The 144179-nt window shown below is 35.8% G+C and overlaps 1 long non-coding RNA gene and 1 pseudogene across 2 annotated transcripts; both read left to right on the top strand.

The window, feature by feature from the left end:
* Positions 1–11383: 11383 nt before the first annotated feature.
* Positions 11384–58043, top strand: LOC149564076 (uncharacterized; annotated as a pseudogene). The gene is made up of 6 exons (XR_016364156.1): positions 11384–12202; positions 13033–14158; positions 14612–15018; position 15242; positions 15309–16001; positions 57413–58043. The product of XR_016364156.1 is annotated as an uncharacterized LOC149564076 (transcript).
* Positions 58044–90241: 32198 nt separating this feature from the next.
* On the top strand, positions 90242–90762 carry LOC149564077 (uncharacterized). The gene is made up of 3 exons (XR_016364157.1): positions 90242–90382; positions 90497–90560; positions 90658–90762. It is a non-coding gene; the product is annotated as an uncharacterized LOC149564077 (long non-coding RNA).
* Positions 90763–144179: the final 53417 nt, after the last annotated feature.

Raw genomic sequence — 144179 nt, forward strand, 5'->3', positions numbered from 1 at the left:
CCCATTCATTGCTCTTACAAACCATTATGAGGGTCTTTATGAGCTTTGAGCCTCCTTTGTTAACCCCTCAACCCCTCTTGCTCTAACCAATGACCCTATGACATGTGTCACTCCTTGATTGGCTGTAAAGAAGCACAATCCATGTGCTCTCCTCTCATTCAATCTAAACCTTCCATAAGCTTTCTCGCATCCTTGCATCCTAGCCCTTGATCCCTCAAGCCCTATGCCTATTTAAGGAATCCTCTCCCAAGCCATTTTAACACAATCACCCATAGTAACAAAGTAATGCCATTTTGATCATGAAATAAAGCCATAATGCCATTTTTGAGAAGCCATTTTTTATCAAATCCATTCACCCAAGCCAAAATCCATCAAGAACACCATTGAAGCCTTTGGAGAATCGAGCATACATCTTATCTAATTAGACAAAGCAACTCAACAAGAGAGCTTCTCATTGAGAGAGCCCATTGATGACTCATATTCTCAATTGAGAGCTCATCTCAGTCTATCTTGAAGTTACATTTATTTAGTTTTGTGAATACTTTTAATTTGATATTTAGTGTTCTTTGCATTACTAATCCTCGTATACAAGTAGGACTTAGTGAGAATTAAGGATGTTCCTTCTAAAACAACAAAGAATGTCAATCCTTTGACTAGAGATGAATTGAAGAAAATTCTACAAGAATCTACCAATGCAACACTTTTATGCAGTAATCCTATATTGATGAGAGTGGATGAAATTCATTAGGTAGAAGTTGCATTTGGAGGGGAGAAACAACAAATGTGCCCCCACCAACTATAGAGATTAAGGATAAGGAAACACAGGATCTTCAAATTGGTCAGAGTGTAAACTTGGAATAGAAGGGTGTTACAACTCAAACACCATCTACAATGCCAACAATTATCATTTAGATGAAATAGGCATCATCACAACCTATTCATAAATCAATGCCAATCCTAAACAGTTTAGGTTTATCAATTCTAGTGAAAGTTGAGAAGGATGGAACATAAGTGTATAAGGGTTAGGAAGGAAATCCTATACCTATTCCACCATCATAGGGCGAAGTCCATAAGGAAAGAGATAAGACTAAAGAGTTGAAGATGACTACTAAACTAGAGGAGAAAATAGAAATAAAAACTCTAGTTATCTTGCCAGTTTCTACATCTCCTCACAACAATCACACTCTTCAGAGGTTGAGTACACATGTTGCACCATTGTGGATATCAAGACCGAGTTCTAGCACACCCAAGAGTGCTAAAGTTACATCATTTCAGGATATACATTTAGATGAAGTGATTGAGTCACCAAAGTTTGATCTGAATACAATCACAATTGAAGAAATGAGCATTCTTCAAGATGCCCTACAAAGAAAAAAGAGGCAAGAGAGCTTAAGGAGGGAGCATAAGAAAAAGAAAGTTTTACATGAGATCAAAGACATATTTTTTGATTCTTTTAGTCTCCCAGAAATAAATTAAGACAAGCCTATAATAGAGCAACCTATCAGTATTGTGGACAAGATAAAGGATGAAGACCTAGATTCTAATGTCAAATTATTAGAATGGTTAGAAAGGAAATTTCATACAAAGGTTTTAGAGAATATATCTAGTGTTATTACACTAAGGCAGGTTGATCTTGCACCCAAAATGGAAAGTGTGAGAAAGGTGTTAGAGAACATTTTCACTCTTTACACAAAGCTATGCAATGTCAATTTGTCCACTAAGAAAAATCAACAGGCTATTGACCAGTTGTAAGGAGATCTACAACTCATAAGTATTACTTTAAAACTATCTCCTAGTTATAATCAGATACACTTTCAGAGGTTATTGATGACCTCGAGTAGACTTGCCGAGTTGCAAGCAAAAGATGCCAATATCATATCTACTCTAATCAATATCCATTCAATGTCAATAGCTCACATGGAAGTGTTACACAAGGAACTAGCCTTTGTAAATACTTTGACGAAGAAAGATTCTCAACTTTCTACTCATGAAGGTTTAGTTGACCTAGTTGCTAATCTTGAAATATAGATTCATTCATTAGATGCAACATGTGATAATTGGGATTCAACATTGAAGATTATTATGGAGCTACACAAACCAATCCTGGACAAACACACTATAAGTGTATAACCCAAATGATATAAATGTCAAAAAAGGGGGATATGAAATTTTGAAGGAAATTTATCAAGGTAGAATATCTACTTAGCAAGAGTAATGAATGAAGAAACATAAACAAAAATGAATCATTTACTCAGGGGGAGTAATAAGGTATGGAAGATAGACAACAATTTTGTAAATTTTGCAATTTTGAAGTTTTGAATTGAAGTCTCTGACTTATGCATTAGATAAGAATGTATAGACGATGACAAAGTATTTTTTCCACTCATGTCAAAGGGGGAGATTTTTAATCTCAGATCGGTTTTGACAACGTAGTGACAAAAAACTTAGTCATTATTCAACAAAGATCAAATATTTTTGAGCATAATTGTTCAAATAGTACATGTTGAGTAATACGATAGTTAGTGCCAAGCACTAGTAGGTGTCGAGTAGTCAATGCGTGTCGAGTCATTAAGGTGTCATGCCAACAGAAAAAGCCAAGTAAATAGTATGTGTTGAGTGATTTTGGTGCCAAGAAAATAGAGTGTGTCGAGCTATTCAGAAGTTGAGTTATAATGTTAAGAGCACAGTGAAGCCTGAGCATTAGAGCCTTTGGATACCAAGTGAACAATTTATGACATAGATGTTTGTAATGGTACAAAATTCTATGTAAACCATTTTTGGGCTGACATAATCATATTTTATGATTGTATAAGATAAGTATGGAGCCATATTACGAATCCCTATATAATACATGCAACCAACCAAATCAAGGGAAGCATTAGGCGACAATAAGGATTAACCTCAGCTGATGATTCTTACCTAATTCATCACCACCATTGCTTATTCAAGAAGTCTAAACCCTAAGAAGTTGATGAGTGTGAAAGAAGACAAATGCTAATAGTTTAGAGGGCATTCATGGTGGTTTAGATGGCTATGATAGAGTTATGCATTGTAGAATCAATTTGAGAAGACCAGATTAAAGAAGTGAAAGGACAAAGGAGACATATTTGATTGGGAGGATCAAGGTTTAAATAGTAAGGATGAGATTTGACATCAAGTAGAAAGGTGCTAACTAAAAGATCACAATGTTGAATCATTCTAATAGGTGATAAAGAGAAAATCTCTTAAACAAGTAGTCCTAACAGGTTGTTTTAAATCTCTTAACTGAGTGCCTACTTTAGTGTAAGTTTAAATCCTCTAACAAGGTGAGACCTAATAGTCTTTGTGAGCCTTTAACAGGGCATACCTTTCCTATGGTAGATCATAGATTATGATCAAACACATTGTAGCCATAATTGGACACACTTTACAACTGCAGTAGTGAAGATATGTGAGTGTCATCCTCACCCTAGTTTTACCTTCTCATTATATGGTTTTGGGGTAACCAAATTTATTGTGTTATGTGTTATTTACTTTATGTTATGAATGTGATGCATGTTAAGTTATTTCAGTTTATATGTTAAAGTTATGAGATGGATGTTAGTGATATGTTTTAGAGGAAATAGTTTTAGGTGTTGATTCACCCCCCCACCCCCCTGCCCTCCCCCAAACTTACTTTCCCATTGTTATTTTCAACACATAGTTGATGTCATTGATCTTGATGAGGATATTGTAATCTTGAATTCGAACCAATCCAATCTATTTGTTGAGGAAATGGATATCTTAAGAGAGCTATGGAAGAAACGAGAAAAGAAACAACTCCTAAGGGCTGACAGAGATAAAAGCAAAGTTTTGAAAGACATCAAAGAAATATTTGTAGATGTTCTACGTATAGAGGTAAATGATAAAGCCCCTATCATTGATCAATTAACTGATATTGTACACAATTTCAATGAGGACATTGATAGGTAGGATAAACTCCTTATGAAAGATGAAAGGAAGTTTGAGAATAAAGTGTTACAAAGTATAACACAAAAGATAGCAATAGATCAAGTAAAACTATCTATTTTAATTTGCATATTAGAAATTACAATAAAAAATCTTGTATCTTTATTTATAAAGTTAAGTGATTCCACTAACTTTACCAAGGAAATAAAAGAGAAACTAGTCAAGATTGAGATGGACATGAAGGATAGTACAAATCAGTTGGCACTCAATCCAAGCTCTAGTTCCATTCATTTTGCAAAAACTATATTTTTGACAGATCTTTAGTTAGAATTACTAAGGGAAGTGGCCAGAATAAGAGCAACATTGATTGATATACCAAGTATGATACTTCCATGCATGGACACCATGTAGAAGATAATGGATCATACAATGACATTGGTCAAACACATGAATTTGTTAGTTACAAATCACATGCTTGAGTTATCAACAGAGCTTCAGATTGATCTACACATCTTGGAGGTGCTACAGTATAACTAGGACAAGACTTTGTCTATAATTTTGAAGGTACACCATGATTTTCTTTCTCATTTTGGTATAACCTTGTAAATATTTTGACATTGGTAAAAAAAACAAGGGGGAAAGAAGGTGTAAAAAGGGGGAAAGCATATAGAGAAAGTAAACGTACAAACTTATATACATGTAAAGGGAAATATGTACAATAGGAAAGATATATGAAAATTAAAAAAACAAAAACAATTTTGAAAAGCAAAAAACAAAGTTTTTAGTTCAAACTGAGTTGCAGAGTCTTTAGTGCAAACCAAGCTACAGACCAAAGCATACTCAAAGGGGGAGTTTAACTGAGGAAGTTTTGAAGATCTTATGCATGTTAAGTGTTTTTGCCACTAAAGCCAAAGGGGGAGATCGGTAATCTCATGGAAAGATATATTGTCAATTAGTGTCAAAACACTTAGTCATAATGAAAAGACAATAGTAACTGAGTTACTAGTATGTAGTGTTAACCGAGCTCACAAAGGAACCAAGCAATCTAAGTTAACCTTGTAGAAAGTTGTAGTGTCAACCAAGTTGACAGTTCACAACAAGTTGTAGTGTCAACCGAGTTGATAGTTTGCACCAAGTTGTAGTGTCAACCAAGTTGACAATGTTTACTGAGCTCCAATGTGAACCAAGTCAGCAGAGCAATTTTCTTCCAAGGTGATAATCAAGCTGGCAGAACAATGCAAGCTGAGTCAGAAGTATCTATCGAGTGATCAACATGAACCGAGCATCTAATATCAATCGAGTGCTAGAGTTAACCAAGGTGACAATGTTTCTTGAGTATCTTTAGCATCGCCCAAGTAAGCCATTGGACCTGAGTTACAACACTAAGCCAACTTTGTAATTATTTTTAGAATTAGTTATGTTGTAGCTGACCTATGAAGGAATTATTTGGATGGATATAGGTATGAAGTACTTTGTTTATCCAATGATATGTAAGAATTGTAATTGAAGAACATTAGCGAACATGGAAGAGCAGATTTTGAAGGTTACAAGCATTTCATGGAAAGGAAGAGACTCATCTATCATAGTAAGGTGATCAGTTTACTTCAAAGGATCTTCATCAACAATCAGAGTTGTATTTCAGAGATTAATCCACTAATTCATCCTAATAGGTGCATTAGTCCCAAATCTTGTAACTTAGTGGATCTAATAGTGCTTATTGCTCTTAACTGAGTAAGATCACTAGAAGTGATCATTTATAAGCCTTAACAGGCCAACTTTATTACTACAGTATTGAAGCATTGTGGGTGTCATCCCCACCCTAATTTTACCTTCTACTTGGAGGGTTTCTAGGTTACCAAATATTGTGTTATGTTGTTGTTACTTTACTACTTTATGTTTCTTGCATGCAAGTAGATTAGACAACTTAAAAAAGTGGGTTAATTGAAAAAGTTTAAGTGGTTCTTGATTCACCACCCTCCTCTTAGCCACCTACCTTGCATTTTATTTCCAACATTTAGCTCAATCTTTTCATTAGGAGTTAACCTATGTGGTGCTTTATTAGGAAAACTAGCTCTAGACATCAAATCCATACAACAACTTATGCTTATCATAGGAGGTAAACCATTAGGTACATTATCATAAATGATGTCATGAAATTTAGTCAACAAAGGTTCAATTATGGCACATGCTCTAATTCATCTTGTTTCTTAGTTTTTCTAGGAATCAAAGCATAACAAACATTATGTTCTTTTATTTCTCTTGCAAACTTATTGCTTTCAACCAAGCATACTCTGACTGTGGTACAATGCCTTTCATCAAACCTTTCCATTAAAGAAAATAATATTTATTTCTTCCCACTAAATCAAATAGTGTATTGGTTCAATCTACCATCATGCAAAGCTTGTCTATCATGCTACCAAGGTCTACCTAAAAGAATATGACAATAATCCATAGGCATAATATCACACAAGACATCATCATGATAATTTCCAATTTTGAATTTAATAAGACATTGCTCATTTACAAGTAATTTATACTCCTCAACATGCTAAGGCTTAGGATGTCTCAATCTCTGCAACTACAATTTGTTAACCAACTCCTCAAATGCCAAATTATTTGAACTTCCACTATCAATGATTACTTTGCAACATTTCCCAACTATCTTACATTTGGTTTTGAACAGACTTCTCCTTAAAATAGGTTCCTTTTCATCTTCTTCATTCCAAAAGATCCTTATCAACATTAGGTTCTCACCATTTTTAGGTTCATTAGGTGTTTCATCAACTTCTTCATAAGTTAAAGAATTTCTGCTACTACCTCCAATATTCTTACCAAAGTTAGTACACTCAAATGCCCTATGCCCTTCTTCTCCACAATTGTAACAAGTACCTCTAAAGCAAGACCTCTCTTCTCTTTTTCCACCATTATTATTCCTAATGTAACTAGTATAGCTACCTCTTCTGCCAATAGGTTCCTCCTTCCATTCTGAATTTCCTTTATTTGGTATTGCACTATTAGATCTATTACCTTCTCCATATGTTCTACCTCTTTTTCATTTCAATTTGCCACCTCTTCCTCTTTGTCTTTTATCACATTTCTTTGCCAATCTTTCTTTAGTCTCCAAAGAAAATTGATATGTTTCTTCTACACTATCCATCTTAACACAACTGAACTCATTTTGAATTGGTGTCCTCAGGCCATTCAAGTATCTAGCCACTTTTTCAATTTCATGATCTACATGTCTACATTTGATATCCAATTTACATATTTCCTCAGTATATTCCTTCACAGTCATGTCTTTTTGCCTCAATTTCACATCTTTCTCAACAAACTAACTTGGTAGTTTGTTGGAAGAAACTTCTTCTTCATCTTTTCTAGCATCTTCATCCATGTTTTGATTTTTCTTTTCCCCTTTTCTGTCTTTTAGTTTATAAATGATCTCACCAAAGAGAAGCACAAACCTTCAACTTTGTGACTACTATCTTAACCTTCTTATTATTTGGAGTACCTTCATACTCAAAGTATTTTTCCATTTTGGAGATCCAATCAAATACTACATCAGTTTCAAGTCTTCCATCATAATAAGCAACTTCAATAGTAGATCTAGCATTTTCCCTAAACATAACTCTTAGGAGCCTTTCTTCATCTTGTTCAATTTTTGGTTCAGGATTAGGATTAGGTGCTGCTCTTCTTCATCAATAACATTTTCAAGATGTATACCTCTTCTCTGCATTTTCTCCACAGTTTCTAACCTGGTTGTAATCTGCCTCAACATGTCCATTATAAGATTGTCTACATTTCCTCTATTGCAAAGCATCTTGACAATAGTTCATGCAAGATCGTAACCTTCTATACGTTATAAGTTAGAGTTCAAATCTGCCATCCTACAACCAATCCAATAAGGTTCTCCATGATCCAACCCACAAGAAAGAACTTCACTTTGATACCACCTGATGTAGGGAGGGGCTTGAAAAACCCTACAACAACATGTGGGAAAAACTCAACCTGCAACCTTCTACCCCTACTCAGATCTACACATGGAAGCTACACATTTTATAAATGAGACCATGTAGTACACAAGGCCAGATACAACATATTCTAGGTGTAATTATTTCACTTCACATATAGAATAACCACAACATGCCCAACTATGAGGCTTTCTAGATTGTGGCCTTAAACAAAATAAGAAATACACAAAATCAGAGCCTTAACTCCCATTTCCAACCTTCCTAATCTTCTTACCATTCTTCCTGACTATCTTTCTTGTTTCTTTACATCTAATCAATTTCCTTTTATAGCCAGCTAAGCCATAGGTTGGCTAGCCAAACATTAATTACAATTTAGGACCATACTTGGGAGGATTTAAAAAACCCACGCAAATGGTCATATAAAGCTATGCACTCTTGACAACAGGTCCATACATGTGTTAGGATTTAGTTCCTAATTGCGCAAGATGCCACATAAGCAATAGAAATTGCGCCAATTGGGTCAACACATTATGCAAGGTGAAAAAAATAGAAAAAGGATTGCAAAGATCGACACAGAGCTCGAGAAATATCCAACATACGAATCTGCGCACTCAGGGCAAGGATCAAGGGTAGGTCCTCAAGATGACAACTGCACATAACATGAGAACAAAAGCAACAATGACTACTTCGCAAACAACAGACTCGTATAGAAAACTGAAAATATTTTTTGTTGATGCAAGATTGATCAAAGACCCAAAATGCTCCTACCTCAACTTCACAAGTCAACATACTTTTGATCAAGATTCATAATAGAAAACTCTCACAAATAAATATGAAAACATGTTAATATTGTAAATTAAACTTTGAGCACTAACAATCTAATTTAACTCTTGAAAAAATAATTCTAAAGAAACAAAATTGATCAAGTAAACAAACTTCTTAATCAAAATTCATAATAAAAAAGTTAAAACAAAATGAAATATAAAAATATGTCAATATTGTAACTCTTACGACATTCAATAACTGTATCTCATTTAAATTCATTCCTTCATTCAATATGATCCAAAACATCGAATGGATAGATATAGACAATACTATGAAAAAAATTCTTTATAATCATTCTTTCAGTAATTTCTTAAAATTTTAGTCTTGTTTTAGTTATGTTTGATGAATGATTTTTTAGTCTTGGTCAAACCAGTGGTTCAAAGTATCACTAGACCTGAACAAACGAGATTTATTAAAGGCAGATTCATTTTGGATAGCCTTATGCTTGCTTGGGAGACTATTGAATGGGCACAACAATCGGGGCAAAATGCATTGTTGGTTAAGCTAGACTTTGATAAAGCTTATGACAGAATTCGTTGGGATTTCATTCTTAAAATGCTTCATTGGTTGGGCTTTGGACCTAAATTACAAAAACATGTTAAAATTCCAGGATGCTAATGCTCAAATTGTGATTAATAATTCTTTGACAACACCATTTGAATTACAACGATCCATTAGGCAGGGCTGCCCTTTATCACCCTTCTTATACGTTCTTACAGCTGATGCCTTGGGATACCTCCTTCATGGTGCGAACCATTTGAATCTCATCAAAGGGATTTCCATTCCTCAAAATCAGTTGGTTATTAACTCTCATTTTGCTGATGACAGCATGCTGTTCTTGCAAAATTCTGAAGCAGAGCTAAATAATGTGTTGGATATATTGGAATTATATTGTGCTGTTTCTGGCTCCCAATTGGCCCATAGTAAAACTGAATTTATGATGACCCATTCTGAGCAGATTCCAGAGTGGATTCCTAAGGAATGGAGGCATATTAGGCATGGTGAGATCACTAGATATTTGGGCATTCCATTTGGTATTGGAGTTTCTCTTTCAGACATGTGGAAGTGGTTTCTCAATCGACTTAAAGAGAAATTATTCAATTGGAATTATAGATTCCTATCTTTAGCAGGGAAAATACAAGTTGCAAATAAAATATTCATTGCTTCTCATGTTTACTATTCCTCATGTTGGATGCCATCAAAGAGGAAATATGAAGAATTGAACAAACTTATTCGAAAATTCCTTTGGTCTAAATGGGATGGAAATGATGGATTTATTGGTGCTTCTTGGTCTCATTGCATTCAACCAAGGCATAGGGGTGGGTTGGGAATTATTGACCCTAAGACTCAAGGGGTGTGTCTCGTTGCAAAATGGATACTAAGAGTTGTTAAAGGAGATGAACCATGGAAAATTCTTGTTCGTAATCGTGTGTTGCAGGCTGTTGCAAATAAAAAATGGTAGGCAATCAATTGGCTTGACAAGATCATCATGGCTCCTTTTTTTAAAATCAAGGCTTCTGTTCCCTTGCAATCCATTTGGAAGGCTTGGCAACATGTTTGTCGTTATCTTCAGTGGAATGATTCCTCTTTGCAACATGGTTTCAGCTTTGCTTCTTCTTCCATTTGGTGGAACAAGCTGGTTCAATACCACAACTTACCCCTTGCTATTTGCTTTCCAAAGCATGCCTCTTATTTGTTCAAGAAAGGTGTGAGAAACTTTAAGGACATTTGGGACTTTAGTACTTTTGAGTGGGCTTCATTGCTGAAGATTAAAAACCAATTTTCTCTAGATAACAAATACAAGCCGTTTATCATATTTGTACAGTCATTAGTTCCTCTTGAGTTGTCCATTAAAATCTGCACTCCAAGAGAATGCAACTTTTTTAAAGACTGGAAATGGTTCTCTACATCTCATTTTAACCATCTTCCACTTAAGAAAGCATATTTGAGCTCCTTACCTCATTGGTCTATCCTCCCTCGTCTCAATCAGAAATGGAAATGCAGATTTAGTATGAAGAGATGGATCAATATGAGTGCACAAGTTTGGAAATTCAAAGCTGATACAGATTCACAATTGCTAGCCTGGAAGGTTTTACACCACAAATTACCTGTTGGTGACAAATTAAAATACATTGCAGTGCAACCAATTCGATGCCCTTTTTGTTTGTATACGGAAAATATGAAACATATATTTTGGGACTGCCCCTATGTGAAAAAGCAATGGAATGTTATCTTTAAAAACTTTTCAGCTATTTTTCACCATAAATGGAATTGGAAGGAAGCTCTCCTTGGTTTTGGCCTTCATAAGGATGTTATTGCCGATTCTATTAGGCAAGTTATCCTAAGACATATTTGGAAAACTAGATGCAGTGCTATTTTTTCAGGCAATTATTTGCAGGAAAGAGGCATCTTAATGTTATACTCTGATGTAGTTTTTCAGGTTGCTTTTTTATTGTCTCAAATATCAGATTTATCTAAAAGGAATCCGTCGGCCATACAGCAACAACTTAAAGACCAAGTGAATCAGCTTCAAAATGACTGCCATATGGACCTTTGCAAAGTATTTTGTCATGTCTTTTCAATGTAATGCCAGTTGTTTTGTAGTGATTTGTTTTATATGTTGTATCTCTCTTCCAGCTACCTCATGTAGCTGTTATTCTTTGTAAATTTGCTTTGTTTCAATAAAAAAAAAAAAATCAGCACAGGATCGTCGAGCACGCAAAATTTGCAGACTCCTTTGAAAATCAGATGTGCAGCACTCTTTGATGATTAAATTTACAGTTTTGACCAAAACAGAGGAGACTTTATAGGAGATTCGTTCTTGACCTAAGACAACTTAGTCAATCAATCTAACACAGGACAGTGCAATCCGTGCTCTATATTGCAATGACGATCTTAAATTTTCGAAATTGACTTCAATGAGCTCTGTTCCTCGGCTAATGGCAGCCTCCTCCTCCTCTTCCTCTTCTAAAGAACAATATGTGCCACATGAAGACGGCGAAGGAACTGGAAGGAAAAGGGCAGCTACATGTCCAAAATCGTACGATGTATTTATTAGCCACCGCGGCCCTGATGTCAAAGAAACTCTGGCTAAACAAATATACGAGTCCCTTCGTAATAGCGGGCACCGAGCATTTCTTGATTCTGGCGAAATACAAGGCGGCGAGTGTATTATCTTGTACAATTCAAGATGTCATCTGCTCATCTTGCGTTCAAATCGCCATCTTTTCCAGAGGATTTGCAGAATCCAAGTGGTGTCTGGACGAGCTGGTCTTAATGTTGCAACAGACGGAGGCGCTATTTATTCCAGTGTTTTACCAAGTGGAACCTTCAGAGCTTCGCCACATCCATCAGGGAACCTATGCTAAAGCATTTTCTCACTACAAAAGGAAAGGGAGGTATCTAGACAGATTGGAGAAGTGGGGAACAGCTCTCCACTCTGCGTCGCATTTCGCTGGTTTTGAACTCAAAAAGCATAACAAGTATGATATTTTAATTTTATTTTTCATTTTTCTAAAATAAATTACTGTCCAGCGTTCTCAGAATTGCATAACAGCCCCCTTAAGGCTAATTAGTAAGGCTCTGTGATTGATACGCTTGTTTTCCATTATTCTGGTTTTCTCTTGTATTTAATATTTAATATGTTTGAGGGGTTGTTTGAGGTTGCTCCTCCGGCTTTCCGTGACTTTTTTTGGTGGTAAACGGCCGAAGCTTAGATTAATTATTATTTGTTGTAATTCATTATTTATATGTGCCCAAGACCTCCCACAAGAGGTTCACAAGTTAGGCTCTTGCCTTTAAATTCCATTTATTTTATCTTGTTTAAATTTTATCATTTTAAAAATAAAGGCGCATCTGCCTTCCCCTGTCCTGAATTGACTTGACTGTATAATATCATGTGTTTACCCGAATCATACCATTTAATATTTTCAATCACATGGTATTTTAAAGTTATCCATCTTATCAATCGCAAAGTTCATAGATCTTCAAAATTGACTGCTCAATCACTTTATGCGACTGAAAAATTGTTTTCTAGCTTTCTGGATTTTTCCTATTTCAAAAAATTGCAAACAACCCCTTCGACAACTGAAAAAATGGATCCCAGCTCAGTATTGTTTAACAATTTCATCAATTGCCAAAATTAATATGATTTTTCCGTAGATGAATGAATGGATTACCGAGAGTAAACCATCTTTACTCTCGAGTGTTATACACCACGGATTCACAAATGCGCATTCTAATACAACATATCTTTTTAACCTCCTATACTCTTTCCTCACGCGTTGCCTTGGAATAACAATCTCTTTTTCAGCAGTCTGTGTCAGAGAATAGTGGCTGCTGCCGTGAAGGAGATCCAAAAGAGAAAACCTTTATATGTAGCGAAACATCCAGTAGGACTTACTGAACTCGTAGAAGACTTTGAAGGGTATTGTGGACAGGCAGAGGAAGAAGAAGGGAAGTTGGTTGGCATCTTCGGACTGGGAGGATGTGGGAAAACAACCCTGGCAAAAGAGTTTTTTAATTCTAAGCGTTCAGACTACAATGCGTCATGTTTTCTCGATTATGTGAGAGAAGCAACAAAACAAGGTAAATTGCACCTCCTCCAAAGTCAGCTTCTGAAAGACCTCCTGGATGAGGATCGCAAGTTTGCAAATATAATTGAAGGAACAAACTATCTCAGACATCGTCTGTCCACATGCAGCAGCTCGCGCTTCCTTATCATCATAGATGATATTGATCACCCAGACCAGTTAGATGCTCTCTTGACTAATATTGTTGTGAGTCCTGGTAGTCTGGTCATTGTCACAACCCGTGACCAGAGGGTGTTAATACGCGCAGATATCAATATTTGTTACAATGTAAAGGGAATGGATACACATCATGCCAATGAGCTCTTTTGTTGGCATGCTTTTCATCAACCATATCCTACTATTGGCTACGAGGATTTGGTGCAGAGCTTCGTTCAATTTTGTGGAGGCTTGCCCCTCTCCCTCAAAGTTTTGGGTGCCCATGTTTATGCTAGTAATAAGAGTTATTGGCAGTTAGAATTGAACAAAATTAGGAAAATCCTTCCTCAGGATATAATGCAAAGGCTCAAGATCAGCTTTGATGGTCTAGATAATGAGGAGAAACAAATTTTCATAGATATTGCATGTTTCTTCCTCAGAACGGAGGGAGATTTTCAGTTATTCTCTTCTTCTAGAGATAAGGATGTGGCTATTAGAATATGGAAGTGGTCGGGATGGAGTGCTGAGCATGCACTTCAAACCCTGCAAGATAAGTGTCTGGTTGAGCTTCTCGAAGATGGGGTTAAGCATACTATGTGGGAGTTAGAATTTCCATTCAGAATGCATGACCATCTCCGTTATCTAGGAAGACAAATGGCAGTTGAATTGGGTCCTCCTCGGCTGTGGCAGCACCAAAGTTTTAGACCTATGGTATGATTTTTTGTTTATGTTTTGAAAATTAATTAATTAATAGTCAAGTGGCTTTTCGTGTATTGGCAAAGTTGAATGACTTGGAAATAATTCATGGAGGATCAAGTCTTCCTCAGTGGCAAAATGAATATCCCCTCACTCTTGAATGCAAAGGCTTGACACTGTAAAGAGATGAGGCTAGAATTATTGGTAAAAATTTCTGTAACCAAGTTGACAACACAATTAGTGTGAGAAGCTTTAGATATCACTTCTGGATCTATCATAAAGGATACATGATCTGTCTTTGAGATAGATCTCACTATTGAGTCCGTATTCAAGGATAAGTGATTTGAGCTGATTTTCCAGAAATATCTAACATGTAGTGTGCTTCTAAGAAGGTAACTTGAATACTAAATCATTTCAATTTCGTTTTGTTAAACAAAGCAAAAATTTAATGTCGATCCTTACATGCAGGAAGAAAAAGGATTCAGAAAACTCCTGGAAGAGACAAATAGCAGGTGTTTCCATTCAATTTGGGACAAATCCATGGGTTGTAGGATTAGATATTTTAAAGGAAACTTAAGTGGCAGTGCTGAAAAATCAAACACCCTCCTGTGGCTTCAGCTTGATGGTGTATTAAAGAGCATTCCTTTATGGATTCCTCTGCGACAATTGCATGGGTTCACTGTTAATGGACCTGTAGAACAATTGTGGAGTAGTCCTCTGCAAAGCATGAATGGTTTAAGTGTTCTGAGACCTTTGGAACAATTACGGACCATTCTTCCATCCAGGTTCCATGGCTTTAGTGTTAAAGGTCTTCTAGAACAATTGTGGAGCATGATACAAGGAAGCCAAAACAAGAACCAGCACAGTGATACCCAGTTATGCTATATTTCTTTATTGTAAATTGAATCTCTCTTTTCTCCGCTCAATCAATTTGAAAACACCAGTAGGTCTGCACAGTTTATCACTGACCATATTTTATCACTGGAAAATGTGATCAGCTATTCACTGGGCAGCCTACTTAACTGTTTCCAATATTAAGAAATTGCAAATTTATGTGATGGCTACCTAGACCCTGTTGGAGAAGATACATTTCAGAAGAGTCATTTTGGAAAGATTGTTACTGATAAGTACTAACTTGTTTTTGGAAATATATTGTGAATTCTAGGCCAGTTTCCAATTGAGAGAACTGGAGGTTAATAATTGTCCCTCATTGCAAAGGCTTCCAGACTTAATAGGAATGCTCAATCATTTGGAAGTTCTACAAATAAATGAATCCTTCAAGACCACAAGCACTGAAGGGAGGCCCTTCTCACAGTCACTTAGAAAACTCAACAGTCTTAGAAGATTGGTGTTGAGGAATGTCTCATTAAGTGGGGAATTGTGTCTGAACAATAGCAACGATTCAGCTCACTGTAAATCTCGTACCTGCAGCTGCTTGAATAGTCTTCAAGCCATACATTTTGACAATTTACCTTTATCAAAGTTGTTAATCAGTACAGAGATCTGTCCCATTCTTGAATCACTCAAGCTTTCACGCATGTACAATCTAGCTGAAGTGGACTTAAAGCTGGTAGCGACTCTGAATTTTCTTAGCTTGTACGATTGTGGCAATTTGAAAACAATATCAGGGTTGGCTAATCTGACAGGGCTTGAAAGTTTATTAATAGACCGCTGTAAAGGGATAAGAGAGTTACCAAGCCTTGCACATTTACCTTGTCTCCAGCACATCAAGACTAGAGAATGTAATCAGCTGCAGAGTATTGCAGGTATAGAAGTGTTGGAAGGATTGAAAAGTTTGGTAATTGAAGTGCATCACAATCGAGATGAAGGTGTATGGAATTGCATTAGTGGACTGAAGGTAAACGATACTGTCTCTAACCAGAAAAGAGTGTTCTGAAATTTTCTGTTCCAAAAGCTTATATCTTTCTCATATTTAATTCACTCTGAGAGTCTAAGAGTTGGTGGCAGTGAATTTTACTGCTTGATTGAATGATTTAGTAGATTTTGTTGTTTAAAATTTAGTACCAATTTTTGTTTTACTATAAAGGATTACAAAGGCCTGTCCCTAAATTAGTTATTATAATTGCAATCTCTATGATGAGAATCGCACACATCGAGCGAGACCAAAACATATAAATATTATCTGCATCTGCAGAAAATAGTCCTGTTCATCACTTCTCTGCAAGCCCTATTGTAAGCTGTTCTAATATTTCCTTGAGCTCATCAGTAATGGGATCATTTTGTCTATATAAGTATTCTGTTTCACAAAGGACTTATCATTCATACGAGTTCTCAATTATTTGGAAAATAATATTACCACTGGTTAAAATCTAGTGACATTTTGCTTGTTGCCAAGCTTCCCTACAATACTAATTCCTTTTTAAATAAATAATCAGAAGGCTTTCTTTTGAAGCATTTCTAGTTGAAAAGGAAAATATACAACCCTCTACTCTTATTGAGAGGGAGAATAAAATGCTTTTGGGAAATACATAAATAGTATTTAGTTGGAAAGCTGTGTCATGTCAAAAGATGATTTGCATATGGCACAGAAATATCAGTGAAAATCAGTCAGGTCCTTGGAATAAGTATAATGCCATCTATGGATTTTAGACAACTTCAGTGGCTTCAAATCTGATCCATCTTACAGATTTGTATGTACCTATGGACCCAGTCTCTGCAAACTTTTAGAGTTTCACTTTTAATTTGCCTTGATGTTTTCAGTTTGTTCTAGCATAAAAGCTGGTTCTTGTATTTTGTAGTTTACAATTAGGAAGGATAATTGTTTCCCTTATGTCAAGCCAAGAAGAATGCCAAGTCAATGACTAGATGACAGATTGAGGACAGCACTCAAACATTTGAGATGCCTTAGATGTAAATATTCTGTTAAGATACTCTAATAATACATTGGCATGGTAATATGATAGCTCTAGGATTAGGTCTATCATGCAACGATTGGATGCCTAGGATGAACTAGGGTTACACCTTTAAGCACAACACCAAGGTAAATGAAATGCTTCTGTAACTTGAGTCATCACACAATTGTCATAAAGAAAGGTAAAGTTGGCCCCAAATTAGGTTTTGGATTTTAGAAGCAAATGACTCACTTTTGTCAATGTAGATCTAACCTAGGGAAGGAGAGTTGTAAACCTGGGATCAAGACTAGTTCTTGGGCATGAGTACAACTAGGAATAGATAAGGTCAACAATTTTTGTTTCCCTCCATATAAAATGCATAACTAGTAGCTAGGTTTTGCATATTAACTCTCATTGTTTCCTACCAAAATAAGCTCATGTTCATTTTCATTGATGAACAATTTGGATTCACTTTGCAGCTACCAAGGAGCATTATAATGACAAACATCGTCTTTTTTCTAAAGCACATATCTAGGCAATATGTGTTGGACTAACTGCCAATGTTCCCCTTCGGGACTTGTGACATGGCTTAACTGCCTCCTATGTTCTAAGTCTAGAGGTTGTATTGGGCATTGACAAGTCGATCTTTTGGTGCAACGAGAACCCTAGCTTGTAACAAGTGGTATCAAAGCTTGGTTATCAGTTCAATTCTCCTCGGGTAATGTTGGAAGGGGGATTGTTTTACTAACTGCCAACGTTCCCCTTCGGGATTCGTGACATGGCTTAACTGCCTCACGTGTTCTATAAGTCTAGTGGCTGTAACCCTAGCTTGTAACAATATGTGGATAGTGGTATGATATTGAATTCACAATTAAATAAATCGTGCTATGTAGAAGTAGGTCACTACCCAAAATTCTAATTGTACTTGCTACTTAGAGACTAAGTTGTCCATACAGGAATTAGAATTGGGCACATGGGTACAAACATTATTTTTGGCCCTTGGGTATATATATATACACAAAATAAAGAAATATACAGAATTGTAAAACCAAATTCATTTGATAGTATGTTCTATGATGCTTAATTATTGATCAAAGCCAAATGCCAAAATGGTAGTGATAAAATTAAATATCAAATGTCAATTGATAATTAAATATCTATGTACCTCGAGGACGCATCCTCGGCCAAAAAGCCCATGTTTCTAAGATGGGGACATCCCAGGGATGGGGGGATGGGTAGGGGACGTTCCCTAGTTGTCCCCAATTAGGCCAAAAATGCAGGGGACGTCCCCATTACTTGGGGACTTATGGGAGAAAAAAGGGGATGATTGGTTGTCTCTGGTATAGAAAAGGGATGTCCACAAGTCCCCTAACTGTATCGGGGATGACTGGCCGTCCCTGTCTTTTGTGAAGCTTAAAAAAAAATTAAAACTAATTTTTTATTTTGTCTGTCCCTACTTGGTCGTCTAGTGGGCTCCATCCCTCCAAATGCCCTAAAAGGTCAAAAGAACCACGTTAAATTGTTGTTTTGTCATTTGTTTGGTTTTTCTTGTGAAGTTGGAGTGTGTTGCAGCTGGCTGGGGTTTTCATTTTGCAAGAAGAGGAGGTGATTTTTTTGCTTCCAAGAGCTTTAGTAGCAGTTAGCTTCATTTTTCTATATTTTGTTTTCTATGTTGAACTTGAACATGATGATGAAACTTTATGGCAGCCCTCTAGCCTTTGGGTATATTTAGATTTCCAGATTTTTATGATCTTGTTCAATACTAAACTTATATTTAAATATTTTAGTTCACATATCGATATGCATATTGACAATTAAGTACTAAAATCGGTTATTATTTTCTAGATGGCATTCAAATGGTGTATGTTAAGGTTCTATAATGTTTTAGCTTGTACAAATTTTGTGCCTAGTTTCATAAGAATGACATGTATATTTGCAAATTTTAGTGTATATTTTAAAATTTCCCTATATATATAGCCGTCCCCGTTTGTCGTTCCCCCCCCATCCCCAAAATTGCCAAAAAAGTTTGCCATCCCAGAAACCCGTCCTGCTGTCTCCCGCTGTCCCCGTCCTGGAAACTTGGGGGAACATAGTTAAATATTTAATATTTATCTTTATCAATTGGCATTTAATACTAATAGTGACAAATTTAGTCGTTGAAGTTCTTGATTCGGTCTCCACTCCTAGATCCCTTCCTTGTAATCAAATTTCTTATATGACAAGGGATTCCACTAGCTATTAAAAAGAGTGTAAAAATTTGTCTTTTTTCCTTTCTTTTTGTCACCTAGTGCCTCTGGGTGCACTCAAGTTCTTACCTGACTCATGAGTGTACCAAGATGCCTAGGTGTATCCCTGGGCAAACCTATACTCAGACGTAACCAATATGAGCGGAGGATGCCTTAAGGGCATACCGAGTAACTTAGATTAAAGATCTTTCTCCATAGACCATGCCGCATGAATATTTTTGTCATGCCTTTTGAATGAATTATATTCACTAATTAATTTCTTATAGATTTTTTAAACTTTTGCAAGCTCACTTCAATTATTTCCATCTAATATATTTACATTTTGTGTATCCTTTATCTATATGTCCAAATGTTTATCAAATGAGTTTTGCAAGAGGAAAATATTATAATATTTCATAGCATACACAACATACTAACATCCACATGGATCTTAACTAAATTCCTTCCCCCAACTCTTTCACTCAAAAATGATTCAAAGGGACTTTATCATAATTTTTTTTGTAGTGATGTTCTATTTACATTGAAACATTATGAGAATTTTTAACTATGTTTATGTTTCTCCAGTACATGCATTCTTTGAATTTATTGGGGCTTGAGTTGATGGATATCAAGTCACTTTTGTCACAACTGAATCCTACTTATATAATTAAAATTAAAGTAAAGCTAATATTATTGAAAAGGTAACTTTAACAACTAAGATTCATTTTCCTAAGAGCATGGAAAGAATTATAGTTAACATTTCAATATAGTTACTAACTGATGTTCACATGAAGCAGAAATTAACTTACTTTCACAAATACTTTCCAGGAATAAATTCTTTTAAGAAAAGAAAATATTGCTTTAACAGAAATAAATTAATAGAATTAGAACCTGAACATACTGATCTTTTCAATTATTCCTTCCTGGAAATTTGTCCATCATGGGTGAAAGAGTATCATCAGGTTCCTTTTACCACCCAACCATGGATCCTTTGATTATGACTAATTGTCAGCCACACAACTTCCAGCGTAAGTAGCCCAACCCTTCCCAGGAGTACATGAGTATGGTTTCCATTTTCTTTCATCCAAGGCTTGTTGTAGATCCCACAACCATCTTAACCAGTCATCCTAAAGACATCCTTGCCTAACTGGTGACCTTCCTAGCTAGACATTTAACTACTGGTTCAAGTGACCGACATATACTACCTGTAGCATAGTGCCACCTTGGCCAAGGTTTTGAAAGTACAAGCACATAACCTGTGTGGTCTATGTCACCACCAAAGTTGTCCCATGGAAATCCTGGTTCGTTACATCAGATATCTCAATCCTGATGGCAATAACCTCTGCTGGTAAGACTCTATAAAAGTCTATGTTCTACCCATCCCAGGGATATATCTTAACCGGTTTGGTCCATTACAAGTTTAAGGAGATCCAAAAGGTTAAAAAATTAAACCCCACAGGCTCAGGTTCATACACAAAACTTGATTGGTTTCCAGAGAGAAATATTAAACAAACCAAAAGGGACCTGATAGGGCACACCATAACTAGGATTATTTTGTAAAAGCTTAGCCTCGTTGATTCTATCCTAACCAAGACTTGGATTCATTACAATCACATAGATTATCAATTTCTTTGCGTGAAATAAGTTATTACTTCTTCGATGTGTAAAAATCATAAAGACATGTATGAGGAATTTACACAAGATTTGTAATCAGGAAAAATATTTAGCTTCTAGATTAATCTACTACAGAATGAGGCCCCAAATAAATAACAATGTCGTGATGCAGAGGAAATATTTCCCAACCATATGCAAACTCAGAAGCAATTACATGATGATATAGATAATGATAGCAGAGATTCTATCTTGTTAAAAAATCAAAATGCAGTGCATACGTATATCAATCATGACTCAGAAACACATCTTTTATGTATATAAAGAGACGATCACATAAATCTCCGAAAGAAGACATCAACTCAACCATAGCCCACATTATTGCATAATCATCCAAAAAAGAAATATAATATTACTTCAGGCATCCTTTGATAAATCTATCATTTGAAGTTGAAGATAAATCGCAGCAAGAACACGATTGCTTTGAACTTTCTATGCACAATTAAGGAGGAATTGAGCAGCAAGTGATAACGACTAGCTCAGAGTCATACCAACAGTTGTAGCAAAAGACAAAACAAATGATGTTTCACACAAAAATCACTACACATGCTACTTTTTCTAAAATTTGCAAGAAAACATGGGCTACCCTTATCCTACCCGAGCTTCTTAGCTTAGACTGGCAATTCCTAGCTGATGTGGCAAGAGGGAGTTACTCTTGCCACCACCAGCAAGAACTCCCCAACAAAAGACATGCTATACTTAACATCTGATCACTACATGATCAGAAATTAATTTCATGAGAATGCAAGATGTGAACAAAATAATAATAAGTCATATTGATATACACACACTCACACACATACATACTAGGAAGTCTGGTTCTCCTTCCTGGGACAATTAAATTATATATATATACATATTATAATTAAATAATGATTTCCAGGTTGTTTACTAAATCAATGAGCAAACTCTATGCCTAGGAAAAGTAGACCTCCTAGATATCCACTTACCACATGTCTATTTCTAAGGAGTTGATAGTGGTCGAGGTACTAGCTTGTATGGCATTCCTGACTTTCACTGTTTGCTTGTGTGCTCCTACACTGATGATACTCTTTTCTCACTTGTGGGATGCTTCTCCTTTTGCATCCACAACATGGATGGATTAGATATCTACGTCATTGAAATAATATCTTGCTATCTTAATACCATAAATATGTATCAGCAATTTATTTCCAAATTTTCACATATAAATATACAATTTCTCCTTATATTATTTTCATTGACAGAACAAAATATACATCTGTATTCTAATTAGAAAATCAATATAACCAAAATGAACTGAAATCCATTAACTGCTGTAACATATAAAATGGTGAGAAATTCTAGGATAGATCACTCACCAAATTATAGGTACATGTAGGAAGATCCACAACTTTGAAGCAAAGGAAACTGGATAAGCACAAGGTAAGGTGCCAATTCATGATCTTCACAGTGTAGGATCTTGGAATGTGGTGTCTTCCTTTCCCTAAGAGAACGAGTCATAAATGATATGGAAGAGATGAATCTAACCTATGAAAGTAAATGCAAAGAAAGGAGATAGGAATGTGTGCACCTGAAAAATGAGTGGAAAAGGAACATTTTGAGGCCAATTTTTTGCCGTCGGAGTCCTAGAATGGCCTAATTTCTATACTTCATAGCCTACAATTTACAAATCTGAAATGAGTAGTTCTTTGTTGTGCTTCTAGGTATAGGCCGACTTGGGTATAGGTTGACTTCGACCTATACTTGACTGCCCCAGAAACAAAAAGATTTTTGGGTTTGGTAAATCTTCTATTGGGCTTTCTAGATCTGCAACTAAAAATATACTTTTGAACTGTAGGTTATAGGTCAACTTCAACCTATACCTGAGAATATCAAAATCCAAAAAAGAAAGTGGATCTAGAAAGTTCTTCTGAATGGATCCTTGGATCTGCAACTATATCTCTCTTCCGAACCTATGCCTACACACCAGAGAGAAGAGGAAAATGTTAGGGGAGGAGGTTTGTCTTGGTTAAGCCCCCATTTAGGAATTAACCTTGAATTGAAATAAATGCAATTCTAGCATGTATTAAAGTTAAATCTAACAATGGAATTTATCATACCATGTAGATGCAATTGTGTTTAGTATGTGATCAAGTATGTTGATGCAATAGCTTTGACTCAACTCAAAAACCCAAAAGGAAATCATGTAAGACAAAACCTCATATAGTGGATGCTTGTAATTTGCCTCCATGTAGGATTGAAGAAGAAGATGTTGATGAAATAGCTTTGACTCAACTCAGAAACCCAAAAGGAAATCATGTAAGACAAAACCTCATGTAGTGGATGCTTGTAATTTGCCTCAATGTAGGATTGAAGAAGAAGAGGACTTGAATATATGAATGTAGATCTCCTCCTTTGATGGCCAGCTCCTTACTCTCCAATGAAGAAACAAGCTAGATCTATGGAAGGAAATGCATAAATACTTGAATGATTGATGGATGGATTAATGGATGAATGAATGAACTCCAATGAATATTTGCTTTCTTTCTTGAACTCTTTGAATGCTTGCCTTTGATTGCTTGAGAGTGGATGCTCATGAATTGTGTGTGTGGACCTTGTCTAGCAATTGAAGGATGATCAAATAAAGGGAGAATGCCTCCTTTGATAGCAACTTTGGGCTTCAAAATTGAGAGGGCCGACAACATTTGGTGAGAAAAATGAAGAAACCCAAAATGGGCCCCAGAATCCTGCAAATTAACAACCTTAGGTATAGATCGACCTCAACCTATACTAGTACGGTCAACTTATGGGACCCATACCAAACAAGGTCTACTTATCGAGAAAATATCGGATATCTTGGGTGTGAAAGTGGTTCAAAGAAAAACAAATAGGTAAATGAGAAATTGTGATTTTAATGTGAAATAGGTAGATAAATGGGAAATGGAGCGTAGAAATTAGAGTCAACTTAGACTTTTGTGCAAGCTTGGAGGAAGAAAAGGACCTTGATTTAATTTTTGTATATAATTAAATGCAATATGAGGCCTTAGTAAGAAACACACTAAGGAGGAGGCAAGAGCCTATAGCATAGTGGTAAATTATGAGCCTCACATGTGGGAGGTCTTGAGTTCAAATCTACTCAAATTTAACACATAATAATAATTAATCTAATTTTTTTTTATAATAACTTAAGAACAAATAATCTAGGCTTCGCCCATTGCCAATCAAAAAAGAAAAGGAACACACTAAGGAAGGCTAAAATGGTTCCAAAAGGTGCATAATTGTGTTAATGTTTAGCCCAAAATAAAGATAATGACAATAAAGTTATAAACAAAAGAAGAACAAAAAGGCACATAAAGACGCAACAAATTATCGTGGAAATTTCTCCAACTTGAGGGAAAAACCAAACCACACTAAAAAATATATCTTTTATTTAAATAATAAATATCCAAGTACAATGCTTTCAACTGAATATAATACTATCACTCAGAGCAATCATATATATATGTATATTGAGTTGAGAGACACTTCATATTATAATTGAAGGTCTCTTCATTTACCAAATGCAAGTCTCTTCATATTTCCAAACATGTCCCTTCACATGTCGCATGATTATTTATATGATAAAATATCAGATATTTACTTAGCACCATTTGGATGCCACATCGTGCTCACTTGATTATAAGAAAGATATGATAGCCCTTATTTTCACTGTGCCAAAAAATTAAAAAATTATTGTGAAATTACCTTGAATTGTGTTGCATTGTTTGGGTTTGTGCTTTATTTGTTATTAGTTTCCAAGATGAACCTTAACTTGGTTATTTTTTCCCTAGTCCAGTGTTGAAAATCTTGCCCTAGTGGAATAATTTGTTATCCTAAGGTCGTATCCTTACCCTTGTCATGAAAAAATTCATTAAAATCGGCAATCGTTCTTGCCCTTACCCTAGGTTTTATTCTGAGCGGGAGATTGTATGTCATTGAAATCATTTGATACAATCTTACGATCAAGGGTTAGACGTCTAGTCGTAAGCTTAAAATCTCTCTCTCTCTCGATGTTTCGATATAAGGATTAGCGAAGGATCGTAGGGGTAAAGTTTGAATCTCTCAATCTTAAGATATGTTATGGTCATAGCATCGCAAGTATTCAAGATGACGTCCTCGATCTTACAATTCCCCTCGTGCAATCTTAAGATATGTTATGGTCATAGCATCGCAAGTATTCAAGATGACGTCCTCAATCTTACAATTCCCCTCATGTCGTGTCATCTTAGGTATTTGATGGAAAGGTTTTAAAACCAAGGTGTATGATGTTACAACAAACTAGTGATCGTGGGATCAAGCAGAAACGGAGGCTCTCGACCATGCGATAAAGTAGTGATCGTTAGATCGCAAGAACATAGAAGTGCAAAGGTAATGTGTTGAGTTTTGATCTTACGACAAAGGGAAGATCGAGACATCATGAAGGTCTTTAAGAAGACTTCCGAAGATACGAAAGGGTCATGATCGTAGGATCGTGGAAGCAAATTTTGGGGTGTCCAATTACGATAAAGGGAGGATTGTAAGATGATAAAGCAAGGTGGGGCCAGGCGCATTTGCATGAGTTTTTAAGACATGTGGCAAGTCATATCTTCTGATGCTATGACAAGTAGTAGATCGTGAGATCTCAAGGGCAAGTTCAAAGCTTTACGAAGCTACGAAGCAGTGTAGATTGTGAGTTTGTAAAGATGAAAATTGATGTTGCCTCGGCTACGATAAAGAAAGAATAACTGTCGTCGTGGTCATAAGTCAGTAATAGTAGTTGAGGGTAACCTTTGATGCTACAATGACAATTTAGTGACTGTGATCGGGAGGTCATAAGGAAGGAAAAGTTGAGTTACGATGTTATGCCCAAGCTATGCTTGTAACATCGTAAGGGTGGCTGCCGAAGTTACGAAAAGGTCTAGTTAACCACAATCGTAAGATTATAAGGCAAAGAAAAGCAAGATAAGATGCTGCGACAATGTGTATAAACCATGCCTTGTAAGATCGTAGGAGGCTTAAGGGTAACCTCCGATGTCACAATAACTGGTGTAGTGTAGGATCGTAAGGGCCATTTCCAAGGCTTACGATAGAGCGATAAAGGGTTTGAATTCAAATGATCGTAAGATCGTAGAGCTAAAGTTCCCCGCCTAAGATGATATGAAGGGATCCTTTTTAGAGTATGTTGTAAGATCGTGAACCCTAGTTTGACATGAAAAAGTGAACTTTGCTCTCCTGAGTTGGAATAACAAGAGACCTTGGCCAATGAAATTTGAGTAAAGTTAAAAAGTTTCTGAGCTGGAATAGTTATGTGGACTCTCCATCTGAGATGACAGACAACACTGAATTTAAGGCTTGAGCATGTAGAATATCATGCACAGAGAAGGTTGATGAAAGTACGCTTAGCATAAAACATTCCATAATCTAGTAATTCATTACCATTTGCAGAGATTAGAGGTTTCAGAGCTTTCAGTGTCAGAAGATTATTATTTTCAGAGCTATTTGCAGAGGTTTCCCAGTATTTTCAGTCTACTCTCAAAGATGTCTGATAAAGATGTGGAAGAGATAAAAGCTTCAGACATGGAAGTTGCAAAAACTTCAACTTCCAAGGGAGGGAAAACCGAGCAGAAGAAACCTAATAGGTTTGTTGAAGAATGGATTAGGTTGTTCCCAGAATCCTCTAATGCCATTAGTGCAAATGACCATGACTTCAGAGACCCTTATTCATTTTGTCAATATGCTACATGCCCTAGAGTCACTCGTTACGAATTGTTCAGATATTTTTACCATAACCAAGATGAGAAGATCCTTGTTTGCAATCCTTGGAAGAAGAATCTGGCGAAACTTATCTTTCCAGAGGTTTTTGTAGACGTTGATTTGGTAAAGGCCCTAATCAAGTCATACAATCCGGCTATGAAGTCTTTCCAAAAGAGGGATGGAACCGTTTTATGCACACTGGATCGAGCTTCTTTCATTGAAGCATTTGGATTGGATGGTGCTATGAGCAAACCAGTTGACCTTGTTGACTTGCAAGAGAAGTTTGAAACAAACACCAAAGCTTACACAAGGAAGTCTATGTTACAGCATATTCCCATGGACCTGAAACAAGTGGGTAACTACCCCAAGAAGGTGGACAAGAAGATGCCTATGGACAAGTTCAAGAACCACTTTGTGAAAACAGTGTATGGTGTCCACAAGGTGGTTGGCATAGATGGAACTGACATGGTGTATGGAGCCCAATTTATCATTGTCAGAGATGTGCAAGACTCCTACCATGGTGGAGAATATGACTATGTTGAGTATACTCTGGAGAAGATGAAGGGTAATATTGAATTGGCACAAAGTGGAAATATGGGAAACTTCTAATTCCATCATTACTCATTGCTGATGCATCTGATCCTGTACAAGAATATGGGGTACATAAGCCTAGATTTCATTGATCACACTTCTAATGCCAATGGAGACTTGCCAATTCAATTGTTGACATGGGTATGGGATAGTTCCTATGATTACTTTGATTTTGTTTCATTTTTCAATAATTTCAGTACAGTTATAATGAAAATGTTAGATCTAGGCTATTTTAGGGCCCTTGAGATTTTGAAGAGTCTTTTAAGACCAGCCTTGCTCCTTAATAACAAAAGATTAGATCATAATTGGGGAGATATCTTTCTTTTTCCTACATTTTCCCTAATGAGGGTTTATGGTTGTCCACAACCACCCCATATATTGCCAAAATTCATTCCCCCTAGACTAGCCATCATTGAATTCATGTTGCAGCTATTCATGGCAAACAGGGAGTACTTGGGACCAAAGGTGCACAAGGGTACATTCTTGTGTAGGTGTTTTAGGGTGGGGGACTTTTAAATTGGAAAAGAATCCCTTGATCAGATTCATTCTTTCCTCCACCTCTACAATTTGTCAACTGGCCCATATAGGATTTGTGACCCTAATAACTGGATGGGGAACACCCTCAAGGAGATCATAAATTATGTATTACCAAGCACAAAGGAGTTGCCCCATGAAGACGTCACTCCCAATATTGTTGCTGAGGGAGAGGCAACTGACAAAGTATCCAAGTTTGATGATGTGTTGAGGGTGGAAAGGGAGATGAAGAGAGTTCATCCCAATTTGTAAGGTTTTTACCTAGATGTCCCTTACCCACAGAGGATAAGGAAGATGGTTACCAACCATGCTGAGATTATAGCACAAATGCCAGAGGAACCACTTGGAGAAGAAGAGAGGGTGAACCCAGACAACCCTGAACCTGATGTGACCTTAGAGATTGAAGAAGATGAGCCTGCTGGGGCGTCATGGGCCACCAAAGGGAATAAAAGGCAGAAGGTAGTGCACATCCCTGAGAAGGTAAAATAGAGAACTTTGCAGATCTTTCCTGGTAAAAGTCAGTACTTTGCTGACTTAAGACAAAGTTATATCCAAGATAGAGTCACTGCAGCTGAGAATGCATCGACTGACTTGGAGCTAGCAGCAGCAAGGTTGGATGACAGGATCATCCAAGCCCAACAATTTATAGAAGATGATGAGTTCATCAAATCAGCTGAGTTCAAGAGCTTCTTGTACAAAATCAAACAAAGTGAACTAGTGTTAAAGATGAAACTAGGTGAATTAGATGAAAAGAAGCAGGAATTGGTTGAGAAACCGAATGCCTATGATCTTGAAAGTGAAATAATGACTCTTGAGGAGGCAAGGGATCTAGTGTAGAGGAGTGGGATGTTGTTGGTGCCTTGTTGGGATTTGGAGCTAGCATTTATGCTTGACCAAATCAGAAGACAAAACAATGCCATCTCATATGAGGCATATGTTGTTTGTGAACTACAAAGAGGATCTGGTTTTAACATTGACACCAAGTTTCTTGCAGTATGGAGCATGGCTCTTTCAACAAACAAGCCCAAACTTATGGATTGCAGAGCACAGATCAAGGCAATATGATAGTATGGACATTACAAGCTACCTCAAGTATAGAGATCTCCAAGTCTGTAAAACACTTTTCCTTCATGAACGAGACCAAGGTGGAGGAAATTGAAACAAGGTTAGCCAAATCCTTCCATGACTACATTGATGTTAGGAAGCAATATGAGGATGAGCTTAGGAAGAGCCATGTTTATAAAGAGAAAATTGAAGAGCTTGAGGCTAAGGTCCAAGTGTTAGAAGTTGAAGTTACATCTCTCAGAAAGCAACCATCAAATGCAGAACAAATGACCACTGCAACACAAGGCAAAGAACTAGAGATTCAAGACAACCATCCAAGGTCATAGTAGAGATAGCTACACAAAAAAATGAGCTAGAGGCAAAGGATATAGAGCCTAGGAGAATGAGCATTGATGCTCCACCAACACAAGAAGGTAATGAGGTAAGGACAACTGTCCTTAGATGTATGATAGGCCACAAAATTGAAACTTTGAAGGATATTTCTCAATAGGTCCATACATTCTTTGTTTCTTTACAACATGTTGAGTAGGTTTGTAATGAGGCTCTTGCATGGCTATCCCCCACATTCAATCTTTGGAGACTATACATTCAATTCTTAGAGAGGCTCATCATGTTGATGGCTAAAAAGCCAGATTTGCCTGATAAGATTATTACAATGAAGCAGGGCCTGGAGATGGCAAAGAAATTTATTGGCTTCTTTATTGGAAAAATGCAAATAATACAAGGAAAGTTGAAAGTTTTATCTCAAGGAATTGAGCCGTATATTCCATCAATTTTGGATGCTGGCAGTAAGTTGAGAGATTCGCAGGAGTTGTTTGATTCCTTCAATGCAATATTAACTTAGGAGACTACTGCAACAATTTTTTAAGATAATAGTGATGCCCCATTCAACAATTTGATTGACTCCTTGTTCAGAGCTGAAGTAGATTTAAATAAATTTTTAGTGGAGTCAAAAGCTAGAACAGATGCCAGGTGGACTAAAGCCACAAAGGACTTAGAAGAAGTTAAATCAATTGAGTGGCCCAACAAAAGAGAGATCTATGTTTGGGAAGTAGTGGGAGGGATTAAAGCTCTGCTTGCAGGAGGTACTTGAGGATTTACTTGCTGAAGATGGTAGAAGACAAAGAATTAAAGTTAAAGCTCTAGAAATAAATAGCCACTTGATGACTTTACAACTACTTCCTATTTTTGGATCAAGCGCAAAGGAATGTCTTAGTTATAAATTTTTGTACATGTCCTACCACCTTTCTTTTCCACTAAGGTTTTGGCATGTGTCCTCCCCTTTGAAGCTTGTTGCAATCCTTTATAAGGATTTCCAAGATGTGGAGTAGAGGTCAGAGTTTTTGTAGAATTTTTAGCCTTGTGTCATTTACGGTCCGTCTAGTTTGTTTATTGTATGAATACATTCAATCTTGTAAACTTGAAGATACAGTGAATATGAATGATCAAGTTGTCAAATTCTGAGTTATATTTTGAGTCTATATAAGTATTGTATTTGTTTTCAAAGGAAATTAATACAAAAGGAAGTTCTGCGTAGATTTGTATATGAGTTTTGTCTCCTTTCTAGTATATCTGTGATCTTGGGATTGAAGTGAACAATGTTCTTTCAGTTTAATGCAATATGAATGAATTGTATGTCTCTTATTGATTGCTTTTAATTCAAAAGAGTTAAGTAATCGCTTTTAGTAAGTGATAGGGTTTTGGGTATATGCGGTGGATATGATAAGAATGAAATCCAGAGTTCACTGTTGACAAATTTAATTTCAAGTCAATTAAATAGGTCTAAAGTTGTTGGTTTTGACTTTATATAACAATGGATAAGGAACTGATCAATTAATTTCAGTTGCAAGTTGATGATTTGCATGGTTGCAAAATACATATATCAATCAAAATCAATTTTCCATTTATGTAATGAAGAACTAAAGTTGCTAGTCAACACTTCTTTGTGATAGCTTTTCTTTTGGTTATAATTAGCTATTGTAATCAAGGGGTTTGTTGCAAATCTAAGAAGAAATTGTGACCAATATCTATTATAAGGGATAGGTTTGAAAAAAGAAGTATTAGTGAGTAAGTGTCTGAAGAGAAAATCAAAATAAACCAGTCACAGTCATATCCCTAAGGTGCACCCACCTTGGCCTTGCAGAGCCTAAAGTGTAGAGAGTCTAATGTTCTTTGTTGATGTTGGTTTAGGGCTGAGATTAATCTTGCTGATTATGGGACCTAGCTAGTCCTTAGGCTTGTTTTCATCTTTTGCATCCTGATATTGGGTTTAGAGCAATCTGTTAGTCCAAAAACACCAACAAGATACAATATGAAAATATCATCGTAAGTCTCTTCTCTAGCTGTTGATGCAATGCAAAGGCATTATCTCAATTTCAACATATAGTAACATCAGAGGTAAAGATCTCTATCACAGCTATAATCACTCACTCTTAGCGAGAGAGAGATCTTTAGTATGGCAGGCACACATAGCTGCAATCGAAAATGTCAATAACAAATTCTCATCATAGATTATCTCAATAAAACATTGTTATCTCAGCATAACCTCATTTACCATAGTTACTTCATAAATGCTAGGTCACCGTATTCGCTAGTGGATGATCAAATTTGCAAGTCGAATCGTTCAACATTTGAATTTGGTTTGAATTTGTATAAAATTTATTCTTTAATTGGAAAAATCGGTTGAAAAGCGCTACGCAAAACCCAGGTGAAATGTTAAGTGACTTTGACTGAATTTGGATTTATTCGGACGAGTGGGAAATGCGTTTCTCTGATTTTCAGCGAATTTGGACTGACTCTCTTGTGAGCTGATGCGGGTTTTGTTTTTTTATCATAGCTTTTTGATATTTTAAACCTAAATTCACCCGCAGTTTTGAATTTTTTTATTTTCCCTAGTTTACATGTCACTCACATTCTCAATACACAACATTGAGAATACATAGTGGGCTCAACAAAAAACTACCTCAGCTCAGCAAAAAATGACGTAGGCTTAGCGAAAATGACACACATAAATTTGTAGGCTCCGTATTGGCTAAGCTCTATAGATAAAAGCCAAGTTGACGATTTATATTAAATACTGGTTGAAATCCATGATCTGATAAAGTGCATTCTGCAACAAGATTAAATACTTACTCCACAATAAAAATCTTGATAATGAAGCTTTCACATGTTCTGTTATTAAACGCTAAGTTATCGCTTTGTATTTTTCCATTTTCAATTTATTATATATATATATATGTGTGTGTGTGTGTGTGTGTGTGTGTGTGTGTGTGTGTGTGTGTGTATGTATGTATATATCTTTAATTTAAAAAAAAAAGTGTATGAACCAGCCCAAAATGAGTCCGAACCTAGCGCCAAAAAAAATTTGACTGGCAACTTAGCATAAATGCATAAGGTTAAAGTACACATAGGTTCATTTAAAAATGTCAATAACAAATTCTCATCCTAGATTATCCCAATAAAGGGTTTTTATCTCAGCATGACATTATTCACCATAGTTACTTCATATAAGCATAAGATTAAAGTCATGGAGTCACACACATGACTTCCACCATACCCTCTCACAAAGGGTGGATCCACCATACCTAGTCACAAAGGGTGGAACAAGGGTTTTCATCTCAAGCTTCTCATAGAAAGAATGCATTTCCACCATGCCTACTTGTAGAGGGTGGATCAAGGGCTTTCAACTCAGACTTCTCCCAAAGAAGAACACATTTTCACCATGCCTACTAGCAGAGGGATCGAGGAATTTCACATTAGACTTCTCCCATAGAAGAATACGTTTCCACCATGCCTATTCACAGAGGGTGGATCTATCGTACCTACTCGAAAAGGGTGGAACAAGGGATTTCACCTTGAACTTCTCTCACAAAAAAGAACTTAGTAGCAACATGCATAACAATCACTGAGATTCTCTCTCAGCAGAGATTTCTTTGATCACCACAATAAGATAGCTGATTCCAATTTGACCAAACAGGGGACTTTAGCAGTTACGTTGCCACACATGCTTGAATATTCTTCTTTTGTCATACAAACTCCCTTTAAAACTGAATGATCTCCCTCTAAATATCATTTCTTTCTCTTTCATGTGTTGGTAGTGGGCCAATGTCCCTCGTGGGGTTTGTGACATGGCTTAATTGCCTCCTATGGATTCTATATGTCTAGTGATTGTATTGAGCATTGACAGGTTGATTTTTTGGTGCAACGACACCCCTATCTTGTAACAAGTGGAATCAGAGTTTTGTCATAGGTTCGAATCCACATAGGCCATGGCAAGTGATGCTAGGAGGGGGCTTGTTGGTAGTGCGCTAGCGTCCCTCACAGAGTCCATGACATGGCTAAATTGACTCCTATGGATTCTATAAGCCTATTGGTTGTATTGGGCATTGATAGGTTGATCTTTTGGTGCAGTGAAAACCCTAGCTTGTAACATAATGAAGATGTGTATCATCAATTCAATCCCATGGCTACAAGCAACTTCTCCATGTTCATTTGTATAGCGTGCATGACTCTTGCATATAATCTCTTATCATCCCATTGCTTCCTGATTTCTCTCGTGATCAAGAGAGATTAGGAAGAGAAATACAGAGATTGAAGCTAAAAGGAATATGCTATTCATGATTAACACTCAAAGATGTAATTGTAGATTACTTTCTTGAAGTATAGCATCATTCGAAGTGATATACTCATTACATTGAGTATTTGTATTCATGATTTATATGAACATTTTTTTATGTCTCATATTATCAATAAGGATATATATATATATATATATATTTGTCAATGACTTTACTTAACTAATCAGGCTTTTATAATTAGAAGGGACTATTATGTTATGGAGTTCCTGAATGTAATTGTTTTACCACCACATGATTGTCGATTGAGAAGAAAACTAATTGTGTTTGCTTATACACCAACGGTGATCAAATAGGGACATGACCTTACGTAGTCTTTGGCCATGTAGAGTCATGTCTCTATGGGACATGAATTTGTTGTTAAGGTTGTAGCTTCTGTCAGATTGATTTTATCATGAGATACCTTGTTGATGGTAAATTATCTTTAAGATAAATATCTTATATCTTATATATATAATATAATATATATTAAATATAATATACATTATATATTATTATATAATAATATAATAATATATTATATATATGGTTAATATATTAATATTACATATATGCTTAAAGGTGAGTTATACATATAGTTATTTATTAACTAATGATGATTAACTATAGGGACATGTCTCTGCAAGAGACATGTCTCCTCTCATATTTATATGAGATCCAAATCTGCATTTGGAAGACATCAATTACAATGGCCATGTTAGTACTTTGCAGAAAAGATCCAAGTTACTTAACATGGTATCAGAGCTAGGCTGCAAGTACAGATAATATGAGAAAGGTAATAAGAGAGTTTATAATGTCATCAAATTCAACGGATATAACACAAGATGTGACTGTATAGAAATTATAAAGTTAGTCAAAATATTATTCGTCAACGTAGAAGTAATATATCTCATCGCCAAAGCATGTTGATGCTATCATACATGAACTCAATCAATCCCCTTAATGTTATAATGCTATAATATATCAGTTGAGTGGCCAAGTTAATATTATAGGCAGACCTACCACATGATAAGGAAGATGAAACATATTTCATAGATAATAATATGGTTATAATGTTTCCGGTTGCATTGAGAAGTTATGGTAGCATGACTTATGTTAATTGACTTGGAACCATATTATTGATTTACTTATTTAATTAGATACAAAGACAAGTATGAAATATTACGGTCAGCGCAAGATGGAAGAAATGGTTCGACCATTATTTGACGTAGATATAGCCACTTTACATGGTAAAGCAAAGATGTACGAAGCCAACATAGATGATGTGGATGCCAAGACAATTCAAAAAGGATGCTCCAAGTCTTTCCCATAGGATATGCGTGGGAGTTGGTTTGTAGTATGTGCAAATGGGTGTGTTCACTATGTTAGGCTTGAAAGAAATTTTGTTGTGTTCCTTTACTACATGAGTGGACCTTTGGTTGGCTATGATTCGGGTCCATGTGCACTGCGCAACGAAGGATTTGATTGCGTTGGAACAAGATGAGAATCTTCACATTCTTTTCCTCTCACCACAGGGTGAATAGGATCTCACAGCCGAAAGGAAAAGTACAGATTGACAAGGACGAAAGGCCACTCTAGTGATAAGCACACATAACAGAGAAATAAGGAAAAGTATAATAAAAAGCAATATTAAAATGGGAAACCAAACCATAACATATGACAAGGTAGAAACATGGAAAACAATAATAAAGAGAACCAAAGGGGGGGACAACACCATGATTCCACGTGAGACACTCAACCCATATTGCATGATAGGAGATCATATTTGGTGCTAATACTGGGAGGAGGTATGATTTAATAAACTTGAGGTGGAGGAGTGATTCAACATGAATCCATCGCTCATGAGAATAAATGGAACACTTAGCACTCATTGGATCTAGGTGGTGCTCACAGGGGTGAAGCATTGGGACTTCTCAGGAGGTCACCCATCCCAGTACTACTCTAACTTGAGCATGCTTAACTATGAAGTTTCCTCCATGGTTAAACCCAAAGCTTGCAAACCCATTTGCAAAACCTTCACCAAGTGTTGTGCCTTATGAACCAACCATTAGAAAGCCCCTTAAGCTCATCAATTGATAAGTAGGAGATAATTTCCACAAGTCAAATTGTGATATTGCTATCACGATTTAATTGCCTGATAATGAGTCAAACTCATTGACCCATGTTTCATGAGTAGTGATTCACCCCTGTGAGCATCACCTAGATCCAATGAGTGCTAAGTGATCCATTTATTCTCATGAGAGATGGATTCATGTTGAATCACTACTCATGAAACATGGGTCAATGATTTTGACTCAAAATCACAGTTAAATCCTGATAGCAATATCACATATTTGTGATAATCAATTCTTTATATGAAAAATGTATATAAATAAAGCTAGTCATTATGAATAATGACATCAATCATGAAATTTATAAGGGTATATGGACAATACATACATCCTAAGGTACAATTAGGAAATATTATATTGATTCCATAGGAAAATAATAATATGTTGAAAAATATCGATTAAAGTATATCTATAGAAAATGGAATATATGTATATATGGTTAATGTATATACTTAAATTGGATATTTTTATATATTGAAATAAAGATTAATGTCTAAAAGAATGAAATATCAAATTAAAGAGTTATTGATGTACAAATGAGAATTTATTATCCTTGAGTATTTTATTTATCTAATCTTTGTAATATCTTGCTTACTTGTTTTTCTATACGAGCATTTGCCTTGATCTTTTCCTTCGAGAATGTTCTTGCAGGAAAATGAGGACTAATTTAGAGAGAGTCTAACATTATGTTAAAGAGAAGTTTATTTTAGAAGCTTAGAAGATTTGTTGATTTTGACACATCCGTCAAAGGGACTAGATAGAGGATATGGTTTCATCAACCGTCAGTGATATTGATCATATTGATTTAGAGGGAGTAAACCAATGTTGTTATGGAATCTTCAGTGATTGATAAATTGTAATAGTCAAGAGCACTGAAATTCATGCAACTATGTGAATGGACTTACCCCTTGTGTATATCTTAAGAAAGTTGTGACTTTAATTAAACTATCTACGAGATTCTCTTTGATAAATGAGTTGTAGAGTCATTCAAGTGGCACAATCATACTCAATCATGATATTGGCATATTGTGGATGAGTTTGTGTTTGCTTCTACTATTAAGCTTAATGAATGTTTGGAGCTTCAATGGATGAAAATAACAAGTTGGAACTTCTTTGATGATTGGGATTACGAGATTCTTCTACATTAAGAGAGTATGACACTTCTTCGAAGGCAACATAGGAGCTTAGAAGATTGATACTTAGAGGGAGTCTAGAAATACATGTGTGTGACTACATGATTTTGATGGGCTTACTCCTATGTATATCATGAGGAAGTGATGAATTATCACCAGAAAATCAGACAATCATTTAGAGTGAATTTGATTGGCATCCTTAGGTGAAGAGAATTCATGAAGAAGTAACTAGAGCACCTGACTTCCTAGGATCGATGTTCAGAGGGCGAAATTTTGAGATCCAATCCTTTGTGAATGATATCTTCTCTATGATAAGAAGTTCTAAGTGAAATTCTTTATAATACATCTTTCTCTATGAGAGAGAATTGAGGTGAAAGCCTTTGCACCACCCTCTGACTTGGTTCATGGTGGTTACTACTTCACAGATTGTATGTAACGAAAGGTGACAATTTTTCATTGACATATATAAATAGAAGGTAACCATTATAAGATGACGATCTTATAAATGGTAGACCTGTTATCATGGTTCTTTGGGCCAAATTTTTCCGGACACCATGATAACAAATAGACAGAAGGTAATCTTTGTAAGGTGACTTGCAAATGATAGGCTTATTATTATGACAGTTTTGTTCCAGATACACTGGAAGTCATTGATAACGAAAGCATTATGATTACTCTAGATATTGTTTTGGACAATTAGAGATCATAATATATGTTATGATAGTGTTCATAACATTGTGATTGAATTGGAAAAAATCCAGGGAGGTATGGGGGAAATCCAAAGATAATTATGGATATAAATGAGAATATGGGTGTTAGTAAGTGCAATAATGGTAAATACGAATGGAACAGGTGGATGATGTTATTAAGGTCACTTTTTATGGGTCGAATTTTGTATGTACCATTTTAGTGGTATTGAAAGACAAAGTGGCAAAAATCAAAGCGGTTTCCATCAAAGTATTCAGAGGGTTGAGAAAGGGCTTCAGAGGACGGAGGTTATGAGAATAGTTAGTGCTGAGATTACAGAGATGGTGGGGGAAAGAAGCAGGAAAGAAGCAGTAGGCGATGCAAAAAAATGGAAGCAAAGAACTAAAGTGTGGGAGAAGTTAGAAAAGGGAGGAATTGCCAAATATATAACCAAGCTCAATGGATATGACCCTGCGATTACTGATCTTATGGTAAATTTGTGGAAAGATGGAAGGGTCAAAGTTGATGGGGTTTCATATCAGGTGACTGTGGACATCATTGCTCATATAACTAAAATTCCGAAAGGACTGAAGTTTTACAGAGATAAGAAGGTGTCTGCAAATGCTGTGAAAGAGTTTGCAAAAAATATAGAAGAAAAAAAGGAACTGGTCAAGAGCGAAACATACTACTAGATGGATTCGATAAAGAAACTATGGAGGTATGTTTTGAGGGCTATTATTGAGTATATATCTTTAGACACTAGATTTGATAGGGTCAGGACACATCATTTTGTTCTGCTCAATCATTTTCATTATGGGATTAAGGTCTCTTTTCCTTTTTATTTATATACTTCCATGAATAAGAATATTTCTGTGCACAAGAGAAATCCTACTTCGAATTTGGCCTTGCATGAGGGTTTACTGCTTTTGATTTACGAGCATTTCAAGGCTCAATCTAGAAGCAAAACCCCCACCGACGCAGTTGGAGCATCTGAGGAGACAGGGAGTTCAAACTTCTCATTTGACACGAATGATGTTCAGAGTATAAATTCGGAGGATGAAGATGCTAACCCTTCGTCTGGTAAGAAGGCTAAGGCTTTTGAGAAGAAATTGCCTTCGTCAACTAAAGCTCCGTGGAGGAAAAGTCCTGGGGGATGGGGTTTAAAATTGCTGGTCAAGGAGATGAGGAGTATAATGAGGAAGGGGATGATATGAATATTGACAAAGAGAATAAGGAGAAGGAGGATGTTAAGAGGGAGGAGCCGGTAGCTAAAAAACAGAGGAGGTCTAAGGAGGAGGACGTGCCCCGAGAGGGGAAAATGAATCTTGGGCCGGAAATCACAACCATTCCTCTTTCCCCAATTTCCCCTCCTCAAGAACATAACAAGGAGAAGACAGAGGATGAGAGTGGAGAGGTAGTTATAAAGGATAGGCGCATTGCCTGGAAATTTTTTAATGTTAGAACATCAAAAATGGGAATTGTGAGAGAAACCATGAACCCCCAAATCCTTGAAGGTAAAGAGGGAAAGCTCCAGATCGAGGAACTCATTGATCCGGCTCTGGTGGCTATTACTGATAATGCAAGGGAAATTGGCATGAATTTGATAAATAATGCTAGAAATAGTATGATTGACCATTTCAGGTCAATTAAATGGCTCTACCATGAATTGGAGGAGATCAAAGAAGGAGTGGGTCAGTAGGAATACCAAGGGAAGAAGTTAGAACATGGAAATCTGACAGATCAGGGGGATGGCCTCAGATTGGTGGAAAAAAGAATTTAGAATCTGGAAAATTACAATCATAATTTGGCAAACCAGATGATTTCAATTCTAACTTCTCTTAATGAAAATATCTCTTCTCTTGCTGGAAAGCTGTAAGACAGGGGTTTCCTGGAGGATAACGAGTAAAAGGACAGAGCCGGAGATAGGATGGATGAGGACATGACTACGGACATTACCTTCAGCAACTTGGATCAGACGGGTCAGAAGAAGCAGGAGCATATGGCTGAGGAGATCTAGAAAGCCTATGAAGCAGCGGAAACAATGCAGGAGCTGGAAAGAAAGGCGGAGGAGTAACAAAGGTTTTTCATTTCCTGTCTTTTGGATTGTCTAGTTTCTATAATTTTTGGTTTTTGGCTTTTTGCTTGCCTGTTGTTTTGGCCTTTTGGTTGGCCGTAGTACTGTGGCTGGGCTTTAGTTGCTTATTATCAGCCTTTTGATATGTATGGATTGTGGTTGGGCTTTGGTTGCTTATAATCAGCCTTATGATTTGTATTAACTCTTGGGTTTCAGGATCCCTGTAAAACCTGTTTTTCTTATCAAAAACATTGTGATTGTAGTTATTTGACAAGTCACTATTTTAGAGTGTTAAAGTCAGATAATATGTTGTGTATAGATATCCTTGATATTGATATCTCATAAAACGTTTTTGTCGCTTCTCCCTTGCTAAGAGGGAGTGTTGAAGTATAGCATCAATCGAAGTGATATACTCATTACATTGAGTATTTGTATTCATGATTTATATGAACATTATTTTATGTCTCATATTATTGATAAGAAAATATATATATATATATGACTTAACTAATCGAGCTCTTATAATCAGAAGAGAATATTATGTTGTGGAGTTCCTGAATGTAATTGTTTTGCCACCACATGATTGTCGATTGAGAAGCAAACTAATTGTGTTTGCTTATACACCAACGGTGATCAAATAGGGACATGACCCTACGTAGTCATTGGCCACGTGTAGTCATGTCTCTATGGGACATGACTTTGTTGTTAAGGTTGTAGCTTCTATCAGATTGATTTTATCATGAGATACCTCGTTGATGGTAAATTATCTTTAAGATAAATATCTTATATCTTATGTAATATAAAATATATTATATATATTATACATTATATATTATTATATAATAATATATTACATATATGGTTAGTATATTGATATTACATATATGCTTAAAGGTGAGTTATACATATAGTTATTTATTAACTAATGATGATTAACTATAGGGACAAGTCTCATATGAGATCCAAATCTGCATTTGGAAGACATCAATTACAATGGCCATGTTAGTACATTTGCAGAAAAGATCCAAGTTACTTAACATACTTATCTCTTTGTAGTCTAATCTTCCTTGAGAAGGATCGTAACATGTTTACAATAGTAATGATCCTAATACAGTATCCCCAAAAATTGGTATCCTATACACATAGCCAACTCCCAATACATAAACAGACAAGAAACATCTGATACAGACCTAGTCAGGCAGCTCTCACTACTCACAAACACTAGCAACTCCCGACACACACTCGGGTAGGTGGCTCTCACTATACACAAAAGAGGCTATTGATACACATGGTACCAAAACCAATGAAATATGTATTTGAACATTATATAATAATAATAAACAAAGACTGACTAAGTTTCTTATCTACACAGTTGCTTTTAGAATTCTGCAAACTGATGAATGAAGTAGCATCCACGGCTCAGCATGTAGTAATACTTCACATCTCACTACAAATGAAAAATACCACCCAGAATTATTAACCAATGAAATTTCTATTATGCCCAATACCTGTCCTGCCAAATAATAGCCAGACTCCATACAAAAAATATAGACGACCTCCTTAATTTGACATAACTTTGGAAGGAAATGAACCGACGCCAAGAAGAGAGAAGTAACCAATAAAATAAAATCTGAGCACATGAAGAAAAGAGAACTGATGCTATTTAGAGGAAGACAATCAAAAGAAAATGCATGCATGGCTACTGAATCAATAGAAACCTAAAATCAAATACCAATTATAATATAAGAGTCTTCTTACATAAAAAAGGAACCAGCATGTACATGAGAAGAGGTAGACTACTCAAAGTACACGAACACAAGGAGAATATGAACATAGAAGATGGTTCATAAAACTTTAGCTGAAGGGAATAATTACTGAATAAAATGATGCAACTTCCAGAGAAGTACAAGATTTGTTAGGAACAAGAGGCTCAATTATCCACTCATTTACAGATAAACAATGATCAAAGTTTACATCATTGGTATGGAATTATATCTCAAAAACTCATTAGACTCAAAATATATGTCTCAGAATGAGATGAAGCTGCCACACATCCTCAGAACTCAATATACATATTGAAGAATACAATCCTTTTTTCACCTTGTTTCAAAATCGACCTAGATGATCACACTGATGCGTAACTCTTTAAAGGAGGATACTGATAGATTACTGAAGAAGCACCACAATATGAAAGAATGATTCTGATGAACCAAGGAAGTCATTTCAGTTACATCTTGAACAATCTTCACCAATAATATGAAACATAAATTATAATATTATAACGACAAAGGAGAATCATGCAGACAATTATTAATAGTAAAGAAAAATAGCTACGATACAAAAATGACAGATAGGCCGAGTTTTTGGCAGCATATACATCTAGTCAGTATATACGAGAACTCCAAGTTGGCTGAGAATGAACAGTGACATAAAATCATAAATGAAAACTCTACAAACAAATTATTTTGAACATAATAAAGTGTCAAAGACGAAAGGAAGACGAATACAAATATTATTTCTTGCATGCATGATGCTTAGAATTTGCAATACACAGCCAAAATTTGAATGAACACTGGATTCTTCAAAGATAATAACATCCTTCCAAGTCAGAGGACTCACATGCCAATGGCGGGGAGGGGAATGATGCACACCAGTAACAAAGAGGCACAGGTAAAAAAATGAAGAGCATTAAGGAAGATCTATCACGCAGCTACCAAAAATTCAACACTTACAAATTGCCTACAAGATACTCAAGCAATCTGAATAGATGTATGAATTAAAGATCAAGAGAGACTCCTTTATTGCTGTCATCTAACCAAGCTCTTATACCATGTTAATGTGTAGCCCAGAAATAAAGATAAACAACAATAAACAAAAGAAGAAGAAAAAGGCACATAAAAACACAACAAATTATCGTGGGAAAACCCTCCAACTTGAGGGAAAAACCCAGCCACACCAGGAAAATATCTCCTTTATTAAAATAATAAATGTCCAAGTATAATGCTTTCAAGTGAATACAATGCTATCACATAGAGAAATCATATATGTATTATATATATATATATATATATATATAGAATTGAGAGACTCTTCATATCATAACTGAAAGTCTCTTCATTTACCAAATGTGAGTCTCTTCATATTTCCAAACACATGTTTCTTCGCATGTCACATGATTCTTTATATAATAAAATATCAGATATTTACTTAGAGCACATGTTGGATGCCACATCGTGCTTACTCAATTATACGAAAGATACAATATGAAAATATCATCATAAGTCTCTTCTCTAGCTGCTCACGCAATGCAGAGGCATTATCTAAATTTCAACATATAGTAATATTAGAGGTAAAGATCTCTATTGCAGCTATAATCTTCAACAAAAAGTAAGTGCTAACTTTTTAGGATGGTACAACTACTATTGTCACACTTCACAAGAAATAGTTATTGCAGTAATAAAAATAAATTGGTCATGATGAAGGGGTGTAACAACTTTATAATTTATTGTTATGAAAAAGATTTAGGCATTCTACTTGTGTTATCATGGCTAGCAATTCATTTTTGTAGATATGCTAATCAATATTTATCTCTTAATCAAGATTGAAAACATATCATATGGTCATATAATTTGTCATTGAGAAGCTATAAATCTTGTTGCAAATCTACAATTGTAACAAGTGCACCATTTTCTCCATATTGTTGTAGATTGGCTTTGGTGTATCATCATCACGTTCAACAAAAAATATCAATGTTTAGGGTGACTTTTGTAGACACCTAAAAATGCCCTCACGAGATTAGTAAAATTCATCTTTTAATTAAATGAATATCTTCACTGATTTAAATAATTCATTAGCCCCTTCCTCTATTATTTAAATCAATAATCCTATTTATTTCACTAATTCACTAAGCATTTACTATCCTAAAATTAAATAAATTAACATTTATTTAATTGTCCATTTACCATCTCCATTTTCTCCGATTCATGAAATAAAGACCTTTGTTTATTTCATAAACTCATTAATCCTTTCTTTCTAATCCCATCAACCATTTCCACTTACATGGATCAACTTTACAAATTTTGAGCTTTTGATGCATGGTGCTTGTTTCTTCATTTGACTTTTCCACCTTCACATGTCTAGAATCAATATATCTTGTGATATATTACCAAAAAGTCAATATCCTTTACCTACAACTTCATCTCAACCACTCATTTCCTAATGCCTCTTAATCTCCTTCATTCACAACATTCTCTACATTACTCCTCATTATCCTCCACATTATCCCTACTCTCCAATTTTGTTCATACTTGTAGCACCACTTAATCCGAGCCATTGATTTTCATGAGACTTCTATAAAACAAGACTTTCTCCCCACGTTTGAGATTTATCAACTATTGCATACTTGAACTTTTGGAGAACTTGTACCCTTGCATACTTGAGATCTTTTAGAATCCATATCTGTCATCCTATCATCATTATATCATTATCATTGCCTCCATAACATTGTATTCAATCAACCAACCTCCATTCTCCCTTAGCCCTGAGCACCAATATTTCATATATAAGATCGTGGAAAATAGGACAATGGAGTCAAGGGTCTCTTGAGTGCATTTGGTATACTTGTTTTTCTTCAATGTTTTAAGAATTCTTGAGGAGGTTCTCTTCCGTTGGTTTTCTTTGTGTACCTAGGGCTGATGGTTGGGCTTAGTGGGTTCAAAAAATAGGTTTTCCAATTCTATTGTCATCAATTCTCAGACTTGCTATTATAGTACTTCATAAGATGGAAACGTATAGTCATGTATAGAGATACTCTTTATGCATAACAACAATAGTTTCACTTCATTGACAGGGAATATAGTAGAGAATCCTATGCCAAAAAATCCTTTCATGTTGTATTTATGAAATTATTGGAGCCTAATATGGGGCTAATTAATATTGTAAATTGACTTTTTATCACTCCTCACTTCTTCCATTTCTCACCATGTTGAACCCAAACTAGCCACAAAAGAAGGTTGATACATAGGCCAACTTACTTGTGGTCACTCACCATTTCCCACCATGTTGAATGAAACCTATGTTAGAATATATAGTCCACTGATATAATTGAGAGCGGGGGGGGGGGGGGTGGGGTGAATCAATTATCCAACTACTTTCACAATTAACAATCTTAAACAATCTTAACTATATGAGTAATATAAAATGAAACCACAACAAGGTACTCATGCACAATAACACCAAATATGTTAATTAGAGAAACCCTTGATCAGAGGGAAAACCCCGATGGGGATGGTACCCACAAGATGTACTAATATTGATGCAGGAGCATCTTGGGTTTGCTTGGTGACTACTTTGGAGTTCATGGGAGGAGGCTCAGTAGTTACTTTGGAGGGTGCTTGGACTGGTACTTGGTCGAAGAAGGATTGGTGCTCGACATGCTTTGGGGGCTTGGTATGCTCTGGGAGCTCGGCATGGTCTTTGGTTGCTTGGCATGATCTGTGGAGCTCGACATTGCTTAGGAATTTGGTGCCTTTTGCAAGCCATATAAGTAATTTTCCACAATGAGTTAGAGGATACAAATTTCAGGGATTGAAGAGGGCCTAGATTTCTACCTATGGTTCAAAGCGCGAGTTCTAACTCCATCGGAGCTTGGAGATATCACAATTTTACTAAGACATTGATTTTGGGTATTTAATTGCTGTTGTTGGCCGACTTGTGGCATTTAATTTATGTATATGTATTTAATTTGTGTTCTAGGCCGACTTGTGGCTTAGATTGGTATAACTAAGGGTTGTGGGGAAGTCTTTAGTCATTATTCATTCACTCGAAAGAGGAGTGAGTGTGGGGAGTACCTAGAGAGCAAGTTTTCTTGAGTCTGTGGACAGAGTGCCGAATGTGAGGCAGTTTATAGTAGGATTGTGATTATTCATCCATTGTGGAGAAGAGGAGGAGCTTGGAAGAGCGAATTTGGAGAAGAGCTAGTAGCTGCGACTTGGAAAACAAGGAGATTGCTTGGTGGGCTTGCGAGCACAAGTTGAGATCTTCCTTGGGGGTTTCTACCAGAGTGTGGATCTGGACTAGCTAGGGTTTGGATTGGATCTTGAGGGATCTTGCAGAAATATTACTTGCTTTGTATTTGGTCGTAACTGAGAAGGCCTTACAACCCAACACATTGTATGTAATCAATAATATTTTATGAATATATAATTGCAATTTGGTATTAGATCTTGCATTATTGTTTCTTGTTGTTGTGTTTCCGCTGCATGGTTGTATAGCTGGGGGCTAGGACATCTCCTTTGGGGATTCTCCTGCTTTGCACTGCGTCAAGTGGTATTAGAGCAAAGGTTGTTCTTGAGCGTGTAGACAGATTGTTGAAGTTGAGGCAGTTTGCACCAGGACTTGGGTTGGAGAAGTAGATCTGAGTTGATCTTGATTTGTTGGTGGTTTTTCTTTTTGGAGTCCTAGATCTCTTGTTGTGAGGTGGCAGATTGTGGTTCTAACTTGCAATTACAGAGGGCTTACAGATGGATCGATGGATACAAAGAAGGAAGACTAATCTTGTCGAGGCATGATCGTAGAGAGTTGTAGACTGCAGATCCATGGTCCTAGACTTGTGATGTGGTTCTTGATTGTTCACGCGAGGTGGCAGGTTGTGATCTGACTTGCAAACAATTCGAGGTTGTCACAAGGAGTGGGAAGGATTTGTTGCAGAGGGTTTACGAAGATCTTGAAAGATGGCTCTAAGAGGATTGGACCTTGAGATGATTTCGAATCTCCGTGATGTGGTGGAGAGGAGGTTTTCTGAGATGTCTTCTCATTTTGAAGCTAGCTTGGTTGATCGATTTTCTGAGATGTCTGCTCGGTTTGAAGCTAGCTTGGCTGATCGAGTTAAGGATGGGGTGAGGAAGGAATTCCATAGCTATTTGTGGAGTTGGAGTCTACCGATTTGAAAGAGAGTTGTTTGAACTTTGGCTGGTTAAGAGACTTGTTCGTGAAAGAAGATGGCATAACAAGGTTGAGATGGAAGAGGTGGGTTTTGTTGATTAGATTGTGGAGTTTGATACAAAACTTGTAGAGCAGCTAGAGGTTGTTGTTGAAGATATTCCTAACCTTGTTGATGCTGGGATAGAGATTGGTTTTCATAATCAGTTGGTTGGATCTGACATGGAAATTGCAGAGCACTTGGTCGTGGTTGTGTGTTGGAGAGCATCTCATTGTGAGCAATGAGATTGCTAGTGTTGTGAGTTTGGCATGTGTTGATAGAGATCTACATGTTCTGCTGATGTGGAGCTTGTTGCTGATGATATGGGGTCTATTGCTGCTAGTATGGATTCACTAGTTGCTGATGTGGATGAAGGTTTGCTGTTGAAGCATTATGTTCAGTTTGTTCGTGAGAGTGAGCATGTTGATTGGATGGTTGAGATTCTGGCATTTGATAGAATGATGCAGATGTGGATGATGTACAAATTGGTTTTCTTGTCCCTATTGGAATGGAAGCCTTTGGTGAAGATGAAGGTGGTTGTTACTCTTTCTTTGGGCATCAAAGTGTGGGACACACTTTTCTATTTACTTGGGGAGTCTGATGTAGGAGCATCTTGGGTTTGCTTGGTGACTACTTTGGAGTTCATGGGAGGAGGCTCAGTAGTTACTTTGGAGGGTGCTTGGACTGGTACTTGGTCGAAGAAGGATTGGTTCTCGGCATGCTTTGGGGGCTCAGCATGCTCTGGGAGCTCAACATGCTCTATGGAGCTCGGCATGGTCTTGGAGCTTGACATGGTCTATGGAGCTCGGCATGATCTTGGAGCTCGGCATGATCTTTGGAGGTCGGCATGGTCATGGAACTTGACATGGTCTTTGGTTACTCGGCATGGTCTTGGAGCTCGACATGGTCTTTGCTTGCTTGGCATGATCTGTGGAGCTCGGCATTGCGTAGGAATTTGGTGCTTGGCGTAGGAATTTGGTGCCTGTTGTAGGCCATGTAAGTAATTTTCCACAATGAGTTAGAGGATGCAAATTTCAAGGATTGAAGAGGGCCTAGATTTCTACCTATGGTTTGAAGCGTGAATTCTAACTCCATCGAAGCTAGGAGATATCGCAATTTTACTAAGACAACGATTTTGGGCATTTAATTGCTATTGTTAGCCAACTTGTGGCATTTAATTTATGTATTTGTATTTAATTTGTGTTTTGGGCCGACTTGTGGCTTAGATTGGTATAAGTAAGGGTTGTGCGGAAGTCTTTAGTCATTATTCATTCACTCGGAAGAGGGGTGAGTGTGGGGAGTAGCTAGAGAGGGAGTTTTCCTGAGTCTATGGACAGCGCCGGATGTGAGGCAATTTACAATAGGATTGTGACTATTCATCCATCGTGGAGAAGAAGAGGAGCTTGGAAGAGCGAATTTGGAGAAGAGCTAGTAGTTGCTGCTTGGAAAACAAGGAGATTGCTTGGTGGGCTTGTGAGCACAAGTTGAGATCTTCCTTGGGGATTTCTACCAAAGTGTGGATCTGGACTAGCTAGGGTTTGGATTGAATCTTGAGGGATCTTGCAGAACTATTACTTGCTTTGTATTTGGCCTTAACCGGGAAGGCCTTATAGCCTGACACATTGCATGTAATCAGTTATTTTTTATGAATATATAATTGTAATTTGGTATCAGATCTTGCATTATTGTTTCTTGTTGTTGTGTTTCTGTTGCATGGTTGTATAGCTGGGGGCTAGGACATCTCCTTTGGGGATTCTCCTACCTTGCACTGCGTCAAATATAAATGTTCCTTGTTAGAAGATAGACCCTGTTAGGAGTCTGTTACAACATTCAATACATATGAGTCCCTGTTAGGAGTTGTGCCAACCCTATTATGAGTTGTGGAAGACAGCTAGACCCACTGCCCAAATAGCTTCAAGGTGAAGACCAATGAAGCCACTGTCCAAATGATCTTCGTATTATTCCTTGCAAAATAATAGAATTGGTACTGTATTGTTCCTTCCTCTTTCTCTGTCTTGTCAACTAGACCTTTGCTCCTTTAGATCTTATAACTAGATCTCGAGTCTCACATCTAATAATCCCTCAGATCGCTTACATGCATTTAGTAAGCACTCTACTTCTTTTTGCACTTCGCACTTCATACAGCGATCTCAATACACTTCATACTTTTTACAATCAAGGAAAACAACTTTCTTTTATACTGTATCTTTATAATATTTCCTTGAGTTGGCCTTGAGGCTTTCCCAATTAATTATAATAAGATAATTAATTGATTACAATTACAATAGCATTGTTGGATCACAGTCTATACAAAACTTCACACGTGTGATACTAAGGCTTGCGCACTCGCTGACGTCATTAGCGGACTATTCTCTGTCACTACCTTACTATGCATCTCTTCATTACATCTCAGATGTAAGATAACAAATAACCATTAGGAATTGCTTTCCCAATACTCTGTCTCTTAACTGCTCTCTTTAAATTAGGTACAGCTTCTATACATCTTCGACTTAGACTCTATGCACTCGACCACGTCATCAGGACACTGTGTCTTACATGTCCATAATTGTGCATGACCAGACAATCAAACCATTGTCTGTACTATCAAGATCTCTGTCTGCCACTCAGCCAATCTTTACAAAAACCATGCTATGTTGACATCAATGACAAACACAATCATGAATGTAACATATCAATACTCTCCAATGCTCAAGATACTCACCCAATGTAGTATCATCAGCATTCATGCTAACAACTTAGCCACAAAAGAAGGTTGATGTAGAGGCTAATCAACTTCTTTATTAACTCAATTATTCTTTGGTGCATCTAACATGTATACATCATCAATATTAGACAATTCAAATTGTAGGGTACTAGAAATATACATCTTTTGAAACTTACATAATTCAATGCATTCCCTTTCTTTTTTTAGTCATGATTTGGGCTTGATAGGAGGCATCGTCTCTAGTTTTTCTAGGTAAGAGGTTGTGCTGGTAATTTTGTCTAGTGTTTTTCTTGGGGCGAGTTGCTAGGCCTTTTACTTGTTTTGGGGTTAGCAGCCATGCCATTCCTTTGTTTTGTGTGTTTTGAGCGAGCTTTCGTGGGTAAGTAGCATTGTTTCTACTCAGGTGTAGAGGCAGCTTAGTTTGTAGGTTAGGTTGGGGATCGAGTTGTGGTGCTTTCTTTGGTTTTTACTTTTCTTAGCAAAGGATTGTACTGGGCAAGGTGATGCTTTCCAATGCAACTAGGGATTCTAGTGATGGAGTTGTTAGAGATTCTGATGAAGATGAAGAGGAGGATGAAGAAGAAGATCTTGTGCAGGCCTTTTATGGATTTTCTGCAATCGATGGAGAAAAGGTTCTCATTGTTTTTGGTTTGAAAAATGGTTTCTCTCTCCTTCTTTGGGATATACTTCCTTCGATTAGAATTTTAATTTAGTGGACAGGTCTGTTGATTTGGTGGTCAACACCTCCCTGGGGACTCATGACATGGCTTAACCGCCTCTTGTGGGTTAGATTAAATCTAATTTTGCATTAGGTATTGATAGTTCGAGCTTTTGGTGCAACGACAAATGATTCAAACAGCTGTTATCAAAGCCTTGGGTCACAGGGTTTGAGTCTTCCTTTAGTGGTTGTTGAAGGCTTAGTCAGTGCTGAGTGGGAGATTGTTGATTTGGTGTCAAGTTCCAATACCTCCTTGGGGACTTGTGACATGGCTTAACTACCTCCCATGACTTGGGTTAAATCTAACATTTGTATTGGGCATTGACAACTCGAGTTTTTGGCTCAACGGAAAATGATTCCAGCAAGGTCTTTTCCCTCTTTTTCTTTGGGTGAAAATGGGTCTTAGTTTGAGGTAGTGGAAAATAAGGTGGTTTTTCGTCCTTTCACCTCAAAATTTTTGGAGACTGTTTTGACAAATAGTGTGGGGGCTGTTTCTAGAGTTGTTGTCTCCTCTCTTGGCAGAGTTGAGTGGAATATTTCTGGTCCTAAGGATGCTGCTCATTCTTCTCTAGCTTTGGAGCAAGTCTCTACTCTTCAAGCTAGAGGTATGGTGGTTTCTTCCTCTATCCCTGCTGGCTTTGTTCCTCCCCCTAAGTGTTTAAAGGAACCCTGTGCTATGGTGAGCGATGCAGCTGATAAGGATGCCTTGTCTGCAAAGTTTTCTTTGAAACAATCCTTCTATTCTAGTTTTAGTGAGCCTTCAAGGTAATGCAGGAAGGTCATTTTAAATTCTTTTTTCCCGATTCTCTTCTTGACATGTCAATGATTTGGTTGAGGAGGTCTCTTGTTTGGATACTTTGTTGTGATTGCCCCAATATCCATACTATGTTGCATAGGTGGGTTCTTTGGATTCGTAAGCTTAGAGACAGACTAAGGTAACTACGATGTTGAATGGTTTCTTTCTATTTTCCTTAACATTTGTGGAGGATTATTTTAGGATTCTCCGTGATCGCCTTTGTGTTTTGGGCATGAATGGTCTTTGTATTCAAAGTTGGTATCTTGGTTTAAACCCTCAAAAAGTAAACTCTTATGTTCACTGTTTGAATTCATTTGCCAAGGCTACCTTTAGAATGAAAAACATTTTTAGGATTCTTGCCAACCCATTTGATCAATATTGTGCTATGGATAAGGTCTCCAAACTTATGAAGTAGTTGTTGTTGCTAGATTTTGTGTTTATGTGGAGAAAGATTAGGTGCCCCCTTCTCATACCATAGCCTCTTTATTTGGTAAGTGGGTGCAACAAATTGAGTTTGAGGACTCCCCGTTCTTTTGTTGCTCTTGTGGTAAAGTGGACATGCCTCCACTTGTTGGAAAAGTTAGAATCCCCACTTTATTTGGAAAGTGATGGATCAAATCCCTGCTTCTATGTAGCCTTCTTTTTCCTCTTTTAGGGGGTCTAGAAAGCTGATATCAAAAGGAAACCCCCTATGAACAGTTCTGCAAAAGAGTTGGAGGAAGGTCCTGCCAATGATTTTATGATGCTTCTTTGTCACAAGAAATTTAGATTCGTGGAGAAGGACCCTAGTTCAGAGGTAAAGCAAAGCTCCTTGGAACATTTATTCAGACCACCTTGATTTTTGATGGGTCTCCCTGTCTTTTGTCGGGGCTCTTTAGTTTCTGTTTTGCCTTGATTTTTGTTGTGTAGTTGCTGTTCTATTGCTTCTGTTTGTTGTTTTGCTGGGCTGAATGCTTCATCTTTTTCTTGTATGAGGGATCATGGCCCTTTCGATATCCCTTTTTATCTAATAAAAATGATCCATCTCTTCATCTGGCAGTAACATGATTGATGATTGAGTTATTGTCGTCTTCAACATCTTTGTAATATCTATGATGTCTCAATTTAACCATAATGCAACCAATACACCATATCTTTGTTATATCTATCATGTCTCATTGTAAATATTTATGCTGCCAATACATGTGACATTCTGACACAACAGTAATATCTGAAATGTTTAGTATGCCTTCTCACAATCGCAATCAAAATGCTATTACATTAACCAAACTTTCTGGCAGTCAAGATTATTGAATTTTCAAAGTGCGATGCCAGTTAACAGTGAGATGTGCCAAAGTCTTACATTTAAAAAGATGGACCTCACAAATTTGAATTTCAGGTTGATTCCAACATCTGGAAAATTGATGGAGATTATAGTCAATAGTATTTTGGCTTAAAAGTTTTTCAGTCAATGTGAACTTTAACTTTATAAATAATCACATGCTCCAAGAGATGTAAAATTTACACAATTGAGATATAAATGAAACCAGATTCTCAGAACAATCTCCACTTGCAGATACATTGAATGCTTTAATAACCAGGGCTGCAATGCAGCTGTGATTGATCAAAGTAAGGAGTTTAGCATTGATTGAAAAACTTGAAAACAAAAGATTCTGAATTCTATATTTTTATTTCCATTTTGTGTACAATGTTGGTAGTGCCATGAGCATTTGACATTAGCCATAATAGAGAGAATATCTTTAAGCTTTCTTAAAGTAAGGAGGAAGTCACAAATCCATGTCTGAATGCCAAAACCTTGAAATACACCAAGTCAAGGCAAGAATTGAGAGTTTCTTGATTGATCAAAGACATTTGTGAGCTTGAATGATCATGTTATGATGGTGCATGAAATCTCTTGCAATGTTAGACAAAGAGGTGAGGCAACCATGAGCCATTTTGATTCAAATGAGAGCTAACGATCGAGTTCCTTGAAAAAGACGGAAAAAATGATCCTATCTCCAAGAAGTGCAAATGAACACAAAATTGAGCTTCCTTGGTTACACAGTCTTAAAAACTACAGATTTAGTTTTGAAGCTTGGTAGGTTTTATCTAGGTGGTGGTGTTCAAAGAATTGACTTCTAAAAAAGGCAAGCGCTAGCATATCTTCCCAAGGGATAGCATTCTTGTTCTGTTTTCTAATATGAGCAATAGTAGAGCCCATTGTTGCAAGAACCTAGGAAACATAAATCTAGATATCAACATTTGAATGATATTGATAAGAGTAGAGAGCTTGAGAACCACATACTAAGCATGACAATTCGGGACCTTCAAGGATATGCTGGCAATGCTAGGTTTAGCATGGGAGATATTGTGATGTGAACTGCGTCAACCTGGCATTTGCTATTTCTTGTTTCCTCTGGTGCTGGCAGTTAGAAACTAATTTACCAATAGTTTTTTTGCTGCTGTTTCTATTATATATTGTGAGATGGAGTCTTTATGACAAATTAGATTCAGTTTTTAGTAGGTCCCGTTTTCTTCTATTTCTAGTCTTATTGTTTTCTTTTCTTAAGCAAGTTTGTAGAAGACATTTGTTGGCTGTTCATTTTTTTATCATGTCGGAGTTAGTGGTCTTTGTTGTGGGGACGTTAGTAATCTTTTGTCTAGGAAAATAATGCTCTTTTTTGGGTAGGTGTTGGGCTGGAGATAGAAGGATATTGGACACACATAAATTTTGTTATGACTCATTATCTACGTTGCCAATCTCTGTTTGGATTTGGATTCAGGTTCATGATTTGGGTTTGTGGCTTCAACCTAGATTTTCTTGGGGAGGTTTGAGTTCACTTTGGGTTTGTCCATTCAAAACACATAAAGAATAAAATATATATACATATATGCAGCAGCAATTAAGTTCATAATACACCACTATGCTAATAGTAAAGTAACATAACAAAATAGACCACCATATATATCAATGTTTTAGTCCAAATAACATAGCATAATGCCAAATACTCCATCATATCAATGTTTCAGCTCAAAATAATTACATCAGCTTTAACAATCAGCCATTACTAATCAAGTATCATCAAAAGTCTTCAAATTCTTCACTAAGTCCACAAAAGTTTCCCTAATTCTCCCTGCCAAACCCACAGGGTTTTTGCAGGATCCTGTTCAAGCTTGGGGCAAACCATATCTGGACCCGTATTTGGGTCGGCTCAGATCTGGACCCTGCTGATTTGCAGAAGAATCTAGTAACTTAGTTTATTATATTGTTTTTTTTAATAATAAAATTATGGTGCCGTAGTTTTAACATTATTTTTTATTGGTTCTCTATGATAAAAAATGACTATTCATTATTTACTTTTCTAGTTATAAATATATATTTGTAAGAAAATCCTTAGTCTTCTATTAGAGATAATTTGCAGTAGAATAGGCTTCATCTGCATCAGTTTTTGTTATCAGAGCAATCCACGATTGCTAGAGGGGAATCTGAGTGAAAACAAAGGAGCAGGAGGAATGCAGATCCTCAACTGAACACTAGAAAAGTGTTTAGAAGGATAGAGGCCCTTGAAACCAGATTACAATTGGACAAGTCCAAAGAAGAACCAAACAGGTAAGTCAATGCTGCTAGGGTATTAGACCCTATGGAGAGGCTAATTGAAGCATTGACTGAATTAAGTTCCAAAGTACAGCTGGATATTTCAGATTTTAAAGTGAGTTCAACCCTGATATATACCTTGCAGAAGTTGAGTGTCTTGAGATGGAAGACATGGATGAAAATGATGCAATAAGAGTAAAAGTTACTGCCTTCAAACATACTCACCCATTTTCCAATGGTGGAAAAATGTGGAATGTTAAAGAAGAAGACAAGGACAAGAAAAAAATTTTAAACATTGGCCCAACCTCAAAAAATTTGAGAGCTTGATTCTTACCCTCAAATCACCAACAAAAATTGCTTAAAGAATTTCAAAATTTTAAACAAATGGATCAATTAGTAGACTTATATTGAACAACTTATGAGGCTTCCAATTTAGATGGATATATTTGAGAGTGATGGGCAAGTGGCAGCCCACTATGTAGATAGATTAAAGTTTCAACTTCAAAATGACCCTGCATTAGTGAAAGTTCCTAGTATAGATCAGGTTTATAAACCTGCTTTAAAGATAGAGGAGAAATTGAACACGAAAAAACAATGTAGTGAGTAAATGGGGTGATAGAAATAAATATAAAGGGAAACGTGTTTCTTTACAAACCTACCACGAGTGAAGAACTAGAAGAAACCGAGAGTGTGAAGGTTGACTTCATATTAGGGGGAGAGTTTGGAGGCAAGGGAGGAGGGTGTCGATCTTTTGGAATTTGGAAGCCATTGAGATGATTTATCTGTAACGAAAATACATGGCCACAGACTGCCCCCACAAAACACCAAAAGGTGATGGTGGCCCAAGAAGAACCCCAAACAAAAGTGACCGAAGAAGAGTTAAGAGAGAACCTAATGTTGAGAAGAACTTTACTATCTAGGGAGAAAGAAAGCCCCAAATCTGACTGGAAGAGGAATAGTGCCTTCCAAACAAACGTAAATGTTAGGAAAAATGTGTAAGGTGATCATAGATGGTGGATCTACCAAAAATCTAGTGAGTATAGAAACAGTCGATAAATTACAGTTTGCTTGCGCTCCAAAAGCTAACCCCTAAGATTTCTTGGTTAAAGAAAAGTCATCATCTACTTGTTGATAAAATCATGCCTCGCTGCCTTCAAAACTGGTCCATATGTAGATGAAGTGCTCTGTAATATGGTGCCAATGTATGCATTTCACTAGTTGGGTAGTCACTGGGAATATGGGCAGAATATAATCTACTGAGGTAGAGAGAATACCTACAAGGTTAAGCATGAAGGAAGGAAAAACTCTTAATACCATGGAAAGAGGAAGCAACATTATAAGTGGTAGCTTTATCTCATATACTAGAAGTTAGAATTAAGGTTGAAGAGAAAAATGAATTCTAGGTAAAACCAAGATAGAATTTGAAGATAAATTGGGAGCAAAAGAGACAAATTATTTGAAGAGTCAGATACAACCAAAAATTAATGTGGAGTTGCAGTGAGATTCAACTAACAAGATTATAGGTGAACCTCAAAAGGTTGATGAAAATTTAGTTGAATTTAATGGGGTTGAAGGGAATAGTGGATTGTGGGGATATGAGCAGAATTACAAAACATCTTTCATGGATGCAATAAAAAATTTAGACAAAAGTGAGTGCCTAACTCATTTGAGAACAGTGAGATGAAGTGTGATTCATGATTTGTTGTATGAATGGAATGAGAAGAAATTTTTAACTCTATTAATAGTTACAATAGTGATTATTTTGTCGATTCTATTTTGGGGACTTTGCCTAGCTTTACTGGTCCAACTGAATGGTAGAAGCAGCACTGGATTTCTAATCCTAGAAGCAGAGTATCTGGGAACTCCTTCATCCCTCCTTGGGTGTGTATCTCCATATACAATTCGGATATGTATCTGATATGGCCTGGATACACATTAAATAGTGTACCCATGCATGCCCAAAAAACCCTTGATTTTCCAACTGTGTCTGATATGGCAATTTGATTTTTTTTAAAAATGATGTAAATCTTCCTATATTTAATTTAGAAAGACCTCATCTATTTGTTTTGTTTTAAACAAAGACTACACTAAATGTGAAAGACAAAAGAAATGGTTTTTTATTTCAATGACCCATTTTTTGGGTTATTTTGCAATGCAACTCTACTATATTTGTATATTGTGAAGTGTTAAATTAACTTATAATTATTTATGTAGCATTTATGTGTCTATATTCCTTTTGAAGTAATGAAAATCTGCTCTAATAACTTAGAAAAATGTGTTAAATATATGTCTGTTTTTTATTAATTTTGTATCCAGCTGTATCATATTGGAGTCCTAAAAACTGGCCAAATCTGTATCTGATACTGTATATCTGTCTCCATGTCCATGCAACTTAACCTAGAAGAACATGAGGTGAAATCCTTAGTGGTGGCTTGAATAGGGAGAAGGGATTACAAAAGAATAATTTGAAGATGAAACTTCTAGGTCCACTCTAATACCAGTGTCAACATAGTTCAGTACTTTTGAACCGGGAGGTTAAGTTTCTATTTTTTAAATATGGGGAGAATGATACAAAGTGCCTCAACCTGGTGTTTTCTATTCTTGTCTCCTTTGGCACTGGGAGTTACAAAACCAATCTAATAATAAATGTTTTGCTGTTGTTAACTTGTTCCTATTAGTTATGTCGAGATGGTTATTAGCCTTTATGGAAAATTAGATTCAGTTTCGAGCAGGATACCATTTTCTTCTATTTTTAGGCTTCTCTTTTTTGTGGCAGTTTTATGGGTGCTATTTACTGCTTTGTAATTCTTTTTTGGTGGAGTTAGTGTTGTTTTGGGGCAGTTCTGTGGGTTCTGTTTAGTGAATGTTGTCAGTTTTCTTTACAGTGAAGTTGGTGGTTTTTAGTTGGGGGATGGCATAGCTTGTATATAGGATAATAAAGCTCTGTTTTGGATAAGCGTAGAGCTGGAGATAGAAGGAAATTTAGATAGAAATTCCGTGACAATTCACTTTATTCTATTTTGATCTATAATAAAATTATACTGCTACAGTTTTACCTTTGCTTTTTTTGGGTTATCTGCTATGAAATATGACTTCATTAAACTATTCATTATTCAGTTTATTGTTCTGAATACATACTTGCAACAATATAATTAAAAATATTGCAGAGACTACCGTCAGAGTTGACCATTATACTAAAGGAGGCAGTGGATGAATCAGCATCAAGACTAAATGCAAATTTGTTTACTGGGCTGATTGGTCCTGATGAAGTTGGTGAAATTCATATGAATGAGAATGGCATCCTAGAGGCATCCCTGGAGATGCAACCCTCATTGACTGCCATCAATATTTGTGTTTTACTTGTGACGTCTAATCGTGCTTATCCGGAAGGCATTGGAAATACTCTTTTACAGGGAAATTGGTTAGTTACAATTCTGCATACTGGCCCAAAAGGAATGTATCATCATGGGAAGAAACTGGATGACAGTCAGGTTAAGATCAGGAATGCTGTAGTGCATAAGGGGCTTATAGCTACTGTTAACAAAGGTGAAGAATGGAAAGCCTTAGGTGTATTCAAAAGAATTATTGAAAAATTGTATTGATCACGTACACCACCACTCTTATTTGGAGACGGTAATGGAGGTACATAGGACCCTCATTTGGAAGACAGTGATGAAGGTTTGCTTATTACGATTCTCATGTAATCTTTGCTTCTTAGCCAACAGCATCTTTGAGAAGGTGTACTTTTTTCACAATGCCAATATTAAAATAAATATGTACACTTTTTCATTAAAAAAAGTTTTAAAACAACAATTTGCTATTGGCTGTTAGCCTAAGTTTCTATTGTTGTCGCTGGAGAAAATTATTAATGTTTAGAAGTCTGATCCCTTTAAACTTTAAAGCATTTTGTCAATAATTGCACAAATTGGCCTGAATCTCCTGTCAAACATATGGAATGGGGTGGCATATAAGCACTCTATGCCATATGGAGCTCACATATTCAGAATTTGCACATATGGATGAATTGAAATCTATGTATCAGAGAGCATGGATTGCATGTAGACCATCCTGTTTGAAAGAACTAGCAGGAAATTTGAGTTACTTTACAAATTTTTTTTACTACCTCCAAAATCTAGATGAATTCAATGTCTGGGCCAGTGCAGGAAACTGAATATTACTTGTTAATGTTTATTTCTATGCTCCACGGAGTTTCTGGGACAGGGATGTTTTAGAGGATGGGGACATGTGTTGATGCAAGTTTTGTATCACTTACATAACATATTAGTAATTGAATATTTGATACGGAGTATCAAACATACAATTCCTCTCTTGAAAAGTTATTGCTCATGGGGTTATGAGAATAACTACAATGTTTCTTACTCTTGTGGATACTCGCTCAGTTTTATTGATGTGATTTGTTGGTAATCACGTAGGCGGCCTTACACTATTCATTCAAGGATGACTTGGGTTTTTGGTTAGATGGTGATGATTTTGTGGGAGTGCTAGGTGATGTTGATGGTGATGGTGAAGGATGTAGCGCCAGATAATGTTGATTGCGCGAGGAGGCAAAAATGGTTCTAATGAGTCCTACCTTCCTAACTTTCCTAGAGTGAAGTTCGACTACCACACTACTCGACATTCTAATCCTACTTCAACTACTCTCTATTCTACTCCTACTTCTATGAATGGAAAGGTTAGCAAATGAATGGGCATCGAATTTAATGAAAGCTAACCAGCGGCCCCATCTTCATAGATGCAATGATTCAAAGGAAAAATAAACTAGTTTACCACACAAGGCTCCCCAACCAGCCGCTAGGATGCTAGTGGTCTAGTATTGATCCCTACCAAACATTCACTAACATCACCATACAATCAGCCATCTACTTCTACTCTAACAACATGAAATGAAATTCTAATTAATTAGAGAGATGAGAAGAACCATGCAATACACCAAAATGATCATGTATATCCACCATGCAAGTCACAACAACGAATAGAGAACAATTTTGATAGTATCTTGGCAACAATCCTCCAACATGACTCTCACAAATGTTACTCTAACTATTTGGAAGTAGAAACCATGCAATAATACCAAAGGCTCTTAATCACCATGCAAGTCACAAAAATGAGAAAGAAAGCGATTTTGGCATTATCTTACGCAACAATTTTCTCCCCCCCTTACAAATGAGATTAAATGGCCTTTTATAGATGCCAAAATTACAACCAATGGTAGAGATCAAAAGCAAAATCGACGATCCAGATTGAATCCCAAAAACCTTAATTAGGAATGCCACCTCATCAGCCAATGAGAAGATGCCACCTCGTCAATGGACCAATGAAAAAAGTGTAAAGGTGGCAACCAATGAGAAGGCACCAAAATGACGTCCAATCAGAAATAGACACTTGTCCTATTTTAGAAGAAAGAGAAATTGCCACTTGGGCTTACATTAAATGATCTTCTAATATGACTCTCCCTTTTTTCTTTCATTCTTTTAGCTAAGGCAATGAACCTAGCTAACCTTTAGTTGACTTCCTCTATAGGAGGAAAAGGTGTGTGCTTTATCTTGAGCTCCGCCGATTTCATCATGCTGTTTGCTGCTTGTAGTGTCTTCTCATGATCCTTCTCATACTCTTGTGAATTCAAAAAAAGCATTGAGAGAGGAAAGGGTGTTCAAATGTCTCTTCTTGATAGTAACTTTTCCTAGCTCATCCAATCTAGATCCAAGCTTTGCTTCATTGATGTCCTCTTCTCTGATATCTTTAAAATCAGGTGCTGCTCCAATGTCGCTCATCATGGTTATAATGGAAGTATCGATGCCTAGGCTGTGATGTGCAACCACCTTTTGTAGATGTTCTTTGCGAAGGGGGATTGTCCTTCCTTTAGTCTGGCCTTTACCTGTATCATGTTTACTGTACCAACATTGGTATTGGTTATTTGCTTGATTTTCGAGAAGAAAGGTGTTTTGGGCATCATATCCTCTTTGTCTTTCTTAGTGTTTGTCCCCTTAGGATTCTTGCTTGTACTGACTTCCTCCATCTCATTGCCCTATTTCGGGATGGTACAGTAGTGGACAATTAGACTAGCAGAACCAAGGGAGACAATCCTTAGACTAGAACGAAAGAAGGAAGTCAGCTTAAGGACCTCTTTCAACTCTAAATGATTAAAAGTCACCTCTACCAATAGCCAGATCTATTATTCACCTCATTTTCGAGAAGAATGTTGTTTTAGGCATCATATCCTCTTTGTCTTTCTTAGTCTTTGTTCCCTTAGGATTCTTGCTTGCACTACAATCCTCCATCTCATCACCCTATTATGGGATGGTAAAGTGGTGGGCAATGAGTGCAAGAAGAACCAACAGAGACAATCCTTAGACTAGAATGAAAGAAGGAAATCAACCTAAGGACCCCTTTCAACTCTAAATGATTTGAAATTACTTTTACCAATAGTCGGATCTTCTTTTTGGAATTTAGGGTCAGACTTCGAGAATTTCAAACCCCTTGCAAATCTTGAGGCCCTAGCTCTAGGAGAAAATCACAACCCCTCTTGAAAATCAAAATTTTATCTTCCACAAATTTCGGCTCCCACAAAATTTGGCTCCCTCAAATTTTGGCTCCCACAAAATTCGCCTTCCACAAAATTTGGCTCCCACAAAATTCAGCTTCCACAAATTTCGGCTCCCACAAAATTTGGCTCCCTCAAATTTCGCCAAGCAAGAAGAGTGCAGATTTGCTCTTGCAAAAAAAATCATCCAAGGAAAATACCAATCTGCGCTTGCAAAAATTGTCCAAGGAAGAAGAAATCTGCCCTTGCAAAAATTGTCCAAGGAAGAAGAAATCTGCCCTTAGTCAAAAATTGCCTAAGCACCAAAGAGGAAGAGTGAGGAATGAGAAAATGAGAGGAAAGAGTTTCCTCTTATACCCTGCTTGCTCATCCTCCCTAGCTGGCCAACTGGGACACTGGGAGCAAAAATAAATATTAATTAGCACACAAAACTAGCCCTCAATTAAATGCTTAGCACAAAATTAACTTTGCCATGATGAAATTCACTTTTTTAAATTGCCAATTAGACCAAAATTGCAAAAAGAAATTAAATAATGCCTTGGAGATGCTAAATATTTCTATTTAATGAGGATTTAGTAATTAATACGTCATTAAAATCAGATTTTGGGTAGCTAAAAGCCATTTTTTAATATTAAATTATCAATTTCATTAAAGGCTAAAAAATTTTCAAGGCAATTTTAACCCATTAAAGCCATTTTTTGCAATTTATTTCCAAATTGATTTTGCTATGCCATTAAGTTTTTTTGACAAAAATAAAATGACCTCTAGAGTCAAATCGATTTTGCAATTTGGCTTCATCTCCACAAAATTAATTTTTTCACCAAAGGGAAATTTAAGATTTTGCAAAAAAGTTCAAATCTAACAAAATTTCATTTTTTGAAAATTATCCAAATTTACACAATTATATCCAATTTTTCGAAAGAAATTGTCTAAGTACAAATTTACAATTTTATCTTGCCAAGCGTTGCTTTGAAAATTTTGTCCCGCCTAAGGATGAAATTGGTCATTTTGGAAAATCAAGTTGGAACCGGGTGAAAATAAGCTAAGCCTCTCCCCACTGGCCTGAAGGTGTCCATGGCTTAAATTTTTTTCAAAAAATCAAATAAAAAATTGTTGGACAATCCAAAAATTTAAAAAAAGGGGGTCCCCAAAGTTTTGGGGCGATAGAGTGAGAACCTCACAACATCTAGCATCTACCCAAAGAAATGTTCTTGAACATTTCAAGAAATAAGTAACTTAGAACAAAAATCTTAGGATGGCTTATCTGAAGATCTATTTAAGGACAAGCACTCAACAAGGGAAAGAACTCTCAAGTTGAACCTAAGCACCCTGACCTTAAGTTACTCACATGTGTGCAAATGATTTATTTCGCGCTCGACAAGAACTTGATAGTGATATTGCTATCAAGATTTAACCATATGATTTTTGAGTCAAACTCATTGACGCATGTTTCATGAGTAGTGATTCAACATGAATCCATCTCTCATGAGAATAAATGGAACACTTAGCACTCATTGGATCTAGGTGATGCTCACAGGGGTGAAGCACCGGGACTTCCCGGGAGGTCACACATCCCAGTTTTGTGAGATTTCAGTACTGTGAGCATCACCTAGATCCAATGAGTGCTAAGTCCCGATGCTTCACCCCTGTGAGAATCACCTAGATCCAATGAGTGCTAAGTATTCCATTTATTCTCATGAGAGATGGATTCATGTTGAATCACTACTCATGAAACATGGGTCAATGAGTTTGACTCAAAAATCACATGGTTAACCTGATAACAATATCACAATTTGACTAGCTGTGGAAATTATCTCCTACTTATCAATTGATGAGCTTAAGGGGCTTTCTAATGAATGGTTCATAAGGCACAACACTTGGTGAAGGTTTTGCAAATGGGGTTGCAAGCTTTGGGTTTAACTATGGAGGAAACTCCATAGTTAAGCACGCTCAAGTTGGAGTAGTACTGGGATGGGTGACCTCTCGGGAAGTCCTAGTGCTTCACCCCTGTGAGCATCACCTAGATCCAATGAGTGCTAAGTGTTCCATTTATTCTCATGAGAGATGGATTCATGTTGAATCACTACTCATGAAACATGGGTCAATGAGTTTGACTCAAAAATCACATGGTTAAATCCTGATAGCAATATCACAATTTGACTAGCTGTGGAAATTATCTCCTACTTATCAAGAATTTGATAATTTTTTAGATCCATTAAACTTAATTATTATAATATCCTTACTTCAAAAGCAACCTGGATAGAGCCCTGCTGCTAGCTAGGCATCTATAGCCCCGACGAAATTATCATTGTGACACTACAGTCATGGTTCTACCTTTAATGATAATTTTTATAGCACCGATAGAGATGATTGCACACCCTTGAACCAAATTTATCTTTATTTTCACTTTGATACTGTTTTTTCTCTTTTCTCATGATATTTTCTCCTTTTTTTTTTCTTCTTTTCTTTTCAATCTTTTGTTTGGTTTGCAAGCAATGAAGCTTGCAGAGGGTTTGGAAGACCACAGTGGCACTGAAGCATGTAGGAGTTGATGAAATCCAACTCTACAGTCGCCAAGATCACCCGCAGTGCAAATAACTTGCCGAAGAGAAACCTAAGGAGCAAGAGCTTGAAGGAAACAAAGCAGGAGAAAATATTTCACAATAGGAAAAATAAAATTGCTATGTGAATGGATGATCTTACAATGAGAGAGAGACCGAATATAAAGGCCTCAAGGAAGTTTGTAGAACAAGCTCGAAAGTGTTAGAAGATTAGGTTGACAGGGAACAAACTCCCGTGTTGTCAACAACTAACCACTACAACTATTAAATACTAAATCTTAAATAAATGCATTAATCTAAGTAAGCTTAAGTAAATAGAATAAATAATAAATAAATAAATAATTATTTACTCTAACACCCCCCTTTAAGTGCAACTTAGGGGAATGCCTTAAGCTCCCAAAATAAGATGAAAATGCAGAATGGGTTTCGACAACAAGACCATGTTAGGTACTTATGTACAATGAAAATAAATGCAACCTCTAAAAATGGGGAAAGAGGGAAAACCTCATGGGAAAAACCCTCCCCCAAAAACAGGTAAGTACAAACATGCAGAAAAAAATGAAGGAAGGCCTCAACAAGACCCCCCAAGGACAACTTCCACCGAAAATGTTTCAAGAGACTCTTGCAAAACCATAAGTACAATTAGCCCCCCTATGAGAGATAGAAAAGGCACCAAAGCCTCCTCAGAATGATGGAGCTCCTGTAGAAATGATCGAACCAATGAAACTCCAATGTGGAAGGAACGAGGGCACATAACAAGAGAACCCCTAAATGAGGGGGGAAATTGGAAAGCCTAGCTGATGCCCAAAGGAAAAAGTATGAGGATCTGGAAATGGAATCCCCAAGGCAGGTGTGATGACATTGTCATGAATGTCCGCTGTAGTATCCACAACAGGTGCACCTGGAGTCTCAATGAATGAAGCTGGAGGATCAGGTAGAGCGAAAGAACAATCCTGCGGAGGAGAAAAGCCCTCAACTGGATGTGGTGTGGTAGTCAAAATAGGGATCTCAGGAACAATACGAAGGTTCAAGTATCCAGATTGCACCACATGATGCTCCTACAAAAGAGAAGTAGTGTGCTCCAACAATGGAGATGTTGGACAAAAGTGTGAGAAGGTGTAGAGATGAGTGGAAGGATCAACTATCCCTATAGCAATAAGACCTCCTGTTACATGATTTCAAATGAAGACCGAATCAGCAGTGAACTCAACTGTCTTCCCTGATCCACTGCGTGTAATCTGAGAAATCAAGAGAAGGTTGGCAGACAAAGATGGAATATACAATACATCATTGAATATACCATCTTGGATGTGAACTGAACCTTTCCTGCAGATTGGCAGGGCAGTGTTATTCCCCATGAGAATATGAGGAATAGGAGAAGACTCAAGAGTAGAGAAGACATCTTGAGAAGATGTCATATGGTGAGAAGCACTTGAATCTAGTATCCAAGGAACCTGTGAAAGAGATGCAATGGTAGCCTTTAATGCATGACCCTTTCCAAGATCTGATGTAGATGGCGAAGATGTGGAAGAAGACTGAAAGGCAGACCCCTGTGAGGTAGAAGAGGATGGAGAAGAAACAATGTTCTTCTGAAGAACAGCTTGCAAATCTGCAATTTGTTTCTCATAGCCATCAAATCTCTTCTAAAAACAATGTGCCTCATCATGAGATCGTTTCCCCACAATAGGAACAGGTAGGAGTCTTAGTCTTCTTTTTCTCCTTCTTAGAAGATGATGAACCAGTAGAAGAGTGATTTGATATCTGCTTTGACTTTTGCTCTTGTGTATCCTTGACAAACAATGCCTGTGACTATGAACTTGAAAGTGAATCCATTTGAGTGATCTTGGACTATTCACGGGTTAACCGATCACAAAATATCTCAAATAAAGGCATCCTGTGTCTATCACCCAAGGCATCCATAGTGGAGTAGAAAGTGGAAGAGAAGATCTGATACTGTCCCCTTAACTTTGAGAGTATAAAAAAGATACACTCGTCATCTGTCTTGGTTTTCCCACATCCCTGCAAAAGTGTACGCAGAGATTTGAACTTCATCAAGAAGTCCTCAATGGTGGGAAAGCTGTCAGGTGTCAAAGAAGTCAACTTTGCATCTAGCTGAAGTGCCTAGAACTCATTCACTTGGCCAAACAAAGTCTGAAATTTGAGCCAATAAGCTCGTGGAGTAGCCAAACCATCCAAGTGAAATAGTAGATTGTATGAAATGTTCAATACAGTCAATCCCATGGTCTCATCCATTTTGTTCCTATGCTGAAGAACCTCAAAAGCTCGTGTAAGAATAAGTTGATTCTCGTCCAAACATGACCATAAGCCCCTTGACATGAGAAGCCATGTCATTTGTGTCTTCCAGGTGTGATAGTTGTGTGGTGTGAGACGAGTCACAAATGGATCAGCCATTGAGAGAAAGAAGAAGATAGAAGTAGAAGGGTCTTATTTTGAAGTAAATTACAGAAAAGAAAATGCCCCGTCCCCCCCCACAATGTATAAATTGGGCACTCTTTACTTAGTGCGATTACAATAGCCAATTTAGGGCCTAATTCTGGAAGTAATATTTCTGTCCACAGAACCTATAATCTAATTGCAGATCTGAAAAGTAGACAAAAAAAATGCACTTTCAAAAAAAAATAGAACCTGATTATGTGTCTAGATGAGCCCGTACAAAGCATTAAAGTGAAAAAAATGGAATTTGTGAGTTGCAGAAAAATTTAGGAATAGAGACACTACTACATTTAACATCATTTTTCGACCAAAAATTTCGACCATCCACTAAATAAATTGAGGGTGGTCGAAATGTAAAGGCAAAAATTTCATTTTTTTACATATAAGACCCGTGTTGATCGAAATTTTGACCAACACAGGGCTTATACATCCACAAAGTTCAAAAAACATTTGCACAATTACATTTTTCGCGCCCGATTTCATTTGATGTTTTTGGAGCATTTTCGCATGGTTACCTCTGCATTTTTGCATGGTTTTCTCTGAGCCCAGTTTCGTTTCAGGTTTTCTCCACCCACTTGACTAATGACGCCTGCTAGCCCTGGGAATAATATGAAAGGGGGCCTTGCATTTGCATCAATATGGGGGGGGGGGGGGGGGGGGGCAGAATAGTAGTTCGAAACTCTCGATATTGTCTCTCTTTCATTTTTCCTGATGTGCTCGACTTCAAAAGCTGTTCCATTCACGACCTCCTATGACACCTGCATCTCCAATGGTCGAGGAGAGGGATTTCGCTTCGAGCATATTTCCATAGGTACATGTGTATTTTTGTTGTAGGCTTTTATGATAATATTGAAGATGGAAGTGAATACTATTACTATCATTATTATTTTTTATGCCAAAGTTCAGCCATTGTTGTGTAATATAAATGGGAGAGTCTCCGCTCAAGTGTTTTTTCTCAGTGATGTTTTGATGATAAGTGTTAAAAAGAGTCTAGTTGCAAAAAGAATGTAATGCACTTGTTGTTTCATTTTATTGAAAGTGTGTAGATGCAGATTTATCATTTGGAATGTTGGTCTATTGTAACAACTATTATACTTTTTGTTATAGTAATGAAAGGAAAGAAAGGAAATGTATATGCAGAAGCTGTAGTTGTAAAAGCTTAGAAGAAATAATAATGACAAATTTTTTGTTTTATAAATATAGTTGTGTTGGTATCATATTTTTCTTGTATTTTTGTTTTAATAATACATAATTATATTGTATCATTTAGACAACAGTTTCATATTTGAAAAAAGAACAAAAAGAAAAATAAAATTGAGTGTGTTTCTCTCTTCAACTCTAGAACATTCAACTTAAACATCAACACATAAAGATAATAATTTGAAATCTGGTGCGTTTAGTGCTTGGAGTTGTACCCTCAATACCTAGGCCATGTGGGCTATAAAACATGATATTCATGTGATTCTATGTTAGATGATGATGATAATGAATAATCACTAGCTACTACTAGCTCATGTAGTGATAAAAGGTCTTCAATGCACCTCTAACTACAAGTATGCCATGGAAAACTTGTGATGGAGATGACTCCTCAAACTAATAGACTATCATGGAATTTTTTTGATAAAGATGACACCTACAAATACTGGACTATCTTCAAAAACTTATGATGAAGATGGCACCTAAATTTACTAGACTATAATTGAATTGATGTACTTTGGATCCTTCACTGAAAGTCTCTGTCATTTTGTTAGAAGATGATTTATCTTCTAGTTCAACCAAAAGAATCTCTCTCCTATATTTCAACATTACATTTAATTGTTGCATTGCAATTAGGTCTTCCTACAAGGGTTTCCATTTGGATGAATAACAAACTTGTTGGTGTTTTAAAACTACTAAGCAACAAAATGCTTAATACCAAGATGACAATACTCACACAGTCTAAAGACTAGCCAATTCTTATTATCAATTGTATGTGCACACCATTTGGGCCAAACTTCTACAAAACCAAGGGTGGTTTTCTACTCTTTTGGCTCTGCAAAACCAGGGTGGGTATACCCAGAGATGATATAAGACCAGGAAAACTGTATGAGAATTATCTTAGTTTCATTCTGATTTTTCATCTCAAATTCTCCAATACATGTACAATTCTTGATACTTTAATAAACACATCCCATATAATAGATATGGCCAAAAATCTTCTATAGGTCTGTAGATGTTCTCAGCAATAATGGCTAACTAAAGCTAAAACATTCCATGCAAACAAGTAGAGACCAACTTTGAAGATCTACAGGAAATAAAAGTAAAGTTGATTATAATTCTGCATTTTGACAATCATGTGTGACACATTTCTCTTTCAGCTGGATTAAATTTGATCAGTGCCTAATCCGTTGGGGTTCAAAGTCTACTACAAATCTCTAGATCTAATTTGTTGCCTTACAACAAATTTTATCAGCAATTCTTATCAGAAATCGTCATTCAAAATCCTTTCCACTACTGCAGCAACCTTATCAAATTCATCAAAGCTTTTACTTAATCCATTGAATTAACAACCATGATAAACAGATATACAACCTAATTGAACTGCATTCAATTGCACAAGCCTTTACTTATACAACATCAAGATAACCAAGTAATCAAAAGGAGACAAAGTTCAAAAAGAACTGATATGGGGACAGTTCATAATTTGTATTCATTTTCCTTGAAAATTGTATACAATTTACAATAGACTCAGAATGACCTTCAAAAAGAAACACAGATCATTCTATATTCATGTATTCTCAAGATCTGACAGAGAAAATACATCACGAATTTTTGCTCAAAAATGGTGGACCAAAAATAGACTAAGTGTATCACTTATATAGTGTGAAATGCAACAAGCTTTAGGCTAAGAGAAACTGACAGGTGTCTTTTACAAGGAATATCTACATACACCTATCACAAAATGACAAAACTATGGGTAACAAAAGATATCGAAATCAAATCATTCCTTTCGGTGGGTCAACTTTTGTTACATGTTCTGATGTTGCTGAGTTGGCTATTGATCTGATTTATCTTCATATGTAATTGCTAAATTAGCCAACGATGAAGCTTGTTCTGACGAGGGCACATTAACCTCCACCTGCAGGCTTCCACCACCTTCACTCTGCATGGTAAGGACAACTTCTACCTTTTCCTTTTCTTTAAGTGTATTGGCATCTTGTGGTCTCGGTTTTGCAACTGAAAGTGACAGGTTTTTCTTGTCTTCTTCTTCTGATTAGGTTTGAGTAGTGATGGTATCAATGATTTGGACTTCCTCACCCTGTACCTCATTACTGTCAGTTTCATCTACATCAAACTATTCACTAGAAGCCATTTCTACCATCCACTTGTCAAATAATGTGTCATCTGGCCAATTGAATTGCAAAATATCCTTCTGATTCTTTATTATATAATTAACCTCATTATCAATATCAACAAATTCCTGTTTTAAAGAATCAAAGAATATTTTGGCTTTCACCATTTCTTTTGTTGTGGTGGCCCATCGTGCATGCCCTGTTTCATTTATGACTTGATTCATTCTTAAACAGAATAAATCATCAAGTTGCTTCGCCCATTCCTCTTTGCTTTTCAAACTATTTTTCTTATCTAGGGCATGAGGAAATAAATTAAATTTTTGGCTCTTATATTTGTCTAAGTAGCATATTATTATCTTCTGTAAATGTATCCTTTTGCTATCAAAATCAGCAAGACCAGAAACAATGTCAAAGGTTTTATCAATCTGATCACGAGAATTATTTATAACAGATAGACACAATAAGGTTAATGCTTTCTCCCTTCTCACCCATTTGTTCACAATAGGCTTTAGAGCCTCATCATCTACTTTTAACTCCTCCTAGATGTTAATCACCCTAGCCAATTGATCATGGATTAGAGGCCATTCAACCTTGTCTCCTAGATATGTAAGAGCTGTTCTTAGTTTATCTTCATATTTAGATTCTAGCTCTACATGTAAGGCCCATAGTTTACTCTTTTCTTCTTCAAAATCCTTAGTAGTGTAATATTGTGGCCCTTGGGGTTTGTCTAGTATTTCAATGAGGGGGGTAGATTTGAAAGGTTCAACAGGGGGGCGAGGGTATGTTATTTTAGGCCTGGTGGATTTTCCCAGTAGCTTGTTCTCAAGCTCAACTCTCCTTTTTACCTCTTTATTGTAGGCATCCACAACTGCATCATATTTACTTTGTAATTCAAACATTTCCTTTTCCTCCCTTTTAGCAGTAGCCAAGGCAAACTGAGAATAATCCACATTCATGTGGGCTGCCTGTACATGTGAGGTATCAGCATCTCTCCTCACAATAATATTCCCTATCAGTCCTGAACCATCAGGCTGTGCTGATACAATCCTAGGTCCTCTTCTTAATGACCACATAACAAGAGCAGCTTGATCATCACTAAAAGCAGTCCTTGCAAATTCCTTTTTATTTGGGTCTTGTAACTCCAATCTATTAGAAACATAGTTGAAAATCAATGCATCTGCAATATCCCAATTAGGAAACAATAGTATGTTAGAAGTTTTTACCATTTGCCTTCCCTCCTCAGGGGTAATGTTCTGGAATTCTTGTATCATTTGCTCCTTTATTTGGTTTTGGATGGAGGCTTCGTCCATTTCTGGATGCTCTATTTTTATGTTCTTACATCTTTCCTCAAAATTGTGGATGTTTGCCCTCCAAGCAAATTGATGGAAAGCCCTAGACCTTACAAAACTGTCATCTAACAAAAATTGCTGGCTGGCTTGTTCCAAAACAAGGTCCAATTCCCTTCCCTTAAAATCAGCTACAGTCAGCTCAAGGCTTGGCATAGGAGGTTCCCTTCATTGATCTCTGCTTGAGTGACAAAAACTCCCCCTTGTGATCCAATTTGTTCAATTTTCTCAATAGTGAGCTGCTCCTCCCCGGTTCTCAAAGGGGTCTGTGAAGGTGAATACTCCTCAACATGAGAATCCTCCTCTTATTATTTTCCTCCTCTTAGGGGAGGGCTTAGTAGGCCTCTCTTCCAAAACCCTACTAGTGGACTCAATTACTTGTTTGCCTTTGTCCACTGTATTCTTTTTATTTTGAACAATAGTATATCCCGGCCTTTTTTGGACAGTTAATTGACCTACTCTTATATTAGGAGTAAAACCCAATCTTCCCATTACTTCCCTGGCCTTATCTGGGTAGAACCTAATAAAGAATTGCTTCTTTTCATTCATTGCCTCTATTATTTCAGGAAAATTATTCATAAGTTTTCTCATCTTATCTACATTTGTAACTGCATCGTCCAAAGGACTATGATCTGGATCAAAACAATGAATGAAATCCAAAATTTTTGAAAAGACTTTCCACTTTTCTTTCCTAGTCTCTTGCTCCTGCAAGGAGTACTCATTCCTTATTAAGTCTTTAGGAAAATAAAATTCATGCTCAATTTTACCAAGCTTAATTCTCTGCCTCAGAGCCAAATGATAAAATCCTTCAGAATCACAAAAATGAGGATGGAAAGTGGCCATCTTATAAGGATTCCAAATCTTGTGTAGAGAAAGCCAACCTCCTTTTGTGATTACAAAATGATGAGCCACTGTGCAACTAGGAAAAATTGACCCTTTTTGTCTTTTCAATAGAAGGGCTTCCTCCACTCCTCCCAACTGCCACAATATCTCAGCAACCCCTACCTTCAAAGGCACTTGGTAGGGTAGTACGCGAGGGCTTCCTTTAAAACCATATATTCTAAATACAGTAGAAAGAGAATATGGAATGACATCTCCCCAATTATGTGAAACTTTCAAACCACTTGCGTTGTCCATAGGCCTAATGAGATTCATTAATGCTTTGGGGATTCTGGGATTGTCCCTTAATAGGAGGCATCTCAGCTTTGAAGCGAAATACCTATCAAACTTGACAAAACTGGCATTCTCTGCATCCCAAGTCATATCTGCACTCCACAATTGAACTGGTAATGCTTCCCCACTCTCTTCTCTGTCTAATTCCATTTCTTTACTAAAATATGTTACTCCCTTGAATAAGAACATGTGCATTAACAGAGAATAATGGCCAAAAGTTTTTTCCACCTTACCCTTAGCAATTCCAATCAGTCCAATGTGAATCTCCTCAGCTAAGTAAGAAGCAAAATAAAAAATTATATCCACACCAAAAGAGGAAATCTGAGTAATCATATACATAAAATCCACAGGCATGAACTCTTCTTCATCTCTCCCAAAAATTTTACACAAGGACCTATATATTTCTATAGCCCTAGAATTGAAGTATGCCCTTTTGAAAGGCTCCCTGGAGGATGCTGTTATTGCTGGCAGTGTTCCAATTCTACCTATGTGTGCACTCAGTGCTCCTTGCCTAACTGCATCTCTCTTAGACATATACTCATTTTCTAACCCTTTCAAATCAATGGGCACATGATAATCAGTGACATGCCCTAAACTGAAAACTTCCCTAATCTCCTCTACACTGATTGTAATCAAGATTTCACCATCAGTTCTCCTCACTACCCTAAGGGCTTGGTCGTAATTCTTAGCTACAGCTTCCAAAAGATCATAATCTATGAAAACATTGGGAACCACTGATTTTCCTAGACCAAAATTTCAGATGTTGGCATGTGGGGCAAAAAGGTTCCTCTCTGAAAACCATTTTTTGAATAAAACAAGACCAGTCTGTGAAGTTGTTGCATCCCTAACCCAGTTTCCTTTGTCATACAACCCATCTGCTATTTTCAGTCTAGGGTTTAATGAAGTTAGCCTCTTAACTTCTACAGTTTCAATAGTGGAAGAAGGGAGCAGTTCAAGCAAATCATCATGGACATTCCTATTCAAATAGTTCTCTTGACCAGAAAACGCTTTCTGTTTTGGAGCCATTTTAATTAACTCTGGAAGGAATTGAAACAACAGAAGGATTATAATGCAAGTACTTACTTTGAATTTCACTCTAGTTCTTCTTAGTGTTACTGCAATCTTTCTGCGAACAAATTGCTTCACAATCTTACCGAATCCAGCATGGTCTTCTCAACAGCTGCTCTGAATCTTTGTTCGAGTATGGTGGAATTAAGAAAATCTTCTGTGTTATACTCTATTTTTCTTCACACGTGAAGCTTTCATCTCTCATAAATGCACAGGGTGGCATCACCTTCTATATTCAAATTTACACCGTGGATTTACGAAAAATCCTAGGATCCAGGGATGCAAACAAAGATGACTCATGTTCCTCTTGACAAGCTGGCAGTCAACCCAATGAAAATTTTCCATGTGTACCTTTCCGTCATTGTTGGCGCCTCTGAACTGGACCCACAAAACTTTGAGGACATGTGTCACTTAGGCGCTATCTCGCTATACATAAAGAGTGAGCACCTTGCCATAGCGAGATAGCACCCGTCATTGATCCTGATTTGATCATGTGGATGACATTTGATGCATTGCTCAAAAGAAATATGGTGGGCCCCTTGTCGCCATGTCGCTATTCATAACCTTCGTGCAACTCGCCATAGCGAGATAACGACGATCATGGATCTGAGATAGATTTGACGATCAGAGTCTTTCATATATTTTGTAAATAGGGCGTGGGTCCAATCATTGATGATGTGATGAAATCCTGGCTATATTACCTGCTGCTTGGGGCCCATATTTGTTTATTTCTCGACCGGGCCCTATGTCGCTAACGGCGAGAAGAACAAGTTCTCGATAGCGACATAGTGAATCCTGGTGTCTTTGCTTTTCCCGGCGTGTACGTGTAGCCCATTAGATGCTAGCGTGTTCCAAAGCTTTATAATTGATATCTGATGGAGTACTTTCTGGGACCCACTTACTCTGAAAATTTGCCGCAGTACTACTTTCTGTCTAGGCGCTATGTCGCTAGTGACGAGAGACACCAATTCTTCGATAGCAACATAGCGATTTTTGGTGACTCATCAAAATTAAGGGTTGGAAAGATAAAGGCGAGTGAAGTCATAACTACCCTCGTTAATGCATCTGACACATAATAAAACAACACCTGCACCACGCAGCCTGAAAAAACTTACGATCATTGAAAAATTTAAAAGTGACTGCTGACCATTATTTTTGGTAAAGGTGTCATGTCGCTAACGGCGAAGTGCCCAATTTCTCTGATAGCAACAAAGCGACTAATCGAAAAAGCTAAGATTTTTGTTGACGCCTTTTGTACCTCAATGTTGTAATTCCTTTTCAAGTTTTGACATGTCTGTTATAAACGTGATGAAATATCTCTGAAACAATACAATCTCCAGTTACCATATTTCCACTTGACGGTACCGCTTTTCAACTTGATGGTGGTCGCTATGTCGCTAAGGGTAAAATACTTGTATCTTTTCATAGCGAGATAGTGATTGCCGTAGATCTTTTAGGGATTGGGCAGTCAAAAACACAAAAGAAAAGATGTGACTCAAGGTGTAGAAAGTTTGAAAAGGATGGGAATCTTCGCATATTTTTAGTTTCACGCCCAATAAATTTAAAAGAAAACAAGACCTAGGGTTTCGAAAAAAATTTGCTTCAAAGACCTACAAAATATGACTTGGCTGGAAACCCTATTCACCATAGGTGGATCCCAATCTGAATTCTTCTATACCTTGGACAAAGGAATTCAATTATGCAAAAATTCAGACCAACAAAACTATCATGGAAAAATTGTGACGAAGATGCCACCTACAATTATTAGACTATCATAGAAAAATTGTGATGAAGATCACATTAAAAACTATTGGACTATCATGTGTACAAGTCACAAAATGATTCCAACATATGAAATTAAGTGTACTACATAGGATAGTGATGACTGAATTTCCATGCCCTCCAAATTTGGTGGTTGTAACATTTATACCGATTTCATTTGTGGGATACACACTCTTGGTAAGTTAGTTAGCCTTGCGACTAAGGTCGATGGGGAATGTTGACACATGCAACCTAAGCATGAGTTTGAATTTGGTATTTCCTTGGAGATATTTACTTATTTTCCAAATAGAATGTATCATCTCCATTTTGTTTGTCATGATAAGTTGTCACAGGTTTTTTGAATGAATTTATTTTCTTATGTGTATTTCTTCTCATAGAATGAACAAAACTTATTAATGCTCCACCAAAAGCCGTAGAAGGAACAACAATCTAAAGTTTGGGCTTGCCACTGCCAGGATCTCCTCCCTTTCCAAAGAACCCCAAATAGCAAAAGAAAACAAACAAATTCAAGACCGTTTAAGCTTTACCCAATAATAATATCCCAGGAGTCCAAGAACAACATTTGACTACAAGGGTGGTGACGAGAAGTGTGGGGCAGCATCCCTTCAGACCATATAAATTCTTCTATAGTTCATGTTTTGAATGCCATAAAAACCTAGAATTAACATTAGAATCCATGGTTTGAATAATATAAAGTCTTAGAATCAACCAATACAAAATCCATGGTTTGATTGCTATGAAATCTTAGGACCAGTACTAAATTTCATGCTTTGAATGCAATAAAGACTCAGAGTAGTCATATAATGTTTTGTAACTCAACATTGCACTCTTCCCTGGAACATCCAATATAAAAGTCAAAACTCATAAACAAAAAATCAATCAATTTCATTTCTAGGGCTTTTATAATTCCTCAATCAAGTTTGACTCATGAGGCTTCACCAATATGTCACTTTAATGACTTATATAACTATTTTTTGTGTTTGAATTAAGTTATGTCATTATTAAAGGCATACTTTTCCATTAAATATAATGGCTCCTCAATAATACTTTATGAAGATAAGTAATAAATTTACAATATAACCATTATAAATAGCTTTATTACTGTTACTATAATTTTAATATCTCATTGATTACTCATCATCTCTCTGTCTCATTTGAACCAGTTGGTCAACCATTGCTTCCATCGCGCAACCAACTGCCTTACTAAAAATATTAATGTTTCTCTCTATTAACTCCTAACCTACTATAACTAGTAATTCCCTCAATATTTGATAAAATTAGTAGTGCCAAGGGTCGTCACTGTGTTGAGATTGGTCCAGGTGCCTTGCCAAATGTAGAAATGTTGCATACATAACTTCCTATAAATTGTAAGTGTACCTAACTGAAACAAACGAGGAGCAATCGTAAACACTTCTGTACTATAGAAGGGAAAGATCCTCTTGTTTTTCTAGATGGGGCCCTCTAGTCATCAGCCTTAACCTATGAGGGCCTATAACAGGTCAATCCAAACATAAACCATGGCAAGCTAAAATGAGGACATTACACTTTATAACCAATCCTACTTGTCAAAAAACACATAGGACACTTCAACAAACACTTTGACGAGTCCTCTTAACTTCAACGAGCTCTATTCATCTTTAGAGATCCCATTTTTCATCACCAAATCTCCATTAAATGATCTCTAGCTTCTCATAGAGTTCCTATATTAGAAGCTTCATACATAGTATCACTTCCATCATCTGCAATAGCTGGTGATAATCTAGATGTAACCAATGCACGATTGCCAACTAAAGAAATACTAGAGCCAATGTTGAGATCTAACTCCACAATAATAGCTAATGAGTTTCCATGTTTTTTTATCAATGGGTTAATCTATTGAATTATTATAAAATTTACGAGTCAATAAAAAAAACTCATCAAATCAAGCTCGGTGTTATTCTCAATTATAACAACAACCATTTAGGCCAACTGTTCGTAAACTACATATTGATATTTGGTTGAAACTCAATAGTTTGGATGGTGAATCTGATAATGTTTTTATGGTTGTAGAAGAAGAACTCATTTTTAGCATATCCTTGCTCAAAATAGTTTCCACAAAAATTACGATCCACCAAATATTCTACACCTCAAAATAGAAAACAATCAAATGATGCTAGTTGTGCACACCATGTTTACTTTGGTTCTAACTATCTTCCTACCAAATAATAGTATAGGGCTTTTCTATAAAACAATGCTACTAGCTGCCACATTTCTAAAATGATCAATTGCATGCCACTATCGACTATACTCTTGCACCTATGCTTGGTGCAAGCACTAGTATATAGTACTTAAGATACCACTGAATATCTAAATCATTGTTTTTCAAAGAAGCTGTAAGGCATAATTCGAGTGAATTTAAATACTCCAGGCAATTCCTGAGTGCGGATGTTTCAATTCCTTAGTGTCAAAACTTGAATATATTTCATGCTTATCATTTCCTCTAGCAATTCTTACGTAAAACATCATTAAAATAATTGCTCCCTTTGATAGCGTCAAAGAGTGTATATATACAATATTTTTGAAGTTGTTTTGTGCTAAATGAACCTTTTGTGATCACGTCTTGTAAATATCTTGGTTGGTACAACTGTAGTTTTCTTACTGGCTTTGTACTAGTACCCAAGATTAACATTGATGACATTAGTAGAATTTCAAGTTTTGCTCTTGTATTTCTATTAATTGTACTTGATTGTCGAATATGTTAAAGAAGAAACAAATGCCAGTTAATTTACAGACTGTAACTGACCTGAATTGCTTGATGTATTTTTTAAATGTTGAGATGCATATACTAAGAATTTTTTGTTACTGCAGGCCAAGCCACAACTAACAGACAGGTCAAAGCTTCCAACTATTGTGGATCCTGTGATTAAAGAGTTGCTGAACTTGAAATATCTTCAGCAAGTAAGTTGCATGCAAAATATTTCTTTTGAAGGGAATTGACATTATTTTTAAAAATACATTCAGTTTATACAATTTTACTCATGTTTTGGTGGATAAAAACTTAACGTTCTTCCACATTTCTTGCCCATTTTATTGCATATCTGAAATAAGACATAATCTTGCCATTTTCCAATAGCTAAATGTCTTTAACTGTGATTGGAATTTGGCATAAAATGTATTTTTTAAGTTAGATTGTCAGCTAGTTCTGGTTGATCGCCATTTGAAAATTAGAGGTGCTAATCCTTTCATTAAAGATAAAATTTATAGTGCACTACATATCATCACACTTACCCAAAAAAGTTGAGCCAAACATTTGATTATCTAGATTGAAAGTCATTGTCCACTTCATAATCTTAGCAAGAAGAACACCATAAGTGCTTGTGAACCAAGTATTTATGATGAAGCAAGAAGGAAAGAAAAATGAAAAAATGTGTTCAGTTGAGAGATAGACAGTGGAAAGAAAGCCATTGATTATAAAAAGTATTAAGATCAAGTTTAAAAATAATGGTTTAATTGACAAGCACAAAGCAAGATTAGTAGCTAAAGAGCAACAAATTTTCCTTGTACATCCGTGCACTATCTCCATGATTCCATGTTTGGTCCTTAGCCTCTTTGCAATAACCACATGATCAATGATTGCCAAATAGTGCCAACATATTATGTGGAAAGGCCCTTTCTAGATCATATTTTAATGCAACAATTTATCAAACGATGGCACTTTGAGGGGAAAATGATCATCTTCAACCGTGTGACTTTGGCTCATTGCTTCAAATTTGTTAGAGGATATAGAAACTTACTGACTGTAAACAAGAGGTATGTTCTTAGAAAAAAAATCCATACTTATTGTAAACAATAGGTATGGACTTAATGCATATTTCATGAGTTGTGGTTCATAAAAACCCATACTCATCAGCTTGAATTTTTTGTTTAATACCCAATGCATTGAGGTGATGCTTACAATTTGAATTCATAACAACCATTTCTCATCGACTTAAATTGTTTGTTTAGTACCCATTGCATTGACGTGACACTTACAAGGTTGAAGTATTGCAACTTCCTAGAAGGTCTGCCTACTCAATTCCATGATGATCCAACTTTCCTTGATCCTTGGGAGAATGATGCAGGAGCATCAAGGTCAAGGTTGAAGGCATGAGAAGACATTAAGGTCTCAAGATAACCAACATGACCATGTTAGAATAGTTGATGTAATAAGACCCTGTGAAGGTCCTTTTTGATATGTTTGTAATCATTTTAGTTACATTTGAAAACATTAATTAACAAAAACCATATGTGCAGATATAAACATTAATCACAACATGTCCAATTTATTTGTAGGTATATTTTCCTATGAAGAAAGACCACACTTGACAATATGAATCTAGAAGAAAATAATGAGACAATGGCTGCATTGTGGGCTCAATTCCGAAGAAAACTTGATAAATGTTATTGTCCTTGCAAAAAGTGTAAGGGTTTAAAGAATCGAAGAATTCTAATCACAATAGCCCAGAGTCATTGTAGGCAATATGGTCATGTTGAAGGGGGCCACGATTTTCGTCCATTGCTGAATGTGGATTTCCTACTGGAGGAACATGGAGGTGTGAATATCTAAGTTAAGGATAACACTCCCATGGAAGAAGATGATAATGTGCCAGAGGACATGATTGAAAAAGATGGTATTGGGGCAAGTGATGAAGAGGCTCACAATGATGGTACTAGCGAATCTGATAATAATGATGAAGATGGTTTTGATATACCTTTACTTGAGAAGGCACACGAGCCCTTATACCCAGGCTCCCAAACAACTCTACTGTCGGTTATAGTGTTGTTGGTGAACTGAAAGGTTATGAATAGCATATCCAATGTAGCAATGTCACGTATGCTAAGGTATGTCATTTTTGTCATCTTCAATGTTAGCATACAATTACTATTCATTATATTAACAATGCATATTTGTTGTTGTAGGTTGATTAGTGAGTTTTTGTTACCACCATCAAACATTTTGCCTCGTTCGTATCGAGAATTATCTAACATTATGGATCAGATTGGAATGAAGTATCAGACAATACATGCATGTCCCAATGATCATATTCTATATCATAAACAACATGAATTTGCAACAGAATGTCCTGATTGTCATGTTAGTAGATATAAGTAAGATCAAATAACAAAAAAAGTGCCTCACAAGGTTCTTCGGTACATTCTTATTATTCCATGTTTGGAACGGTTATTCAGGTGCGCTAGCTTGGCACAATTTATGGATTACTATGCACACAATAGAAGTCAGGATGACATTATGCAAATGCCTGCTGATGGTTATGCATTTAAAGATATAGAAGAAACATGGTTATGTCCATAAAGAGGGAGCACATAATGTTGTCAATGATTGTGCGAGGTATTTTATTTATTTATAGTTATCTAAATTAATTTATAAATAGTGCATGAAAATTGTTATAATAATTACGTAATATTTATGTTCATTCAATTGCTAGGTAAATACCAAGTTAAAGATATGAACGTGTATATTGAGCTCCTAATTGACGAGTTGTTGAAGTTATGGAATGACATCACTATGTATGACATCTCTAGACCGATAGGACATCGACAATTTCAATTCCATGCAATGCTTGTATGGACAATACATGATGCCCCTAGGCTAACTCATTTTTGCGATATGTTATATTGTTAAGATCACATATTTTTGGTCTATTATAGTGCTTACACATTACTATCAAATGTTTAAGTTGTGCATGATAATTGTACATGATCCAATTATACATGACCTTTTAGGTCTTCAGAAAAAGGAAAAATTTGCATGTCCAGTTTGTGGTCCGAAGATGAAATGTCGTCATTCGAGAAGTTTAGGAAAACAGTTGTTTGATGAGTTTAGACACTTTCTCCACAATAATCATAGGTGTCGAATTGTTGAAAAAAATCTTTTCAATGAGAAAGAAGAGACATCATCAAGGCCACAGAGAATGACACCTCATTTATGAAAGTTGGAATACGATCGAATAAATTGTCGAGGTAATGTCCAATTTGTCGTCCGAAGTTTACAATTTGTATTTCGATATTGTCTTATATTTACTAATGCTGTAACTGATGCTTGTGAAGGTCGTCAAGGCATCAATGACCAACTTCCTAGAGGAATGAAAAGTTATCCTACTCAATTTAGTAGGTTACCATACTACAATGATCTTCCAATTGTGCATTTCTTTGATACTATGCATATTGGAAAGAATGTAACAGAGACACTATGGAAAATGTTGGATGGAAGGCGTGATAGAAAAAAAATTGCTAAAATTTGTACTGACATTCATGAATCTAATCATGCACTAAAAATTTTCATTGAATCAAATAGGAATGGAGATCACATAAATACAAGTGCCCTTCCTTGGCTATTAACGAAGCAACAAAGTGATGCATTAAAAGAAGTTATAAAAAAAACAAAATTTCCAACAGGATTTGCTGCAAATATAAGCACTCTTCTATCAAAGAAAGGTGATTTTGGGCCAGGGTTGAAGACACATGATTGGCATACCTTCCTCAAGGTAAGTCATGTTTTCTATTTACAGTATATTTGTAAGATTGAATGTAGTACCAATTGCATTATTTAATAATATATTGAAATGATCATTTTTTAATGATTGCAGTTTGTTCTACCTCTATCCCTTCCACAATAGTTTGACAACAGTATTAAACAAGTTATAAATGATCTTGGAAAATACATGAGGTTAGAAGAGTGTTTTTTCTTAGATTTGTAGCTTTTTATCTGAAATCTATTGTATAACTTTATTTGAAATCTCCTCTATGTGTTTTTGCGTGTTGAATCTCATTTAGGTGGTTATCATCTAAAGAAATTGATAAAAAAGATATAAAATATTGGAAGAGAAAAATTCCACAGCTTATGTGTGAAATGCAAAAGTGTTTACCTCCAACATTTTTCAATGCTCAAGAACACTACCTCATACATCAAGTTGAGGAGATTGAATTGTGTGGACCTGTACAAGCTAGATCAATGTGGATGGTTGAGAGGCATTTGAAATTTATGAAAGGCTTGGTTCGACAAAGAGCACGTTCTGAGGGTTCTATGATAGAGAGATATATGATATACTAGACCATGGTGTATATCAGTGAATATCTTCCAAAGTTTGCAGCAGATATCCATCTAGATCGCATTTGGGATCCCAACTGTAATGACAAATTCAAACGGGAGTACTTGATGGGGAAAGGTAGATTGAGGAGGGTGAGAGGTAATTATAAGTTTTTTTTTGTAATTTAACAATTCTTATCCATCATCAATATATATAAGTTGTTTCTAACTGGTGTAATTGTCTTCTTTATAGTTGGTCATGAGTGAGATGCACTGCACTTGTATATTGCAAACAATCTTGATTGGATGATAGTGTGGATTGAACAGTCTCAAGAAAATGGTCGCTCATTAACATGGGATGGTGTTGCATCGTTGGTCAAAGAAGTTCATCGTAATGGAGATCCCAATGTTACGCCAATGGTACTTGCTCTAATATATGGCTTAAGAGATACAAAGGTATGCATAAGATTACTAATCATGAGACATAAGTTTAATATCAACTCACAGAGCAATGAGAAGATTCTTGACATGTTTGAATAATTGCAAGTCAAACAACACAAAGCTATGTACTACCATGGCTATAAATTCTGCACAAAAAAGTTAGATGAAACGAAGAAAACGTGTGATTCCGGGATAAGTGCTATTTTTGCGGTCACCAATATTTCATCTAGAACTGACATACATCCTCAACAATCTGAAAATCGATACTATGGCATTTTGGATGATATACTTGAGTGCGACTTTAATTCATTCAAAATAGTTCTATTTGTCATCAAATGGTTTAGGTTACGACTGAATCGAAATGATCCCTATAGGACTGTTATTGAACATGACAGTGGATTTACTATGATTAATACAAGGTCATTTGAGCCAGTCGGAGATGAGCCCTATGTACTTCCAAGTCAATGCGAGCAAGTGTTTTACTTTGGTGTTCCAGACAAACCAGGTTGGTCATTTGTTGTTAGACATGACCCAAGAGGAAGGCTGGTAAAGTATAATGTGATCGAAGAAGAAGATATTGAAGAAGCACAAGAGGAAGTAAATGATTATCAGGAATGACAGTTACCTAGTGATGAAGAAGAAGATGGTGATGATTTTGGTCATGCTAATGATAATGGTGATAATGATGATGATGATGCTGATGACAATCATGATCATGGTGATGATGGTCATGATGATGATAGTGAGTCAAGAGGATGGTGATGGTGATGACGACGATCAAAGTGACGAGTACGATGATGGTGATGATGATGGTAATGATGATGATGATGATGATGACATGGATGACGATCATGATGATCAATGAAATCTTCAGGTACGATCAATGTCAACTATGATGGGGTCTTGTATGACCAAATATTTCTTTTCAAACCATATGTGCACATATAAACATTAAGTAGAACATGCCAAATATTTTCTTAGATATAGACATTAGTTACGCTAAATTTTTAACTTAAGACAATTGATTTACATATAAATCTACTTTATTATTAATATTTTTTTTGGTAAGTCTATTACTTTAATTTTGCTGCTGATTTCTAAGACTTACTAATTTTTTTCACAGGGCGATATGGATACACCATGTCAGACACCTTTAGTAGAGGTAAACATTAATTATTGTAAATTTTAATGTTAATATAGAAACAAATGTCCTATTATTATGTTCTTTTCTTTATGGCTTTGGAGTTATTTTGATGAAAGTATACGAATATTTGATGTCACAAATGATAGGAAAAAGCTACAATGATCGCTGATCAAATGCAATCTGAAATAGGAGCATCATATCTACATGACATTGGCCTTAGTACTGACCCTGTATTCATCACCCAAAAAATTACACAAAGCTACACTAATGAGCTTGTTCAAATTATCATCAAGGGTGATAGAAGTGAGGAGAAAGAGGCACTGAGAATAGAATTGGACTGTAGAATCCAATCTTTGAAAGTAAGCAGTAATTCGACTAAAGTAGTAATAGAAGTTCAATAGATATTAATATTTTATGGTATCTTATGGATCATGATCTCTGATTTTATGTATTCTTGTATAGACATATGTGCTAGTTGCGACATCACATGCTGAACATGGTCAGGGTTGTTTTACAGTACCTTCGTGTAAGTAACACTTTGTTTGTTTTGATCAACATTATAACACTTACCTTTTTTTTTGTCGACGTTTCTTGCTAGTATCCCATTTGATCTTTATCCATTGCAAATGTCTTTGCTAACAATATTCTATTCTTTAGCTCATGATGAAGTGCAGACTCCTCTTTCGGTTGGCAGTCCACTATTGCCTGCTACATTGTCGACAACAAGGACCATGCAAACATCATCGTCTATGCCCAATAGAACTGGTAAAACCTTGTTTTTCTATATTTTGTAATGTCTTTCTACAAGTTGATGAACAATGAAGTAGCACATTAGTGCTTAAATGATGTCTACAGAAGCTTGCATACACACAAACACATGCATACACACACCATACATTGCATGCATACATACATACATACATACATACATACATACATATATATAGCCACACATAGAGAGACATGGGCATAGGCAGGGAGGTAGACCAATAGAGAGTAGTACTAAAATTGTCATTTAATTGTTATGATGTTTCAGTTGATAGAGCAACAGAGAGCAGTATGTTAGGATAAACCACAGACAGAAATAAAAAATACATGCAAATATAACCAATAACAGAAAATAATAGAACACACAGAAATGAACACAAGGCACCAAGATTTAACGTGGTTCACCCGATCCCTGGGCTACGTCCACCAAACAGCAAGTCCGATCTTATTACAATCCAGTGATTACAACCTGATTACAATCCGTAATCCCTTACAGCTCAATACCGCCGCAAGAACCAATTTCGTATCACCACATATGAAAAATACCCAACCTTAAGCCCTTTTTATACAAGTATTAAACTGCTTTAGGGTTATAACATGTTGGCCATATGTCGGCCATAATATGTCGGCTACCATGTCGGCTACTTCCCCAATTTTTTTTTTTCGGGGCGATGCCTCGAACCCCACTATTTATGAAGTATGTACAGTACTTTCCTGATCAGTCACCACAATCTAACAATCTCCCGCTTGGGGACTGATCAGGCTCCACACTAAACAACAATCTCCCACTTGGAGATTGATCCTGTAGCAATATAACTACCGCATGGGGCTCCCACTGGATCAAACCACCCTGGACTCTGCTGTTCTTTTATTCTCATTTAGTCTAAAAGACCAACTGAAGCTGAAGAGGAGTTCAGCTTCTCCCTTGTTACAACCTTTGTCAACATATTTGTTGGATTTTCATTGGTATGTATCTTCTCTAGCTTTAACTGTCCATCCTCCAAAACTGACCGAATGAAATGGTACCGCAACTGTATGTGTTTGGTCTTAGAATGCAGAGCTGAATTCTTAGCAAGATGAATGGCACTCTGACTATCTGTGAACAAATAATTATCCTTCTGAGGATGTCCCAATTCTTCCAAGAAGAATTGAAGCCATATCATCTCTTTGGCTGCCTCTGTAGCAGCAACATACTCTGCCTTTGTAGTGGAGAGAGCATTAATCTTCTGTAGCCTAGAAACCCAGCTCACGGCTGCCCCACCAACAGTAAAGACATAACCTGTAGTACTCCGCCTGGTATCAATATCCCTAGCCAAATCTGAGTCAACATAGCCCTGTAAATCAGTAGTAGAGCCCCCAAAGTGTAAACACTTATTGGATGTTCCTCTCAAATATCTGAGAATCCACTTGATAGCATTCCAATGCTCAAAACCTGGATGACTCATATACCTGCTAACGACTCCTACTGCATGTGCAATATCTGGCCTAGTGCATACCATAGCATACATCAAACTTCCTACAACTGAAGCATAGGGTACCTTGGACATCTTATCCTCCTCTTCCTGTGTCTTGGGACACATCTCCTTAGTCAATTTCAAATGACCAAGTAAAGGTGTGCTGACAGCTTTAGCATTCTCCATAGAGAAACGTTGCAGCACCTTCTCAACATAATCAGCTTGAGATAGCGTCAATGTTCTGTTCTTCCTATCTCTGCGAATCTTCATACCAAGGATTTGTTTTGCGGCCCCCAAATCCTTCATAGCAAATGCATGTGCTAATTGGCATTTCAGCCCCTTAATATGATCCATGTTAGACCCAACTATAAGCATATTATCAACATATAAACATAAAATAATGTAGCTATCATCATCCAACCTCTTAAAATAAACGCAGTAATCTGAATGACACCTATTATATCCATGCTCATGCATAAAACTGTCAAATTTCAGATACCATTTCCGAGGTGCTTGCTTCAAGCCATATAAACTTTTCTTCAATTTGCACACTAAGTTCTCCTTACCTTTGACCTCAAAACCCTGTGGCTGAGCCATATATATTTCTTCATCCAAATCACCATGAAGAAAGACTGTTTTAACATCCATCTGCTCTAAATGCAAATCTTCAGTAGCCACAAGACTTAAAACAGTACGAATAGAAGTCATTTTAACAACAGGAAAAAATATCTCATCAAAATCAATTCCCTTTTTCTGTGCAAATCCTTTTACAACTAACCTGGCCTTAAATCTTTTCTTACCTCCTTCCTCTTCTTTCAACCTGTAAACCCATTTATTCTGTAAAGCCTTTTTACCTGCAGGCAACTTGCACAAATCCCATGTCTTATTTTTCAGCAAAGAGTCCATTTCATCTTTCATTGCAGACTCCCACTGAATCTTAGTATCCACCTGCACAACTTCATCATAACTTTTAGGTTCACCAGCATCAGTAAGTAAAATAGAATACAAAGAGGGAGAAAACCTTTGTGGAGGTCTAATTGGCCTTGTTGACCGTCTAACATTCACTGGTGTGTGTGGTATTTGTTGTTGCAATTGTTACACATCATGAGGAATGGCTGGAACATCAGCTTTTGGAGTATCATCCAGCACTACATAATCATCTTCTTTCTTCTCATGTTGCTACAACAGATCTTTATACAACACTTTTTCATTGAATATGACATCCCGGCTTCTTATAATTTTATGATTTTCAAAATCCCAAAGCCTATAGCCAAATTCATTAATGCCATATCCAACAAAAACACATTTCTTTGATTTAGCTTCTAGCTTGGTTCTATTTTCAGAGTCTATATGAGCAAAAGCTTCACAACCGAAGGTCTTGAGAAAAGAATAACTCACCTTCTTACCAGTCCATGCTTCCTCTGGAATACCACAGCCCAAAGGAGTAGAGGGACCTCTATTAATCAAATATACTGTAGTATTGACAGCCTCCGCCCACATGTGTAAGGGCAACCCAACATGCAACCTCATGCTCCTTGCGCGCTCCATTATAGTCCTGTTCATGCGTTCAGCCACTCCATTTTCCTGTGGAGTCCTTGGAATAGTTTTTTGTCTATGAATACCATTAGTGGAGCAATAATCTTCAAATTCATGACTGCAATATTCACCACCATTATCAGATCTGAGACATTTTAATTTCTTACCAGTCTCATTTTCAACCAAGCATTTCCATTTCTTAAAAGTTTGAAATACATCAGATTTCTGTCTAAAGAAATAAACCCATACTTTTCTAGTTGCGTCATCAATAAATGTAACATAATAATGAGAGCCACCAAGGGAAGATACCTGAGCCGGTCCCCATACATCTGTATGCACAAGCTCTAATTTCTCCTTTTTGTTTTCCTTTCCTGTCTTTACAAAACTCACTCTCTTTTGTTTTCCATAAACACAACTTTCACAGAAATCCATATTCACACATTTTAGACCTGGTAAAACTTTCCTTGAATGAAGTACTTTCATACCTTTCTCACTCATGTGCCCAAGTCTATTGTGCCACAACGCTGTATCAGAATCTACAACAGCTATTTGTTCTCCCTGCTCAACTGCAGTAATTGTTCCTGAATATTCATTTTTCTCTGAAACAATCAAAGTAGAATGAACAATATGACCTGTACAAAGATATAAGGTGCCTACTTTCACACCTTTTGCTACTATAAGGGAACCTTTTGAAACCTTCCAATTTTTATCATTAAAAGTAACTACACAACCCTCATCACCGAGTTGCCCTGCTGAAATTAAATTTCTACTTAGTTTTGGAACATGTCTTACCTCATGTAGTAGCCAATGATTTCCATTCTGCAACTTAATCTTAATTTTTCCCTTTCCAACAATCTGACAGGGTTCATTATCCCCCAAATAAACAAGCCCAAAATCCCCTTGGACATAATCAATGAAATAACCTCTATGAGGTGTAGCATGAAAAGAAGCACCAGAATCTAAAACCCATGAATCATCAACACTCTCTAAAGACAGAAGAAAAGCATCCTCTTCGGATTTGTTACTTACCACATTTGCCTCTTTGTCTCCATCTGATTTATCTCCTTCATTTTTCTTTCGAGTCTAGCAATCTTTCTTTTTGTGCCCTGGTTTCCCACAGTACCAGCAATCATTTGGTCCTCTCGATTGAGACCTCCTCCCCTTTGACTTTCCTCTTGATTTCCCACGATTTCCAGAGTTACTTCCTCTTTCAGTCGTTCTGCCCCTGCTTTGTGCATTTAAAGCACTTCCTGATGTAGATCCACCTGAGGATTTTCTACGAGTTTCCTCACTTAAAATAACACCGATCACATCATCATATTTTAGGGTACTAGATCCAGGAACAGAATTACTCACCGCCATTACCAAGCCATTCCAGCTTTCAGGCAAAGAACACAAAATCAAGAGAGCCCTAATTTCTTCATTAAAATTGATACCCACAGAAGATAATTGACTAATAATAGTATTAAACTCATTTAAATGATCTGCAACAGATCCACCTTCTGCCATTTTCATATTAAATAAACGCTTCATGAGAAATACCTTATTTGAAGCGGAGGGCTTTTCATACAGTGTCGCTAGGGTTTTCATCAAATCTTCTGTCGTCTTTGCTTTTGTAATATTAAATGCCACCGATGGTGCCAAGCATAACCGAATGCTTCCGAGTGCCTTTCTGTCCAAAAAGATCCCATTCAACCTCTGACATAGTTCCCTGATTCTTGGCTTTTCCTTCCAACGGCTTCCATAAATCCTTCTGATATAAATAGTCTTCCATTTGCATCTTCCATAACTGAAAGTTCTGCCCATTAAACCTGTCAACCCTCAACTTACCCTCATCTGCCATCGCTCCCACTCAACTGTGAGACTCCCACTTAACCGTGAGACTTTCCTGCAGAGGATAACTGCAAGACAACCTTGCTCTGATACCACTTGTTAGGATAAACCACAGACAGAAATAAAAACTACATGCAAATATAACCAATAACAGAAAATAATAGAACACACAGAAATGAACACAAGGCACCAAGATTTAACGTGGTTCACCCGATCTCTGGGCTACGTCCACCAAACAGCAAGTTCGATCTTATTACAATCCAGTGATTACAACCTGATTACAATCCGTAATCCCTTACAACTCAATACCACCGCAAGAACTAATTTCGTATCACCACATATGAAAAATACCCAACCCTAAGCCCTTTTTATACAAGTATTAAACCGCTTTAGGGTTATAACATGTCGGCCATAATATGTCGGCTACTTCCCAAATTTTTTTTTTCGGGGCGATGCCCCGAACCCCACTATTTATGAAGTATGTACAGTACTTTCCTGATCAGTCACCACAATCTAACACAGTACTACTGAAGCTGATCCATTTCCTGGAGCAGTTCGTGTGATTAGTACTGGTTCGTATGAAGGGACATTGTTGCTGAATAGGAAAACTATGTTTCCATTAAGAGGACGAAAGCTTCCAGGTGCTTTAAAATTGATATTTTTTAAAGTGTAAATTTAGTTTACTTTTACATTACTCATTTTGGACTAATAAATCCTTTATGTTTTTGTAGGTAATAATGCTTTCTTTGAACATCTTTTTCATATGACATTGAGACTGTTTGGACCCACCATACCTAAAAGGTACGTAGTTTCATATCATTGCTACATAATTTTTATTTTCTTCTATTTATTGTAATATATTAAAGTTATTGATCTAACAATCTATTTGTTTTTAAAAAGGTGGAATTTACAAGTTGGGGAGTTAAAAAATTAGCTGATTGCATCCATTGAGGAGAAATTTGGGAAAAACATTTTTGACACTGGCCTATTTCTGAAAAGAGCAGCAAAGCATATAAAGACTATGAGGGATCAATATAGAAGGGGTCTTAAGGATAACCCAAAGTACGACCGTCCTCCTATGATTCCACCAATGGAGTGGAATGAAATAATAGAAGATGCAAAGGAGAAAAGACTACGTGAAGATAGAGATAATGAAGCAGCACAGGGCAAAAAGAGGTATGTCATTATAGTATTAAGTACATTGTAATCATGCACTAATTATTGATATTTGTAAATATATAATCTAAGATGTTTGAAATTGTTCATAGATTGCAGGACACATCCTTGGCTACAAAAGCGAGAATAGAAAAGGTTGGCCAACACAAACTTGGCTCTGGTCGCTATATGAATCTGTAGTCTCAACTTGTACGTAGAGCAATGATTTTTTTTTTTTTTTTTAAAAATAATAATGTTGCAAATAGTTTTGTTTAATGAAACCATACATGGAAAACTGATGTTATCAAGCAAAAACCACAGGGCACAGATTTCAATGTGGAGGTCACAGATGAAGATAGAAAAATTGCCTTGAAGGAAGGCTATAAAGTTGTGGTTGCACGCCTATGTGAAGAATCTGTAAGCCTTTCCCAAGAATCCAGTGCACCAAATGATATCTCACAGGTAAATTGGTCAGATGAAAAGTAAATGAAATTAAATAGTTGAGAAAATTTTTTTTTGGTATTAGTTTTAAACGTAAATTGACTAAATAACAATGTGCATAAATTTTTACTGTAGCCTTCATATCCTACCATAGAATCGGCTCCTGACGAAGGCCATGATGTCCATTATAGTGGTGGAGGTATTAATTTGCTATTGGAAATTAATTATGCAATTATGAATACAATTTAACATCTTCAATTGGAATTTGACGTGTATCCTTTTTTTGAATATTTCAGAGCATGTTGAACATCATGCTGAAGGAGTGGACCATGTTCCAAGTGTTCAACATGTTGACGCGGTGGCAGATCAAAATGTTAATGTACATGATGTGGCATTGTCAGGTAAGAAAAATGCATTTTATGTTGTAGTCATACTTAATTACAAACTTGTAATAATTAGAAAAAGAAAAAGAGTATGCCAATTTATCACATTCACTTGTTCTTGCAACAGAGCCCCCTTTAGTGCAGCAACCTCCTGCTCCTCCAAAGAGAAGGAGCCATTGTAATTTGACATTACACGTGCCATAAGAGGAGGAGAATGAAGCATATATGGATGTCCCTATGAGCGCTTTTCTTAAGAGAGCTCAGAAAAACAAAAAAAAGAAATGGTGTTTTAAAAATCTTCTTTGATAAACCTTGTTGGATAACGAAAGAACTTTGTTTTAAGTAATTATGTATGAATGATGCGTATTAATATAGATTTTTATTTTATGTTAATGAATATTGTTATGTGTTAATGAAGTTTTGATTAGTATTGTGTATTAATGATTTTTATATTATATTAATGAATGTTATGTGATTGTATTGATTGAATGTTATAGTTCATAAATGGATGAATGAATAAATGAAGTATGTAATTAGATGATAATGGGTACTTTAGATTGATGTTAGGGGGAGGGGGGTGAGGCCAGATGAGCTTCCACCTTCATGTGGTTGGCCTTGTTAAGTAGAGAATATTATAGTATTCTTGAAACCAAGTGAAGCTCAAATTTGTTAAGTCTTCAAATACACATCCCAATTCTCTTTAACGAGACTGAAGTTTTTTTGCTTGTAATAGTCTCATTGCAGTCGTCTTTTGGTTCCTTCAACATATAGTTCTTGCTTAGTTTAAATCCCAATTATTAGATATTTGTCCACATTGGAGTTAGTTTGGCATAGAAACCTGCATATTTTATTATATATATTTAGACATAAAATCATTTTGGTTATTTGCTTGTTATACAAGTTAGTCTTATCTTTTTGGTTTTCACAAGTCATGCACTTATGCATCTTTGGGATATCCATAAGCTATTAGAGATGTTTGGATGGTTCATGTCGTTATTTTTTGTGTTGTTTGTAGAGTTTTTGCCATGAAGTCTAAGGACAGACATGTTGGATGTTTGTGATAGACATGTCCACCTATAAGAAAAGTATCAAATGTAGAAAAAATGCAAAGAAAAGCTTGTAAGGGTTTTAGGTGTCTTTGGAAGGGTTAGTGAAGTTATAAAACCTTTGAAAAGGTTAGTGAAATATATTAAAGGCATATATGATTGTAAGTTGTCGAAGTTGACACTTTGTGTCAACTTAGACAACAAATTTCAGTTTATAACTAACTGGTAACAGTTAGATAGTTAGATAGCAGTGGTTGTTTACTGTTGTTTGGTTATTTAGAAGGGATTTGTCGAGTGTTTGGGGGAGAAGTAGAGTTGGGGTGGTGAGACAGGGCATTGTGAAAAAATTATAATCAATAAAATAATCCTGTTCTCTGCAATTCAATCTCTGTCCCATGGAACAGTGAGTTCCTATGATATATCAAATGCATTTTGACTAATATTTAATGTGAGAACATTTTATTATTATTTTTATCTTGTCCACGCATTCTTTTAATTTTTGTTGTGAGTTGAGCAAGGAATAATAGACTCGTGCATTCAAACTAGTGACTCATTAGGCACAGTCAACTGTACTTATTCTGAAGTTTCCAATGTAGATTCTCTCCTACCACCTGTAGTCACTATTATTGGTGGGAAACAATGAGGTTGTGATAATTTATTTGTACTATATTAACCAAATGCAGGAGAGCGGAAAAACTTGGTGCAAGTGCAGTGTTGGATGGTAATTGCTGATGGAGGTTTAGCCTGGATTAGACACCAGTCTAATAGACAGTGGATCATTTCATGTTTGAAGATGTTTGGGGGGTGAATCCTTCATGTTTGGGGTGTGTCTCTATTACCAAAAATGAGACAGTAGAGCACTGCTAGTGTTATGATGGGCAAAATATGTCTTTCATTGTGATAGATTATTTCTAAGTCATATGTGTTGTTTCTTGCTATTGTCAAGCAGTCTTTGTTTTCCTTGAGACCATGAACAAAATTATCTACCATTTTTGCTAATGATAAACTTTTGACTTGAACAATGATAAAGTTTATTAGTAATCATTATAGAGGAACAACTTTTGACTTGTTCAAAAATTTTAGTCGAAGGTGTTGGAATTGATAGTGAACCCCAAGCTCTTAGAAATCACCTACAACCAAAATGCATGTTACATCTATGTCTGAGAGAGAATATGATCCAAAAAGCATGCCTACTTTGGTGATTTGGCTATTATTGCAGCACTACAAAGTGTCTTATAGTGTTTCTTATTTTCTTAAATAATAGGCAATTAGTTCATGATTTCATCATATCTTATAGTGGAACAACTCCAAGAATCTTGGGTAAATTGCTTGCTATAAGACTTTCTTGTATAGGACACTCAATAATGTGGGCTAAGTGGTGGGCACAGAGAGGAACAAGAAAGTATCTGTACAAGTGCACGGTGCAGTAGAATTCAAAAATGAAATTATCTTAGTTTCATTCTGATTCTCCTCTGTTACCCTCACATACATACATAGCTCACTTCAATTCTTCAATGCTCTCAAACTTATACACATACCTTATCAGTAGATCTGGTCATAATTCTTCTAAAATTTACAAATATTCCTAGAAATAGTAGCTACCTAAGACTCAGGAATTAGATATAAATGAGTTGAGACCAACATTTATAATTCTTGAATAGGATTGAAAATAATTTTGATTTTGTAAGATGATTTGATATCCAGCAGCAGAATTCATTCTTGTTTACTTCTGATTTATAGGACTAGTGCCTTATCCATTGGGCAAGAAATTGACTATTGGTGGGAGATCTAATTCAAATAACTTGTATAAGAATTAATCAACTGCAATCACCCATCTCCATTTTTATGCAATATCCCTTTTATGAACTCATAAACCCTATTGATTTACTGAAGCATTTATATAATTGTTTGAATTAAAAGCAACAATAAAACCAACATACAACCCATCCAGACTGCATTCAGCCAAATAAACCTTATTTAAATGACTTCAAAGTAAACAAACCCATAAACTGGAGACAAAAATTGATGATCCACAGATATAGTGTAAATACCCCTTTGTATTATCCTTTTCATATGACTAATACAATAACCAATAGAAAAAAAATTGAATGCCCATAATAGATTGCCATTTTTGTCATTTCAATTTGCTTATCAGAAAGTACAATGGAAGCAAACTCAAAACCTTTGCATACTATTGGACCGACTAAATATGTACTCTTCTTGAAAGAAACAAAAAATTGCACAAGTCTCAGACCATCACAATGCCTTGAAAACTCATTTATATAGCATGAGTTGCAACAAGCAAAGGGCAATTGTGATCTGACAAGTGTCCAAGGAACAAAGCATCATACAAAAGACAAAAACAATCACAACAGAATGCCAGGAGTATCAAATATTCCTTCAGGTAGGCCCGTTCTAGTTTCTGTTGTGAATCATCAAGTTTTGATTTGTCTCTCATTATTCTGGCTCCTCAGAATACATGGCTACCAAGCTGGCCAAAGAAGGATGATCTTGTGATACCTCCAAATCGATTTTCTCCTACGGGTTCTCACTGCTTTCACCCTGAGCAGGCATTATTACCTTTTCCCCTTCTTTTTTTTTCAGTTCTGGTGCAGAGGTGTCAATAACTTGCACCTCGCCTTCTTGTTTCTCATCATCATCTGAACTGTCCTCCTCTAACTGCTTGTCCAATAGAAGATCTGCCATCCAAGTGTCAAATTGTATATCATCTGGCCAGCTGAACTGTAGGATATCATTTTTCTTTTTTAACATATAACCAGCCTCCTTTTCAAAACCAACAAATTCTTGCTTCAAAGAATCAAAAAATAATTGGACTTTAACCAATTCCTCTATCGTGGTGGCCCACTAGGCATGCCCCTTTTCATTAATAACTTTATTTATCCTTGTGCAGAAAAGGTCATCCAATTCTTTACTTCACTCTTCCTTATTTTTCAATTTCTTCTTTCTATCCAAGGCACAAGGAAATAGATCAAATTTTTGATTCTTGTACTTATTCAAATAAGAAACAATTTTTAGTTGCAGAACAACTCTCTTGTTATCAAAATCTGATAGGTCATTAGCAATATCATACAATTTTTCAACATGGTCATTGGAAGACTTTATAACTGAATAACATAGAAGGGTGATTTCCTTTTCCCTTCTTCCCCATTTATTAACAATAGGCTTCAAGGTATCATCATGAGTTTTCAATTCCTCCCATATATCTATTACTTTTACCAACTGATCAAAGAATAAGGGCCACTCAATTTTGTCCACTAAATACATTAGAGCCTTTCTAAGCTTATCCTCATACTACGCATGTAGCTCTACATGTAAGGCCCATAGTTTTCTCTTCTCTTCTTCAAATTCCTCAGCTGTATAATATTTAGGCCTTTGAGGTGTGTCTGGTATCTCTACAAGGGGGGTGGATTAAAAAGGTTCCACTGGAGGACAGGGGTATGCTATTCTTGGCCTTGTGGATTTTCCCATTGCCTTGTTTTCAAGTTCAATTCTCCTTTTTACCTCCCTATTATAGGCCTCAAGAAGTGTTTCATATTTATTCTATAACTCAGACATAACCTGTTCCTCCTTCTTAGCAGTGGCCAACACAAACTTAGAAGAATCCACATTCCAATATGCTGCCTATACATGTGAAGTGTCAGCAACCCTTCTTACAAGTATATTTCCCATCAACCCAGACTCATCTGATTGTGATGGTGTGGCTCTAGATCCCTTTCTCAATGACCAACTGACCAATGCAGCTTGATCTTCAATGAATGAAGTCCCTTGGAAGTCTCTTCTATTTGGGTCTTGCAACTCCAATCTACTTGAAACAGAATTGAAAATTAATGCATCTGCAATATCCCAATTGGGCAATAATAAAATGTTAGATGCCTTTATCATTTTCCTCCCCTCCTCAGGGCTTATATTCTGCAATTCCTTCATCATTTCTTCTTTAATTTGGTTTTGCATGGAAGTTTCATCCATTTCTGGATGCTCTGTTTTCATCTTTTTACATTTCTCCTCGAAAACATTCATGTTTGTCCTCCATGAAAACTGCTGAAAAGCCCTTGATTTCACAAAACTGTCATCAGTCAAAAATTGATGACTTGCCTGCTCTAATATAGGGTCCAACTCCCTGCCTCTATAATCAGCTATTGTTAGATGCAAACTTGGGAGAGGAAGTTCTGGAGGGTTACCCTCATCTAATTCTGCTTGAGTAATAAAAATATCTTCCTGTGATCCCATTTGTTCAACCTGTTCACTAGTGAGATGCTCTTCTTTAATCCTCAAAGGGGACTGGGTGGGTGAATATTCCTCATCTTGAGGCCTTTCTTCTGTCATTACCTTTTGCCTCTTAGGACTAGGCTCTTCAAGTCTCTCCTCTTGGGCTATACTGGTAGATCCTATTATTTGTTTGCCCTTGTCTATAGGAACCCTTTTATTTTGAATTATAGTATATTCGGGCCTCTTTTGTACAATTATTTTATCAGTTCTCACATTTGGAGTGAAAGCCAACCTCCTCATGACCTCTCTGGCCTTATCAGGATATGAATCAATAAAAAATTGTTTCTTTTCATTCATGACCTCAATTATTTCAGGGAAGGTATTAATGAGCTTACTTATTTTGTCAGCCTCTGTAATAGCATTATCCAAAGGATCATATTTATTATCAAAACAATGAATGAATTCTAAGACCCGGGAATAAACTCTCCATTTTTCCTTTTTAGTTTCCTACTCCTGCAATGAGAATGCATTCCTTATAATATCCTCTAGATAATAAGAATTGTGCTTGACCAGTCCCAACTTGATTCTATGCCTCAACATCTGATTGAAAAATCCCTCAGAATCACAAAAACGGGGATGAGAGACAACCATCATATACTGCTCCAAAATTTTATGCAAAAAGATCCATCCCCCTTTTGTAATCACAAACTAATGGGCCACTGTGCAGGTAGGGAAAATTGACCCTAATTGCCTTTTCAACAAAAACATTTCTTCCACTCCCCCAACTGTCGTAAAACTTCAGCCATTCCCACCTTCAAAGGAACTTGGTAAGGCAAAACATGAGGGTTCCCCTTGAAACCATAGATTCTAAAAAAAATAGAAACAGGGTAGGGGATGGTATCTCCCCAATTATGTGAAACTTTCAAGTCATGGGGGTTATCCATAGGCTTGATGAGACTCATTAGTACCCTAGGGATTTTGGGATTGTTACTCAATATGAGGCATCTCAATTTAGTAGCAAAATATCTATCAAATCTGACAAAACTAGCATTACTTGCATCCCAGGTCATATCTGCACTCCACAACTGGATTGGTAGTATTTTCCCATTCTCCTCTCTGTTTAGTTCCATCTCATTACCAAAATGTGTCACTCCTTTGAACAAAAACATATGCATTAATAGAGAGTAGTGACCAAAAGTTTTTTCCACCTTGCCCTTCGCAATCCCAACTAAGCCAATGTGAATTTCTTCAGCCAAAAAGGAAGCAAAATAAAAAATAACATCTACACCGAAGGAAGCAATCTGAACCATCATGTACATGAAACCAATGGGCATAAATTGTTGCTCATCTTCACCAAAAACTCGGCATAAGGTCTTGTATATCTCTACAACCCGAGAAGTGAAAAGACTCTTCTTAAAAGGCTCTCTAGAGGCTGCAATAATTATTGGCAAAGTTCCTATTGTACCAATATGTGCCCTTCGAATTTTCGATTGAAAAATTATCGACCAATTCGTTGGTCGAATTTGGTCGAAGATTGGGTCAAAATTTTGACCAATAAAGGTCGAAAAATGAGCCCAAATGTACTAGTGAGATGTCAGACCACTTGCACCAATGTGTAGATAACGAAATTCTACCCCAAAACAAAAAAAATTGCTCGAAAAAACAAGTCCATATGAGGGAGATATCGTTGTTTGAAAATCACCTCTGTAGTTATTTTTTTTGAATCACCACCATCGCACCTCCAAAAGATAAAGAAAAAAGCTCAAAAAATATTAGATCTGTTATGCCAAACCCTCTTTTTCCGTTTTCTCCAAATACTGAAAAAAATGCTCTTCCTCTCGATTGAAGAAAAAAACACAAACAAACTAGGGTTTGTGTCTCCGAATCATGGCTTCAAAAAAATCCTTTGAACAAGAAGTAGCAAGGAGGCTCTGATACCATGTAGGAGTTGATGAAATCCAACTCCGCAGTCGCCAAGATCACCTGCAGTGCAAATAGCTTGTCGAAGAGAAACCTAAGGAGCAAAAGCTTGAAGGAAACAAAGCAAGGGAAAATATTTCACAATAGGAAAAATGAAATTGCTATGTGAATGGATGATTTTACAATGAGAGAGACCGAATATAAAGGCCTCAAGGAAGTTTGTAGAATAAGCTGGAAAGTGGTAGAAGATTAGGTTGAAAACTAAGCACACTTTCACAAAAAGGTGGAACATGCTAGAAGGGAACAAACTCCTATGTTGTCAACAACTAACCATTACAACTATTAAATACTAAATATTAAATAAATGCATTAACCTAAGTAATTTTAAGTAAATAGAATTAATAATTAATAATTAATTAATTATTTACTCTAACAAAGCAAGTGTATGATTTTTCACTAAGTCCAACTTCTCTTCAAGACAACAAGAACTCAAAGCAATTAAGTGTGAGTAGAATGTTATAACCATGTCAAAGATAACTTAAGAACCTCCATCAAGTTCGACCCAAATTTAGTACAAGTCTTACCATAGACCAACGACTAAACATATCCTTTAATCTCTGAACCTTGTTAAATGTATTCGTGAAATGAACAAGATAGACATCATTTTGTCACCAAAAATGTAAAATCTACACACTTCGCCCACGAGTGATAACATGGACCCCCCTTTGCTCTTGCAAAGGCCCAAAACCAAAATTGCTTTCCAGCTGAGGGAAGCTAAAAAAGTTTCAAATCAAATGACCTGATGCAAACCAAGCTCAAGCTCCCTTGCTTTCCAGTTGAGGGAAGCTAAAAAGGTTTCAAATCAAATGACTTGATGCAAACCAAGCTCAAGCTCCCTCACAACACCCAAACTAAACAACTAAAGAAATCTACTCTAACCAATTGAAAGGGAAACTTTAATTTACCCAACTGAAAGGAAACTAGAACCAAATGGTCCAAGACAAACCTACCTAACTATGTAAAAGACTCTAAAGGGACAACACTAACGAATCTAATATATACACTAGATCTAACATGGCTTCTTAGGATGTTCAAAAGTAACAAGGTCTGGGTGATAGTTCTCTCGCAAACTTGTCCTTGTACTCTGAATTTTTTTTGTTCACCTCAAGCTCAAACTCTAGAAAACTATCATGCAAGATCAAAAATTGAGGCAACTCATAAGGTCCATGATTAATCCAAATACAAGTTGTTTCTCCAAAATTTCCATAATCAAAATAAAAACTTTCAAACTTTTCATCTTTAAGAGTAGGGAAAGAAACAACCTGGCATGACTCAAACTCAAACAGAACCTATAAATTCTCCACGGCCTTAGGAGGTCAAAGTTGGTGGTGCGCCATCCCTAAAACATCTACATCAAACTCATTGGTAGTCTAGGCAGCATCGATCTTGAAATCAACCTCCTAAAATATCATCTTTGGAGGCTTGTCCCTATGAAAAATGAACCATGAATCCTTGTGAAACTTCACAAGTGTATCCTCCATATTCAAGGATTTTTTGATATTCTCTTTATCAAACACCTCTCCAAGTTGCTTGGACACAATATCCAACTATAGCATCAACCCAAACTGTTCTTTGTTTTCCTTTTCTATAGGAGCAAGTTGATCACCACTCAACAATCCTTGGATATCCTTGTCAATAGGAGCTTCATCATCTAGCGTGTAATTTCCATTTGAACTCTCTTTAGGAATATCTTGTAATTCTTTATGTAGACTCTCACCAAACATAGCACCTTCAAGATTGATAGGAGAACCATCATACATCTTTGTGAGTTGCCCATCAATTTCCATTTGAAGTGGCGAAATTTCTGGAGGTCAAAGTTGCTAGTGAATCATGCTACTCGCAACAACTTAATCACCTTGAAAGGCTTTCGGCGATGACTTCTTTTGTATTTGTTCCATAGGATCTTCAAGCACCCCCACAAAGAATGCGGTGGAGATAGCACCTTGTATTGGTTCACCAATATTTTCCTCATATCTTGATTCTCTTATGATATCTTGTATTTCATTTTTCAACTCGCCCACTTGATCATCTTCCTCTTTAAGGATATTTGAAACTTCTTGCAATGCATCCTCAAGAGTCACCCCTTGAATTATGCATGAAGGCTCACCAAATATTTCCTCTTCGTCAACCTTTTGATGTTTCATTTGTAGCTCTTTGTGTGCTCTCACCTGTTGATTTTTGCTTACCATCCTTTCTCTCTCTTGGATAAATTCAATTGTTTCCTCAATTTTCTTTTTAACCTCTCCACCTCGTGATATAATGTGTGAAGGTTCATCCACTTCGTTATCTTGAACATTAGAATCAACCATATTATCTTGATAAATCTCACCCTCTGCATTCTTTGGTGTCCAACTTAAAAGCTAAAAGAAATTCTTACCACCCCCCACTGATATTTCCTCATACCAACCCAATTGAAACTTGACCGTGTCAATGGTGTCTTGACAAGATGTGCAGGTAGACTCTGAATATATGAGACTATGTACACGGCACCAATATCTTTTTCCACATATCTTTTTTGGTTCCCTATTGATATCTTCTTTGAAAACAAGAAAAGCTTCCTCCGAATTGACAAAGACTGCAGGCTCATGTATTTGTGAAAAAGAAAACTTTTCTCTTAATGCCATGTCCACCCTTAAGAGAAACACCAAACAATACATCTCCTCATGATCCATTGTACCATGTATCCTACATTTTCTTGATGCCGCAAGTTGAGACAATATTAATGGAGGTAACCTTTTGTTCAAATCAAACCAAATGGGAAGAACGTCCACTCGCCTATCCATTGAGAAACCTTTCTTTCTTCTTCTTCTTCTTTTTTTTTTGAATTTTTTGATTTTTTGATTTTCACTTTAAAAGAGATCTCTTATCTCAAATCTAACTTTGAAAGCTCATTCCTCCTCAATCTCTGCTCTGAATTTCCAAGTTGATCCAAGAATGAAAATCATTCAGCCCTCCTTATAGCACTAGATAATGTTGATGGTGCTATGATGGAGGGTATGCCCACTAATAATACTATGATTTCCTCAAGAATGAATTTAAATTCAGCCCTCCTTCTAGTGCCAGATAATGTTGATGTGAGTTTTGTATCACTTACATAACATATTAGTAATTCAATATTTGATATAGAGTATCAAACATACAATTCCTCTATTGAAAAATTATTGCTCATGGCAAATGAGAATAACTCCAATGTTCCTTACTCTTGTGGATACTCACTCAATTTTGTCGATGGGATTTGCTGGTAATCACGTAGGTGGCCTTACGCTATTCATTCAAGGATGACTTGGGTTTTTGGTGAGATGGTGATGATTTTGTATGAGTGCCAGGTGATGTTGATGGTGACGGTGATGGCGAAGGATCTAGCACCAGATAATGTTGATTGTGCAAGGAGGAGGCAAAAATGGTTCTAATGAGTCCTACCTTCCTAACTTTCCTAGAGTGAAGTTTAACTACCCAACTACTCACTATTCTACTCCTACTCCAACTACTCACTATTCTACTCCTACTCCTATGAACGGAAAGGTTAGCAAATGGACGGGGATCGAATCTAATAAAAGAAAACCAACGACCCCACCTTCACAAATGCAATGATTCAAAGGAAAAATAAACTAGTTTACCACACAAGGCTTTCCAACCAGCTACTAGGATGCTAGCGGTCTAGTATTGATCCCTATCAAACATTCACTAACATCACCATACAATCAGCCATCTACTTCTACTCTAACAACATGAAATGAAATCCTGCTTTTATTTGAGAGATGAGAAAAACCATGCAATACACCAAAATGATCATGTATATCCACCATGCAAGTCACAATAATGGATAGAGAACAATTTTGATAGTATATTGGCAACAATCCTCCAACATGACTCTCTCACAAGTGTTACTATTTGGAAGTAGAAACCATGCAATAATACCAAAGGCTCTTAATCACCACACAAGTCACAACAATGAGAAAGAAAGCAATTTTGGCATTATCTTATGCAACAATTTTCTCCTCCCCTTACAAATGAGAGCAAATGGCCTTTTATAGATGCCAAAATTACAACCAATGGTAGAGATCAAAAGCAAAACCAACGATCTAGATTGAATCCTAGAAATCCTAATTAGGGTTTCCACCCATCGGCCAATGAGAAGACGCCACTTTGTCAATGGACTAATGAAAAAAGTGTAAAGGTGGCAACCAATGAGAAGACACCAAAATGACGACCAATCAAAAATAGACACTTGTCCTATTCTAGAAGAAAGAGAAATTACCACTTGAGCTTACATTAAATGATCTTCTAATATGACTCTCCCTTTTTTCTTTCATTCTTTTAGCTAAGGCAATGAATGTAGCTAACCTTTTGTTGAATTCCTCTATAGGAGGACAAGGTGTGTGCTTTATCTTAAGCTCCGCTGATTTCATCATGCTGTTTGCTGCTTGTAGTCTCTTCTCATGATCCTTCTCATACTCTTTTGCAAATCCAAAAAAAGCATTAAGGGAGGAAAGGGTGTTCAATGTCTCTTCTTGATAGTAACCTTTCCTATCTCATCCAATTTCGATCCAAGCTTTGCTTCATTAATGCCCTCTTCTCTTATATCCATGCAACTTTACTTAGAAGAATATGAGGTGAAATCCTTAGTGGTGGCTTGAATAGGGAGAAGGGATTACAAAAGAATAATTTGAAGATGAAACTTCTAGGTCCACTCTAATACCAGTGTCAACATAGTTTAGTACTTTTGAACCGGGAGGTTAAGTTTCTATTTTTTAAATATGGGGAGAATAATACAAAGTGCCTCAACCTGGTGTTTTCTATTCTTGTCTCCTTTGGTGCTAGGAGTTACAAAACCAATCTAATAATAATTTTTTTGTTGTTGTTAACTTGTTCCTATTAGTTATGTCAAGATGGTTATTAGCCTTTATGGAAAATTAAATTCAGTTTCGAGCAGGATACCATTTTCTTCTATTTTTAGGCTTCTCTTTTTTGTGGCAGTTTTATGGGTGCTATGTATTGCTTTGTAATTCTTTTTTGGTGGAGTTAGTGTTGTTTTGAGGTAGTTTTGTGGGTTCTGTTTAGTGAATGTTGTCACTTTTCTTTACAGTGGAGTTGGTGGTTTTTAGTTGGGGGATGACATAGCTTGTATATAGGATAATAAAGCTCTGTTCTGGATAGGCCCAGAGTTGGAGACATAAGGAAATTTAGATAGAAATTCTGCGACAATTCACTTTATTCTATTTTGATCTATAATAAAATTATACTGCTACAGTTTTACCTTTGCTTTTTTTGGTTATTTGCTATGAAATATGACTTCATTAAACTATTCATTATTCAGTTTATTGTTCTAAATACATAATTGCAAAAATATAATTAAAAATATTGCAGAGACTACCATCAGAGTTGACCATTATACTAAAGGAGGCAGTGGATGAATCAACATCAAGACTAAATGCAAATTTGTTTACTAGGCTGATTGGTCCTGATGAAGTTGGTGAAATTCATATGAATGAGAATGGCATCCTAGAGGCATCCCTAGAGATGCAACCCTCATTGACTGCCATCAATATTTGTGTTTTACTTGTGACGTCTAATCGTGCTTATCTAGAAGGCATTAGACATACTCTTTTATAGGGAAATTGGTTAGTTACAATTCTACATATTGGCCCAAAAGGAATGTATCATCATGGGAAGAAACTAGATGAGAGTCAGGTTAAGATCAGGAATGTTGTAGTGCATAAGGGGCTTATAGCTACTTTTAAAAAAGGTGAAGAATGGAAAGCCTTAGGTGTATTCAAAAGAATTATTGAAAAATTGTATTGATCACGTACACCACCACTCTTATTTGGAGACGGTAATGGAGGTACATAGGCACCCTCATTTGGAAGATAGTGATGAAGGTTTGCTTATTACGATTCTCATGTAATATTTGCTTCTTAGCCAACAACATCTTTGAGAAGGTGTACTTTTTTCACAATGCCAATATTAAAATAAATATGTACACTTTTTCATTAAAAAAAGTTTTAAAACAACAATTTGCTATTGGCTGTTAGCCTAAGTTTCTATTGTTGTCGCTAGAGAAAATTATTAATGTTTAGGAGTCTGATCCCTTTAAACTTTAAAGCATTTATTCAATAATTGCACGAATTGGCCTAAATCTCCTATCAAACATATGGAATGGGGTGGCATATAAGCACTCTATGCCATATGGATGAATTAAAATCTATGTATCAGAGAGCATGGATTGCATGTAAACCATTCTACTTAAAAGAACTAGTAGGAAATTTGAGTTACTTTACATATATTTTTTACTACCTCCAAAATCTAGATGAATTCAATGTCTGGGCTAGTGCAGGAAACTGTATATTACTTGTTAATGTTTATTTCTATGCTCCACAGAGTTTCTGGGATGGGGATGTTTTAGAGGATGGGGACATGTGTTGATGCAAGTTTTGTATCACTTACATAACATATTAGTAATTGAATATTTGATACGGGGTATCAAACATACAATTCCTCTCTTGAAAAGTTATTGCTCATGGGGTATGAGAATAACTCCAATGTTTCTTACTCTTGTGGATACTCGCTTAGTTTTATCGATGTGATTTGTTGGTAATCACGTAGGTGGCCTTACGCTATTCATTCAAGGATGACTTGGGTTTTTGGTTAGATGGTGATGATTTTGTGGGAGTGCCAGATGATGTTGATGGTGATGGTGATGGTGAAGGATGTAGCACCAGATAATGTTGATTGCGTGAGGAGGAGGCAAAAATGGTTCTAATGAGTCCTACCTTCCTAACTTTCCTAGAGTGAAGTTTGACTACCACACTACTCACTATTCTACTCCTACTGCTTCAACTACTCACTATTCTACTCCTACTTCTATGAATGGAAAGGTTAGCAAATGAACAGTCATCGAATTTAATGAAAGCTAACTAGCGGCCCCACCTTCATAGATGCAATGATTCAAAGGAAAAATAAACTAGTTTATCACACAAGGCTTCCCAACCAGCCGATAGGATGCTTGTGGTCTAGTATTGATCCCTACCAAACATTCACTAACATCACCATACAATCAGCTATCTACTTCTACTCTGGCAACATGAAATGAAATTCTACTTTAATTTGAGAGATGAGAAGAACCATGCAATACACCAAAATGATCATGTATATCCACCATGCAAGTCACAACAATGAATAGAGAATAATTTTGATAGTATCTTGGCAACAATCCTCCAACATGACTCTCACAAATGTTACTCTAACTATTTGGAAGTAGAAACCATGCAATAATACCAAAGGCTCTTAATCACAATGCAAGTCACAACAATGAGAAAGAAAGCGATTTTGGCATTATCTTACGAAACAATTTTCTCACCCCCTTACAAATGAGATTAAATGGCCTTTTATAGATGCCAAAATTACAACCAATGGTAGAGATCAAAAGCAAAACCAACGATCTAGATTGAATCCTAGAAACCCTAATTAGGGTTGGCACGCAATGACCAATGAGAAGATGCCACTCTGTCAATGGACTAATAAAAAAGTGTAAAGGTGGTAACCAATGAGAAGGCACCCAAATGACGTCCAATCAAAAATAGACACTTGTCCTATTCTAGAAGAAAGAGAAATTTCCACTTGGGCTTACATTAAATGATCTTCTAATATGACTCTCCCTTTTTTCTTTCATTCTTTTAGCTAGGGCAATGAACCTAGCTAACCTTTCGTTGACTTCCTCTATAGGAGGAAAAGGTGTGTGCTTTATCTTGAGCTCCGCCAATTTCATCATGTTGTTTTCTACTTGTAGTGTCTTCTCATGATCCTTCTCATACTCTTGCGAATCCAACAAAAGCATTGAGGGAGGAAAGGGTGTTCAAATGTCTATTCTTGATAGTAACCTTTCCTAGCTCATCCAATCTCGATCCGAGCTTTGCTTCATTGATGTCCTCTTGTTTGATATCTTTAAAATCACGTGTAGCTCCAATGTTGCTCATCATGGTTATAATGGAAGTATCGACGCCTGGGCTGTTATGTGCAACCACCTTTTTTATATCTTCTTTGCCAAGGGGTATTGTGCTTCCTTTAGTTTGGCCTTTACTTGTATCATGTTTCCTTTAGTCCATCATGATTGGGCATACATTTGCCAAACTTTATGCTACAACTTTGAATACTATTTTATCCAGTGAGCCTTATAGGAGGAATTGCAGGGCTAAGGGTCAAGAAGGATTCGGGACACACTACTAGACCATAGATCATATCTTTACACTACGAGCTATTATCGAGGAGGCTTGACATCACTCGAAGAAAGTTTACTGTTGTTTTGTGGATTTTCGTAAGGCTTTTGATTCCATCCCCAGAGTAGCCCTTTTTCAGAGACTGAGAGATATTGCTATTTCTAAGATCTTATTGATGGCTATTATGAGGTTATATGAGACTGTGATTGGTAGACTCAGGACCACAGAGGGCCTCTCTGATCCTATCCAGAGCACCATTGTGGTGAAGCAGGGCTGCCCTCTCTCGCCCACCTTATTCAGGATCTACATTGATGAACTTAAGGCTTTTCTTAGTGACTCCTTGCTTCGAGGTGATCGTTGTCATCTACACTAGGTATTGATCTCCATCCTTCTCTTTTCTGATGATGTGGTTCTTCTTGCTTCCTCTCCTAAGGGTCTTCAGAGGCTTTTAGATAAACTTGCATCTTTTTGTGATATGAGATAGCTGGTTGTGAACCTTGAGAAGACTTGGGTTATGGTCTTCAACGATCTGAAGACTTCACATCTCCATTTTCACTTCCAGGGTCGAGAAGTTGAGATTACATCATCTTGCACATACCTTAGGGTTAAGTTTTTTGGATCTTGTTTCAACTTGAGATTAGCTATTCAACCTCGAATCAGTAAAGGGTTGGGTTCCCTTGCCATGCTCGAGAGACAGTGCTTTAGACACCACTTTCAGGATACATCGTCTAAGCTATCCCTCCTAGATTCCTTAGTAAGATCCACAGTGCTCTATGGTTCAGTGGTTTGGGGTCCTCTTTTAGACTCAGATTGGGCCATGATTGAGCATACCTAGATTATGCTCCTTCATTAGATTATCAGATGTCATGGTTCTACCCCCCACAGTATTATTTTGGCCGAGTTCGATGCTCATCCATTTAGACTTGGAGCCATTTTTGACTTGATCTGGTTTCTCCACCGTCTTCATGGCTTTGCTGACTCAGAGGAAGGCCAACATAGATACCTTATTTAGCCTACTGCTCCTTAGTTGCTATTGTTGATGTCGATCCTACCACTAGAGCCCGTAGTTGGTATACTCAGGCTACTATCCTACTGAGTTCAGTGGGGATCGACATTGATCATCTTCCTCCCTACCAGTTCTCATTGGATGCCCCTACTCATCTACTCCCTTCTTGGCAGGAGTTGAACAAGCATGTCAGACTTGACATTTACAGGAAGTATATCTCACGGACCTGGGTGGATCCTCTAGGGGGACTACGTCCAAGGATGGCTTTCTACGCTGAGCACTTAGTTATCTGAGATGGGATTATTGTACGCCTTGAGTACTTACATAGATACTAGACTCATGCCGTGCGTATCTCCCTTGGCTCCTTTAGGGTGGGCTCACAAAAAATCCGAATTCAGGTCTATCACCATATTGCTAGAGAGGATCGGGTGTGTACACTTTGTACCTTAGCAAAGGAAAAATCTGAGATTCATTTTCTTTTCAGATGCCCCATATACTATGAGATTAGAGGGAGATTTTACTGTTTGTTTAGAGATTACAAATCCCTCTCAGATTTTTTCAGGTACACCGATCAGCGTTGCATTGCACTCTATCTTTGGGAGTCCTTACAGCTTCGTGACCATACTTTACAACTTTCATTTCCTAGGAGTCAGACCCAGGCATAGCTTATTACGACCTTCTTCTTGCTCTTAACTCTAGCTCGGGGTGTGAAGCGACCATATAGTTTCTCTAACACGGGCTGTTCTAGATCGGTGAGACCCCGTAGGGGACCTTTTTGCTAGTGACACTCCTCTCGTGGCACTCATCTTTATCATAGGGCTTCTGGTAGCCGCACAGATCAGTCAGTGTTGGACTTTTTCCCTGTGAAGACGGATACCTAATCTTTTTCGTGATGTTTCTTGCTTTCTTCTTCTTTTTTTGTGCTTGTTCTTTTTTGGACACCGTTTGGTGCTCCGTTTGTCTGCTTTTTCCTTGTTGTAAGCCTCCAGTCCCATAGACCCACATTGTGGTTTCTTGTTGGACATTAATGAATTTATCTTATCTTATCTTATCTGTACCAACATTGGTATTGGTTATTTGCTTCATTTTTGAGAAGAAAGGTGTTTTGGGAATCGCATCCTCTTTGTCTTTCTTAGTGTTTGTCCCCTGAGGATTCTTGCTTGTACTAACATCCTCCATCTCGTCGCCCTATTACGAGATGGTAAAGTGGTGGACAATTAGACTAGTAGAACCAAGGGAGGCAATCCTTAGACTAGAATGAAAGAAGAAAGTCAACTTAAGGACCCCTTTCAACTCTAAATGATTAAAAGTCACCTCTAACAATAGCCAGATTTGTTATTCACCTCATTTTTGAGAAGAAAGTTGTTTTGGGCATCATATCCTCATTGTCTTTCTTAGTGTTTGTTCCCTTAGGATTCTTGCTTGCACTACCATCCTCCATCTCATTGCCCTATTATAGGATGGTAAAGTGGTGGACATTAAGTGCAAGAAGAACCAAGGGAGACAATCCTTAGACTAGAATGAAAGAAGGAAATCAACTTAAGGACCCATTTCAACTCTAAATGTTTTGAAATTACTTTTACCAATAGCCAAATCTTTTTTTTGGAATTTAGGATCAGACTTCGAGAATTTCAAACCCCTTGCATATCTTGAGGCCCTAGCTCTAGGAGAAAATCATAGCCCCTCTTGAAAATCAAAATTTCGGCTCCCACAAAATTTAGCTCCCTCAAATTCAGCTCCCACAAAATTTTTCTTCCACAAAATTCAGCTCACTCAAATTTTTCCAAGCAAGGAGAGTGCAGATTTGCTCTTGCAAAAAAAATAACCAAAGAAAATATCAATATGCCCTTGTAAAAATTGTCCAAGGAAGAAGAAATCTACCCTTGCAAAAATCATCCAAGGAAGAAGAAATCTGGCCTTAGCCAAAAATTGCCTAAGCACCAAAGAGGAGTGAGGAATGAAGAAATGAGAGGAAAGAGTTTCCTCTTATGCCCTAGCTAGCCGATTGGGACCCTAGGAGCAAAATTAAATATTAATTAACACACAAAACTAGCTCCCAATTAAATGCTTAGCACGAAATTAACTTTGCCATGATCAAATTCACTTTTTAAATTGCTAATTAGACCAAAATTGCAAAAAGAAGTTAAATAATGCCTTGGAGATGCTAAATATTTCCATTTAATGAGGATTTAGTAATTAATACATCATTAAAATTGGATTTTGGCTAGCCAAAAGCCATTTTTCAATATTAAATTACCAATTTCATTAAAGGCTAAAATGTTTTCAAGGCAATTTTAACCCATTAAAGCCAATTTTTGCAATTTATATACAAATCGATTTTGCTATGCCATTAATTTTTTTTGACAAAAATAAAATTACCTCTAGAATCTAAAATTGATTTTGTAATTTGGCTTCATCTCCACAAAATTAATTTTTTCACCAAAGAAAAATTTAAGATTTTCAAAAAAAGTTCAAATCTAACAAAATTTCATTTTTTGAAAATTATCCAAATTTACACAATTATATGCAAATTTTCAAAAGAAATCATCTGAGTACAAATTTATAGTTTTATCCTGCCAAGCGTTGCTTTGAAAATTTTGTCCGGCCTAAGGATGAAATTGGTCATTCTAGAAAATCAAGTTGGAATCGGGTGAAAATAAGCTAAGCCTCTCCCTACTGGCCTGAAGTTGTTCATGGCTTAAAAAATCCTCAAAAGATAAAATAAAAAATTGTTGGACAATCCAAAAATTTGCCAAGGCGATTAAAAAAGGGGGTCCCCATAGTTTTGGGGCGATGGTGTGAGAACCTCACAACAACATTTTTTTGGTATGTGTACACTTCAAGCCAATTTTTAGAAGACGATAGGGGACACCTATTAAAAAAAAAGGCAAATTTTATATATACAGAGAGAATTCAAATATGCATATCATAACATCGGTAAACCATTCACCATAGATATCTTAGAAGCTCTATACATGGCAATTTAGCATATTTACAAAATTAAAATACTTTGATTGTAAAATATGGCATAAATATATCAAATTTCCTCGACGGATCCAAGTTTCATGCATGAAATGCCATAAAGAGAAGTCCAATTAAAATATTAAATCGTAAACAATAACAAAGAAGTTCAACTCCATAATCAGATGTCCATAATAATCAAAATCAATAATATATCTGCAAATATTATATGCCAAATATATGGCTGTCCTTGAGGAATCTAAATAAAAAGAGCTTGTCAACCTCTAAGTCACTAGTAGTGGTAGGATGAGGGTCCTCATCCAATGGAACCCCAAGCAATCCCAGTGGCATGTCATCCTCTCAACCTGCATAGCATCTTGCGGATTAACATCCCAATGTAATGATACAGCCTGATGATATTGAACAATTTGCTGATCCTATAGCCATAATGCACCATGAACAACTGTTATTTCTTTGATTTTTTAGAGGTAAGGTTGTTCCTCTTGATTGATAGGATGAAGCTATATGTGGACCAATTCCTCTCTGCATTAGAGGAACTCACAACCTATGAAAGAAGATGAATGGAAATATTTCTCATCTGAGGTGCATCTTGACCATGCCACATCCACCATCCAATAAGGTCCCTTTGAGCTAATATAGCTTTATTCATCCTTGAAGAAGCCCTCCTTCACCTAAACAAATGAAAACATATTAAATAATGAATCATTGAACATTGAAGATTGAAGAGATAAGCATAAGAGATCTACTTTGTAACTCACTGTTTCAAATTTAGAATTGAAATCTTGAGATTTCATATTTGAGACTTATCTCCTCATACATAGATAGAGCCACTCTATTAGGTCTTGGATTGTACCATTTAGTATTGAAAACATAGGTTGCCATATGAAGGGGTTTGTTTGTCATGCACCATTGTTGCATCACAATGGGCCTAAGATGCTCCTCATACAATCCCAAAGTAGGGTCTATGCTATGAATAACATGCTTGATTTGCTCAACCATTCTATCAAAGGTCTCATAAATCTCTCAAAGGCTAGGAGAGTTAATATCAACATATCTAATAACCCACATAGTAGGCTCAATGAAGGAGAAAATGTATCTGCAAATGCAAGCAAGGTACAAGTTAGAAACATCTTAAATTTTAAGATTCTTATTCTTAAATAATAAAATCAGAAAATGCTAAAATTAGTAATAATTTTATTAAATCAACATTAACAATTTTCCAAATTTCTTACCTCATTTTAGACCACAAATTATCATCAAGGATTCATGCTTCACACATCTTCTATCTGGTTAGCTTGATTCATGCCATCTACTCCACTCTGCATTGACCACCATGAATTGCTTGGGCCTCAAGTGTCCTCTGCAATAAAATAAAGTAGCTAGCATATCTAGTCTCCATGGGCTTGAAGAGTTTCTATTTGGAAAATGTCCTAAATAATGCAAGAGACATGTGATGATTTAAAATAAACATTTGCACATCTCTATCCTTAGAAACCATAACCTTTATCAAATCAAAATTTTAATGTTCTTCAAGATGTTGTCCATGTACACAACATAGGGTCAAAATAATGTGCTTATAAATATGTTATGTCATCAATCTAACTAACTTGCACACCCAAGTTGAATCAGTGACTACTTGCATAACATTTTCAGCTCTAACATCTTCTAGAACATCTTTCGACCTTTGAAATTGGAAGGCTGCATCCTTCCTTTTTTGTGAACAATCTGTAGCTCTAAGAAAATAAGAGCCCACTATGATAATGACAATAAGATTAATGAGTGATCAATTTTTGATATCGATCCCACTCATCCATGATGATGGAGCATCTTTCACTCAACCATGTCTGTCCCATATCCTTCATCAAAATGCCCACTTTTGAATGCTCTTTATTAAGAATGGTGGTGCATAGTTTTCTCTCTCCAAGTGGTGCAAATGAGGGACTAACAACATAGATATCTTTGCACATTTATAATAATATGAGAAACATGACACATGGAATGGTATACAATGAGAAAAAAAACCTACCAATAGATGCTTCAACCACCTCTTTTGTTTGCAAATCAAACAAATTAACAACTAGGTAGAAGTGGGAGTAGGTGAGGCACTTTCTTCCCTATTAGTGATTGAATCAAAGCTTGCATACTACCTTACACATTCTCTAGTGAAGTCCCTCATTTTAGTGCCCCTTGTCTATGTGAATTCTAGTTGCCTCAAGCTTTTCTTCTTGTGTATAACTTTGCAACCTTTGACCCCTTGACCACCTATGCACAAAAGATGTCAATAGACTCTAGTATAGCTCCCATAATAATGCATTTTGCACAAATGAACTCCCATTCCCTACTACCCAAAAAAATATTTTTCTTATTTTGTCTACTTTTGTGGAAAATTGAAGGAGAAGTTTCTTGGGATTTAACAAGCCTTTTTCCATTCTTTTGATGGCTTTGGAAGGGAAGTCAAATGGATTAGAGGATGGTGCCACTACTACATACACATTAGTTGAAGTTGAAGACCCCCTATGGCTGCCCTAGTACTATGTCTTTTCCCCTGAGTCTAAGTTTCTTGAATTTCCACATCCATGCTATCACTACTAGCACTCCCCTCACTCTCACTACTACTACTCAGCAAGTTCAAAAGAAAAAAAAAATCACTCAAAATTCCCTTATAATATGTTGTACAATGCAAAACAAATGAAAAATGAAAAAAATAACCATAAGAAAATGGAAGATGAAACACATGTAGCTATGTGATGTAGGAGCATCTTGGATGAAAGGGCAATTTTGTATCAATTTTTTTTTATGTTTTGTCTTTGCCAATAAGGGTTATCTTAGTGTAGAGTTCCTATTTTTGGAAGCTTACTATATTTAGTAAGTTGATCAGTTGAGCTCAAAATGTTCTAATTTCTTCCCTGGAGGTTCATTTTAAATATATCAGTCTGCCAATAAAGTTTCATTACAAGATCAAGTCTACTTGTGAAGTTAATGATTTTTTTTGGTGTTGGCAGGAGGGTATAGAAACTTTCAACTCAATTTTGAAGACTTTAGAGGCTCTGAAAAGGGGTCAAACACCAACTAATAGAGCTTGCAATCTTCAAGTGATGTAGAGAAGTTTGTGGCATTTTTGAAATAGGGTCATAGTAGTCAATTGGAACAATTGGTGATGAGTTATGGTCTTCGAAAGTTGTGCCCCCTGAAATGGGCAAAAATAAATTTTCTTCAAAATTTATTTTGACTTTCAAAAATTATTGGGACCTACTCTAATGTAATAAAATATGAGTAAGAATCATATTTTAGGATTGATCAGCTTCAAAGTCTAGGGTTAATTTCCTAGAACCTTCTTGGGCGGTGGAAAATTGCCTATATAAAGAAGGCCCGTAGGTTTATCTAGGATAGCTCTAGGATGTTGGTGGCCTTGGCTTATAAAATATTGTAAAGAAAGTGCTTATGTGTCGCTGCATTTTTATTTCTAAAATTTGTAACTCCATACTTTTGGAGATAATAAGAAGTCAATTTTCTATTCTTGCAACTTGTAGTTATTTATTTATTTATGTTATGTATTTGTGTTATCATGAGGAGTATCCTTCATCAGTATGGATTAGCACTATGAGAGTGTGGGTAGGAGGGGTGAATCAGTACAATAGTTTAACCACAATTTTAAACTACCAATCTAATAATTTCAAACCTCCCTTCTAAAATACACTAAATAACTACTAAAATAAAATAAATTAGCTTATATATACCTATATATATTACACTGAGAGTAATCATTTTCAAGGCACCTATTTTTATTTAATCCCAAGGTTATTTTAATCATAGTTGGGATTTATGAAAATACAAATAGGCGCCTTGAGAACGATTACTCTCGGCATTATATATATATATATATATATATATATAAGCTAGTGGCAATCACGACACAACAGGAAAAGTATTTTTTATTTTTTTTCTATTTATTTAAGGTTAGTGCTGAATTATTTATTTCTTTTTAAATACAATTGTATAAACTTACTATAAAATTGTAATAGTGTAAACTTACTATAAAATTATTCTTGAACATTTAAAAAAAAAATTCTATATATGGAGTTTATTTGCATCACTTTAATTCAGTTTTATTTTAAGCATATTGTTACATAAAATGTTATATTGAAGAGTAGAGTTATAGTTATGGTTAGGGTTAGAATTAGAGTTAGGGTTGGCTTTAACATTTAAATTAGGGTTAGTGTTAGGTTTAGGGCTATTGTTAAGGTTTGAGTTATGGATAGGGTTCGAGTTAAGGTCAAGAATAGAGTTATAGTTAGAGTCAGGGTTAGCATTAGGGTTAGGGCTAGGGTTATTTTTAGGATTACGGATCTTGTTAGGGTTATAGTTAGGGTTAGGTTTAGAATTAGAGTTAGAGTTAATGTTAGGGTTAGGGTCAAAATTTGGTTACAAATATAGTTAGGGTTAGAATTAGAGTTAGGGTTAGGGTTAATGTAAGGGCAAGGGTAAGAATAAGGGTTTAGGTTACAAATATAGTTAGGGTTAGGATTAGAATTAGAGTTAGGTTTTGAGTTAGACTTAGAGTTAGAATTGGAGCTTGAATAAGGGCTAGAGTTAGAGTTGAAATTAGGGTTAAAATTAGGATTAGGGTTAGGGTTAAAATTAGATTTACGGTTAGAGTTAGAGAAAGGGGTAGATAAAGGGTTAGTTTTAGGGTGATGGTTAAGGTTAAGTTTATATTTAGAGTTAGGGTTGTATATAGAGTTACATTAGGGTTAAGGTTAGGGTAAGGGTTTGAGTCAGGGTTAAGGTTAGGGTTAGGGTTAGGGCTAGGGTTTTCATCTAGATTAAATTAAGGGTTAATGTTGGGGTTAGAGTTTTGAGTCAGGGTTAAGGTTAGAGTTAGGGTTAGGTTACGGTTTTAGTGAAGGTTAAAGTAAGGATTAGGGTTAGGATTAGAGTCTAATTATGGTAGAGTTAGATTTATAGTTAGAGTTATATTTAGGGTTAGAGTTAGGGGTAGGATTATGGTTAGGATTAGGGTTAGTACTAGGATTAGAGTTATGGTTAAGGTTAGGATTGGAGTTAGGGTTAGGGTTAGAGATAGGTGTAGAGAAAGGGTTAGGGTTAGGTTTAGGGTTAAAATATGAGTTAGCCTAGTTAGGGTTATAGTTTGAGTTAGGAGTTGATAGAGCATAGGAATTATGGTTAGGATTAGGGTTAGATTTAGGGTTTGAGTTTGAGTGAGGGTTTCAGTTAGGGTTAGGGTTAGAGTTTTGAGTCAGGGTTAAGGTTAGAGTTAGGGTTACCATTACAATTAGGGTTGAAGTCCAATTACAGTAGAGTAAGATTTAGGGCTACAATTAGAGGTAGGGGCAGGGTTACAGTTCATAGTTAGGTTTAGTGTTGGAGTTAGAGAAAGGGTTAGGCTTAAGGTTATTGTTAGGGTTACATTTATTAATAGAGTTGGGTATAATATTAAAGTCCAATTATGGTAGAGTTAGATTAATGGTTAGAGTTAGGGGTAGGGTTATATATAGAGCTATATCAGGGTTAAGGTTGGGGTATGAGTTTGAGTTAGGGTTAAAGTTAGAGTTAAGGCTAGGATTAGGGTTTTAGTCAACATTAAATTTAGGGTTAGGGCTAGGGTTAGAGTCTAATTATGGTAGAGTTAGATTTAGGGTTAGAGTTAGGGGTAGGGGTAGGGTTAAGGTTAGGGTTAGTGTTAGGATTAGAGTTAGGAGTAGGTTAGGATTAGAGTTAGGGTTAGGGTTAGGGTTAGAGATAGGGGTAAAGAAATGGTTAGGATCAGGGTTAGAGTTAGGGTTAGGGTTAGGATGATAGTTAGGGCTAGGGTTAGAGTCTAATTATGGTAGAGTTAGATTTAGTGTTAGAGTTAGGGGTAGGGGTAGGGTTAAGGTTAGGGTTAGGGTTAAGGTTAGAGATAGGGGTAAATAAATGGTTAGGATTAGGGTTAGGATCAGGGTTAGGTTTAATATTAGAATATAAGTTAGGGTTAGAGTCTAAGTTATAATTAGGGTTATAGTTTGAGTTAGGAGTAGACAAAGCATTAGAATTATGGTTAGGTTTAGGGTTAGGGGATAAAGTAGGACTGTGGTTAGAGTTACAGTTAGTGTTGCGTGTAGAGTTACATTTAGGAGGGAAGCTTGTTCTCGTTAGACATGCCTCTTAGCATAATGGAGAAATATAAGGATTACAATGTTCCTTAAGTAGTTTCATAATTTTATTAGTTAGGTTTATAAATAGACCATTGGTTAATGTCAATTATGCTTAGCATGAATAGTGTACAACAAAGGGCTAGTAAATGTTATTAAGGTAATGATTACACTTAAAATGAGTATAAAATGAATATTCTGCTTCAGAGTTAGAGTCATATTTAGGGTTAGAGTTAGGGGTAGGGGTAGGGTTAAGGTTAGGTTTAGTGTTAGGATTAGAGTTACAGTTAGGTTAAGATTAGAGTTAGGGTTAGGCTTAAGGTTAGGGTTAGAGATAGGGGTAAATAAAGGGTTAGGGTTAGGGTTAAGGTAAGGGTCAAGGTGAGGTTTAGTGTTAGAATATAAGTTAGGTTAGAATTCAAGTTCCAATTAGGGTTATAGTTTGAGTTAGGGGTAGACAAAGCATTAGAATTATGGTTAGGGTTAGGGTTAGGGGATAAAGCAGAACTGTGGTTAGAGTTACGATTAATGTTGCATTTCTAGTTATATCTAGGAGGGTAGCTTGTTGTTGTTAGAAACGTCTCTTAGAATTAAAGAGAAATATAAGGATTACAATGTTCCTTAAGTAGTTTTATAATTTTATTAGTTACTTTTATAAATAGACCATTGGTTAATGTTAATTATGCTTAGCATGAATAGTGTAGCTACAAACACAAAGGTCAAGGAAAAATGTTTCAAATATTTGCAAGTATAGTCGAGAAGAATTTGAGCTAAAAAGGTAAATCGTTTATTTATTATTCTGATACATAGATGAAAGGAGAACTATATCTCCTAGTACAATTATTTAGATGAAGTAATAAGTGAAAAAATGAAAAATGAGAAATCATCATATGGACCATGTGTACAGTTTTCCATAATGATGTAAGTACATCACATATTCTTCAAAAATTAAATATGTATTACAACCTTTGTTCGTAATATGATCATCATAGACCTCTTTCATCATGAGTGGAAATGCATCTACTTTTGTAGAAGTGTTGCGTACGTATTTGGCAACATCTTCCATCTCCATTATCTCTATCTCTTGTACATGATCAATTGATAAAGTTGCATTTTCAAGTGCTTTTACCATAGTTGCACAACGTTGTTTTATTATTTGTGCACACTTTTGAAACTCTATCTCGAAAAAATGATTTGATCCTACAAAAGAAGTTGGGCTCATGTCAACAATGCTTGATTGTCTATCAAAGGCTTCCATGCCTGAAACAAATCATGGAAAAAAATTTAGAAAGCATTAGCACCAATTAAAAAGAAGAATAAATGCATAGTTAATGAGAGGGACATAAATTTTAAATCAATAATGGTTTTGAAAAAATATAATAGGTCACTTAGTATAATCAACTATGGAGAAAATGAATATAAAAACCTAATTGTATTAAAATTGGTAATGAAATTTTGGGTATGGAAACATGGTAATATTATGACCTTTGAAGGATAGTGAAGAATATAAAAACATAATTTTCAAATATTGAGTAGCAATGTATTGGTTGAAAGTCATGAAGCATTATCATTTTGATTTATTTCAATCGAAGAAGGTCTTTATAATTTGAATTAATGTTATAACTACCTTAATTTGAGGACCCAATTGATGATCATGGTTAAAATTACAAATTGGAGAATTAGTAAAATTAAATTTCAGCCTAATTGTACTTGCAACCATTAAAAAGTGCAAATAATAAGGTTATAATGTTGCATTGAGCATATCCAATTATAGTTGTCATTAACTGTGGAATATAAACTATCAATGTAATAATAAGAATAATAGCATAATAGTTCATGATGATGATAATATTATGTAGTAGAACAAATAAATATTTATTATTAAATAGTATGTTTGAAAGCATCAATGATTTTCAAGACTTCTCAATCTACATTCTTCTACTTTTCTCTTTGAAAGTTATTTCCCGCTTTTCATTTTCTCATAGTGGTTGTATGTAAATGGTGGCATTATCCTCAAACCTTCCAGTGACTTAACATGAGATATGGCCACAAATGTCAATCCTACTCTTTCTCTTGGACCTATGTCAATTGTGGCTTTTGAAAGAGTTATCCCTTGAGATTTTTGAATAGTCAACACCCATGCCAACCTTAATGGTAGTTGGAAGGTCCTATCCCTCTGCAATGGAGCTATTGGTATTATGTTTGGATGATAATCATCAAATGGTACTCCAGAATAATCATCAAAATTCAACTGTAACATATGTTGGTGGCTCAGGTGGAGTAGTTCTTGGTTTGTAGACAATATTTCTGATATATCCCAACAATCCATTCATAAGACCAGCTTCTATCCATAGATTTGTAGTCAACATTACTCTTGCATTATTACTGATCAATAACTTTGTATCAAGTTCCTCGCTTTATAAATATTCATTTCCATTACAATTCCTTGACTTGGTTGCAAGGCTATGTGCAACTGGATGTCTTAAAGAATACAACATCCTCATGTTATGGTCATGAACATTGTCATTTGTAGAGAATAAATGCACTGTCTTATCAAACTCATCATTGCTTGCAACATCTAATCTTATAGGTGTTCTTGTCATGAACAAGTTCCAGTCATCTATTTGTAGATTCACATCTCTAACATTTTTGAGAAGCTGACAAAATCTTTGTTGTTGGATATTTTCTCCATCTTGCCTAAATACTTTATCTAGTGTAACCACTGTCTTGAATTCCTGCCATAATAACTTTGCCTACCTGTTGCTATCATATGCTGGTCTATCATTAATAGGAGGCAATTGCCCCAAATCACCAACTAAAATAATAGATACACCAGAAAGATAGTTGCAAAATTTTAAGTTACATACATAAAGTAAAATTGAAAGATATACATTCTATATGACCAATGTTAATAAGAATTAAGAGACACTAATAACACCATGTGTTGTAAGGAAATGGATACCTCCCAAGCTTATGTCTGCTCTATGCGAGAAGGCTTGTCTAAGTCGAATATCAATATTTTCTAGCATATTCTGACCAATGAAGCTCATTTCATCAATCAAAATATATTTGATATTTTTCATCTCTTGTTGAAAGCTTGTAAGTCTTGTCCCTTGTAATTGGGAAAAATCTGTAATTGGAATCCACAACTTTGAATGAATGGTAGATGTTCCTATATTGAAAGCTACAACTCCAGTTGGTGCAAGTAATAGAAGTGGAGAAGGATTTGTCATCAATGCCATATGAAGAGATTGATTGATGACATCAATTAGATAAGACTTTCCCATTCCTGTTGTTCCTTGAATTATCATAAATAAAGGATTTTCCACTTGATTGCTATGGTAGTGTGTCAAAATAATGTTAACTGCCTTTTGTTGCTTGTGACTGAGAGTTGTAAAGTTGATGCACTGTGGAATGTCATCATATATAAGACATCCATGCTTTTTCATTTCAGGTATGAATTTTATTGCTTGGATTGTCTCCTCTTCAGTTTGATATTCACTGCACCAATTTGTATTTCTATTAATATCTCTCCTTCCCAACATGTCAATTTCAGAAATTGGCATATGTTGACAACGGTGTAACCCAGATATTATTTCCCACTTATGTCCTATAGTATTTTCCTGAATGGCTCTATTATCTTCCATCTTTGAATCACTTGAAGGTTCATCATTTTGTGCATGTTCTTGTCTTTGGACATGCCAAGGATTGTAGTTGAATGAGTCCCAATTTTCTACTATAGTATCATTGTCATGACCAATATCTCTCTCAACATTATGAAAAGGTTTGTATAGTATCAACTTAGACAAACAAAAGTCCAACCATTTATCAGAATCTTGTGGAGGAATAGTAAAATACCTAGGAAAAACTCTAACAATAGTTGCTTTCTATCTTGGGCTCCATTTATTATCTCCTCTTCTTTTGGGATTATATATCCAAGACCTTGCTGCATCAATCAAACTAATACCTTCCATAGAAATTGGTCTTATTTTATAACCATCAACAAAAGATTTTGTGAGTTTTTCATTCCCATCATCATTGATTACCATAGGTTTGAAAACTTCACGTGAGATATTTAGATTAACAACCTTTCTGCTACACTCCACCAACGAAAGTTGTAATAACTTATGACATGTTTCTTGAGCTCCAATATCTCTTTCTATAACTATCTCAATTAAAAACTTTCTATATGCCCGTGATGCTAAATCATCAGGATTTTCAAGATTTGAAAGATGCATAAACATTTGTTGATATGTTTAAGAGCTTTTCTCTACTTTTGTTGCATACTTTTCAATATATTTAATAACTGCATGTATTGAAAGGACAGGTTGCCAATCAAAATTGGCCCTCCACAATTGCAGAATGTACTGATTGTGTGTATTAACTCTATCATCATTTCTTGCTAGTTCAAATTTTTTCTTACCTGAATTTGCATCTGTGTATAACTTTGACTCGTCCAAATTTAATTTCCAAGGAGCATTATACTTGAAACATTGGTGAATACATATCTTGTCAATCCAACTTGTTGAAAAAGGTGAAATAGATAATTTAGATATAAGTTTTTTTGAATTTGATTAACCTGCAAACCATGCATCCTCTTTTTTTGCCAAGGTATGCTCCCTCCTTACAGACCAAATTGAGTATTTGTTCATAATCTTGATCTATATCCATCTCAGCGAGTTGTGTTGTATTCTTGAGGCATGGATGCTGACCAAAATTTTGGAAGACCTAAAAATGATAATTTATATATTATTCTATTGGATTGAGGTGAGAAACATATATTAATATTTAACTCATTTATAATATGAAACTTACATGTATATTTCTTTGATGTGGATCATGTCTAGGATTCCATGCATGAATAATGGAGTCAAAATATCTCTCTGCACTTTTTCATTCATCCTCATTTGACCAATTAATAGTGTCCATATTTGGTGCCCCTTCAAGCCATAAAAAGCTGTGAACATGAGGTGAACCACAATGTTGCCACTCATATCTACACCAAAATTCCTTTACTTTCATATCTTTTTCAAGTATTTCTTTCCTAAACATTGTATTCCTTAAGTACATGTAATAAGTGACTATATGCAGATAGTCAATGATATTCTACCTTATCCATTTTTGAGCCTTTCGTGGATTAGCAGGTGGTGTACCAGGCATTAGTGCATGTAAATCAGGCCATTGCATATCAGTTGCACTTAATGTGAAGAAAATTGTAGGTGTGCCAAGTTGGTCAAGCAAGTCAGTTAATTCTACTTTATTTTTGCCCAATACGATCTTGTTCCTCTTAGACTTGTTCCGAACTGCATTAGCCTATCTGCAAGATTATTACATGGCATATTCTCCATATCTTCACACAATTCATTAATAGCAATTGGCATTTCATGAAAGCTCCTTTCTGCAAAAACAAATACTAAACTTTGTGCATGATGTCTCATTACCATGTTCTACAGAAAATACATAAACCATGGATGTTTTCCAAAGTGGTGATACCTGTATTTGATCAAATGCTTTACAAATTCATGCAAGTATACTTGTTTCATTCTAGGCTCTAACCAATTACAACTTCCATCTAGAAATAATGTTGGGAAAGCCATATCCAACAACCTAGATGCGACATACTCATTGATAGGTGATGCACCTATAGATGGCCACTCAATTAAAGCAAATGGAACTGCATCAGAATTATTAACCCAAGCATGAATTAATTCCATTTCCCTTTGAGCATTAGGTGGCCTTGAAGCCATAGAGTTTGTGTGCTCAATTATATTACCTTCATCTGTCTCCATGAGAGGACCTAGGAATACAACTTCATTTGCATCAGAATCAAACTCCATGTGCACCATCTTTAATCTATGAAAAATATTCTTATCCGTGTTTGTAGGTAGGTCATTAAGAGCACTTTCATCTATCCTATCATCTGCATAGAATTTATCATTTTCAACTTTGTGTTTCAATGCTCTATAAACATAATCCCTATTCATAGTAAAGTTATATCATGTACCATGTTGATCCCTTCTTCGAACAATAATGATTGGTAATGATGAATTGTGTGTGGCAAGATTTTTGATAGCTGCCCAACATGCTGGGGAAAACTAATGGTATGTCCTTTATACTTATAGTAACTGCCAGTTGCATGTGTAACTTTCAATATAGGGTTTACACGTGCAATCAACATCTCTTCAACTTGAGTTAAATTTGCAAGCTCTAGTGGTTGACATCTTGGATCCATATTATTTAAAGATGAAAACCTATGAATTCCTATCTCTTGACGACACCTATTGCATATTGGACGCTCACTAGTGCGGTATACTTTCATTTCTGCAAATGACTCTTGACAAATATAACACATATTTGGTGTTTTCAAACTATCTATCTGATATCTAAACTGCATTTATAATCTTCTAATTTTGGATTGAAGCATACCATTTGGGTTGGGCATGTTCTCTGTATCATTTTGAAGCATACCATTTGGGTTGGACATGTTTTCTCTATCATTTTGCAATTGTCACTTCCATGTTGTGGTGTTTCTGGTACACGTTCTATGGATGGTGAGTGTACATTCTCAATATTTAGTTGATTATTTGTATTTGGAGGATGGTCATTTATGTGGCTTGGTTTGGCTTGAGGATGTTGAACTTGGTATCTTTGTGAATTTTTAGGAAGGACCCTCTCAGAAGTACATCGACGATGGTTTCTCTCTGCATTTGTAGATCTTGATTTTTAGTTTCTAGTTGTTCAACCGTTCTTTCTGCACTTCTTCTAGCATATCTTCACCCACGCCCTTGATTTTCTGTTACTCTTTGTTTCTCTTTCAAGTTTTGTCTATTGTTGTTGTTGATGTTTATGATATTCTCTATGATAATCTCTTTGATATTGTCTTTGGCATTCTCTCCTTTTCTCCTTCATCTCAAAATTCAACCTAGGTCTCACCATAGCTAGTAGAAAAAAAAATATTAATGAAACAACATTTATTTATATATAGATGAAAAATATTTCACCAATAAATATTATTAAATGTAAATTAAATTTTGTAAATAATGTATGCCTAAATGAAGATAAATAACCTTAGAAAAGTAACATATGTTTGTATATAAATGAGAAATACACAACCAATGAACCTTACTATTACAATGTAGAAAAAAATTGGAGAAAGTTATTGTGCAAGTAGATTGATGAGATGATATAAGCATCAAAATGTATGCATAGAGTATCCATAAATGGAGAGAGACATTGGAGACAGTTTATTATATTGTTGAAAAATATATTAATAAAGGGAAAAAAGGGCATGAAGATTTAAAAAAAAAATTAAATTAAAATATTTATGGAACTGTATACTTTTATTATGAAATATACAACATCAAGATAAATAGTCAAAAATTATTATTGCATCATGGAAATCAATAATCTTATTTATTACATCATTTTATTACAAAATTGATAAGTACATGATGTTGTATTTTACAATACAAAATACCAATACCAAAAATAGTAGGAAGTCCACTTTAGAAGATAGTGAACTTTTGCTTTCTAATAGAGTAGAATGGTTGCCAAAACATATGTGGGTCTCCACACTAAAAAGAAACCAAGAGCATATTCACCACCATTGCCTTAATATCCACCTTTTGTTAACCCAATCATGAGATTGACGCAAGCGAGCTCAAGAATAGGCTTCAAGAGTTTGGGTATGTGGAAAGTAGATTTCAAAAAATTGTTGTTGACTTAGTGGGGACTGAAACTTGTCGACAGCTATGCTAGACCACCAACAATCGTTCTCAAAGACATCTATAGCCAAATCTAATAGAATGTATCCTAGTAGTGGAACAACTAGTGGTGCAGGTCTAATATGATCAGCAACAATCTCCTTGATAAGAGGTTCTCGAGTCATCTCATCTATAATAAAGTGATCATATTGAATAACAAATGTTGGCTTTTGAGCATTTTCCACTTGACCAATTACGGTGCCAGGGAACCATGCTCCTTGAAAGCCATCATCATCACTACACACTTCAACTTTCATTCCATAGTTAAAATTCATGATGTGCACCTTTAACATAAAAAGAGTACATAAAATCTTTTCAATTACATGTATTTAGTTCAAAATAAGAGTATAAAGGAATAGTTAGTATTGAAATATGTGTTAGAAAAAATTACATTCTAAAATTTATCTACGCATAAAAATTACATTGTAATGTTGGAAAATGGCGGCATTGCCTTCTACATTTCAAACATTAAATTTATTTATGGATAAAAATTACATTATAATATTCTGCAAAAAAATTACATTCTAATTTTTGAAAATGGTGGCATTGCCTTCCACATTTCAAACATTAAACTAATTTATGCATAAAATATATTTGAATAAAAGAGTTAGCAATATAATATAAGAAAAATGGTGCCATTAAATTTCACTTTTGAAACATTATTTATGGATAAAAATTACATTCTAATATTCTACAAAAAAAATACATTCTAATATTCTACAAAATAATTACATTGTAATGTTTGAAAATGGTAGCATTGCCTTCCACATTTCAAACATTAAACTAATTTATACATAAAATATATTTGAATAAAAGAGTTAGCAATATAATATAAGAAAAATGGTGGCATTGCCTTCCACTTTTGAAAGATTATTTATGAATAAAAATTACATTCTAATATTCTACGAAAAAATTACATTCTAATATTCTATGAAAAAATTACATTCTAATGTTTAAAAATGGCGGCATGGCCCTCCACATTTCAAACATTAAACTAATTAATGCATAAAATATATTTGAATAAAAGAGTTAGCAATATAATATAAGAAAAATGGCGGCATTGCCTTCCACTTTTGAAACATATTTGCCTAAGAGTTAAATAGAATTAATATGTAAACAATAATCTAAATCAAAATACTAGAAATATTATTCAAAATCTAAATAGTACTCTAAACTAAAAGACTATTATAAATGAAAATAGTAATGTAAATGAAATTAGTAATGTAAATCTAAAAAATAATATAAATATATCTACTTTTATATATCAAAATTCCAATTTAAATAAAATACCATTGTAATTTAAAAAGCCAAGCATAAACTTACTTTAAATTTTAAAAAGCCAAGCATAAACTTACTTTTGTATTTGATGTGATTTGAATCTTGATCTCCAAATTTGCAATTTCCTTTGCTAAATTTCTTCTCTTCTTCAACAAAACTGTAATCTTTTAGAAAAACTCTATATTCTATTCATTGTCTCTATTTTGTATCCTACAAAAACTCTCCAAAAAAATTCTAATTTCGCAGTCTCCTTTGCAACAGAAAAATGAAATATAAACACACTTATATAATGGATGAAAATAACTCTTCCTCTCCCCACAAAAACCTTTCCTCTCCCACCCCGTGGAATATTTGCATGGCATATAACATAAAATGCGTTGAAAATGCAAATACATGCAATGGAGTGCATGGGCAATAATTAAAAATGCGTTCAAAAAGAAAAAAAAATTTAAATGGAGGAAACACATTTCAAAAATGCGATGGAGGAAATGTTTGAAAAGAGGAGAGGAATGTGGCAGTGCTAGGTACACCCTCCCACAACCTCCCTTTGCATGCCCGCATAAACCCACCATGACACTCGCATAGCCCACTTCGGCGACAGACTGTCACTGCTGACAACAAGAGTAACTACTGCCATTAACATGTTAGTGGCGGCAGTTACTATCGCTGTTAGCAGCGACAGTCTGTCACCGCCCGCTGTGTTGAGGGTAAACCCCTGCAGTTGAATTTTGTTTTATTGATTTTTTTTATTTTTTATATTTTATTTTTTTAATTTTTATTTATTTATTTATTTATTTATTTTAAATTTTAAATTTTTAAATTTTATTAGTTTTTAATTTTTTAAATTAATTTATTTATATAGTTTAAATGAAGTAATAATCTACTTTAAATTAATTTATTTATAAAAGTTTAAATGAGTATAGGTTAATATTGCTGGAAAAGTAATAAAAGTTTAAATTAATTTATTTATAAAAGTTTAAATGAATATAGGTTAAACTTACTTCTTTTTTCTTATAGATTTATAAAATATTTTTATTTTGTATTTTGGGGCCTATTATTTCGGAGCCTATTATTTCTGGAATAAATTTTTGTTTTATTATTTTATAAGGTGCCACATGGCCATAGCGAAATAAAATGCATTTATAAGTTTATTTTTAGTTAAATTAGTCTGTAACCGCTCCAATTTCTTTTTTATCGACAAAGAATCTATTTTGGCATATTCCTGTGCTGGGTATTTGTGCTATGACTATATAGAATGCCTCTCGGTGTAACTAAATGCATTGATCAATCAAAGAAGCAATACAAGTAACACAATTATTTTGGTATCATAGAAACCCTTATTAGAGGGTGAAAAACACAGTGGGGATGATACCCACAAGCTTTCCACTACAATAAAAAAGTTTTGCATGTTAAGAGCTAAAAGTACCTTTTATAGGGGTTCACCCTATTAGGAGTGACTTGTACACTATTAGGAGGATAACAAAGACCTATTAGAATATAACTCATTAGGGGATTTAGAGCTCCTTATGAGATTTTATCTTATTAAAGGATTTACATAACGAGATCAGTTAAAGTCCACCCAGTTAAGGGATTTCTCTTATTGCAATTGTTAGGAAACAACAAGTTTGTTAGAGTTTTAGGTGACTCTACAACACCCCCCAGGATCAAATGAAAGGCCTGTTGGAAATATAAGAGGAGTAACTAAAAGGGGAGGGGTGAATTAGATACCACTTAAACAATTCCAAATTCCTTAGATATGAATATAACTTAGTTAGAACTAGATATTCATTGGCACTCAATTAAAAAAGCATTCTTAAGATAATTATGTGTATTAACCTTTAGTAACTTAGTTGCAAAAATATAAAGCAGGTAAGAAAATAACATGAACACATAAGACAAGAAGATTTAACTTGGAAACCAAATTTGGAAAAAACACCAATTCAACTAGTTACAACTTTTCACTCTTTTGAAGTGAGCCTTGTTAGGAGCCAACCCTGTTAAAGGTTACAAAACACATTGTTAGGTGTGACCCTATTAAAGGATTTAAATCACCCTATTAGGAGTGGCCTTGTTCGAGGTCTTAAGATACTTCAATATAGAAATGCCACCTGGTTAGAGGATTTACAAAATGACTGTTAAGTCAACTCTGTTAAGAGATCACTGCTACAATTGTTAGGGAGTAAAAATGATTGATCTGATTGACGAAGCAAATGAATTGTAGATTCAAATCACTGTTATGGCTTATCCTCTGGATTCTTCATAATTAGAATATTCTTTACAACTCCTTGGATACTCTACTCTAAATAAAATTCGTTCTCTATTTGCATCTTTTCTTCTTCTTTGGTTTCTCATTTTTCAATCCACATCTTGACCTTTCATATATAGGAAACCCAATATCAATTCGGCTCGAACACCCTTTCAAATAAACAAATAACATCCATTGAGTCAGCTTGCATAAACCAATTAATAGATAAAACTAATCTGCAGTAGGTTGGCTAAAATTGGGTCACTCAGTTACCATTGAGTTCCTTGGTAATCGGCCTAACTTAGTTTACACTGAACTCTTTTGGTAACTAACTTGACTCAGTTTACATTGAACTCCCTAAACTTCACTTCTGCTAAACTTATTCTCAGTTGATATTGGACTCTTCTGAACTTGTTCCAACTAGAAATGCTTAGTTAGAGTATAACATTTGTGTAACATCAATGGCAATATACAATTTAATAATTGTTATCAACAATCTCTCTCTTTGGCATTGATGAAAACAAAACATGTCATTAAGAAAAGAAAAATTAGAGCAATCATAATGATTTGTAAGCTTTTATAATATCCTTAGTTTCATTCCGATTCTCCATCCATACATGAGAACTCCCTCTGAGATTCTGCCTCTACCATCTTATCTTTAGACTCCATCAGATCAAGTTCTCCCTTTTGTAGATTACTTTGTATGATTCCTCCAGTTCTTCTTCGATTACATCAATCTCTTCCTTAATGAATATATGACATGATTCTCTCCCTATTTGACATCAAATGCCAAAGAATTGACACAGTGATTGTACAATGTACCTGATGTACTGATTCATATGTAATGATCTATGTCTTCTTTGCATCAACTTGATAGATCTTCAAAGTAATTTGGTTGATGCCCTAGTAATCTGTACTCTAGTGAGCATTAGATAGGGGAATGACCCCTAGCTTTCCTCTTGGATACAAAAATGCATCCTAAGCTAATGGATTGGTAAATATGTCAGTAACCTACTCCTTTGTGTTAACATATTCTAATCTGACCTCTTTCTCTTCAACTAATTCTCTCAAAAAATTATACTTGATTGCAATGTGTTTTGTCTTGGTGTACATCATTGGAATTTTAGATATATTAATTGTTATCACAATAGATAACCATTGGATCCTTGATTTCTTCCTTCATTCTTGATAATAGTTTCTTGATCCACATTATGTTGGAGCAATTAACTGATGTAGCAACATATTTTTCTTTTGTTGTAGACTGAGAGATGTAATTTTATTTTTTTCTTGTCCAAGATACTAACCTCTTTCCAAGAAAGAATGCTCCACTGGTGCTCTTCTTGTCATCGATGCTTCCATCCCAATCAACATTAGTAAAGGATTTAAACTTGAAGTTTCCTCCTTTCTTGTACCATAAACCATAGTCTTGAGTGCCTTTTAGATATCTCATAATTCTTTTGATTGCCATCATATGACTTTCTCTTGAGGATGAGGATTGTTGCACACTAACAAGATCAAGTGAGTTGCACTCTTTTAGAAGCTCTAATATAGGTTCATGGAGTATCCACACACGAAAAATGACATGCTATTGTCTATCATGTGCAAAGGAAAATTGGGATGATTGTGAGTCGACTGAATGGGTGGACAAATGGGATACACGAGTTTTGGACCCAATTGACACCTATCGTCCCCCACAAGCACTGGAAATGGTAGAGATGGATTCATCCATTGACTTTGACCACTTGTCTGATCTAGTGCAATCTGGTAATATATATATTTATATATCTTTATAATTTCAATATGTAACTTTATAACTTTTACCTAAGTATTTTCTGAATTAATGACCACATTTTTACATTTATCACTATAGGCCATGTTTTTGCTATTATTGCATCTAGAGACAATGAAGAAGAGATAGATTATTATTTGTTTTGTTGTGTCCAAGGCAAAAAAATAAATTGGATCACTCGATTATAGACGGTGAAGGTTTAGAGTACTATATCAGTGTGGTGGTTGTAACCGGCACATGACTTAGACAATACTCTATGAAGAACCCCAACTTGTGGTTATTCAAGGATTGGAAAATAGAGAGGAAGATTCTTTATTATTTGAACCTTGTTGTTGCATCAAATGTCCACTTGATAAAATATGGTAGAAAACCACATAATAAGTCTCTTTGGAAAGTTTGTGAGTTAGACCATGAGGCAATACTTGAGACATTAAAATATAGAGTAGATCTAGTTGGTTCATTAGATTTAATAGGGAGAGAGGGAGAGAGAGAGAGAGTGGTATAGATTGGTACAAACATTGGGACATGTGCTAGTGACCTTAGGAGTTAGAGGGGCGAGTTACCTTTCATTTGCATTTTGTTTCATGTTTCGATACTTTGTAGTTCACAAGTTTTTCAAGTTTTTCTGAAGGTGCCTAGAAATCAGCATTAAACCAAAGGTTTCACCTAGGGCTTTGTTGCTTTGGCACTTTCCACCATGGGAATTTGATTCCCCTTAGAGAAATGCAAGACCTATTAGTGTACTTCATGATTTTGTAGATTTTATAGATGGCCAAGCAAGGAATGAATTTTGCCACCATACCCTAAGTGTATGGCTCCATACATGCACCATTCAATATTTCACCATAGTCACTATAACTTTTTCTCTAGAGTGGTTGGATTTGGACTTGTTTCATATGCCCTTAGATGTTCCAATAATTGTTTTGTAGATTGAAACGTATGAAAGGGTACCTATAGTGTAACTGTAGCCTAATTAGGCCTATCAACACTTTCCAAATGTTGTTACAACAATGGCTTCTAGTCTATTCTAGTTTGTGAGGTTTACATATGTTTTATATGTCTTAAAAGGGTGTTTGAACCTCACTTTAAACTATGTCTTCATGTGGGGTTTTTCCATATTATGTTCAATTTACAGTTTAAAGGGCTACTAGCCTTTTCAATGGCAAACTATTGTAACTATATATCAGTGCTATCTAGACACAACAAAATTACTTTATCTATTGTATACAGAACTTAATAGGTCTAAGGTGTGTTTGCATTCCATTCTATGGTCATTGTTCTCTTTTCATTCATATTTGGCGGTATGTTCCTGGTGTAGAGCACTAAGGCACTTGGTTTATATTTTGATTTTTATGTTTTTTTTTCACCTACTTAGGCTAGAATAAACAAACCTTGGATGAGAAGTCCATAGTTGTCAAAGAAAGACATCATTTGTATGCTTAAGACACTTTATGAAATTTATAAGCAAAAATTGCTCATTAGAAAAAAAAGGATTTTTAATATTTTGGTAAAGAAATCCTAGGATTAGTTGTTTTTAGTTGGTTTTAGTTAAGTTGGAACCTTTTCCAAGTCCTAGAAGTGGAATCAAATGAAAAATTAAAAAAATTGCATTTTTTGTGCAAAGTTGCATTGCTGAAAGTTGTAAAAGTTGCTCAAATTTGCAACTTAGTGGAAAAAGGGTTATAATTATTAAAATATTCATTGTAACCATTAAAATAGACATAGGAGATATATATACCTCATTTGTGAGGTTTAGAGGGCATTAATGTATGGATTGAAAGAAGTTGCAAAGAAAGAAATTTGATTTTGGAGTCATTTTTACTATTGTTTGCATGCTACATGAATTGTATGGAATTTTAGACTAGATGTTATACATTTTTGAGATAGAGCTTTGAATCAGCTCTCTTTTTCTTCTGGTCTAATCATTCTATGTATTTTCTAACTCAAGTTATTGCATTTTTAGTGAAACTAGGTTCTTATGACAACATTTTGGTGCACACAGTGAAAATGGGCCTCTAACTGCAATTTCCTTGGTTGAAATTTTATGGCCAGTTGGGAAATGGTAGTTAGTAGGGTCCTTTTGAAGATTTTAGGGTTTCAAAACTGGAGTATGTGTTTTGTGATTTTTCCAATCAAGCCCTAGGTCAAGTACTATGAAGGATTTGACCTCTTATAGCGTGTTGATTTGTGAATGGCAAAATTTTGGGAATTGATGAAGGGCTGAGCATTTGGAAATAAGTTATTTTAGTGTTTCCAAACCTTTCTGATCATTTATTTCATTTCCATGACCCAGTTTCCTACTGGTTGCTTTGTAGACCATGCCTAACTTGATCACTTAGGTCTGCGTTGCTTTGTGAAGGAAAGGGAATGCTAGATTGGGGCTAGAACTTGATACTTTGGGGTTTGAAGTAACATTGAAAAGGGTATTCAAAAACCTAATTTTTTTTGGGTCTTGTTTGAAACTTTTTAAAGCTTCTTAGTTGTGCTCTCTGCATCAGTTACCTTATTAGGCTTTTTGAGAATCCTTATGTTTTGGTGCTTTTGAACTTAGGTAAACCTAGTGATTAGGTTCCTTGCCTTGTTTGGGTTGTGATAACTTGTGATAAGTTCATTATTGATTCTTGCAATAAGTGTCCCAACACTAAACCCTATTTTTGAGAAATTTGAAGGATTCCAACCTTGTCTAATTGCCTAGTGGCTTGCCTTTTAGAAGCTTCCACTATGCACTACTGCATCACAACCTATCCTAAGTGAACTATATAGGATCCTTACCTGTGCCTTTTTTGATGAGTCTAGAAGGGGGCTCCTGCACCAGTCAGTTTGGGAAGTGACAATCTCCATTTAAACTAAAGTCTCCATTTAAAGGTGGCAATGAACTTTTTTTTTCTTTTTTTCTTTTTCTGTTAAGATCATTAATATGTTTCGATGAGAACTTTGAGGGATCATGCCTAGCTTGAGTATCCTGGCTTCCCAAGTCCTATAAATGCCATTGATGAGTAGACATTTCTAATTGAAACATCTATGGTGCTAGAATGAAGTGCTGGTGCAGGAGCACTCTTCCATGAAACAATGAAATAAGGGTGTTTGGGTCATTTATTACCTTGTTTATTTATTTTTCTTGGTTTTCAATAAGACAATGTCATAAGTTCACTTTTAACCCTTTTGTGTGGCCCATTAGCAATTTGGGTGTTTTATAAACTCATTTCTCAATGAAGTCACAAGGGCACAAATTTGATGTAATTGGATATGTTTGATATAATTTAGGGTCTATCACTTGTTTTAATTCATTTAGGACTCATTTAGATAGTTATACTGCCTTTAAGGCTTTAAAGTGCAAAAAATGCAATAAAAGTACAAAAGTTGCTATGCAACTTTTAAACTTTTTGCATAACTAAGCAAAAACATTGATTGTAATCATTCCTCCAATGGTCACAACCTTTCAAATTTGGTTGGATCAGTTTGGGAAGACCATATAGCCCTTTTAGGAAGGTGGAAGGTACAATATAAGTTTTTGGCATTGAAATCAATGAAAGTAACCCTGTTTTTTGCACTCTAGGCGAGTTTTTTGAATGGTATAGATGTGTACAGATGCATAGGAGGTTGAGCCTAACATTTCTAGATGCATCATCAAGTTAGCTTTCTAATGCAACTAGTTTGAGGTCTCGAGGCTTTATAAAACTCAAGTTACACCTATTTTTGTGCAACCAACCTAGATTTTGAGGGTTTGTAGGGTTTTGAAGGAAATTGTTTCATAACTCCAGATTCCACCATAGGAAGTTCATGGCCTTTGGTGGAATCCTTGTACTCCTAATTAAATTTGAGATTATTTTGGTTTCAATTGATAATATATAGGGAGAAGGGAGAAAGATGATACACTAGATGCATATACTTTGTATGCATCAACACATAGTCCTATTGTAACAACATTTTAAGACTCCAAAAGTTCATGTCCTAGTCTGTAACTTTGCATTTAGCACATTTTTGGCATTCCTCAACTAACCTAATTTTTTTCATGTTTTTAGCACATGTGAAAAGGGTACTTTCTTTGTAGTGGTGGCCTCATTAGCCCTTTAGGCCTAGTTGTTGTCCCACAGGTTATGACAATTTTCTTGCTCATGGGATCTCTACACTTTGGAATCTGATAGTACATCAAAAATAACAAATATCCCTGTTGATTATCTTCTTGTCTCCATTAAAAATATATAAGTTATACGCCAAAATCCCATTCCTTGGGCTACTAGGAATTCAAGGGCTTAATGAATGAACTATGCCATTTTCTCAATTTGGGGTTTCAATCCACATGTCCATGTTGATGTAAGAAAAAAATTCCTTGAGTCAAAGTTCTTGGTTCCATGTCTGGAGTAGATTTCATTTGTTAAGCCTTTATTTTTGTCAAGGTGCAAGTGTGGGGTCTTGGGTCTAGTTTAGGCTTTCAAACTTTGTTTAGGTGTTCTTGTGGGTTGTAATCTTCCAACCTTCATTGTTAGTACCTTTACCATTTGCATCAAGTGTGTGATCAGATTCTTTGCCTACTAATGAGCCAATTTGAGGCTTCACTTCACATTTCTTTATAGACAGTTCTATAGCACTAGTTACTTCTCTATCTGAAAATGTTGTGTTTGTGTACATGTGCATTCTTTCCCAATAGCTGTAGGTTTTGTCTCTTCATCCTAAGTAATTAGCATACCCTAGATGGCACTAAGATAACCATTTTCTTCTAAAATTTCCTTTTCTCTTAGATTAATCTCTCTATTAAGTAGGTTTTCTATTATCTTCCTTTGTATATTTAATAGATGTAGTTACAATTCCTCTATATATATTCCTTTGTATATTAAGCTTTCCTCTGTACGAATGAGAAGGCATGCAGAGTGAGGCCAAATGTTGGTCATTGTATTAAAAAGGCAGTTTTTGGCCATGCCACTGATGTGAATCATTTCAGTCTTACTTTTAGAATTAGTACCTCATTTTTCTTGAAAGAATAATATATATTATTTTCAATGTATTTGAAATATCTGTGGCTAGTATCTAATTGCTTATTCATTGTCTTTCAATATTCATGGGAAACTAAGATACTTGGTTACCTAATAGGTCCTAAGAATCTTAACTAGGGTCCTAGAATAGTCCTAGATGGACCCATTTGACCTAAATATATAAAGAACAAAAATTGCTCAAAAGTTGCAATGTTGCTCAAAAAGCTGTTTGAGCAACTTTTCCAATTTTTGCAAAAAAGTTACAAATGGAAGTTTGGGAAGGTGTAACTATCCTTTATTGGGTATATGAGCATGGAAAACATTTTTTCAAAGGTTAGAAGGTTTCCAATCACATTTTCAGTTTTAAGCAACTTTTACAACTTTTGCAAATTTGCACAAAAAGTGCAACTAATGCAAAGTTCACTAAATTTCACTTTTACAACTTGGAAAAGGTTCCAAACTATTAAAAACCCTAATCCTAGGCTATCTTGACCAAAAACTCAAAAAGACCCAATTTGGGCAAATTACCAACTTTTGCTCATATCTTGCACAAAGTGGCTGAGGCATACATATCTTACTCATATCTCTCTCACCGTTCATTGCGAGAATGAACTATCTATTCCATTAGCTCCAAGTGGTTGGGTAAACCTTAGTCCTAGGCTTATCCCATCCTATTTAGTTCTTGAATGTTCTTGGGCATGCCGAACAAAAATGTCCCTAAGAGTCACTAAATGCCATAGGGAAGCAATCTTTGATAGGGCATATATCAGAGCTTGTGAAAGTTATGGATGGGATTTTAGGGGCTATAGGACCGTATTTCAGAGACCTATAATAACCTCTCTTTCTTTTTGGAGATCTTACTCTGTTTTGATTTTGCGACACCATCTCGGATGATGCTGAAACTTGTAGTGTTGGCTAGTACAAAGTTGCCAACTGCCAAATCTCCCTCACCATTCATTATGGGATTGAACCGTCTATTCCGTTAGATCTGAGTGGCCATGTAAACCCTACTATTGAGCACTCAAACATTCTTGGGCATGTCGAATCAAAATGTCCCTGAGTCACTAAATGCCATAGGGCAATGATCTTTTATTGGGCATATCTCAAAGCTCGTGCAAGGTATGGATGTGATTTTAGGTGATATAGGACCATGTTATAGAGACGTATAATAAAATCTCTCTCTTTTTGGAGATCTTACTCTATTTTGATTTTGCGATGCCATCTTAGGTGATGCTGAAACTTGTAGTGTTAGCCAGTACAAAGTTGCCAACTGCAAAATCTCCCTCACCATTTGTTAGGGGATCAAACTGTCTATTTCATTAGCTCCAAGTAGCTGGGTAAACCCTAGCCCCAAGCTTGTCCCATCCCATTGAGCGCTCACACATTCTCAAGCACGCTAAACCAAAATGTCTTTAAGAGTCACTAAATGCCATAGGGTAGCGATCTTTGATGGGGTATATCTCAAAGCTTGTACGAGGTATGGATGCAATTCTAGGCGCTATAACACTGTGTTGTAGAGACCTATACTAACCTCTCTCAACTTTTGGATATCTTTGTTTTGATTTTGTGATGCCATCTCCAGTGACGCTGAAACTCATAGTGTTGGCCAATACAAAGTTGCTAACTACCAATTCTATTTCATTAGCTTCGAGTAGCTGGGTAAACCCTAGCCCCAAGCTTGTTCCATCCCATTGAGCGCTCACACGTTCTCAAGCATGCTAAACTGAAACATCCCTAAGAGTCACTAAATGCCATAGGGTAGAGATCTTTGATGGGGTATATCTCGAAGCCCATACAAGGTATGGATGCAATTCTAGGTGCTATAGGGCTGTGTTGTAGAGACCTATAATAACCTCTCTCAATTTTTGGAGATCTTACTTTGTTTTGATTTTGTGATGCCATCTTAGGTGATGCTAAGACTTGTAGTGTTGGCCAGTACAAAGTTGCCAACTACGAAATCCCCCTCACCATTTGTTAGGGGACCAATTTTTTTATTTCATTAGCTCTAAGTAGTTGGGTAAAACCTAGCCCCAAGCTTGTCCCATCCCATTGAGTGCTCACACGTTCTCAAGCATGCTGAACCGAAATGTCCCTAAGAGTCACTAAATGCCATAGGGTAGCGATATTTGATGGGGTATATCTCAAAGATCGTACAAGGTATGGATGCAATTCTAAGTGCTATAGGACTGTGTTGTAGAGATCTATAATAACCTGTCTAAATTTTTGGAGATCTTAGTTTGTTTTAATTTTGCAATGCCATCTCGAGTGATGCTAAAAGCCAGTACAAAGTTGCTAATTACCAAATCTCCCTCACCATTCACCATGGGATTGAACTGTCTATTCCATTAGCTCCTAGTGGTTGGGTAAATTCTAGCCCTAAGCTCATCTCATCCCCTTGAGCATCCAAATGTTCTTGGGCATGCCGAACCAAAACATCCCTAAGAGTTACTAAATGCCATAGGGAAATGATATTTGATAGGGCATATGCCAGAGATCATATGAGGTATGGATGCAATTCTAGGTGCTATAGGACCATGTTGTAGAGACCTACAATAACCTCTCACTTTTTGGAGATCTTACTCCATTTTGATTTTGCAATGTCATCTTGGGTGATGCTGAAACTCATAGTGTTAGCTAGTACAAAGTTGCCAACTACCAAATCTCCCTCACCATTTGTTGTGGGATTGAAATGTTTATTCTATTAGCTCTAGGTGGCCAGGTAAACCCTAGCCCCAATCTTGTCCCATCTTGTTGAGTGCTCATACGTTTTTGCGAATGTCGAACCAAAAAGTCCCTAAGAGTCACTAAATGCCATAGGGCAGCGATCTTTGACAAGGCATATCTCGAAGCTAATGCAAGGTATGAATGTGATTCTAAGTGATATAGGACTATGTTGCAGATACCTACTATAACCTCTCTCTCTTTTTGGAGATCTTACTTTGTTTTGATTTTTCAATGCCATCTCGGGTGATGCTGAAACTCGTAGTGTTGGCTAGTACAAACTTTCCAACTGCCAAATCTCACTCACCATTCATTATGGGATCGAACTATCTATTTTGTTAGCTTTGGGTGGCTAGGTAAACCCTAGCCCCAAGATCATCCCATCCCATTGAGCACTTGAATGTTCTCAGGCATGCCGAATTGAAATGTCCTTAAGAGTCACTAGATGCCATAGGGCAACGATATTTGACAGGGCATATCTCAGAGCTCGTGTGAGGTATGGATGTGATTTTGGGTGCTATAGGACTATGTTGCAGAGACCTACAATAAACTCTCTCACTTTTTAGAGATCTTAATCTATTTTGATTTTGCAATGCCATCTTGGGTGATACTGAAACTTGTAGTGTTGGCTAGTACAAAGTTGCCAACTGCCGAATCTCCCTCACCATTCATTGTAAGATCAAACTATCTATTTTGTTAGCTCCAAGTGGCTGGGGAAACACTAGTCCCAAGCTCCTCCCATCCCGTTGAGCGCTCAAACATTCTCGGGCAGGCTGAACCAAATCACCCCTAAGAGTCATTTAATGCCATAGGGTAGCAATTTTGGATAGGGCATATCTTAGAGCTCATGCGAGTTATGGATGTGATTCTAGGTGCTATAATATCATGTTGTGGAGACATACAATAGCCTCTCTTTTTTTTTGGTGATCTTACTTCATTTTGATTTTGCAATGCCATCTCAGGTGATGTTGAAACTTGTAGTGTTGGCTTGTACAAAGTTGCCAACTGCCAAATCTCTCTCACCTTTTGTTGTGGGATCAAACTGTCCATTTTTTTAGCCCTAAGTGGCTAGGTAAACTTTAGCCCCAAGCTTGTCTAGCCTCGTTGAGCACTCAAACATTCTCAGGCATGTTGAACTAAATTATTCCTAAGAGTCACCAAATGGCATAGGGTAGCGATCTTTGACTATGGCAACTAGACATGTCATCTCATCCAATGATGGAGACTCATTATAGAAAGTAAAGGGATGATCATACACATCATTTTGAACATGTTATTTTTTTATGGTAATAAGGTAATCCTTGTTTGTAAGGTCAAGGAACTTGAGGTCACCTATAAACTCAAGTTGCCTTAGTCTTAACGATTTTTCTTTTTGTTGTTGTTTTTGTTAATAAGTTGACTCAATAAGTGTTTTGAGAGTCATTACACCTTATATAGCTGCATGTTATCATTAAATGGAGTTACTAGAAGATGTTAATGATCTTCTTGCTTGAAACATAACCACTTCCCTTTGTGAAGAGTTGTCCAAAAATCAGCAAATTATGTGTTGTTGCAAAGAAAATATAGTCATAGGATGTTGGAAGATTGTTTTCACTCATAGGATGTTGAAGAATCTCTTGGAAGGATGGAATAGATGATAAACTGAAGTTTGTGAGATAGTTATTAGGTGTTTCTTGAAGTGTCTAAGATGTTAGTTTGAAGCAAGAATTTGATTTTGATCCATTTCTCAAATTTGCTCATTTTTTCCTTATTGCTTCCCAAGTCTTGAATAGGTAAAGTGATCAAGTAGTTTTGTGAAGTTGGGTAGAATTTTTTTCAATGTTGTAACCAAGTTGAAAAGTCCTTGAAGATTCTTATAAAGGTGGGAAAGTTAGTTTTCCTTAAAACTTTTTTTGCTAGAAATCCACTAGCTTTTGGTGTGAGCACTCTGCATCATTTTGGATGCAATTTACATTAAAATAAAATATATGAAATGTACTTAAAATGTAAACAATAAAAATAAGATATATATTATGATAACTAATAATTAATAATGTCATACATGAAAAAACATATAATATATTATGGTAACCAATAATATCATGCATGAACAAATATATAATATAAAATGATAACTAATAATTTCATACATTAACAAACACATAATATATTATGATAACCAACAATGTCATACATGAACAAACATATAATATAAAATGATAACTAATAATGTCATACATGAACAAACATATCATATATTAACCAGTAATGTCATAAGTCTAATAATGTCATGCATCAAATATATGTCATACATCAAATATAAAATATCATATATACATCAAATATATATTGAATATGTACACTGATATAAAATCCAACATATATGTCCACTAATGCCTATACATGTGTGTCTATCAACTATATCTTCTCCTTCCCATGAGGGGAAGGAAATAAATCCCTAGAGGTCTTTGGTTGTCATGTGAAAGGAGATGATGGGGATGATGGGGTCTTCCTCACACGCTTGCTCGTCCTCTTATTTAGGCTCTTCTCTATCTTGAGCTGATACAAACAAAGTAGATATGAATTAATAATTATTATATATTGAAATAAAATATATGTACACAAAATTAATTATTTTCTTACCGCCATCAAGTAATCACTCTATACGTCCATCTCAAAGGCTTATGGATGATTAGGTGTAACAAGGCCCTCCAACAATTCAATCAATATAATCACTTATAAATAACATTAAAAATTTTGATACTAACTATTATAAAAAATAACTAAAATCAAGAAAATTCTTTCATACCTTAAGTGAAGATGAGGAGGAGTCTCAGATGTCAAGAGCTGCATGTCATACAATACAAATTACATGTAATATGAAACATGAAACAAATATAATCAAATGAATTAAATTAACATGAAAAAATGTACCCCTACGAAGCTCATATCACACCTAGGCTCAAAGTCCCTAGTGAATGTTGATGGTCCAGTAGAGAACTAATGCACATGCGTACATTTTTTTTGTCAATCCTGCATATGATTACTTAATAAATATATGTATTAATTTAAATGATTAAATCAATACATACCTCTAGACTCATTGACAGAACGAAAAATGGGGCTAGGGGATCTCTACTAGGGCTAGCAACACTCTTACCCTAAATTTTGAACAATTTCAGTACATGCTAATTAATTAGTCATTCACTATACATATGAAATGTGATCAAATTAGTTTATTATAATTGTGATTTACATGTGTGTCAATGACAAATGTCTAACTCAGGAATTGATTAGTGAATAGTCCATCACTCATACTATCTCCAGCATGATTGCCAAATGTGCATAAGGCTCCACATGATGTGCACATGTGATCGTGATACACAGAAGGCTCCTCCTCAACTAATGTGCTCATGCAATGAATGAGGGTCTATATCAAAGCATTAATAAATCCTAGAGTGTTGGTCTCTACATGTTCCTTCACAACTGAAGGAATAATCACATGCTCACCCTATGGCTTGACAATAGGTGCCCTAACTACATTAGGGTCATGATGTGCCCCTGACCTCTCAAATGATAACCCCCCCACTTCTACCCTAAGATTATAATATATCAAAATAATTGGGAATCTCCCCAAGGAAAAATTTACAATATTATTTTTAAAAAAAATAGATTGGAACCCCATGATTATTGTAGGGAGGGGCATCAAAGACCATCCACCATCTATCTCAAAAGTTATTTCTAATACCATCATGTATGCACCAATGGATGGAGAACCTTTTAGTTGTTTCTCTAACAACATTTTCTTCACTAGACTTTTTAAACAATGCACAAATGCTACCTTTTGTTATTATTACTATTTTTTTACATCTTGATACAATAATTTGTTTGCATAATATCTTCTTTGTTCATTCCTCTTAACACACCAAATATTCAACTAACTACTAACAAAAGCTACATGGGTCATAATGGACTCGAGGGAAGATGCCAATTATGCTCTCATTTGATTAGTTTGTCCACAAGCTTTCAACCTACCAATGAGTGCTTCTAATTCATTTTTCCCTCTTTCTATTGCATTCATAATGTTGTCTTGGGTGCGAGGAGAGGGTCTTCCAATCAGTGAAAGTTGTGAAATTTCTTGCTTTTATTATGGAGGGTTTTCATATTGATTTTGTTGATCTAGCTAGGGATTTGGCGGTTGATTATTTACATTTCCTGATAAGAAACCAATTGCAATCTAAATAAATAAAGAAATTTAAAGAAAAAATTAAAAAGCCTACAAAACAATGTAAAAACTTATAAAACAATGTAAAAACATATAAAACAATGCAAAAACAAGAGTAGAAAACATACTATGCAATCCCAATATTGAACTTCCACAACGAGGAGGCATTTTGAGGAGGCAGGTGACAAAATTCTTCGACTTCTTCAATCCATGTGCGTGCTGTTTGTGAAAAATGGAAAACCAAATGCAATGGTAAAATGGACCATGCGTTTGTAGTCCATTTATAATTTTTTTTTCTTTTTCAAAGCACGCAGGGACTTTGCAAAATTAAAAAATAATATTAGATGTCATGTTTTTTGGCATCACAACTTGGTGCACATACCCTGTTTCCAAATTTAGCACTTCCACCATCATAGTGCTCCACGTGTTCAAAACTTAGTTTTATCACCAGTCATGTAATGAGAACACCCACTATCTATTATCCATGTATCATTCTTGCTAACATTAGAAATAAGTGTCATGTTTTCATTATCCTCATCATCTGATTAATCTTTAATAGCATTATATACCATTTCATGTTCATCATCACTATTACAATCTTTAGCAATATAACAAGATTTCATACCTTTGTCTTTGTAGTTTTTGTAGCTTTTGAAATCTTTCTTGTCTTTGAACTTGCTAGGATTTTATGTCATCTTTGCTTTCCTTGTTTGGACACCTTGCAGCTATGTGACCAACTTCTTCACAAGGAAAAAAATTCAACAGAATTTTGTCTTTATATTTGTACCTTTGCCTTTTGGTAACCTTCTTGCAAGTAGGGCTTCAATGGCTTTAAGATCATCATTAGAATCTTCTTCACCTTCATTGTTAGACTAATTGCCTTTTGAATTTCCTCCATTTCTACCAAGAGTTAGTTTGGCTTTGAATGTGGATTCTATGTTGCGAGATCTAAGAAGATCGTTATCAAAGTTATCCAACTCAAAAGTTGTTAACCTTCCCACTAGTGCATCCAAAGTTATATCACTTTTGGGATCACATATCATCTCTTGAATAGCTGAAACTCTAATTGCATCCATAGGAAGAAGAGTTCGTAATACCTTGTTGACTACTATTACATCTTCAATTTTTCCTCCTAAAGCTCTGATTGTGCTCACACTTGCTTTGATTCTCTCACTGTATTTTGCAATATTTTCATCTTCTCTCATCTTCATTTGATCAAATTAGCCTCTTAGACTTTCTACTCTAGCTCTCATCTCCTCCATAGATCTTTTACAACTTTTTCCACATTTCATGAGCACTAGGAAAATCTTTGACTTCATCAAATTCAACATAATTGAGAGCATAAATAATGTCAATCATCATTGTGTTGTGATTCTATTTATCTACCATTTGATCTACAGTCAAAGGATTATGAGGTGACACATACTGGTTCTCTCAAAATTTTAGGCTTGTATCTCCAATGGTTCCCAAATTCAGCTTCATGAGATCCTGTCATGCTTTGAAGTTATCTTTGTTCAATTTAGGAATCTCTCTTCTATAAGACATCCTCATCTTTAGCTTAAGTCCTTAAAACATTTCTTGTAAGAACTAAGAGCTCTGATACCAATTATTGGAAATATAAGATGAGTAACTGAGAGGGGAGTGGTGAATCAGTTACCACTTAAACAATTCCAAATCCCTTAGATGTCAATACAACTTGGTTAGGACTAGATATTCACTGTAACTCGGTTAACAAAGAAATCTTAAGATAATTATTTGTACTAACCTTTAGTAACTTAATAGTAGAAAGATAAAACAATTTAAGTAAAAATATGAACACATAAGACACCAAGATTTAACATGGAAACCCAATTTGGGAAAACCACCAATGCAACTAGTTACATCTTTTCACTCTTCTAAAGTGAGCCCTGTTAGGAGCCAACCCTATTAAAGGTTACAAAACACACTATTAAGTGTGACCTGTTAAAGGATTTAAATCACCTTGTTAGGAGTGGCCTTGTTAGAGGTCTTAGGACACTTCAATATAGAAATGCCACCTAGTTAGAGGATTTACAAAATGACTATTAAGTCAACTCTATTAAGATATCACTACTACAATTGTTAGAGAGTAACAATGATTGACCAGATTGACGAAGCAAATGAATTGCAAATTTAGATCACTATTTTGGCTTATCCTCTAAATCATGCTTGATCAAAATATTCTTTGCAGCTCCTTGTATACTCTATTCTAAATTAGATATCCTTCTTTATTCACATCTTATCTTCTTCTATTCTTATTTTTCAATCCACATCTTGGCCTTTCATATATATGAAACCCAATGTCAAGTTGACTTGAATACCCTTTCAAATAAACAAATAACATCCACTATGTTGGCTTGCATAACTAACTAATAGATAAAACTAATATGTAGTAGGTTAGCTAAACTAGGTCACTTGGTTACCATTGAGTTCCTTGGTAATCGACTTGACTTAGTTTACATTAAACTCCTTTAGTAATCGACCTGAATCAATTTACACTCAAATCCCTCAACTTTTCTTTTGCTGAACTTATGCTTGACTGATATTGGAGTCTTCTGAACTCAGTTCCAACTGGTAATGCTCAATTAAAGTATAACATTTGTGTAACATTAATGACAATATACAATTGAATAATTGTTATCAACAAGGCCAAGATAACTTCCACAAGAGATTGACAAGACAATTGCATGAAGATGCAAGAATGATATTATTGATAATGGACTTGATTAACATCCAATGGATTGATTTAAAATGTACATAATGAGCCTCCTTATATAGGAAAGGTGACAAGATACAAAGATAAGGAAACACCAAGTTATCTCCTACACAAGGTGGAATCAC

Source organism: Cupressus sempervirens, chromosome 4 (genome assembly GCF_028749045.1).
Source record: "Cupressus sempervirens isolate cs-2001-9-10 chromosome 4, ASM2874904v1, whole genome shotgun sequence".
In the NCBI taxonomy this organism is placed as follows: Eukaryota; Viridiplantae; Streptophyta; class Pinopsida; order Cupressales; family Cupressaceae; genus Cupressus; species Cupressus sempervirens.